The sequence below is a fragment of the Tetrao urogallus genome (genome assembly GCF_951394365.1).
Source record: "Tetrao urogallus genome assembly, chromosome: 1".
NCBI classification, from domain to species: domain Eukaryota; kingdom Metazoa; phylum Chordata; class Aves; order Galliformes; family Phasianidae; genus Tetrao; species Tetrao urogallus.
The window spans coordinates 10,210,664-10,354,842 of NC_136813.1; the positions used below are offsets into that span (position 1 = coordinate 10,210,664).

The 144,179-nt window shown below is 39.8% G+C and overlaps 1 protein-coding gene across 1 annotated transcript; it reads right to left on the reverse strand.

Moving 5' to 3' along the window:
* Positions 1-30,577: 30,577 nt before the first annotated feature.
* On the reverse strand, positions 30,578-116,398 carry SLC36A4 (solute carrier family 36 member 4; the record flags this gene model as incomplete). Its single annotated transcript, XM_079549582.1, has 10 exons — positions 30,578-30,885; positions 82,072-82,241; positions 86,785-86,954; positions 103,878-103,976; positions 105,025-105,252; positions 110,479-110,563; positions 112,105-112,200; positions 113,332-113,420; positions 114,587-114,677; positions 116,280-116,398. 10 exons carry the CDS (start codon positions 116,396-116,398, stop codon positions 30,578-30,580), a joined length of 1,455 nt encoding a protein of 484 aa, XP_079405708.1.
* Positions 116,399-144,179: the final 27,781 nt, after the last annotated feature.

A 144,179-nucleotide genomic window follows, 5' to 3' on the forward strand; every position in this document is an offset into this window, starting at 1 on the left:
TGTGGAAAATTGACTATTATCTTGCTTTCATCTCTGGTTATACTCTTTATGCTCCAGTTGAATGAGCCACTAATTTATAAAGCCCTCTGGCTGTTCAGCACTGCTTCAGTCCTGGGGGATGTGGAGTATTCAGAATAAGAAGAAACACCACTGAATTACTCATGCTTTCCCTCTTTATTCTTGGGCTTTGAACATCTCGCATTTTGCAGTTATCATATTGCCAGTCGTGCTGAACACCATGAGTCAGTCTCCCTTTCTCCCAGATCACAGATTGTAAAAAAGGAGATGGCGGAAGTTAGTATGACATTAAATAATTGCTAACATTTTTGCTTAAGTTTTCATTTTAATTTTTCCTCTCTTTCCTGGAAATTAGATTTTCATTTGGTCTTAAACTGTAAGCAATTGGCTTCAATATGATTTTACAATAAAAGTACAGGTTAGTGAAATGTGTCACAAGCTTTAAAATCTGACAACCTTACAAAGGTAAGTACTTTCCTAGTTCTCCATTACTACAGAAAACCACATTTTACTGTCTGTCTTTATGTACAACCATGGCACAGTTCTACAGTTTCTGAAGAAGTGGTCACCAGTTTGTCCAAGTGTTCCACAATATAAGCTCCCAAGGAAGCAAAATCCCTACGTTTTATTTCTACATCTGCTCTTCTCCAGTCTCCTCAACTGTATTTGATTCCAAGGGAGCTCATCTTAAAATCAGAGCAAGCCGCCTTTTTTGTTTATTAATAACTTAAATTGAGTGTCTCTACTTCATTTGGGCAGATCAGTTCTGACTCAGATTATCTTGGATCAGTCACTGCAACCACTCCATGGTTCTTAATTCACTGCAAACAAGTACATCTTAAATTAGCATAATGCTTATACACTCATTTAAACTAAGTTAATGAGACTTATTAAAGCTTAAATAGGGAAATCCCATTCATCTTTGCTACTATTTGTAGAACCTTTGGTAAGAAGTACCACCATCACCTGCAAAATATCCTCTAATTGTAGCTGAGTTTCGAAAATAAACTTTTTCCCCCAAGGAGCAATATCTGCAGCAATTTTATGCTTTAAAAACAAAGTGACAATTTACTAATTGTATTGCTGTGGGCTGATTGCTCCTTCCTTCATTCATACATCATTTAGCTTCCTTTGAGCTAATCTGTACGAAGAGACAGCTGGTTTGAACTGATGGTTCCCTCTGTGCTCTTTTTTTTATATATTCTCTTGTGTGCCATGGTACAACAATAATTTATACAGCATTTAATTAAGTGATAAGGCACAAGTGGGCATGTTTTCTATTGCTATTCTGTGCACATCAGGAAGGCCTTGTTCATCTTTAGGCCTTGAAGCATGTATGGTAATGGAAGTAATGGATCTATAAAAACATTCCCTAGAGCAACTTATTGCTCTCACTTTATGTTTTATGTGTTTTATGCTCTTTCAATTTATTTCAAGTTGTTTTTTTTTTTTTTTCTTTTTGAATAGGTATTATTCAGGCCAAACACAGAGAATTCTTTCTCCCTTTGGCTTTATCCTTTTCTAGTACATTAATAAATAAAATGGTGTTGTCCTATCCACTGAACTGAATTGTTTTCTCTAAAAATCTTGCTCAGGCTTCGTGGGAGAATACAGCAAGCAAAGTATGTAGTCTTGACACCAGAAAATCATAATCCATAAGGTTTGTTCCTTGCTGCTTTAGACCAAGCACCAGCAAACAGTCCCTCGACACTCTTTTGGTTTTCAATAGGACTTCTGGAACACAGAAGGCTGTCAAGGCCAGGCTGTAAGTCACTCCAAATGTCAGGCTTTCTGTCCTGTATAAGACCAGGTGTGTGGATTCACACTGTTCACCACTTGCAACCTGTTTGCTTGCCAAGCAAGTTTTTACTTCTTGCGAATATTCCTTCGAATCTGTGAAAACTCAACAGATTCACAAAAACACACTGAACCAAACTTCCTCTTACCACTTACAAGTCAGTTCTTTCAGTGCTATAAACATTTCTCTGTCGTTCAGAGGCTTCAGATCAGTGACAAGTCATTAAACACAAAACCAGTCAAAAATGTTCTGTCAAAATCTTCTCAACAGAAAATGTCTCCAGAAATGGAATCACTGTGCTGACAAAATATTTCTTATCTTTAACGAAAAGCTAAAACATTTCAAAGAAAACTGCCAAGAGATGTATCTTTTTTTAATGTCTGAATCTGCAGTTTTCTATATTCTTATGCTCTTATGTCTGTTTCTATAGTTTTCTGTTTTCTAATCTATAGCATTTCCAGCCAATTCCATCTAATGTCCACTCCATCTCCAGTCCAAGCATCAGCCTCTTTTTGCTCATATGGCATGTGTTATTTTTTTGAACATCATGGAAACCGTTCCTGGTTTACACCAAAATAAACATTCACAGCAGTAGGCCAATGCCTGTGCAATAGGCAGTGCAGTGCTGTGGCTGTTCATTGTTAAATGTTCATGTTTCAGAGCTATTTCTCTGTTAAAAGAATCACAGATCCCTTTTGCCCGAACAGTTTAGGGCAAAAAATTCAATCCCTCTCAAAAGCTTTTCCTTCCCTCGTGCCACTGAAGACAGAAGACCAAATTCTGCTCTTAGATCAGTCCATTCCATAGAAGTGATCATAGCAATCAGGTGCATTTTTAATTCAAACTCCACTGGAATTACTGTTAAAATTCAGACCTGATTCCAACCTGCAAAATCTTTACAAAGATGAATTAGACTTCATGAGCCATGTTCTCTTCAACAAAGTATTGTGCTTGGCCTAAAGTTTTGTAAGCCAATGAAGAGTCTGAATGTTTAAGAAGGTCATATCCACAAAAACATCACTCTTTGTAGCAAGCTAAAAGCCCAACCTTTTGTTTCAAAAGAAATAGTTGAAGAAGAGTTAGCTAAATTCCAAATGCACAGAAATGTGTCGTAGATCTTTTGTGCCAATCTTTCTAAAGATGAGATTTGCAGAAAAAGATTATTTCTGCAGTCCCTTCCAAACCAAACCATTCTATGATTCTATGATTATTTGGAATCAATGGCTTCCTGAGCCCCCGCAGAACACATTGTGATGGGCTGGTTGTTAATTGGATCTCTGTTCTGTTCACAATTCACATCAGGGCTTACAATTTTCTTGCTATTTCTGTTTACTCTCTACCATTATTTAATTTAAAAAAAAAATCCCAGAAGCACATTTTTGGTAGAGAAAAATAAACTATTCTGCAAAAGGACATTTGAGCTATGATTAAATTTTAGGATTTTAGAACTTTGTACAAGAAGTTTCTAGCACTAACACTGTACACAGGGCATGTCCAAGCAGATGGCGTTTACAGTGCTTGTCAACATTTTAAGACTATTATTTGAGGAAAGACAATTAGAAACTACAATTTATTTTGTATTGAAATACACAATGGGAATATTTCCAAATTACTTTTGGAAGATGCAGGTCTCTGTATAGACAGAACTCTCTTTGGGGCCGTTGTGTTCCAGGATGATTGGCTTGTCCATCCTGTTCCTGCACTTGGCCAAACAAATAACTTGGCAGAATGTCATTTTTAAGCCTTTCTCTGAGAAACTTATTGCTGTCTGAGTATGCAATGGGGATATGTCAATATTTGAGTTGCAGTAAGAAAGTAAGAGGGTTAATGATTTTGTATTTGCATTTTTAAAAAAGCAAATCCTTGCTCTTGATGTACAATGACATTTTCTAATTGACTACATCAGCGAACAAGGTTTAAAAACAAAAAAGCCACAGAAATGGTTGTGTTTTGTTTGTTTTGTTTTAAGAAACAAACAAACAAACACACAAAAAAAACCAACAAACTTATGTTGACTCCTATGTGGGAGACAATTTAGAAATGAAAAGGCCATATCAGCTTAGTTACCCTCATATCAGGATACGTGCATTAGTAACTAATGTTACTATAAAACTGAAGTACACATGATTATCTGTCTAGGGAGAATACAATTGAAAATGGAATTTATTTGTTTGCCCATTGTTTCACCTTTATCACAACAATTGCAGTTGCTCAATAAATGTAATGCAATGGACTCATGCCCAGTTTTCAATTATGTCTTCTTCATTGCAGATATGAAGTTGATGCTTCGCTCTTGCTAAAGCAAGAATTAAACAATTTAAACCTCCCCTTTCTCTGGGGATTCTCTGTACAGAACTATGAAGTTTCATTACAATCCATTTTTCTAATCACTGTCATGTTCCCAGTATCTTCTTTAATATACAACAGGTGTGTGGCATTTGTCAGCATGCTAACCAGACAGGAGCAATTCATAGCATATTTGCCACATTTGTAGATGTGTTATTTGAACCCATATTCCTGGAAAGAAATGATCAGTGGATGAACCATTCATATTACCTCTTCCCTAATGATACATATGTTTTGTCTATGCATCATGTATAGCCATACATATACTCAACATGGCTGAAGACAACATAAATAATCATCACTTTGGGCTTCCTGCAGGTGATGAGACAACGAGCTCAATTTAAATGTCAGGGAAGCTATTAGGAGCACTTCATTCACATCTCACTCGGCTTTGGTTCAGGCACTCACACACTCTCACTGGTCCTCTCAGAGGCACTGTTGTTCATGATCACAATACCTATAGCTGCTGCAGAAGTAGCATCTTGGGTTGACACAGAAAACACCACTGACCCCCAACACAGGCTGCAGCAATTTCCTCCCTCTATCTTGGGTTAAGTCTCCAGACAGAAGCAGAAGCTCAGAGTTCCTTGGCCCTGTTCTGTCCCTTTCTTTCTTTTTCCTTTTCTTTTTCCAAATGCATTACGCTTGTTCAGAAGAAAAGTGCTTTCCTGTTTTTCCTTTTCGTAAGTTCTTTTTCTTCCTAATCTTCAAAACAAAGATGTCCTATATTTGTTTTCTAAACAATTTTCCAGTTTCTTATGTCTTTCTTTTCTCATCACAATATGACGTTTTGAAGTTTTCTGGGCAGGGGAAGTGAAATTGCTTTTTGCCAGTGGATCAATTTTATTCTCCATCAAAGAAGTTTTTCAGCTTTTTGACAGACAACAAAGCTGCACTTTCCAGAACAAAACATATTCCACAATGGAGGTAAGCAAAAGCTATAAGATTAAATACAGCTTGATATATTGCTTTTGATGTTAATGCTACCTATCTGCTCATCTGTCTCCTGATGGACCCAAAGGACAGAGAAACAGAGAGTAACTTCAAAGCTAACATTCCATTAAGATGGATGCGAGTTGTTTACCACCTTGCAAGAATGATTCTCTTTCTTTTCATTTATATATTATAGATGCGATATCTGTGAAGTATTGTATGACAGACAAAAAAACCTGAGAGTTAAATCCTTTCTGCTGAAGGAAATTGGGATTTAATAAAGATTTAAACTCTGCCCAGAGAATTTCTAGGTAGGCAGTTACCTAGAAGTCAGAAAATCTGAATCTACTTCCTTACTTTAATCTCAGTTTCTGGCTTGATGCTCCTATGTCACTTAAGGCCTTATTTTAAAGGCCATCGGTTTTCTGTAGTTTTAAAGAGACGTGTCACTTTGTTCAGGTCCCCGAGAAAGCACAGCTTTTAATCTTCTGAAAGCACAGCTATTAATCTCTGCCCTCCAGTCCTGTCTTTCATAACTCTGTTGATCACATTATAAGTGACATGTCTGTTCAAACTACGGGACTTTTTTGTTCCCTGTCTCTGTTAGGATGCAAGAACCATACTGAACATTTGTCCACTGTCTTACTGTATCAGGCTCAAGCTTTGAGTTATCAGACTTAAGATCAATACAGACAGTAAATAATGATATAGGCTGTGCTGAATTTTTACAGAAGCCAGTGAATAAAGCAGCTTTCATTTAGTGAAAGTGTAGAAGTGAGTGAGCAAACAGAAAATGAAGAAGCAGCACCCAAAACTAGAGCCCTACAAAAAGACCAGAGGTGAGAACAAAGAACTGGCTCAAGGATCTTCCCCAGATATTCAACTATTCAAATGGAAGTGCGCAACTGCACTTGTGTGAGGAAAAAAATAAAAAACACTATAGGTATCAGAAAGAAGAATAAAAAAATACTAGGAGAACAATCAAAACAACACAGAGTGTAAATCTATGAGTTAGAAAGATCTTTGGAAAAATCTACTTGAAAAGACTGTTGGCACTTTAAGGAAATGAAATGCTTTCCTTTGTTTGAAACTTGAACATTCTGGGAATCAGAAGCATGAAGTCTCTTGGCTAATAAATGAGGTTGAAGTGATTAAATATTTGTTTTCAGTATCAGTTCTACCTCCTCATGGGTAGGACTCTAAATAAAAGGGCAAATGATGCCATGACTAACACACGTGACTGGGATTAAGCATTTATGCTGCACTTAACTCCAGTCCACAGATTTTCCCATTTCTTTAAAGTTTCGAGGGCTGTTGCTAAATTTTCTGTTGGAGCTCCAGAAAAAAAATTACTTTTTTTATTTTCATTCCTGCAAGGAAAAAAACTTATTAAAGGTTCAACTTCAAGGAGAAAAATTCATAGATTTTGGCAATGGTTTCCAATGACCTCATGTGTTAGAACACTGAGAAGGAAAGAAGACAGTGTCTGGCTATGGGATTCAAAACCAATCTCTGTAATGAGTAATTGTCACACTAGATCTGGAGTTTTAATTCCAGGTTTAGTCTTGTTTGTGCTAAAAGTTCTTTGATATTGAGGGCTGTGTCCAACTGACTACAGTGGTCAGTGAGCTGGAGGATGTGGCATGAAAGGAAACACCAAGAGAACCAAGTTTACTCATCCTTAAAAAAAAAATCTAACATGGTGGGAATGGTATTGCTGTCCTGACTGAACAATAGGAGATAGGAAGTGCACAAATCCAGGCTCTCTAGAAGGTTCATAGTGATCAAACAAGAGGCGAGCAACAAGTTGGAGCATGGGAAATTCCAAAAAGGTAGACAAAGAAAAAAAATAATGCCTCCCCCATGGTGATGGCCAAACATTGGAATAGGCTGACAAGGTCTTTTTTGCTGGAGGTATCCAAAACTCAACCTAGCATAGCAAACTGCTTGAACCAGCACTGTTTTGAGGACTACAGAAACTGGAATTCTGTTCCAATGTACACAGTTCTGTGATGGACAGGATTGCAGAGGATGGGATCCAAGCAAAGGACAGTGGTTGTGGAAAACCTTCAAATATCCAGTCTTCTACTAAAATACTGCTACAGGAGCACTGATATTTTGTTCAACACTTTACACCTCCATAGCATTCATGGAAAGGTCAAGGTTGGGTTGGTTGTGACCATGCAACTCCACTAATCAAATCATCTTTCCCCTCCTCCATGTGCCTCACGTCGTTTTTTTCTGTCTGGCCTCTTGCCACCCATCCACTAGCATGTTCACAGGGACTGCCCAAAGGGACTTCTCCTCTGACTGCAGCCTTTAAATGGTGCTGCAATGTAAATGTCACCATTTTAAATGCTACCCACAATACTACCTGCCCCTGAGCCTCCTGCTACTGGCTGCTTTTTACTCTGTGGCTCTCTTCTTTTTCTTCTGCTTTGCTTCTGGCTGTGAACCAACTCCTTTGAACTCATTTTGAGAAGTTAATCTGGAAAATGTTATTCATTTAGCTACTGGCAGCAGGTTCATATCTTCAAAAGCATTGCTATACATTACAAAAACTCACTAACGTTTACCTGATGAAATACCTCACAGTTTTTAAAACAACTCAAGGAAAGGGCAACCTTGGCTCCTCTCCTCTTCCTAAAATGATTCAGCCAAACAAATAGATCAATAGAGACCCATATTCTATACCTAGTATAATTTCCTCACAAACTCTGCAAAAAAAGCACAGATAACATCTCACCATTTCTGTGAAGGTGCTCAAGGTTGCACAGCCTAAGGTTTTATGAATGAAGAGCACCCTTGTTTGCTGTCTGAGATGCTGGCATAGCTCTGAACAAGCAATGTGTGCTCACACACAGCATCCATCACTGGCATAGAAACTTCCAGAGAAAGATGTACAGGAGTTGGAATGATGTGATCTGCACAACCCATCCAAGGACGAAACAGATCATCTCCAATTAATTGGGTCGGAGAAAGGTGACAACAGACTGGCAAGTGAACAGTGCTCAGAAGGATGCAAATTTCATAAAAATGATGGAGTACAGAGCCAAGGAATTTATAGTAGTGAGACAACTTATTCCACTGGATTCGAAAATTAGAAGAGCTGGAAGAGGGTCTGAAAGAGGATCTGAAATGTTAATGCGGTGCGTTCTTCATAGATCGGAAAGACTGACCATAACAGAGAATCAAGTACCTCTTTTTAGTAAAAAAACAGATTCTTGTACCCTTCTTCACACCAAACAAAACCACCTATTCAGAGCTGTTAGCACTGTGGCTCTGAATCAGAGCTGAGTGCAGAAGGCTGAAAGTCTTTTATGACATCTCTTTTCAGGGGATGATTGATCAGTATCTGGGGCTGTATCCAATATGACAATGAAAACCTCTGTGAGAGTTTGAATTAAGTCTTACCTTCTCTCTTTATGACAACATAAAGTAATATGACACAATAAGAGAGCAAAAGTACCACATCTCTATTGCAGAGTGAGTGATGGATGATTTTTCTTGGTCTACTACTACATGAGGATCTCTTCTGCAAATGATTTCCCATCACCATATATCATACATAGGGACTGAAATTTTGATCAGGCCCTTGTGCCCAGTTCACAGATTGCAATGCCATTCCCACCAAGAGGAGTGCCAGCCAGTGAAGAGGTTATGGAGCCTGTCTTGATAAAGCAGATTTGAGATACTTCAAGCTTCAGGAAAAAGGCAGTAGTTGTTCTCTGGTGGCTGCTCATTTCTCCCATGGGTAAGAAAAGTATCAGCATATTTGGTGTGAATCAATGGCCTCAGCCTGGGTGGTTGGAGATGCTGTCCTGCTGCCCATTCATGAGTGGTGCAGAACAGAAAGACCCTTCCATCAGTGACTGCAGGTATTTTGCTAGAGAGAGAAACAGTTTATGAGATTTTAAATTGCCAATTCTTGAAGCATTTCTCATTATGAAATGCTGCAGAGGAAATTACAACTCTGCTAATTTTTTTTTTTCCAACTTGAGAGCATAAAATGAAACGATTCCCTTAATACAGAAATATGATATCTGCAAATAAATGTGAGAAAAGATCTGGAACAAAACTTACGCTGCATAAAAGTTTGGAAAAGTCTGATGAGGAAACAGGGTAAAGTAATGCAAAAAAATAAAAAAATAAAAGTAATTTGTTTCAGAGACTAGATCTAAGCCAATGTGATTTTTGTTCATTTTCTTTTTTCCTTCTTTATCCCTCCAGCGAATCATTTATTCATCACACAGGGCTTTGCCAGGAGCAGGTGTTATTAAATAGAAATCCCATATGTCTGAATAAGTTCTTGACTGACCGAGCTGTTATATAAAAGCTGGGAGTGCACACACTGCCCTTAGATTCATCAAAGGAAGGAGAGGGCAAATTATCCATAATTAAAAGGATGACAGGTGCCTAGATCTGGAGACCTTCAGGACATGTTCAGTCTCCCTGGGATGCATTATACATTCAGAAAACCAGCAATGGGTTTGGGAGTACACTGTGCTCCCCACCAGCAGCAGTCCTGCACAGAGCACCCGGGGTTGCACTCTGCAGGTCAGGCTGGGACACGTTACTCAAGGAAAAGCTTGTGAAAAAGCTAGAGTCCACATCTGCAGGAAGCGCTCCAGGAATACCAAACTGGGTTTGTGGAGATGCTAAGCAGGATTTGCTTTCAGCTTCTTACAGGCTCACAACAACTCTAATGCAGTCCTTGTGCCACCTTGCCTTCTCTTTACCACAAATGCACTAAGGACCTTTGCAGTGCTATTCCCTCGAGAAGTAAGGTAGTTATTGCTTGGAGATTAGGTTCCAAACCTACTTCTTCACAAGAGTAGGAAGCAGTTCAGCGTAAGAGAGCGCAGGCTGAAACACTCTGATTTTAGGGTGGGTGAGGCTGGTTTTTCTTTGAATCTTGTCACTTTCCACCTAAAAAAATATACTTCCCATCTGTGCTTGGCCGCAGCCTGGCCCTCTAAAGGACTGGGATTCAGCTGCCCTTGCGGAAGTCAGCAATGACCACTCTTCTCTCTGTCATGTTGTAAATGAAATGTTTAGAGACAGCTGCAAACATTGGAAACATGTCTCCTGCTGGCTCTACTAAAATCAGTGACCATCAGTGCTATTGATTACATGAGAAGATGACCTAAAAAAGTTTGGTAATTGCCCGCATCTCCTATGCTTCCAGCCACTATTGGGTCTCTCACTCCTGCTGTGACAGCAGCCAGCAGACACGGAACTGAAAACAGCACTTACTGTGTGACAGCAATGCACTCCTCAACCAAATAAATAGCATTCATCTTTATCAGAGAATCACAGAACATCTTGTGTTGGAAGGGAGCTCACAGATCATCCATCTCCAAGCCTTGCCATGGGCTGGTTGCCCCCCACCAGCTCAGGCTGCCCAGGGCCCATCCAACCTGTCTTTGAGCACCTCCAGGGATGGGGTACCCTCATCCCTCTGGGGAGCTGTGCCAGGGCCTCACCGCCTTCTCCTCATGAAAATTTTACCCCTGACATCTAATCTAAATGAAACCCAGGCCCTTTTGCTGGAAGACATTCTTTCCCTGTTGTACTCATTACAGTAGTAGCAAAAAAAAAAAAAAAAAAGTTTTTGACATGTCATTTTTCTTGAACTTTCAATTTTCCTTCATTGTTTTTTCTCTCATTTCACTCATCTTTTATCTCTATGTTTTCTCTATTTTTTTTAGACTTCCATGTTCTTTGAAATCATGTCTTCCGTACCCCTTTACTTATTGCCCTTATTGTAATCTCATTATTTGTTTTTATCAGCAATCCATCTTTTTTATCCATTGCTTAAACCCATACTTTTCTAAACGTCTTGGAATAGAAAAATCATATTCATTCTTCTTCCTCTGCAAAACAGCTATTAAATGTGTTTGTGTGTGCAACTGCCTTTCTGAACAGAACAATAGATAACATATACTTGCAACAGTAAATGCAATTATATCAAGACTATCTTACACATGAAGGTAAAATCTTTCTGAAAACTATACACTCCAAGGGGAAAACAAATTATACCTTAACACTTCACTTAACTTTTATTTCCTTCCTCATGCTCATGTTTCCCTCTATTGATTTTGTAATACAGCTCAGCTCAGCAACTCAAAGCTCTTTGAATACAAAATCATAGAATCATTAAAGTTGGAAAAGACCTCTCAGATCAAGTCAAACCATCCACCTACCACCAGCATTGCTCACTAAGCCATGTCCCTGAGTACTGCATCTGCTCTTTCCTTGAACACCTCCAGGCATGGTGACTCCACCACCTCTCTGGGCAGCCCATGCCAATGCCTCACCACTCCCTGAGAAGAAACTCTTCCTAACATCCAAGCTGAAAATCAAACTTACGTCCTTTATAGAAGGATATTTACTCTATTCTGTCTGTTTCATGAACAGAAATCTAACTGTAGAACCAGGTTCATGTTTTTCATGCTGTGTTTTGCCATGAAAAAATGCTGTCCTGCCTGATGCCACCTCAGCTCTCACCAAGCAGAGCTGCACTGTGGTAGAAAACGTGACCCTAAGTTGCAGCCCATTCTTCACACTGATGTGATAAGAGCAAAGAACCTCCTGTTTTTCCTGCAGCTATATCTCTCTCAAACATGGGCTCAAGTATTTCCTAAAATGCTAGAACTATGGCATTTTAGGTCAGGCAATAGTTCAAGAGTACTCCTAGTTCACTGTTAGAGAATCAATGGCCTCATTATCATCTGTGCATTGATGCACTTGAAGCCTGTTATAGCAAAGCACTCAAGTGCCAGTGCTCAGCACTGAGCTTCCGACAAAACCCCCTGCAGCAACTGCCTGCCACTGCTGCTGGCTGCACTCTCTTCCTGCAGCCCATTCTCAGTATGTGGGCATGCAAAAAACAAGACCAATACTGAGAGTCCTCAGCTTGTACAGGCGTAAGCTGCCACCAAGCCCAGATAGGCCCACAAAAGGACAATACACCATTTTCATGCTGAACAGCATCTGCTTATTTCACGTATTTGTATGATGCTGTCCAAACGTAAACTGGAATCCTATTGTTTCTGGACAGTGGATGAATAGTAAAACTTGAATAGTAAAACTTTTCCAGAAAAAAATTCAAAGGACTGAGGGAGGCACTTCCTTTAAACGGATGGTAAAATGTAGGTTGGCAACTATATTGAAGGATGCAATCATAAAAATCTGTACCAAATTGTAACCAGTGCATCTCCTGAGGAGTTGAGTTCACACTTATGGACTCAAATCCAGCAAAGTGTGTGGCAGTAATGCAAAGTGCCTTGAAAATATTGCTGAGAGAGGCCTTCCATGGTACATCAGCACAAAGACTGGAGCACAGCTGGAAGCAGTGGGCACATGGATTTCAACTCCCTCTGGTCTGAATTATCCTGTGCTACCTTCCTGTCTCACACTGCCCCAGGTTCTTTTCTTAGAATCCTAGAATCACCAACTCATTAAGGTTGGAAAAGTCCCCTAAGATAGTCTAGTCCAACCATCATGCCACTAAACTATGCTGCTAAGTGCCATATCTACACATTTCTTAGTGCTTTGCTACTTTATCAGTTCCTTTCCATGCATTTTATTTTCTATTTGTCCATGTGCTTCCCTGAGAAGACTCTTTTTTCTTTTTTCCTTGTTTTATCATTGATTTCATGCCATTTTTCTAATGAAAAGACTTGGAAATTCTAACCCTGTTCCCAGTAGTGCCTACAGCCATTCCCACATCAGCAAATCCAAATTACCTTCTTAGAACACTGCAGAAGGGGGTTAAAATTATGAGGGAATCTAACTTCACTTCCTTTCAAGCTTGTGGAATCTTGTCAATGCCAACAGTTTATCCACTCTATAATAATATAAGGAAGAACATATCACCTTCCACACAAGGGAGTGTCAAAATCCCTTCTAAGTAATAATAATAATAATATTATTATTACTAGTATTATTATTATAGTTCCTTTCCTATGCACTAAATCAATTAAATGGAAGGACAGGAAACTAGTCTGGTTTCACACAAATTGTTATTGACAGAACTGTGCTTGCTCTCTCTCATCTCCCTTTTCTCCTCAGATAGACAAATTTATCACTTAATTACTTGTTCCACTGCCTTTCAGGATTTGAAATGAGGCTCAGCCTATTTTCCCCAGATCCTCTTTTCTTTCTCTTTTTAAAGACTAGCAGTATGTTTGCCTTTTCTGCAATCCCCATCCACCCTGCATAGCTTCTCAGAGCTAATAAGTAAAGATTTTGAAATTGCTTCAGTCATTAACAAGTGACAAATTATCAGAGATTAATTTGTCTAACATATTTTATGGACAACTTTACTGTGTTAATCTCATTACCCTTCATCTTTCTCTAGTTTTGGCTCTGGTCTTAACTTCATTTACTTGATGTTGTGATATGGACTTACGCGCAGCTCATTCTTCTCACAAAAGTTGAAGCAAACAAGGTCTTAAACACTTCAAATTCCATCATGATTTTTTACACTTGTTGCATCTTCTTGAAGCTAGTGACACTCTATTATCTCTCACCCCTGCTTTTGACCCATCCTTTCTAATTTTGAATATGCCTTTTTTTGATTAAGGCTCTTAGGGAAGTATGACTAAAGCAGAAAGACAGCAGCATCAGATATTTATTATCACAGTGCCATTTGACATTCAATCTCTCATCATGATGTCATTTGCCAACACCTCCACCCAGAGCAAGGTCTAAAGGTTAACTCTGCAGTTGCTTTACAAGTCTTTAAAGTATGAAGAGATTTATACATGCAGAGAGAGATTAAAAAACTACCTTCAGTACTCAGATGCTTTCAGTATCCCAATGAAAAAGAATGCCTGATATTAAAGTAATAATTTCACACATTTTAAGGTTTCACATTAAAATGTTGCATCACCAATGCTAATGCAGCAGTGAGATGTCCAGATTCTTTCATGAGGTTCATTTTTAAAGGTTAGAAATGCTACCAGGACTTCAATAGATTAAAATTAAGGGAACATCAGGGAGAAGATAAGATATGTAGCTGAAGTTGCATTCCTGCAAAGTGGTCATTCCATATATCTCATATTTAGTGTGAGAGCCACAGCCTGGGTTCTTCTGAAAGCTGCCCAGCACAATAAATAAAACATCTTTTTGCTTGTAGGTTTGGAAGGACAATCTGGATCTTCCAGCAGCAGACAGACCTACAGCATTAAAGTTTCTAGAACCTTCAACCTTTCTGAAGTTCTTTCAGTAATGCAGTTAATTCCAAAGCAGAAAAATCTAAGGCTTACAAAGTTGTAATTCCTCCAAATGACCCATTTCACCAGCCTGACATTTGCAACTATTTTTATGACTTACAGCATTTGCAGTCTTTTTGTTGTATTTATTTTCAACACCAAGGTAATCTCCTGCAATGCAATTTCTTCCAAAGACATTATAGAGGCAACAGAATCATTGCTCATTTACTGAAAAAGACCTAAATAACAAGGGTGTCCATGTAATGGATAGTATTGAGAGCTTAAAAATCTGGTATAGCAACTGTTGATTAATTTCAGAGACTGTTGTTTTCCTTCCTGGACTACTCCTCTCCTCTGCGGAGAAAACACTGAACTGTTTTTCAAGACAGCCATCCTAAAGTCAGTAAGAACAGTCTCAAGCAAGCACGTAGTATTTCTCTGCTCCACACGCCAAATAAAGAACATAAGTGGAGAAAGAGTTTTCAAGGGCATCTCTTCATATTCTAAGACGTGTGGGTACAGTAAGTGAGATCAATCTTTCATTTTCCATGCTTTTATTTTCCCCTCACCACTGGTTGTAGAAGAGGCCTGGGTATCTTGCTCAAACTTGATGGTTATTTTCAGATTGCCAAAAGTAGGTAGGGTAAATGCAAAACCTGCTGCAGTAATTAACAAAGTCAACTGCAGTCTTTCCATTGACTTCTGCTCAGGACAGATTGGCTGAACTTTGGCTGAAATTGACACTTTATGAAGAAAGTTTATGAGCAGTGTTAGGAACTGTGGAGGTAGTTAGGATAACTCGTAATCTGTAGGAATTGTTCACGGCCTTGCAAGAACGGCTCAGTATGAGGGTGCAGCAATACCAAGAAACGGCTCCTGTTGGCTTACTCTTCTGCCTTGACCTCCTGCTTTGTTCCCTCAGTACAAAATTCTTGGAATCACAAAGCTAAATGTATTTTTCTGTTCACTTTTACAGTGAACAACTACATGTTGTTTCACAACTCATCATTAAATGTCCTCAATCTGTTTAAGGCACATGCATTTGATCAAAATTATATCACTCTATCATTTGGCTATGTAAATGACTTTGTATTGTAAGCTGTGTACACCACCCAAATCTCATTTTCTCCCATCAGTACTGGTTAAAAGGGAAATGTCCTCCCCTCTAAGCTGTTGGAGTTCACAGGTTCATTCAGTTTGTCCAGAAAAGGTACTGCATTTATTTAAATCGGATACCAGATTGGCTTTTCCCTTTGTAAGAATGGAGGGTCCATAAATTTATATTCACATTTCTCGGTTTTGTACAGTGCAAAGTAGAAGCTCTCTTGCTTAATTCAGTGAATCTGCTCATGGTTATCTGCACTCTCCTTACACTGAATGGAGAGGAACAGGCACCTCCACAGAGTTGTCTCACCTATGGGCAGCAGGAATGGTTTCCTGAGGTGCCTGTGCTGCTTCACTGTCAACAAAGTGAGACTGGTGATTTATTTTCAGATGGCTGCCATTAAGTAAGCTGAACGAGCTCGTAAGTAGTTTGCTTCCTTTATCACTGCCAGCACATTGCCAGACTTTGTTCAACATACCTCTGTGAATTTATCCTTGTAAAGATCCCAGGCTGCTGCAACTTCTTTTACTGAGGCACATCCTTTCCATGCCCCACACTGGGAAAAAAGCTGACAAGATAACGCCTTGTTAACTGGTGAACCTTCTCATACTGTTTATAGCTGCATGGCTGACAATATTACTGCAGAGCAGAAAACCTCAAAAAAGAAATTCTTGTGGAACCTACTTACTAATGACATGGCAAAGCAAAGGGCATATCTAAGACCCTGTCCAAGTTATGAAAAATTCTAAATGCATGACCTGTATCTTTTACAGTTTTTGACCTGAACATTATATTTCACAAAGGAAAAATCAGGTTGCATTGATCAGAGAACAGTTAGCACAGTCTTATTAATAGTAACTACAGTACAAAAGCAGCAGTTTCCAGCTTTTATACAGCATTACATTTTGTTGATGCCTTTGAAGAGAAATTACTCATGAGACAATGGGAAAAAAAAAAGATGTAGGAGGTTGAATCATTTTGGAAGAATAGGAAAAAATGAAAGTGGGGGCTAAATTTTTTGAGTGTGCTGTGTCATCACCAGTGAGAATTACTTTAATATCCTTTCTCAGTGGAATACTATTAACTCCTGCTTAGTTGGACACAATGTATGGTGGAAGAGGGAATATTTCAAACTGAATGACAGCAATTTTTGGAGAAAGACAATGACTCCCACTATTTTTTTCCAAAAAGGAGATCACTGACATCTTTACACCTAATTCTGACTGGCAGTTGCACTGCTAGAACCAAATTCCACTCACTGGTAACCCTGCAGAGCCCTACTGTCTGAGTCTGAAAGAAAGTAAACACAACAGGGAGAGAGACCACATTTCTGGAGAACTGGTTGAAAAACGTCTAGAGAAGATTTAGTTTATCTGTTGATATCATAGTTAATGATAGATATTTCTTTTTTCACTCAAAGTGTTATATTATTCAGAACCCCCTCACTTCAAAACAAGAAATAATGCTTTAGAAAAATCTCTACTTAAGGGATTTAGACTTTCCTAAATAAGCAAATTTGCTATATCAGCATTAACGTTCAGAGACTTCTAGACTCAAAAGAGGGAAGGTTGCTATGCTTATTATAGCACTGTTACACACTCAGTAGTGATGTAGACTAATAGCAGAATACCCGAAAAAACTGCAAGGGTCACACAGTTCCACCTTTTCAGGATTATGTCCTCCCTCTCTCTCTCTTTCCCTAGGGAAATCATCTGTTTTACATGAAGATCTTACAAATATGTTTATTCAAGACAAAGCCAGAAAAGGAATTGTATAGCATAACGTCACAGATGTTGTTGTTTGTAGGTTGCTTTTAGTCCTCGTTGTTCTAGTCTATTATTAATAGGCAACAAATTATATTAATCTCCATATGTTGAGTCTCTTTTGCCTGTGACAGTATGACAGTAACTGGTGAGTGATATTCCTGTCCTTATCTCGACCTTTGAGCTCTCTTCCATCATATTTTCTCCCTCTCTTCCTTTCAGGATGGGAAGGGAGAGAGTGATTGAAGAGTTCATCTACCACTCAGGGTGAAATCACCACGAAAACCACAGAAGTACTATTGACTGCAGAGTCTTCCAGGTAGTCAAGAGAAGGAGACATACGCAGAGCTATAAGCGAAACCAAGTATATGACTTCTAAGCTGATAAAAAGTTAGTTTTGGGCTTTTTTTCTCTCTCTGTATTAATAATTAAGCCACAAGGTTTACACCTATGAGTTGATAATTCTTGCCATCAATTCACAGCATAGAATGTACTTTATTTCTATGTTTGAAAAATAACCCTAATTCTCAGAAAACCAATCAATTAACATCAAGTCAAGGTAAGCCTTCAAGACCTGTGAGCCTTCCCATCAAGACAGATGTTCCAAAGGCTCTCCCTAGCACTTTGTGATGCAATCATCCATCCTGTAGAAGACTTTCCAGACTAGATATCACTAGAAGAAAGACCACCAACACTCTGTTCTGCCTGTGTGAAACTAATGCATAAAGAAATAATTTTCAGCTGCAGCCCAGAAAATATTCAGATTTCTCCATTTTTCTCCTCACATTATCAACATCAGTAGTCCTTTTAATTTCAAAACCAAGTTAAAAATAACGAGCTTCATGTTCTTTCAGTCATTTTTTGTTTTCTGAGAAAACACTTCTGTATTTTATAATGTATCTGTTTCCTCTCTTTCCAAATGAAAGACTATACATGCAGACAGATGAGACTCGAGATCAACAAAAAATACCAAGTGAACTAAATTAATCTACCTCATTGCCCTAGCATACCTCAGCATTACCAAGTGAATGGGTTCCTTCTTGGAGAATATACCTATGGAAATCTGATATCACTGATATCTGATTCCATCTGATCTGTGTCTAATGACCCTTACGGCCTCTTGTTTCCTTCCCTCCATTTGCAAAACTCCCCATCCATCTACCAGACACTGAAGGAGTGAAAGACGCCTCAAGCTGTTGCTGACTGCAAGGTGTGGGAGCAGAGCCGTTGGAGCAGCACACTGATGATCATACCCACACAGGACTCATTTGAGTCTCTTTTGCAGAGTTCCAGTTTTGACACCAATTTAGAGTGTCAAAATGGTGATGGCTATGTCCTCTGCCAGACTCATGAATTGGCCAGAATTTGTCAGGGCTAGTCAAAGGTGGTATGGTAGGTAATATGTGCAACTCTTCATCTTTGCAATGGAGAAGAAGAATAAAACCCTTAGCATTTCCAGAGGAAAATGTCACCTGATTGAAAAAATGGAGCCTATAGTCAATGTACTCTGCAGAGACACTTGACACATTAATCCATCAAAGAAAATTAAGTGCTAATAATTCATGTCTGACATCATCTACCTGAATCTGTGCAAAGCATTTAACACTGTCCTGCATGACAACCTAATCACCAAATTGGAGAAAAATGGATTTTATGGATGGACCACTCACTGGAATTAGCTGGAAGGCTGCACTCAGAGAGTTGTGGTCATTGGCTCAATGCCCAAGTGGAGGCCAGTAATGAGAGGCATTTCTTAAGGATCCGTGCTGGGACCAGTGTTATTTAACATCTTTGCAGGTGACATGGACAGTGAGATTGAGTGCAACCTCAGCAAGTTTGCAGATGACACCAATATGAGTGGCGCAGCTGACATGCTAGAGGGGAGGGATGTCATCCAGTGGGACCTGGTCAGGCTTGATAGTTGGGCCCATGACAATCTCATGGAATTCAACAAGGCCAAGTGCAAGGCCTTACACCTGGGTCAGAGCTGTCCCAAGCACAGGTTGGCTGGAGAATGGCTTGAGAGAAGCCCTGAGAAGGAATTGGTAGTGCTGGTTGATGAAAGACTGATGATGATGATGAGCTGGTAATATGAACTTGCAACCCAGAAGGCCAACTGTATCCTGGGTTGAATCAAGAGAAGATTGACCAGCAGGCTGAGGGAGGTGATTCTGCCATCTACTCTGCTCTTGTGAGACCACAACCATACTGTGTTCAATTCAACAAGGAAATGGAGCTTTTGGAGCAGATCCAGAGGAGGGCCACAAAGATGAGTAGAGAGCTGGAGCATCTCCCCTACAGGGAGAGGATGAGAGAACTGGGGCTCTTCAGCATGGAGAAGAGAAAGCTCCAAAGGGACCTAATAGTAGACTTCCAGTACCTGAAGGGGGCCTACAGGAAAGCTGAGGAGGGACTTTTTATAAGGGCATGTAGTGACAGGATGAGGGAAAACGGCTTAACTTGTAAGAGGATAGATGTAGACTAGACATCAGGAAGAAATTATTTACTGTGAGAGTGGTGAGACACTGGAACAGGTTGCCCAGAGGGGTTGTGAATGCTCCTTCCATAAATGTGTTTAAAGCCAGGCTGGATGGGGCTGTGAGCAACCTGGTCTAGAGGGAGGTGTCCTGCCTATAGCAGGGGGATGGAACTAGATCTTAAAGGTCCTTTCCAACCCAATCCACTTTATGATTCTATGATTTCACATTTCCTTGAGGAATGGATGCAAAACATCTTCTCTGTACTGGATGAACACCATACTAAGACACAGAGGTTATGGACTGAAGTAAAGACTATTATGTTAGAAAAAAAATTACAGTTTGTAAGTGAGCAGATGGATCCAGAGGTTCCCACCTCAGCCATTCTGTAATTCCATGAGATAAGTGCAAATTCATATATCTGGGAAAAGGCAATTTACTAGTGATGCACCAAGGGGAAATGGTAAAATCTATAACGATTAGAGAGGACAGGCAGTTCAATGTGAGTACTCACTGCAATGCTGGGTGAAAAACTGCAAAACTGAAGGCTCACAAAAGCTTATTCTTCAGCAAGAGACAAAGGAGTTCATCATGTTTTCACAGTAATCAACAAACAATTTTATTCAAATGTAGTTTGAATACACCTCTTGAGAAAATACACCTCTTGAGAAGCAAATTTGTCTTAAGTCCTGAATGGCTCTTAATCTAGTGGAGAATAAGAAAACAGCAACAGCAACAACAAAAAGATGCCTGAAAGCACAAAGAAGACAAATATAAGTATAAAACTAGAGACAAAATTCTAGATGTGAGGGAGATTAAGTCCTTGAACAAAATATCGCAGGAGACGTCAGGTTTTCATCCTCCTGAAGTTCTCACATAGTGACTGATGCCTTTTTAATTAAGGGCTGAGGTCACTGGATGTCAGGTAACTGTAATGCACCAGCCTCACGATGGTGATCTTCTGATCCCTTTTTCATCTCTAAGCTCTATGAACACATGAACATTGTTGCTTTTACACTTCTGCAGTTGCTCCTTTTCTTGCTTCGGCCTCTAGTCAAACTGAAAAATCCAATACTTTTTGCCTAGCAGTACTATAAGCAGTGCATGTTTTATTAATACTCGTGCACATCAACCTTTGACTTCTCCAGCAATGAACGAAAGGAGGGGACTTAGCTCTCCACTCCCATTTCTGCTCAATACCTTTCCATATTTTTTCAAACACCAGTTAAACCCTGCGAAGTGATACCAATTAAACAGAGTTTATTTTGTGTATCTACACAGCATTTTTAAAAGTATGTTCTGCAATTTCTTTTTCATATTGTTTGCGAGGCTCTAGAACAGCATGTCATTACCCTGAACTGCATTATTTCCTGCAGATATTTGTATGTAAGTGCATTATAAATCCAATCAAAATTAACTTGACGGAAGCATTTTTTTAAAATATACTCCAATTCGCAATAATAGTAAAGTAATAAATGCAGTAATAAAGATTTCACAGAGGGATCTGAATGTATTTGTCTTTCTCAGGCTTCAATTAAAGGCAAATTTAAAAGGCAAGTGATAAACGCAATGCTCAGAGGGGCTGTGGGAGGTTCACAATCAGAGAGGCAGAAGAAAAAGGTTTAACTCAAAAGCAAAACATATTGCCACTGAAGAATTCAACCAAATTCAGAAGTAATTGACAGAAAGAGGAAATGGGAATGGTTAAGTGCTTCCAAATGTCTGACTTCCAGATATCTACCACATAACTAGGCAAAGTGAGGATAGATATACTTGCAAGCGACAGCTAAACCTTGCAGAGATGAGCCTGATACCTTCAGTCCCCTCTGTTTCTTCTTTCAAACAATGTTTGGATATGAAACAAACTCATCCAATGAAACAGCCGAGTCCAGAAAAATTACCAAGCTAAGCAGAAAAGATCTCTGCAGTAAAGAAAGGTGAGGTTTTGTCAAAACACAATGCAGTGTCCCAAAACAACCTTTGTTCTTGCTAAGAATTAAGCCCAAAAATAGGATTTAATGAGTGTGCAGGCTTTGCATTGGGTCAGAATCTGGAGGAAGTCCTACCTAGATGGAGAAAACAGAACACAAAGCCTCTGCAGGGCAATTGGTGCAGGTAGAGGACATCATACTAATGACACTATTGGGCACCTTACCTTAGTCTAATATTTGTCTACACAATTCAGGCCCAGCACTGGTTTTTCTTGGGTACCATGCTTCTTCCTCCACAATTTGCTTGTCTCGTATTTACATCATATTTTTTTTTTCAGGCAGGAACTAAGCTATTTCTTGCCAGTAACTTAATGCAAAATGGGCCTCAATGCACAATGGGAGCCACCTATCTGCTAAGGTATCTGCACTGGCCTATGTTGAAGCAATGCCAACAATATCACAGTTCTGAAGCAATTGTATTCTTAACAGTTGAATAAACACCAAGGTGTATGCTTCTTGCCAGGAATAGTCTCATGGAAAGCAAGCCTTTGAGAACACTGTGAATGCACCTACACAGCCATTACTCATAGATAACTGCAAAATAAAATAAAATTAAACTCACCTCCAGGTAATAAATTTACTTTGCTCAAAAACAATAGCTTAGGAGACCATAAATATTAATGAGAAAGAAGGAGAAACAGAAGAGAAAATAGGCAAAAAAAAATAGGCAATTTTTCCCGTGGCAGTAATAGATAATGGACAATACCACAATTTTTGAGTGTTACTCTTTTCTACCCTTCAGATATTACTTTTCAGTTCTAGAGTCTCCTCTCCATCTCTTCCCAGAACAGAAACCGATGTGAACAAGAAACAACACTTAATGGCGTGGAGTATCCTCCAAAATGCTACAGAGAGCTCAACTGATGTAAAGCACAACTGGTCTAAATAAAGCTTACTTAACAAAGAGCCCATGGCTAGTAAGAGGCAGTGCGCTTCTTCGTTATGTCAGTTCACAGCAATTAAACAAAGATAAATGTTCTGAGTCCTAGCTGGGTTTACAGAGAGTAACCAAGCCAGCAGAAGAGAAGACTAGGAAACGTCAGTCAACAATTCCTCAAGATGACCTCAAGTCTTGTTGGGGTTTTGTTTCATGTACTACTGCTCATGTACTACTGTATATGGGGAATACCTGGAAGGCAAAAGCCAATAAATATCTGTAGTTTGCAGCAAACATTACTGAAGAGAGCCAATCATATGAACATTTGTGTGTGTAGAGCACTGAACATCTGCCATAATAGTATGCTCGGTGATCCTTTCCTAGTTTACAACTGTGTTAGCGTGAGCCAAGAGTTTCAAAAGCAACTGGTAGACCTGGGCATCTCAGGTGGTTGCCTGACTTGAGTTACTGAAAAAAGGAGTCCTTCTTTCTGTATTTGTCTATCAAGCTCAGCACTTTGTCTTTAGTGCTGGTAAAGGCCTTACTTTACTTTCAGGATATCATGACAGCTTTAGATTATTATTATTATTATTTATAATATTTTGAGTCACATGTTTTTATCACAAAGTCCTGTCAGAGGCCATACCACCCCAGCTAATTATAACACAACAGAGAGAGAGAAATAACCTTTGCAGTCCCAAACAGAAAAAGAAAAAAAATTATCTTATAAATTAAGATATATAAAAATAAAGACTGAAATATGAAAGACAACAACCGCAACAGAACCGGAAAAGACATAGTTTGAAGGGAAAGTCTCCAGGCATGTAGGAACACCATTGATGTCCTGTAGTTTACCTCATTGCAAGACAAGCTGCAAATTTCCTTGCATAACCAAGCCAAAGGGAATAAACTGCAATGGGGAAATACTGCTATATCAACAAATTTTGCTAGCATGCAAGTCTGTAAGCGATCATTTCTGTTTGAGTTGCACAACGTGACTGTCTCCAGCAGTTCCAAGATTCATGTCTTTGTTTGGTCCGAAAAATGAAAAGCATTATAATTCAGGACATTGAGAAGGGTCATCCTGCCATATTCTAATTAAGAAACAGAAAACAGTTCCACATTATGAATAAAACATCTCCGACGGGGAGGTCCAGGACCCTAATAAAAATGTTTGACAATCTTCTGACTAACTACAGCATTTCCTCCAAAACAAATAAATGCCAATGGGACAAAATCATAGAGGCTGTAAATAGCATCTGGCATCGCATATGATAATACAAGGCAAGGCATGTTACACAAATAAAAAAGGAACATGGCAGAAATAAAGAGAAAAGATAATCAGCTGAACAGGCTAAAACTGATGGAAACAGTAGCTGTTGTGTTAAATAGGAGGAAAGGAAATCACAGGAATAATCAAAGTTTGACTGACTGATGCAGAATTTTGTGGATGAAGCAAGATGCAAAATGCTTAACAAAAACAGCAAATGAGTTTGCTGCAGCAAAACTGTGTATTCCTCTGTTAGAAGGCTGATCACGTTTTGTGCTTCTGCATACAGACCATTCCGATCCTTCAGATGGGGTGAACTAGAGAGTAGAGGGAGATGGATGGAGAAAAACTGTAAGGAATACTTGGAAACCATTAATACTTGGAACTGTGAGCAGCAACCAATGTGATGCTGTGCAAATATCTTCGTGGCCCCTCTGTTAGTGTCATCTTTGTCACCGCTCTAATAGAAGGGTACGGGTAGTTCAGGACCACAACAACAGTGGAAGGCACTTTGGTTCTGAGATAACTCCACCACTGAGAGCACACTCTTCTGTTAGCGTCATTGTCAACCAAGTCCTTGAACTCCCACCGATTCTCATCTTTTAAAATCAGCTGTGCTAACTGTGTTCAACAGAATACACCGCAATTGGGGATTCTGGAAGGAATTTAATTCAGATATGCATTTACAATACGTAGGTGTTTTGAATGAAGAAAGCAGAGCATAATAACAGCCCACAGCAGGATGACAAGGAGCATGACAGTTTAAAATTGAGAGCAATGGACAGAACGAGCCTTGCATTTTGCGCCAGGAAACAGTGGTGGATGCAGGCTTAGCAGTGACTCACAAGCAAATTGGTTGGGCAGGAAGAGAATGTGGAATTTTAACAAATGCGTATGAAAGATATCTATTTACAGATATAAATAAAAATCTCTCATCCAAGCTGACAGGAATTCAGCAATTATAACAGCAGCATAGAACTTTGGATGCATACTACATGTTCTGATAGATGCTTGAGACAACAAAGAGCTGTCACCTGTGGGGGGAAAGGCAGAGCTGAATCTGATCCAAAGAGCCATGCAAGCACTTTGAAAAGTCTGTAAAAGCCATGAAGATGAAAGTAAAGTAGTGCCCGTGTTGCAGAACATGATGCATATGCAGGAAAGCCCACATACTGCATGCCCTTTCAAGGGTGGCCTATAAAGCTGATGAGGTGGATGCCAACTCTTTCTTGGCAGGCCAGTTCCCTGCATACAGCTGAGTCACATTTAGCCATTTCTTTGATAATAGATCTGCATAGGCCAGGCTGACCCCTCCAGAGCCTGCCCAATCACAGGAATGAGATGTTCCTCTCCCTGGTGAGTCAAGAGTTGCTCTGCTAATCCGCATCGACATGCACCTATTAACAGCAATAGTGTCATGGGTTTGGATGAAGATAGCACAAATGATGCTCAGAGACCACCTAACGCTCACTGCCATTTGGAATGCCCTAATGTATCTTGCTTTCCGTCTTCCTGCTGATCAGGAAGGGCTCGGATCTCTTATCCAATCTACAAACTGCACATGGATGTCTAGATGCCCTGATGCACCTCAAACGGCACCAAGAATGACATTTAAGCAACTTACTTAAGCCCTAGATCCTTTATAAAAGTTCATACTGATATTTTCTAAGACGACGACTCACTTACCTAACCACAGATAGCTGCTGCTGTTTGAAATGACCTTTGCTGTCTAATAATCCATAATCACAGAGATGAATACAGAACAGGATCTAGAGGAGACTCAAGCCTTTCTTATGCCACAACAGTTGAATGTGATGCAAGATCCCCAACAGTGACTAAAATGACAAGATATGTAGACATGTCTGAATGTCTGAATATGTAGATACATCTGAATACTCATGCTGATACTTTTAAAGTCCTGTTCAAGTGCTGTTCACCACCTTATCTTGCACACAAAGTTCATTGCATGATCAGAGCTGGAAAGTGGAGAGGGATGAAAAGTTTTTAATGATTTTATTCCTTTTGGATTGTGGCTGCAAATAAACAAATATCTTAATAAACATAAGCATTGGAAAATGAAACCTATGCTCTTGGATTCACTTTTTTTTTTTTTTTTTTTTTTTTAACTTTATAAAGTTGTAGTTTTGTCTCATGGGTGAAAAATAATCTAAAATGTGAACTGAGGGCTAAAGCATGCCTCTTAAAAATTACTTTTCTCCACATGCCAATATAGAATAATGGAATTTAGTGTTTCCAATAATTCATCACCTAGGGACAAACTTCCAGTTTGCCTGTCTGCTGGTGTGAAGGGACTTTCAAACTACTCTATATGTCTTATTCTTCTAATCTGGATTTTCTGATGGATCACTCTCCAAGACATTTGTACACTGCTTCTCTCTTATTTGTATTTATACAAGCAACTCTGTAATGGGCTGAATGACTATGGATACCTAGACAAGCACACCTTCAAAGCATCGTGGATTAAAATTGGAAACATTTCAAATTAGATCTCCAAATTGATATCTGATAATTGCAGAGCACTTTAAACCTCATACTGCTGGTTTTGCTTCCAACTAGTAATTTCAATTTTAGTTAGAAAGTGAAGAACTTTCACATCAATTTCCCTCATCCCAATTATTCAAACCCCAATGCTTCCCAAGGCCAATACTTACACTAAGGCCAAGTACATACCCAAACATGGTAAGAGCTTGTCCTGTTTCAAAAAGTCCAGTTTTTTCTTTGCAGTTTTTCAGAAGTGAACTGGAATTTCAGCAGGAACTCCTGTAGCTGCCTTTCTACATTTTGATCTTATTTCACTTAATAAAGCACCTCTAAAATCTAACTGTAAGTGTGCCCTCATGAATAACTGTGGAGCAGAAGGGGGATTTTTCAGTAGCACCCACATTACTTTGAAGTGAGATTTTTTTTATCAATGAATCCTCAGCTCTAGAGCATGTTTGACAGTTGTAAGTCAACTAGCTAGCACTCCTTGGATAAATAAAATTAAAAGAAAAAATCAAAATAAAAACAAATGTAAATATTGAATCAAGGCATCTATTTCTTCTATGATGTAATGTGGCGATAGGCAGGATAACAGTGAGTTAGGAGGAAATTATTATTTTAGTCTTTATTGATGCAGAAGATCTAAGTTACAGAACATTAGGCAAAGCCACCCTCTTCCTTGCCCAGTACTTCAGGAGGAACAGTTACAGACAAGAAAATGACCCAGTCCTTACAATGCAGCTAATAATTAAATTACTTTGAAACAATTGACAATATCATACTGTTAAACGTAACTGCATGTACAGTATATAAATACAACAGCTTTCTGTTTCTTGTCAAGAACATAAGCCAATCACATTTTTGTTTAAGTTAGCTTGAGCTCAAGCACACTTCCTTCTTAAATATATGTTATGTACACCATAACCATTAAATCTGGAGTTTCACTCCCCGCATCTTAACTTGAAATTTATATTACAGTACTTTAAAAGCTAAATGAACAGCCTTGTAATTCACAAGAGCCTTCTGTCAGATTTCCCATCTTTTAAATCTTTGGCAATGTTTCATGGGAACACTCTTATTATTCAGACAGAGTAGTTCTATTTTAGTTCTACTAATGACAATTTTAGTGGCATCCAAAGCAAGATATTCCAATCCTTCAATCTTTCTATTTGAAAGAACAGGCCACACAAATGCTCTGTGTGAGTGTTAAACTAATGAAAATCCTACACTGTAGGAGAAACATTGTGTAAAATATATTAACTAACATTTTAAAGATGCATAAGATAAAACATCATTAGACACAGCAACATTGACCCACTGCATAAAAACACTACTTCATATCTGGCCAATCAATGGCAATAAATCTCCTTCACAGGTGATTGATGGTGGGACACAGCAGCGAAATCTGTATTTGGACCAGGTCATCCAAAGTTTGACAGCTCAAATTCAATTCCTCAAACTTACCAAGCTTTTAAACAGGTGATCTTAGTTTCAAAACGCTGCTGCATTCACCTGGCTATCATGGCCACCTACCGAGCTCAGCAAATCTTCATGTCAGTATTCACTTGCACAAGTCAAACAGTACCACCACACTCTGAGCTGGTCAAGATCTGCTGCAGCGTGGCTTTCTCAGAGGTGAGACACATCCCTAGGACACAGCCCTTGAGGAAGAGATGATATGAATGGACTCGACAATCTTTTGTTCTCCAAACACTGTGAGAAAGATACGAAACTAACAAGAAAAATAACTTTCGTTTAAATTCTAACAATCCTACTAAAACAGGTTGCAGTTGAATATTTACATCAAGTAAAGTTTGCCTTACAGAAATAGTCATATTGTTATAGTTATAGAAATAGTCAATATTGTTATGTAGTGTATGGTTTACAACAGATTTATTACCAAGCACACTGAGACATCTGATGTCTTTTCAAACAGCTTAAAGACCAAAAAGCCTTTAAGACAAGAAGTTGAAGCTACCTTATGCCCCTCTGATAATTACCTGTTTGCTCCTCAGCGACACTTTCATACAAGAAGTTAACACTATAGCATTAAACCCTTTGGGAATTGTGCCCTTAAAGTCCTGCCAAATATTTAACCTTGTCCATACTAAATGAAAAATAAAAGCATTGCTCAGAACTATTGCTTGAACAAATAAATGCAGGCAGTTCAAACTACATGCGGAAATTCCTAGCAGAAATGTCTTTACAAGCATGGAGAAAAAAGTGCTCAAATACAGTCACTACATGGTAGATGACTGGAGAAATATTCAGAAAGTATAAATATAGATGTATCTAGGGCTATATTATTTTAGCACTCTAATGCCAAATGGTAGACTACCAAATGGTAGATTTCTGAGACAGATACTAAGGACAACCAAGTATTACATATATTCTTATGTTAATCTGAATGGAGAGGTTTTATCATACCATATTTCTTAGAGGAATGTTATAATTAAATACATCCCTTAGAGAAGGAATTTCCTCACAGAAAGAAAGACTATGATAAATAGAGTTCTGTTGTACAAAACGTAGAGCGATTTTATGAAAAAAGACCGAAAATATAGCTTTGGTGTTTGGACTGAATTTCATCTGTGCAATGTGAGCCAGAAAGTCAAATATGAGCCCTGAAAAGCAGGATTCCAGCTAAGGACTCCGTATGAACAAAACTCATTTCTACCCAATTGCCAACTCAATAACGTGTTCTTTTTCTTCTAAAAAAATGGAGATAAGAATCAAAAATCAGTAAGGGCATGTTAGATTCTATTTAAGGCAGAATGCAAGCATGTGAAAATAATTATTATATGTTCCAATAGAAATACACTTTATAGACTTCTAGCAATAGGCAAAGGAAAAAAATATAGTTTTATACATTTGTACAGTTATAATTAAGAACAAAATAAAAAATGTTAGGGCAGCAGTTACCAAAGTATACAAAAATAAACTACTTCATTATTTGTGGTGTTGAATGCTTTTTGCATCATTAAATAAATATTGCTCTGCTAAACAACATTTTGTAACATTTCAGCCAAACTCCAAAAGAAATAAATATCTACTTTCTAAAATAATCCATATTTTCATCTGCATACCCTTCATCTCATATAAGTTGTACTTCTCCATGCTGTATTTGAAAGCAAGTTCTGAGATAACCAACATCTTCAGACAACCTGCGGGCAGGTAGAATGGGCTTCAAAGCAGATACTCTCTGTGTGATTATTTGTGTGAAAAGATGGCGTAAGCTCCATTCTAGAAAGCAGTGTCTCATCCTTTCTGAAACCTAACTCTGCTCTAGGCAGTCAAATATCTGTGGTTCTGGAGAGTTCCATGAATGCCATTTTCATGGAGCCTGGATGTGACTATGCTGAGCAGCTCATGGTACCAGATCACACAAGATGGAAAGAGCACACCTAACTGTCTCTTTTGATCTAACAAAGAATCCTACCTTTACCTCTAAGACTTGTTTTTCTGTCAGCCTTGTCCATTTTTCAGCTTAAATGTTCATATGGTCAGCATGAAAAAATGTCTTTACCCTACCTGTCACGTAGCCCACCAACAGCAGTGGTAATGCTGTTCCTCTAGCCTATTCTAGGAGGAATTAGTCCTTCCAGTTGGAGCCAGAGTGGAAAGAGTGAATGAGAGACACTGTCAGTCTGCACAACGCCCTGGGATTGTAGACAAACCAGCTCCCAGAGACCACAGTCACACAACTGTAACCACCCTACAGCTTCTGCAAAGCAAACATCAAAGTCCTCAGAATGGAAATAAAAACCACAGTTCTTCATTTCTAAAACCAGTGTCTCTGGTTCACGGGGGTGCACCTACTGGAGACAGCCAAGAGCAGGTCAATGCATCACTTAACTTCCACATAAGCCCTTAAAACAGGGCTGGAGAGAAAACAGTAGTGCCTAGGCTTTGCATCTAGATATGATGAATGGACAGACTTCCACCTTTCTGAGAAGGAAAGCATTTTGACTTCTTTAGGAAAACTGTTCCTGTGTCTTGCAAGTAATCTAATATCATATTTCTTTCTTATATCCATATGTATATTTTATATCCTGACATCAATTCAGTTTTTAATGAGATGAGAAGATTGAGAACTAAGGGGTTAATTCAGGTAGTAAACCTGAAGCAATGAGAGAAAGAATAAACAGAGGGAGAAAGGCCTACATGTGATTTTTTAAGAATTCATTTCAAATCCCTTTTAATTTATCCCACACGTAGGTCTTCCATCCATCCTGGATTCTCAATAAGGAACAAAACAGTTCACAGCATCACATTTTTACTTCAAACCAACCACCAAGTCTGTAGCATTTAAAACAGCAGAGATGCTCTCAGTTGTGTTAGCCAGAACTGTGGATGCAGGGTAAATGATTTCTTCAACTGTCACATACGTCCCTGTTAAAAATCCAACGACTCCAAAGACAGCTATAAAAATGTCTTTAAGTATTGTCCACAGACGTAGGTTTTCCTTGTAGAAAGTGAGGATTTCAACCAGAGGTGGCAGAATCAGTGCCAGAGTGCTACTGCTGACAGCTCCAACCAAAGAAATCACCAGGTCTAGGCGAGGGATCAGAACCGCTACAGCACCTAAAACATAAGGAGAACAACATTGGCTGCAGATTTAACATCCTCATGAAAAAAAAAAAAAAGAAAAAAACCCAATCACGATAAACACATAACGCAGTGATTCATGCTTTTAGAAATGTTCTACCACTCACTATGTTTTCCAGGTAAGATTGGCAGGCACGGCACACATCAGCACCTCTGTTTATGAGTAAGGTACATTTTCATGCTCATGTGTGATACTCAGTTTCAGTTTTGAATTTCTGCATGAGCTGGCGTAGCTTTAGGTTAAAATTTTGTTATACTTACAGGGTGAGTAAACTCGACCTGCAAATCACAGAGACGAGAGATAGATGAAACTGTACAGAGACATTTTTAGTTTTTTATTTTATGGGCTTATTTTTAAGCCATAAAAGTTCAGGCAGAATAATGGAAGGGGTCTTCAAAATGAGCTCAAAAGCTGCTGGCCACTTGGCAGTCTCACAAACATTTCTATCACTTATCTACAGGCTTGTCTGTTGAAAAATCTTGGTCTATACTATTGCACTCTGTGTAAAAAAAATGAAGCAGTTGCCCAGTGAGCTGAATGAGAACTTAGTTCCACCAAGAGCTGAGTACGAAGAGAAGGCCCAATTAGCACAGTAGGATGGCATGGCCAGTCTCACCAAGAAGCTGGAGTGTTCCTGGGAGCAGAGTCCAGCCTTACAGAAGGAGCAGAACCCCTGCTATTAACCCCTTTGGCCAGCAACCCTAAGATACCCAAGTATTAACTGAGCTATGCTGGTTTGTCACGTAACGTCTTCAGTTCTCTGTTAGAAGCTAACTTTCCAAGGTCAGCTGAGCACAGGCTCCAATATGATCCCACACTTTGGAAATGGCTGTCTTTTTTCCCCTCTGTGAATGCATCCCACCAACTAAATATTCTGGAAATAACATTTATGGCAAGAAGCAAATGGAACAAGCAGGAAGGAAGTCCTCACGTAACACATCAGGATAAAAAACATGTTCATCAGCTTTCTAATGTCCCAGGCTGAACTTTCCACTTGCAGAGTTTCTTCCCCGTGGGCTGATTGCCATCAACTGCCTCAAATTCAGACCACACCTGGTTATGAAAGGGCACGTAGTCAAATTATGTTAGTGCTAATATTCTCCATGGAGAACATGGAACTTGAAGAAATCTGCATTGGCAAATAAACTCATGCCAGCAGAGACACAGACTACTAAGTGCACATACTGCAGCACAGCAACAACTGTGTTGGCTCCCAGTGTGGTACATCATGTCATCCCATTTATCTTGCCAAGAGCTTTCCCTTTGCTGTATCAAACCTCTCTGTATTCCAATTTAAAATGAACATAAGCAGAAGGAGTTCAGTCCTGTCTGGTGAAGATCCAATCAAAATTCACTTCCAGAACAACAGTTACTTGCTGCTACCAGGCACCATTTGCTAAGCATTTTGATAAAAACCCTAAGCACAGAGATACTGTATAAAAAGGATGGTTGGCTGAAGGTACAAGACTAAACAGGGATAAAGATCCTATTTGAAAGATAAATCTATTAACTTATTCTAGCTTGCCATTATTATAGTTTATTCATACTTTGTGATTCTACAGAGGCATGAGAGACTTAATGTCACCAGAGGAAGATTGGGAAGAGACAGAACTGTACTTCAGGAAACCTTAGGAAAGACATGACACTCAAAAATGGATGAGCCGAAGTTTTTATCCCACCATTATGATGGACATACGCAGTGCCAAGCGCATTCTTCCACTGCATGCATATGACATTACAAACTGGAAATGTCACATGTTTACATATTATCTAGGGCAAAGCTGAATAGAATGAGAAAGGAATTACACCAAAATTAATAAAAGTCACCAAGGACCAAGCTCTATAATTTTTGTGGCCAGACATGTAGATGTGGCACTCATGGACATGGTTTAGTAGTCACGGTGGTGATGGGTTGACAGTTGGACTGGATGATCCTAGAGGTCTTCTCCAACCTTAATGATTGTATGATTCTCTAATTCTGTTCAGGCCACAAAAGCAGGTACTGTGAGTGCCCACACAACACAGACTGAGCTCTCAGACTAGAACCACAGGCAATCATTGATACTTGCACAACAATGCACAACAGGTAAGCAAGTGTAAACTGCTCCTGAAGTATGTCTGCAATGACTGGAAAAATCTTAGGTAATTAATAAGCTGAATGTGTTCTTCTGAAGCAGGAGAGAGGGCTGAACATTTATTATCTTCCCAATTTAATAGATGTAGAGGGTGTATTCATCAAACATGGAGTGTCAATTTCTGTAATAGACTTCTTTCAAATCTACAGGTGTTCAGGATTTGGAAGATACTCATTAATTTATAGGTCACAGTTTGGCTTAAAATCTTCTGTTTCATTAAAAATCATGATAATATTACTAGTAGTTATTTATTGGAAAAAAAAACAAAATTTCAATTTATGATTGTTTCAGATTACAGAAAAGCAAAATTCTGTGTTGGCTTGTATCTTGTCAAATGTTTATCTGGCTCATATGTATTTGTATTAATCTGGATAATATTTGGGAGGAAGTTTTGGAAACACGTTTCAAGTTTTTAATTACACTCTTATGTATTCTGTAACAATCCAAGGGAAATGCCATTTTTATTATCTGCCAAATAAAGAAAAACGGGTGCAGCTTCTCCTTCTTATTTCCAGGAGAAGTAAACAAGAGGCATTTCAGCAAACACAAAGCTTTACCACCACTTTTCCAAGATCCAATCAGAAGACTGGAGCATTGATGGATTAGAAATGGGTGCCTGACATACATTGTCAGGACAACTGATTTAACAGCTTTCTCAAAGCACAAAAGCAAAACTGTATTTTTAACCGAGACAGATGCCTATGACGTGTCAAGATAAAGTTCCTTCGAGGAGGAAAAGATGCCTACAATGGGATGTTTGCCAAAGAACTCTGTCTGCAGGCAAAATGGCACTTCAAAATGCCTGCCCACATTCTCCTTTCTACACTAATATCCAAGCTTCTGCTCACCAAAATAGAGAACGCCTTCCTTGGGAGTTCCACAGTGGAAGCTTGTAAAATTGTGTTTTGATACATATACAAAAGAATATAGGACAAAGTAGAAACCTGTTATTAATCTGAAGCAAAACTATCGAATGCAAATAATTAGTTAAGAGCATTTGTGAATACATTACAGAGCTTTGCACATATGCAGGAAGAAAATCTACGCGTTAGTGGATAAAGTTTAAGGAAAAAAGATTCCAGATAAAGAACCTGGTATTACATAATTGTGATTTAGTTTTTTTTTTTTCTGGCTGCAAATGCTAATTGACATGGGGCTTGAGGTGCTGTTTGTTTCAACTGTCCTTTGAAACATCAAAAGACCATTAGACACAGATAGAAGATGATTTCCTTTAAAATCTAGATCCAATTTTCACACACAAAAAAAATCATTTCTTAACCCAACTCCTTTAAATGCATACTTTTAAATACGAGTTCAATCTCAAATCCAAAATCCAACAAATCAAAGGAGAAAAAAGGTGAAAAATTGAACTTTCACAGCTAGCATGCAGAAGAACCACACACACCATATGGTTTGGCTCTGGTCCCTCTGGAGTGAAAAACCTTCACCAGATGTGCCTCCAACATCCAGCATGCTTAGGGCCACAGATGGTACTTCACATCCAGCCTTCCATCTGCCCTTGCACTACAATTCACTTTGGCCTACGTTAGTGGGAAGGACTAGAGTCAGTCATGCTCAGGTTAAGTAACTTCACTCATCACAAGTGGTAACGCTGCACCAGGCAGCAGCTGAGCCCTGCTCAGTGCACAGACAGCTCTGTTCCTCCTCTGGAGCCCTCCACATCCACATCTCAGAGATTCAGAAGCAGATTTATTCTTTATAGCACTTCACAGCACAGATTTTCAAGCCATTATAAGAGGTTACTAATTTATGTTCTCTTTCTTTATGCAGAAAGAAGCACAAAAATGATGTCAGAGATAATGATGACTTAACAGAGGTATCAAACCCACTGTTTTCTTACCAGCTTACCTAACACACTTATCTAGGACTGGCACATACACTTCTGTAAGAACTCCTTGAAGGAAACCATTCCATCCATGTCCCACTAGGAAAGCACCTCCTCCCATGCTGTCTGCACTTTATACAACCCCAGCATTTAAGCATATAATTCATTCAGGCTTCAGGATTTACACTTACTTTAAGCAGGAGTTGGTGTTACAACCACCACATGCAGGAAGAGGCTGTGTAACAGGGACAGGGAGGAGTGGCAGTCCTGAGTCTATAAGGGAACTCCCTCCTCAACTCACCTCCCAACGGCACCTTGCTCACTCTTAGTAAAATGCTATAGTAGTTACTGCTCCTCTCTGCCTTATTGCCTGCTCACACAGGGTTGTGTCTCCCCTCATCAGACCATCAGAATTCATGCATTCACAAAGCACCCCTCTTGGAGTCCAGCGTGGAAAGCAAAGTAGGCAGTAAGACCCTCCGGATGGAGCTCCAACACCAAGTGACCTTCCCAAAGCTAATGTGCACAGGTGCTTGGCACAGCACACTGATTTATCTGCAAATGTATTTCCACATTCCATTAAGTACAATCTGTGGGCTCACGAATGGCATCTGGTTAGACTGTCGCATTTGAAATGCTGTATTTATTCATTTGTCTCAGTAGTAAATTTATTTCAGCTTTGCTACTGAAACTTACAAATCTGTTCAGACGTACTATGCTACAATAGTTTATACAACTGCAATATGCAGCCAGATCCAACAAATGAGCATAAAGCATGCAGTAAAACATTAATATTGAACTCCAAATGGATGATCCTAGCCATTACAGTATTGACACTGTTCCCACTGCCAGTCACTCTTTCAGGCATCTGAAATGAGTTTGCAATTTAACTGTCCCGTCTGGTTCAGTCTCATAAAATAAATTCCTTTTCTGAGACAGCTAAAGGGCTCCCAGCAGTGCAAGCAGAAACGAATGTCGCTTATTCAAGGACAAGACTGTTTTTGCCATAGGAAAAAAAAGGTGAAGAAAAGAGTTGGCGCAGTGGCAAAGCCTGGAGAAGTTTCCAACGGTGCTGGAAAGTCATATTTACCTTCACATGCTGCCATCACTATCTGTTCCCCAGTCTGTCTCTTTGCTGTGCTACATATATCAGGCTACGTCACAAGGAAGAAGGCAGTCACAGAATCACAGAATCACCCGGGTTGGAAGGGACCTCAAGGATCATGTAGTTCCAACCCCCCTGCCTAGCAGGGCCACCAAACATACACATTTAGATCAGGTTGCCCAGGACCCCGTCCAACCTGGCCTTGAACACGTCCAAGGACGGGGCATCCACAACCTCCCTGGGCAGCCCGTTCCAGGGCCTAACCACTCTCCTCGTAAAGAACTTCCCCCTAACATCCAACCTAAATCTTCCCTCCTTCAACTTGGATCCATTTCCCCTAGTCCTGCTATTGTCAGCCCTTATGAAGAGTTTACTCCCCTCCTGGGTGTAGGTTCCCTTCAGGTATTGATAGGCTGCAATGAGGTCGCCCCGCAGCCTTCTCTTCTCCAGGCTGAACAAGCCCAACTCCCTCAGCCTGTCCTCATAGGGGAGGTGCTCTAGCCCCCTGATCATCTTAGTCGCCCTCCTCTGGACCCTTTCCAAAATCAGTCATCCATAGCTACTTTGCCAGCTCATGCCAAATGTAAGACCTGGGCAGTAATAAGTTAAAATCAATTTGTACAGACAACAGTTTGTCTTATCTTAACCCTCAAAAACAAACAATCAAAAACTATTGCATATCTCTTGATTACTACACAAAGTGAGAAAAAAATGCAATTAAATCTACTTATAATCTGAAACTACAATACTTTGCTTGCTAAATACTAAGCATATAGAAGAGGGAGAAGAAGGAGAAACATTGCCACAGGAGCCTTTGTGAATGGTTTAAACTATCTACATTTATCATTCAGTCTTCTTGGCCCTTCATCATCAAATCTTACATTTCTTTGTTAATGATGACTAAAGGAAAAGATGATTAAGATTTAAAAAAAATTATGCCATTGTCTTTTTGCCAGAAGCAGATTTATCAGAGCGCCAAGAATTGTAACAGTTTTGCTAAATATCTTGTCCAATAACTATTAAAGAAGTAAAAGATTATGACATAAAAGATTACTGTAGCATCCTCCCAGTGCAGTTTTCAATAAATTGCAGAACAAGGCGATTTGGTTCTGAATAAACTGACAAAACTTCTGAGCCAGGAGTTTCTTTCCCGTGTTAGGGGTGTTGTATGTGCTTCATTAGCAAGGATTCATTAATTTGCAACATTTCCAAACAAGATGATGTATCAAGAGACCAGCTTGCCTAAGTTATTGATTTTTAATCATGATTCACTGGTGAGGCCGCACCTCGAGTACTGTGTCCAGTTTTGGGCCCCTCACTACAAGAAAGACATTGAGGCCCTGGAACGTGTCCAGAGAAGAGCAACGAAACTGGTGAGGGGTCTGGAGCACAAGTCTTATGAGGAGAGGCTGAGGGAGCTGGGAATGTTCAGTCTGGAGAAGAGGAGGCTCAGGGGAGACCTCACTGCACTGCACAACTTCCTGAAGGGAGGTTGTGGTGCAAAAGGGTCTGGCCTCTTCTCCCAGGCAAATAGTAGGACCCAAGGAAATGGCCAGAAGTTATACCAGAGGAGGTTTAGGTTGGACATTAGGAGAAACTTCTTCTCTCGAAGGGTGGTCAGGCACTGGAATGGCTGCCCAGGGCGGTGGTGGAGTCGCCGTCCCTGGCAGTCTTCAAGAGGCGCCTGGATGAGGAGCTACGAGAGATGGTTTAGTGCTTGTGGTACTGATAGGAATGGGAGGGTGGTTGGACTGGATGATCTTGCAGGTCGTTTCCAACCTTGTGATTCTGTGATTCTGTGATTCAAAGCTGGATTAAAGGCAGTACTTTAACAGTGATGCTTCCTAGAAATTATTCATATCTTAAGGATGACGAGATGCTTCTGGGCACTTGAAAGCACTACCTGACTTTTAGATGACCAACATGTTCACCTTTATGAACTAGTTTGGAGAGAAGTTCTCATTAGTTTTTCAGTAACAACAGCAATTCATAGAAAAAATCAAAATTATCACTCTCTCTTCCACTCTGATCACATACCTACATTGTAAAAACTGGACAAAAGTAGAGGCACTCCTTTAGCTGCAGACACCTCTGCACCAAGCAATGCCTGCAAAGGCACAGCCAGCACCTTATCTGTCTGATAAAGGTCTCTCTTCTCTGTATATCTGATAAAGGTCTCTCTTCTCATTGCTAATTCATACAGCCAAATCTCCAACAGAAAGGAGTGCTCAAAGAACTGCCAGAGTTTCCTGATAGCAGTAAGGTAAATGAAGTTTCCTCTTCCTAGGCTCAGCCCTTCCAACACAGAGGCTGTGTATATCTAAACAGGTCCCTCATGCAAAGAGAGGTAAGCTTCATTTCTGTTTTACAATGAATTTCCAGTTGCCTTAGGCAACTTCTATTTAATAACTATTAGAAATTTCTTTTTATATGTATGTATATATATATATATATACACATATATATAATGATTTGTTAAGACTTGAATAGAAAGTTCCAATAACAAAATACTAACCTACAATTATTTCACATGTATTTAGGAACACAATTTTTTTTTTCTCCATGGAAATACAAACACTGCTTTCCAGAAAAAAAGCAAGTGGCAAACCTTAAGCATATGCATCTAAGAATGGGCTGGGATCAGAGTGACCTATCAACCATTCATACCTTCCTGAGACTTGCTGTTTCCTTTGGATTTTTTTATGCTTCCTTCTTTTTCTCTTCTCTCCCATCCTCAGCATCTTCCAGTTATTACTATCCAGTTATTCCAGAACAGAAAAGAATAAACCAGAGTTCATTTGTGTGGTTTGTTGTTTTAATAATCAGTAACGAGTTCTGGATCTTTTCATTTCCTCATTTCAGAATATTACATATTATATGTATGTATGTATGTATGAATATAAGTAGAAAATGTAGCATTAAAATAGAAGAATAAAAAAAGACAGAATGTATTCTACCAAATAAAAGAGAAATATGTATTTAAATCTTCAAATATGTTATCAACACTCTGATGTGACAGCTATTATCTTTGTCACCAAATCATGTCTTTCTTTACTTCAAAAGCTAGAGATTCCTCTATTTTTTCACAGTATCATTATTGTTTGAGAAGAAAATGCCTAAAAAAGCTTATTTAATCCCCTTCCCAGTGGAAGGAATCCTCATCCCAGTTTGAGGCTTATGATGGTAATGGATGCCCTGGGCCTATAGCTGGATTACAGGCCAGTAAGTCAACATCTAAGGTGCAGGATAAGAGAACTCCAACTGGTAAATCAGCCTCAATGTGAGCCCAATTCAAATGCCTGTACACTGATACACAGAGCATGGAGAACAAGCAAGAAGAGTAACAGGTGTGCATTTGTCTACGGGGTTATGATGTCACTGGCATCACTGAGACATGGTGGGATGGCTCTCACGACTGGAATGTAGGAATGGAGAAGTATAAACTCTTTAGGGAAAACAGGCAGGGGAGAAGGTGTTGTCCTTTATATCAACAACCAGCTGGAGTCCACAGAGCTCCACCTGAGCACAGAAGAGGAGCTGACAGAGAGCTTATGGGTTACGGTTAAAAGGAAGGCAGGAGAAGGAGTAATTGTAATGGAGGTCTGCTACAAGCCACCTGACCAGGAAGACAGAGTGGATCAGGCCCTCTATAAACAGATAGAAGCAGCTTCACATTCACAAAACATGGTTCTTAAGGGCGACTTCAACCACACTGGTATATGTTGGAAGAACAACACAGCAAGGCACCAGAAATCAGAGAGGTTGCTGGAATGTGTTGATGATGGCTTCCTTTTCCAAGCGGTACCAGAACCCATGAGAAAAGGTGCTATGATGGACCTCGCCCTCACCAATGTCGAGGGGCTGGTGAGCAATGTGAAGCTCAAGGGCTGCACTGACCACGAAATGGTAGAGTTCAAGATCCTTGGGGCATTGAAGAGGGTGCACACCAAGCTTGCTACTCCGGACTTCAGGAGATCAGATTTTGACCTCTTAAGAAACTGCTTGGCAGAGTGACATGGGATAAAGCCTGGAGGGAAGGGCCCAAAAAAGCTGATCAATATTCAAGTACCATCTCCTCCAAGCCCAGAAGCCCAGAAGCAGTGCATCCTAAGAAAAAGGAAGGCAGGCAAGAATGCCATGAGGTGGGTGGATCAACATTATTTACATGGAAACAAATAAATAGCAAGGCCACAGAAACATAATCTCAAATGTTCTATTTATCTATATTTTTTCAGCTGCATATTTCATAAAAGTGAATTGACATCACATTTTAATCCTGAATTCTTCCTGTTTATGCTAACTTCCTCTACTTTTAATGAACACAGGACCTGTTAATTGCCACAACTTTTCAAATAAAAAATATGCATTAACGCAATTTTGGAGCTTGAACATCAGAACGATAGGGTGAAATATAAATCCATTAAGACGTATGAAAACTTCCCATTTTACTTTAATGCCTAACCTCTAAAACTTCGTATTTTTAATTGAATGAATAATTTTCACCTACAAAATTATCTTTCAATTCCTTTTTTTCTAGACATTACAAATACCATTAATTAAATCACCTAAAGAAGTCTGCAAAAATACCATCATTTTATATGATTATATTCAAGCTTTTATTCAAAATTGCTGATTTTCTAATCTTTACCAGACAAATTCTTGAGTTTTCTGCAGTGTTTTTAAAATCAAGCTTCATTTCAACATTTCTAAAGGAAACCTGTGACTGTTGTCACAATATGAATGATCTACCTATAAAAATGTTATTATGACTTCTGAGGAATCAGCTTTCTGAAATGAAGATGTTTTCTGCTTTTCTCAAGTTTAGCAAACAAGCACACATTTTAAATAGGTGTCTTATTTAAGAATGAGGCTGTTTACTTTCCTGCCTACAGTGGTCATCATATAAAAGTGGGCAGTCTTTATGTCAGCAGTATTCACCTGCTCATTTACTTTATCTTGTTTTTCACTCACCACTTTTTTTGTTTTTGTTTGTTTCCCCTACTCTAGTCTATTTAAAAGTTAAAGCCAGAGAACAGAGAAATCAAGTCCTTCTCATTTTACTTCTCTCATATTCCAATCAACAACCACAACATTATGATATATAATGGTACCTGGAAAACAGCCTGCACCATTGCTTTAAACATTACACAACGGGAGCTAAGAGAAAAAAATGTCCCAGAAATGAAGATGTGAACAGCATAAGCAAATGAGTAACCTTGTTCTTTAGACATGAAGAATATGGCATTGGTCCCTCACATAGAATCACAGAAACACACACAGAATCACAGGATGGCCCAGGTTGGAAGGGACCTCAAGGATCCTGAAGCTCCAACCCTCCCCACCCTGCCACATGAAGGGCCACCAACCTCCCAATTTAATACTAGACCAGGCTGCCCAGGGCCCCATCCAACCTGGCTTTTAACACCTCCAGGGATGGGGCATCCACAACCTCTCTGGGCAGCTGTTCCAGCACCTCACCAATCTCTCTGTAAAGAATTTCCCCTTGACATCCAACCTAAATCTTTCCTCCACAGAACCCTGAGCAAAAAAAAATACCCACAATGTTTTTTACAGATACACCTTGCCTCCTCCAACTTGAACTACTAATACTCATGAGAAGAACAAGTCCCAAGGGCATTATTCTGAACTGATGACACCAGCTTTGCTCCATCACCTGCTCTCCCTTTAAAGGATAAGCTGCCAGCAACCATTCATTTGGAGTAACTGGCCTCAGAAGCTTCAGTGTGGTCAGAAAGATCCAAATTTTAGAAATTTTATATAGAATTCTTCTTGGTCCTAAGCTAAGCAATGGTATTTGACGAAACTGTTCCTGTATCACTTATTCATTTAATAAAGAGCGTAAGTGAAACATACACACAGTGAAAATAGTACTGTGTTTGATAGAAAAGATTGTTTGAAGGGATTTTTTTTCAGTCTTAAAATTTAAACCATCATTAGTTTCCTTCTGCCACAAGTTGTCCAATGATCAGTTAAGTATCCTACCTGGAGAAGGTACTCTTAAGAGCCAGTGATTTAACAGATCTGCGAAGGATATGGTCAGGCTGCTCAGAAACAGGAGCTGACTCTTTCCTCTGAGGAGGAAAGAAAAAGCAGCAAAGAACCAGAAAGCACCTTGACAGGAGAATGAATATTCATTCTCTCAGTCTCTCAGGAGAGAAGTGATGAGACTGGTCTAAAGAACTGGCCAATGAAAGTGATTTTCAACACTGTAAAAGTACTAGAGCCCTATGATCCCTTGAATAGCTTCTAAACCCCCTATGGCTGTAATACTTGGGACTGTACCTCCTGGAATTTTCTATCTCCGTATACAGCAGGAAGGCACCATATCCTTACAAATAAAGCTTTGAATCTATGCATAGGAAATCTGTTTTCAGCTCATTTGACTTGCACAGATCTATTTAGTAGCTTTGGGCTTATCCCCTCCCCTCCCATCACTGCCTTCTTTATCTGCAAGAGCTCCTTTGTAAAGCACTTTGACACTGACAGATAAAAAGCAATATAAAAGTAATAAACTTTAATATCAATTGCAGTAACTGTTACAGCTCTTACAGCTTCTGCTGGAACTCTGACATCTAAGAGCATTACTCATAACTGTTCACATGTTTAGATGGTATACAAGGAACCAAGCTCCTGTTATGTGATCAGACGCCCTCTTTGGCTGTCCTCAAATGTTTTCCATGTTAGAAATGGTTTTCTTCTTATTCCAAACTCTACCGTAACACTTTCATAATGCTTCTACATGGAGGTAAAACAATTCTGTATACATATGTAATATAAATACATTTTGTAGAGCAGTATGGACTCGCAAAGGAGAAAATGCAATATTTGATATCAAGCACAAGATATTACTTTATTATAATCCCATTTTTAATTTCCAGGTAGTACTACAGTCACTGCTGTCATCTTTGAAAGTATCAATTATTCAAAGTAGAAGTAGTACTTAGTGGTACTGTTTAAAATGAAGGCATAAAAGCCTGGCAAGTCAAGTGAGCATGCTTCCAGTTGGAGCTCATCTGAGATGAGAGTTAAGTAGGGTACTGATGTCTATCCTGTAGCTCTTTAGATATCATTATTTAACTTCCCACAAGGAAAAACAATGAGAACAATACACCTATTTTTTCTCTACCAGTTATTGCTGAGTCAATCTCCATTTTGTTCTCAAGAAGCAAACATCTAAAAGATGCAAAATTTCAGACAAAATCATGAAATAAACTCTAAATCAGGTAGTATATAGTTACTTAGCTGCATAATACAGAACAGTAAAGACAACAAGACTTTTTCATCATATGAAGCACTGTTACCCAGAAGTTTGATATCAACATAAAATGCCATGTCAAAGTAGACACAGAATGCAGACACTGGCTACAGTTTAACTGTTACAGCGTGGAGCACAGAACAGGCTCCTCGAAGTTCTCTACAGCCTCAGCAAAAGCTTTATAATAAAATCACATCCCAAGCCAATTCAGGCAATTTCTGATGGTGATACCAAGGAGTACATTGCTTATTGTGACATCCTGGACAGGAGGGATAAAAGCCCAAAAGAGGAATTGTTTTTTCCACTAGACATAGGTGCTGTAACAAACCCAAGAACCTGAAATCTCATTTCAGTGGAGTGGATTTCATGAGTGGATTCAGGATTCTGAAATGTCATCTCTATTTTTTTTTTTTTTTGCCCTTTGCCCTTTGCAGACTCTGAAGCTATTCTGATGCTGCTTAATGTTTTCTCATATTGCCAAGCCCATATCCACATCTCAGACAAGCCAATCTTGCCAGTTCCCATTTCTCAGCTGAGTGCCAAATATCAGGTAAGGCTGCAGAGAAGTAACATCTCTTTTTAAACAAATGTCTAAGAAAATATGTAGATGGGGCATATGAACAAAGTGATTCCCCAGGTGAGTTCCCTGATGACCTAGGCTGTGTCAGAAGCTGACATGGCACTGGCAGGTGCAACAGAAATGAAGTTATGTCACATACCTACTATACAACACTGCATGTAAGTACCTACAGTTGCTTACATGTAAGCTAGTAAGCTAGAACTTACAAGTCCCATGCAGAACTGAATGCTGGTCCTGCTGAGAAGACACACTGCTTCCAGAGGTGTGCTGCTTCTGGGGCTGACTGCCTCTGCCACTGCAGTTTCCAATATGAACTCGAGTCATTTCAAATTAAAGACAAGTAACATTTGTTGGTTTTGATTATCAAAACTCTAACCGTTATCACACTTAATTATTCACTGCATGTAATGAACTGAATTTTGAATCCCACCTAGTGTATTTTTCATCATCTTTTTTGTATATTGTTGTTAATGAGACTTTTTTCTGCTTGACTGTGTCCTTTCCTTGATCACAGCATGACACCTGGTGCACAGCTTCAACCAGTTATTTCCATGAAGTCTCATCCATCCCTTCCATTCATGCAAGAATTTATCAAGTACATCCACATGAGCCAATCATACAGCCATTCATGAGTATCTTCCTTTTCAGGGTGAGCTGCAATGTTTTGGTAAGGCAGGGAAAAGAAAATGACATGAAAAGAAAATAAAACATACATGTGAAAACTTTAACGTTGCAAGGATGTAATCCATTAAAACATGCTACACATTTTTTCATAATTTTATTACCAGTAGTTTCATGCTGGTTGCTCTGACGTCTTAAAGCAATATACCTCTATGACGACAACAGATCTTCAAAGCCCTCACTCTCCTGCAGGCTAGTGAAGACATTATAATTAAGTCACAGAGGACTTAATTCTCAGGCCCATATGTGTACCTCAAGACTCAGTTAATTTTGTTTGCCATTATACATGGTGAGGGTAGAGAAAATGAAACAAAACTTACAAGACTGCTAATTTTTGACATACGACAATAAACAACAAACTACCACTTCCAAGCCATATCATCTCCACTTCTGTATAAAAGAGACGCTCCAAAGCATGTTGCAAGGATCAGCTTGTTGAGTCACTGATCATGAGTAACACTGAGCTATCATTAATATTTTACCTTCTATGCTTATTTGAAGCACTAGGATAGAAAATGCCTGGAGTGACTAATTCCAGCTATGAAATATGTTTTAAGAAAGAATTCAAAGCAATGATTCACTTTTACTGAAAAGAAAAAGAAGCACTAGGATGCCAGTATACCAACTAGCAGAAAAGTCATACTTTGAAGCTCCTGAGTATTTCCTTTATTGCTAATTTTTTTCAATATGCAATGACAAAGCTCTTGAATATTTTCAAGAAATGCTTTCACTATCTTTATATTTTACAGTAAGTCTTCAAAGGTTTACTTTCTATGTGCCTATAATATTAATTTTGAGAGAAAAAAATTTCAGAGAAAAACTATATATTTGGCGCTCTGAACAGCACCATATATATGCATTTTTCCTCATTTAGAAAGTAATTCTGAAAATGAAGGGTTTTCTAATCAGAAGATTAGAAAGATTCAGGACTAGTAGCAATTGTCTTGCTAAAACCAACCCAACCTTTGCAACAGACATCATGCTGGAGCTCACATCAAGAGACTGACAGTTGATTTCTGTTTTTTTTTTCATTCAGTATACATTAAGTGTGATATATTGATACTCAAATGTTAAGTGCTTTCTCACGTTAACCTAGCAATACAGATGGGTAACCTTTTCCACTCACTTTTACACGAGCTTGCACAAGACTGCAGTCAGTCTGAGATGCTGACTGGGAATGCAGTGTGCCCCATACCCAGTACTGCTGTTAGAGGAAGGCAATCACTCTGAGTCTCTGTCACTCCTCCATTTGGCTAAGATCTTACCTAAATATCTGTTGTCATTTCAGCTGTATCCAGACTTCCACATGCATGCAGTGCATAGACGTGTGCGTCAATGATCCAGTGAGCTCTATATACAGACAGAGCCCGCAGCAAAAGAATCACTAGACAACACTGTCTCTACTAGAGCTGCAGTTGAGTACCTTGCTGCCCTAATTCTTCAGTTTTTTCCATGTGCCAACATTACTGCTTCAAATTTTTCACTCATCTGTTCGCTCTACTATCATTTTCTTCTAGAAGCTTAATTTGAGGACAGCAAATCCAAGGAGAAACAAAATCATGTAGACGACAGCTGGGCTGTTGTTCCCTTTTCCTCTTTTGACCTTGTTTGAATTTGAAAGCAAAACAGCAAGGCAGAAGTGGCATCAGTACATAAGTTGCAGATACTGGTAGCATTAGTGCCTCTTAATGTTTTGCCCCATGTTTTATATTATAGAGTCATGAGGAGAAACACAAACACTTCCAGTATTTTTGACAGTAGTCTTCAGTTTCCTTTCCTCATGGAATTACTTTGTTCCCCAGTCATCTTAATTTCCTTGCTTAGCAGCATGTTTGCAACTCTAAACTTAGAGCATGTATCTGAAAACAACTTGGTATTGTATCTAAGTGACTTACTTTTAAATGTATATTAAATAACATCATAAGGACTCCCTATGAATTAAGTACTTGCTAGACTTCACATGACTTCGTAAGAAAGGGAAGATCATTTGTGATGAACCTCAGTGAATGAGGGAGTAATAACGAAGTTGGGTGTTTTTTTTCCTTTCCTTAAAGCCAAATGCAAGAACTACAGCTTGACTCAGCAGCACAACAGTAAGAACAGTACAAACGTAGAAGATCAGTCAGCCTTAAGCAGGACTCATGGCTGGGATTTCATGAAGCAATTTCTTCAGATTTAATTTTCTGCTATACCAAGAAATAATAATAATTTTTTAAAAAGTAAACAATACAACAATAAAAAAGGAAGCTCATTTCACTGAGTGCTCTAAAACAGAGGTTATCTCTGTTGATTGTTGTAAACTGGCTTCCAAAAACACACTGGTACATTCTGTGAAAATTTGTTTTCTGTTAAAACTAAATGAGTTTTTTGAAATATAAGCTATAATCAGCCACCAAAAGGATAATGAAACTGCAAAATACTGGGAAAAAGAAACAGAGAGAAACCAAACCAAACCAAACCAAAATTAAAGGAGGGTATCCTTTAATGCATTAATATGTATTCTTATGCTGAATTAATATGTAAGACTTACTACCACAATGAATTCTTTATCCTCAGATTACATTTCTTTCACTGTTTTTTTCTTTCCATTATTATGATCTGACCCTTATTAATGATTTAATTTTCTCCAAATACCAGCTCTTCTTCAAAAGCTCTGCACTATAAAACAGAAGCCTTTCATCTCTAAGTCCCATACCAAACCCAGCCCAGCACAACTCCCTCCTGAGCCATGTGCTTTAGCTCCTGGCACAACATGGTTTTGCCCCAGAATTGCTTTAACCCTTGCTACCATATTTGTTTCCTTTAATTAATGACCAATTACTGCTGTACAATTCCCAACTTTTAACTCTAGTAGAGAAAAAAGCAAAACAAAACAAACAGAAAAAAAAAAACATAAATCCTACATGCTTTTACCAACTTTAATTTTAGAAAACCTTTAACTTTCTCTTCTCTTTCCCTACGAAGACAGACTGAGGGAGCTGGGCCTCAATGAGCCTAGAAAAAAGATGGGAGAAAACTCTCTGAAAGGGTAGATAACAGCAGGACAAGGGGAAATGGTTTTAGGTTGAAGGAGGGAAGATTTATGTTGGATGTCAGGGGGGAGTTCTTTACTAGAAGTAGTGAGGTGCTGGAACAGCTGCCCAGAGAGGTTGTGGATGCCCCGTTCCTGGAGGTGTTCAAGGCCAGGTGGGATGGGGCCCCGGGCAGCCTGGCCTAGTATTAAATGGGGAGGTTGGTGGACCTGTCTGCCGCAGGGGGTATGGAATCCCTTCCAACCCAAACCTTTCTATGATTCTATGATTCTTAGAAAAGTCTACACATTCAATTTTAAAATCCAGAATGTCTTTATCTAGAATAGATGCATTGCAGGAGAGCAAGGACCTGGGTAATACCTGCTGGTTACACAAATATTTGACCTACTGCCTCAGGCTTTAATTAAAGAACAAATGGAGCACACAATCAGTCAAAATCTATGTCATGGAAAGAGTTTAAAAGTTCTTAATAAACAGCTGAGGTCCCAAGCAGAATCTCAACAGAAGTCTATGTCACGTACCTATCCAAAGTGACTGAGGATCTTATTCTAAGTTGTCAGACTGCAAACAAACTTACAGCTTTTCATCAGGAAACACAGATAAAACAGTTATTCTTACAGACTCAGTCACGGATGCCTTAAATCTTTAAGTAGGAATAAAAGTTGCACTAGGCTTCTAACACAGCAGCCTGATTTCTGAAGGCCAACACACCCACTTCAGCTGCAAGTGAGCAACAACATCTTTGTTGCCTGCTATAAGAAACTAAAAATATATGCTCACTGCAAGGTACAAACTGGCACTGCAGATGAAATTTTTCTGTATAGTTCTCCAATGTAAAAAAATACAAAGCAATATAAAAGTAAGGAGTGAAGCAAAACTTCACATTTTAGCAAACAGAACTGAAGTAGCTTATTAGCTTGCACTATTTCATCTACCACCTCAGACAAGGCTCTTTGTTTCTCTTTATCATGTCAAACTGAGTAAATAAATGTAAGCTTTTCGTGCAATCTGATTACTAAATTAAACACATAAAATGACTTTTAAGTAAAATTAAGCATCATTTTGTTTCTAGCTCCTTCTCTACTTGAAAACTTACATTTTCAGGAGAAAATGTGATAAAAAGGCATAGTTGAATTTCCTCCCCATCTGGGGATGGTAATATACTCCAATACTCCATTACTATGGTAATATACCTCTCCCTGGTAATATACAATCAAAAAAAATGCAAAGACAAAACATCTGAGCAGGAGTTGCAGAAGCAGCAAGATGATGCACACAGAGACAGTTAAACATTGAATCATACAGTCCTATAGCTGCTTAAGTGACTTTCTGCTGAAATTCTCCTTTAGGGTTGGTAAAGAAACATATTTCATTTTTCCATCTGAACAGACAACTTTTAATTCTCACTCTCACTTAAGTGCGTTAAAACAAACACAAAGATGCATCACTATGAGTAGCTGAAACAGAAGAGCACTGACTGATTGTTGGCCTTAACTCTGCTTTTCCAGAAGCCCTGAATTAGCTGCAGTTACAGAAATGGTGATGGAAAGAGGTGAAACACGAAAGAGAAAGCAATGATTCTCAGGGAAGGACAATATTAGAGCGATAATGAGCGCGATAATGAGACAGTGATGATTAATATTTGGACATCAAAAATATAAACTTATGGCAGGAGTTTGCTATGCTAAGTGCCACATAAAAACACAATCAATTTTATTTCACACAGATTACTTCCTTCCAGCAAATCTCTTTTGCCTTCAGGTGAAAGAGAATCTCTTTTGACTTCAGCACCATTTTCTTGTAAAGAGACATCAGCAGAGAAACACAGGCAGACTGCAAGAAGAAGATAATTGTATTTTTAATGCTATCATTGAATAAACTTTACGCAGATTTTTTATAATCACACATATGCAGCCAAAATGAGATGCAGTAGATGCACAAACATAGTTGCTTACACTTCAATGCTAAGCAGTCTCACATTTCTCACATTTTGTTAGACTTGCATGATAGCATCAGAAATAAAAAGGCAATCTAGTTCTACATTATCACTCAGCTGCCCATAAAATCATACATTAAAAATGAAACCATTCAGATATGATGCTGAAAAGGATCCAAAACAATTTTGTTTCTCCATCCAAGCACGCAAAAATCAATCTCAACAAAATCTTTTCCTGAATAATACTACAGCTTAAATGGTATAAATGGTATAAAACAAAAACTAGCACAGTCTGAAATTTAGTGGTGCTGCTAGAGCCATACTTTTAGAAAATATTTCTGTTAGTTAAGCATACAGCAGCAGCCTGAAATGCCTGACAAGCTGTAATCAGCACGTTAGCACTGCTTAGTTATGTCTTAACTACAAGGAACGCAACATGCAGTGTAGCAGTTGCAGTTTGGTGACACTCAACAACAATACAAATAACCTCAATTTTTACATTGGAGATGTTGGTAAAGTAAAAATAGTACCGCAGAACTTGGAAGTTCCAGCTGCTACTCAAGCTTCTACCAAAGTATATCATAAACACAGGATAGAAAAAATGAACAACCACTATTAATGTAAAGCACAGGAAGACTGGAGCACTACAGAAGACTGTAGTTTTCATTTTCCTTTAAAATTTAACTAAATACTGAGTGATCAGTTTGAGAACCACCTTAGAAGTGAGATCTACGTGTTGTCTTCTCTGCAGAATGGCTGGAATTTCAACTGAAGTAACTGCCCACCCTGCACCCTCGACAAAGTGTTACCAAAGAGCATTTGCTAATACAACAGCTCCATGCTGTCGCACACACTCAATGGATATATGCCTCTCCACATTTAGGAATCAGGTGCAATCTGCTTGTTTTCCTGACAGACACAAATTCAGAAGTACCAAAAGCTTTATAATTACTGCTATTAAATATTTATACTTTGATCAAATGAATAAATAGAAATAATACAAACTAATGGAAAGCTTTTGTGATCGTACATATATATTGTGCAGACATTCTGAATCAAACACTTTATAGTACTTGATATTAACTACTTTTTATTTAAGAAATCTCACATTACCTCACCACATTCTTACAGAGAACGGACTGTTCATGGTTCAGTTCTAACAAAAGAAGTAAGGGGTGGGATGTACAGCTATACAGATTGGAATACAGTAGCAATATAGTACAACTACAGTACACTAAGCAGTTTGCACTGACAGTTGTGTATTCAAACACAGAATCCAAAAACAGTGCTCAAAACCAGTCAATATTAAATCTCCACGTACTGCTCTATGTCTGCTAAGTAAGCAGGGTGTTTTCCTCACCACAGGATCACCTGCAGTTGCATCAGACAAACCAAAGAATAAACCTCACTTGCACCCTGCACAAAGACACCACTTTCTTAAATCTGAACATCAGAGTGTTGCCACACAGTCAAAACTAGGTACTACTTAGGCAGCTCCATCAAACCATAAACTGCTTCCTAGAGATGATCTGAAATTGACAGTGCCTTCTATGTATTAACACAAAGATAACCGAAGACTAATCTCTGAAGGACAACATTTAGCCTCAGTAATAGACATAGAGCTATGTGCCTTGAAGAACAAAAGCATCCTCAGGGATTTGGAATACATGAGGGTAGAAGTGGAATTGAAATAGGGAAGAAAGGTCTCATCAGGATCTAAACTTTCTCAAATGTAAGCACTTTAAATATTTGAAATTTTTAGATTTGGATTATTTAAAGAAAACCAAATTTTAAGGTATATTTTCTGGATAGCTGAATTTTTTACCGCAGCCAAGAGTAAGTAGGACATTAAGGTATTTAAGATCCCATTCAGCATTAATAAAATTGATATTCAAACACTGAAATACATTTCTTGTATCCATGTTACAAAAAGATACTGTAAAAATAGAGAAAGAAAATTGGAAGAAGTTTGCTGTCAAGCAGATCAGAAGGCAGAACAGATTGCAGGAACAATTTGAGAAGTGACCTGATTAATCTATACTAGGAGAAAATAAATAGAGTAATATAATTTGATTTTTGTGGAGGATGATGATTCAAAACTCGGCGCCTAGAAGTCAAACATAGGCGGAAAGTGAAATATAAGGCTTGATAAACTTATTTATTTTGGTTCATAAGCCTCTGCTGAAAATAAAAGCATGCTGCATTTTACCCAGACAAACTTTTGAGACTTGGATTTGGATTAAAATATCAATCCCATCCAATGTGAGACATTTCAATAAATGAGCAAAACTCTATTTGAAGATAAAAAATCCTATTTTAGCTGTACCAATGACAGACGAAACCATAAGAGCTCACAGAATCACAGAATGGTTTGGGTTGGAAGGGACCTTTAAGATCATGTAGTTCCAATCCCCTGCTATAGGAAGGGACACCTCCCTCTAGACCAGGTTGCTCACAGCCCCATCCAGCCTGGCCTTGAATGCTTCCAGGGAGCTTCACTGGGAATCTGTTCCAGTGTGTCACCAACCTCATAGCAAAGGATTTCTACTCTACATATATTGTCTTCCAGTTCAAAGCCATTTCCCCTCATGCTGTCTCTACCTGCCCTTATAAAATGTCCCTCCCCAGCTTTCCTGTAGGCCCCCTTCAGGTACTTTACAGCCACAGAAAGATCCCCTCGGAGCATTCTCTTCTCCAGGCTGAAGAGCCCCAATTCCATCAGCCTGTTCTCATACGGGAGGTACTCCAGCCCTCTGATCATCTTCACTGCCCTCCTCTGGAGATGCTCCAACAAATCCATGTCCTTGTGTTGAGGGCTCCAGAACTGGACACAAAGCAAAGCATCACACTGGAGCAGAGACTGTATTTGGCACCCTTTTACAAATGCATCCTCAATCCATGACTGAGACCCTAGTTTTGAAGTTCACACCACTTATGTGGTCTGCTCCAGTCATCTGTAAATATAAATATTACAAGCATAATATGGAGGAATTAATGCTATTGATTTCACTGTCGCAGAGGTCTGTTTATGAGGGTTGGAGCTCTTACAGGGAATTTTTAATATAAACACTTTTCATAATCTTTGGCAACCAGAAGAGTATGTAGGGATAGGTAATGGGTACAATATCATACAAGTGTATATTTGTGTAAGAACACGCAATATGATCTTTAGATCACAGGAAGAATCAAGGCTTTACAGGTAACCTTGATTTCATGATTTCTTGACTTTACAGCTCCATAGCAAAAGCAGAGAATTGTTCCAGATAGCATGAGCTAAAACTAGATTTGAGCAGAATCACAGAATCATACAAGACTTCATTTTATGTTCTTAGTATATTTAGCTTCTTTTGTTTAATAACTGCAACTTCTCCAGACAGAAATTTATCAGTTCTTCAGCATTTACAATTTTGTAGTCATACAAAAACTATACATGTTTTTTATCTTTCATGCAGATGCTTTTAGTCATCAGAAAAAAAGGCCAAGAAACAGCACTAACATGAAAAATATTATTTTCTCATTTCATTGGACAGTGTTTTGGTAAATGTTCATTATCTAGATGACAGAATTAATAAAAATGCAAAATATTTAATATAGTTTTCATTTTCCCTCCTAAACAAAAACCTGAAGTCACAAACCCACAGTTTCAACTCGAAGAAGCATACGCATTGACAATTTCTGCTTACACTGGCTTTAAAAAACTTCCTAGCCACCATCAAAAAGCATAACAGTACTTATTTCATGGAAGCACTTTAAAAGCAAAATTTCCAAGTAGCTTTCTTGATCTGTTAAAGGCAGTCAATTTAGAAGAAGCACAGGGAGTAGCAAGCAATGAGAAATTCAAATTTGTTCACTGCCCTTAAAAAAAAAAAAAAAGCCACAAAGGTGTGCTTTACTTGCTATAAGTCATTGCTCCTTCAAACGTTTCAATCAGCACTTGAGATTCTTTTCTCCGAACTGGATTAGTGGAGCAATCTGTTTGCCAACTTTTACAGCAATTACCTTGCAAACTGTCAGAGCAATGTAAATGCTGTTACAGCTATGTATTGCACCAACAATCAAGGCTGGGCATACCACTGAAATGCCTGATTTCTGCAGCTGAAGTCAGCGTAAAATTGAAAGTTTCTGTTTACAGCATAGCTTTAAGCATTCCTTCAGTGATATCAATTCTGCAGCTGACCCACAAAATCCTGATGGTTCATTGTGCAAAATTAAGAGCTGAAGTCTAGAAGGCACAGCCAACTGTGCTTAGAGACAAAATTATGGATAAAAAATTGTGGATAAAATTATGGACTGAAAAAATGCTGTAATGCCACTGTTCTGTTCTCGAGGTCTTAATTCTCTGCTTTCGTTTAGGAAGACAGTCAGGACGATTGCTAACTACAGACAGGAATTTCAAGAGGCTGCCACTTTAGTGAGCCTCTTTCCTTCATCTCTTTTTTCCCCTCGATCCAGCCATCACACACTGGGCAGTCGATGCACTGCATGGGGCTGTAATGACCATCAAGACAACACCACAGCTGTACTCCACTTCTAGGGACTGTAAATAAATTCTTTCTATGATTGAATACATTTAAGAATTGCTAGTGCAATTAAGGTTTCCATGTGGAAAAAGGATCAGTAATGGCCATAGACAAAAAAGCATTCAAAGTGCCACCAGATATTTGCAACGGGTTTTGCCTTCCATAAGTTACTTGAGAAGTGGGCAGCAAGGGAAACCAGTGGATTGCTGCTGATCTGAGTGCAAGAGAAATGAAATTTCCGCTGCATTTTCCAATGTATGTGGAAGCCTCCTGAAGGACTCAATTTAAATTGATGTTGTGATAATTAATATGCAAATAACGCACATCTGTTTCCTGAGAATGACAATATTTTTTTCTCAGTAGGAATACACTGGATACGAAGCACACTGCATATATTTCTATTCATCATTTCCTTCTTTCACAAAAGCAATCCAAGAATCATCTCTGCTTTCAGAAGCATTTCTATTGCCAAGGACAAGCCTTGGTATGCGCCACCTGCCTCCCTTTCCTTTTTTTTGTTTGCTCCATTTGTGCAACAACTCACAGAACTTTCAAGAATCGTTTTTCATGGCACTAGAGGAGTAGAAGAAGGTAGAAAAACTATTTAGCTTTGATTATTTTATTTGTGAGGGTTTTTTGTTGTTTTTTTTGTTGTTTTTTCTTCACTGAAGAGCTGGCCAGGATTTCTTTGATGTCATAAGCCTCTTTTTCCTTCACAGTAAAGCAGATAAGCTTTTAATTAAAAAAAAAATAAAAACCAGAAGATTTTCAGGTTCCCATACTGACTTAAGAAACCTGAATTTCTGAGATGCAGTGATTATGCCATGATTTTAATACTCATAACGTGGTTAGTGCTACAAATTCATTTTAAGCCTAAATGCAATGAAGCATCTCAAAATACTCGTAAGTCAGAAATGCCTCTTCCAAATTGTGTGTGGTATAGGTGATGCTGATGAAGACTTTCATGGCACTAATAAGGAAAAATCACATTACAATGAAATATCACAACACCATTTAGAAAGAAAGTTTCTGAAAGAGTGAGATGAGTTTAATCCCCTCAACAGAATTGCTGGCAAACTGCCTGAACTCTGTTCCCCTTCATAATCCATCCTGCTTCTGAGCTCCCAACACAGCTCTGTCTGGGCACACTGCCACACATCTCACCTCTCTGCTTCTCCTTCTTTTGTTCTCATCAAGAGCAATCAGGATATAAATCATCACCATACTTATGTTTTAGAACCAAGTTTTGTTTTTCTAGGTGTTCAAACAACACCTTGTGCATTACTTTAATTCCTTGGCTGAATCAAATTATTTCCTCTAAAGCACTCTTTAGACAGTATATAATCACAGGTATTTTCATTATTCCATTATTATATTTAATACCAGTTCATTTCAGATCAATCTGCATGAATATGGATGCAAAACAGATGGTTTTGTACAGCAAGACATTTCAGGGCAATTTTGTGGCAACGGAGTAATCAACATCATTACATATTTCAGCAGATGCTATTTTCTGACTATTTTTTTAACTTGCAACATCAATAATATTTTATGAATGCTTTAACTGCCACGTGAGTTGTGTTTACCTAACTGACGCCTGTAAGGTGCTCTGAGGACATGACGCACAGATGTGATGCATGAAGATCCATTTTCTATGTAGGAAATGTCTTTGGAAAGTAATTTCATGGCATTACTTCAGAAATAATTATGGAGAACTTGGTGATCTGTGACTGTGGCACTCCAACACATACAGCTTTAACCAGAGAAGCCATCCTCTTGGTTAAAAAATAGAGAGAGAGAAAAGAGCAGAACTGAATCTGCAGGAAATGAACAGTGATAAGATCTGTACAAACTAAAAAACACAGTGTGAAGGGAATGAAGTTTTGCATGCCTGAGAGGACATTCTTGCATGAAGTTTAACTGGGCTGAGTTTGAAAGGTTGAATCATACTCGATAAGCACCTATAAATACTACTTATCTCACCATCAGATATTTCAAAAGCATGAAACGTGCTTTTGAAAAATTACCTGGAAACATGTTAGATGTATTTTAAGAATTATGTCTCTTCTCGTATATTGTCATGTATTTCACTTTAGTCATTATTACTTCTTTCTCCATCTTTTTTTCTGCAATCACAACTTCCCTAAGTAAACACGAGATCACAGCCTTTGAGGCAGAAGTGAGCCCCTCTGGATTTGAAGTTACATTTCCCACCTCCAAGGGAAGCCAATGGCACTGACACTCTCAATTTCAGCACAAGAGGTACATGTCTACTGTTGAGCTGAATGAGTCTTGTCTTGGGATTCTGAACTACAGAAAGATAGAAAGAAAAAAAAAAAAACTAAGATGTCATGCAGTCCTTACAGAAAAACAGAAAAATTTAACAAGTTTTTAAGTACGCAGTTTTGTCTCTTCCCTGAATAAGTATCTCATCAGGAAGCTGTAATTCTTTTCCAGTAATAAAAGGATTTCCAATTCACTTCTGCACTGCCATTCTCCATAGCAACATAAAGAGGAACTGATTTAGCTCTGCCTATCTAGGACTCGAAGCAACAGAAAATGGAGGTCAGAGAAAAAAATGCACTGCTAAAAGAAAAGACTCATCCCCCTGAACAGGATGGGAGAAACAGAAAGAGCAGCCCAAGGCTGACATGGATGATGGAGTTGCAGGTACTTAATGGCACAGGAAGGCAGGCACACTGTATATCCACAGCTGGGAACTACTTAGAAACTACAATCATCTGTAAAAGCCTCAGAGACAATTCCAATAGCTGCAGCCACTCCATGAGTGCTAAGTCCCTTTACTGCTTCTGCTGTTCAACAAACATCATTTTTACAAGCATTTCCAAATGACTGCAAATAACTGCAAAGCTGAAGGATTACATTCATCTCCACGGTTAAGGGTGGATACTACAATTTTGCTAAATAACATAATAATGAAGGATTAAAAAAAAAAAAAAATCACCAAATGACAACCAGTTGGCTTCAGTTACACTTGCTGGGTGCACATTAGATATCCATAGTAAATGCTTACACCTCGTCTGCATTAATTAAAAGGCTTCATTCTTTAAAATGTTGTCCATTATAAGAATTTAGAAAATAAGCACTTAGAATAAAGATATACAAAGACAAACCACACTTCAGATACATTTACCATATCAGATACTTACAGGACCTAAATTGCATGTAGTTAATCAACCTATTTTTTTATCTATTTCTTACAGATGACAAATATCAAAACTATCATTTATATTACGAGTTCAAAACGAACAGAAAAGAAGTTTTAGGAACTGCTACATCACGTCCCACAGTTTTCTCAAAAATCAACTCGTCGTTTTCTAAGGGCTTATAGGCTTGTCTATTTCACATCTAAGGATTTCCAGATGCTACACGTGGAAAAGGGGTAAAATAGTTCTTAATACCTACATTCATCATAGGATGTTCATTGCCAGTTTATCTGGACTGATGCAAAAGATACAACTTTACAATGGAGAATGGAGTTGTATCTTTACAAAGATACAACTTTATAATGGAGAAACTGCTTAATGCTAAAATGTTTCAAATTCGATTAAACATGAGGTATACTTAAAAATCAATTTCAAACATTGTTTACTATTGATATACTTGGAATCTAAGGAAAACTTGCTCTTAAAACACCTAAGCACATTTTGAAATTCTGTTTGCAGATCCAGAGGATGTATGCCTGCACACTGGTATGCATTGGAAAAAGGCCACAAAGACTGGAGCACTTTTCCTGGGAGGAGAGTTTAAAAGAGCTGGTGCTGATCAACCTGGAGAAGAGAAGCTCAGGGGAATCTCAACAGTGTCCATTAATATCTTACAGGAGGGTGCAATGAGTATGGAGCCAGGCTCTTGCCCAATGCTAGGACAAGAAGCACAAATTGAAATAAAAGTTCCATTTAAACATAACAAAAGTCATTTTCACCACACAGGTGGTCTGGCACTGGCACAGATTGTCCAAAGAAGCTTAGAAGTCTCCATTACTGGAGATCTTAAAAACCCACCTGGGCACAGGTGCTATGCCCCAAGCAGGAGATTGGAGTAGATAATCTGCACTAATCCCATTCCAGTTGTTCTGTGATCCCAGATTTGCTTTCATATTTTGGGATATCATTTGGTCATTTACCTGTATAATGAAATTGCTTAGAAACAGCTATTTGCATCAGTGCTTCCAGTTCACAGAGATGGATGGATTAGTATAGCACAAGCAATTTAAATGGTAATACTGAACATAACGACAGAATAATGGTTAATTTCATAAAGCCCAAACTGAAGTGCACTAGAAGTACCAGATTAACTCAGCAATACAAGCATTTACCTTTTTCAGTGTGACAGCACAGCCAATGGAAGTTTATCAAACTGTGTTCTCTCAAACCATATTTTTTTGTGCTTATAAAATAAACTGAGAGAAAGGATTTTACCATATTGGAACTTCTGGAATCAGGACGTATACACGATACGAGTAGACTCTAAAAAATTGTATAGTTGTAAAATACATACGGTTCTAAAAGACAGGCATTGTGAATACCACCCTGATTAACAACAAATATCCAAATTTTATTATTACCAGATAAATACTACATGGGACACCATGTGCATAATTATCTCAATCTGTAGATTCTTTACAAATGCCCTAAAAGTGTGCCTCAAAAAACACTCAACTAGCAACAGGTGAAAAGGGATATTCTCTGCACTGTAATAATAGACCAGCAAGATCAGTGTATTTGTAATGAGCCATTTTTGTGCTAAACAGTACTAATTCCCCAGCTCTCCAAAGTACCTACTAATTAGGATATCTCTTGAGAACACTTGGACAGATAAGTAGGTGGCAAGAACATAAGACAGTAACAAAGGAACACCTAATTTTCCCAACATGTATATACACCACCAGCTCAGTGGCCATCCCTTACAAAGCAGATAAAGCATAATGAAGATAGCGTAACTACTGTGTTACATCTCTGCTCGACAAGAACATACACACTGCTATTTTGTGGAGGAAAGATGCTATTGGTGTAAAACAGAGAAAACAGAAATAACTTTGGGTACCATGCGGTTTTTAACAGCACTCACTGTTAAAAAACAACCTTGCAAGAAATTAAGTCAATACAATTTCTTTTCATACTATCAACAAATCCCATTTTCTGAATTGTTCTCATAATTGCCAGGCAACATTGCTTAAGAAATGCCTGGATTTATGAACCAAGTAATAATTAATAATGTCATATTTAGGATCTGTGCACATACACTGATCTTAAGAGAAATATTAAACTAAGTGGACCAAATTTTGCAGCACATTCGCGAATTGTAACTGGCTCCTTGAAGAATCTTAATTCTCTGCTGATTTCTAAGGACTACTGAATGGAATCAGTTCCGCATAACCAGCATTATTTTGGTCATCAGACCTGTGCTTTATGTATATTTTCATTTTCTTGCCCTTTGAACTAACAGGAATCTTTAGGCTTTTTAGTTACTTCAAGGATAATGTCATGTCTATAGTAGATTAGCAGAGACAGTTAAGACACTACACACTTTACTAAGCCAAAATTTTACTACTAAAAGTGCCTTGAATTTCCTAACACTAAAATCATCCTAAAATAGAAATGTGCAAGTATTCACAATCAATATCACCAACATTATATAATTCAATTATTAATCAGCAAGTTAAAATATGGAAGGGAGCTCTGGCATCGACAGAGCCTACTTAACATAATGTCCTCAAAGTAACATCTGGCTTCAACAGACAAATGCAATGTTTAGTTCCTCCATGAACATATCATATTCCAAAATTAAACTCTAATATTTGAACATGTGAAAACATTTTAAAGTAAGGAAAAGACTAAGTGAACACTTTTCATCCAAACAAAGAGAAGATTGGCTACGAGGAGTGGCCAGCAGGGACAGGGAGGTGATCGTCCCCCTCTGCTCTGCTCCTGTGAGGCCCCATCTGCAGCACTGCATCCAGGCCTGGGGCCCCCAGTACAGGAAGGACGTGGAGCTCTTGCAGCGGGTCCAGAGGAGGGCACTGAGATGAACACAGGGCTGGAGCTCCTCTGCTATGAGGAAAGGGTGAGGGAACTGGGCTTGATTGGCTTGGAGAAGAGAAAGCTGCGGAGAGACTTCATTGTAGCCTTCCAGTACTTGAAGGGAGCGTATAAACAGGAGGGGCAACAGCTGTTTACAAGGGTGGATAGGGATAGGACAAGGGGGAATGGTTATAAACTGAGACATGGGAGGTTTAGGTTAGATAGTAGGAGGAAGTTTTTCACACAGAGGGTGGTGACACACTGGAACAGGCTGCCCAAGGAGGCTGTGGATGCCCCATGCCTGCGGGCATTCAAGGCCAGGCTGGATGTGGCTCTGGGCAGCCTGGTCTGCTGGTTGGCGACCCTGCACATAGCAGGGGGTTGGAACGTGATGATCACTGTGGTCCTCTTCAACCCAGGCCATTCTACGAATATTCTGCCGCTACAAAAAGACAACATAGGACTGTACTGTGAAGAAGCATAAGTATGATCTTTAAAATTACTGATATATTTATATTAATTTTTTCAACAGCTTTGCATGTGGTTACTTAGCCATCAATAATGAACTTTAAAAATGTTATTTCATTAAAACTAGGTAGCTCACTAAATATGATTTTGCTAATACTAATAAAACCACAGACCTTGTACAGCCCAAACAGTGCCCTAAGCCTGCACTTTCTGCACTTCCCTGTATTAGCTTGAGCTCATTCCAGTTTGTTTTAAAAGTGGGAGCAATTATTTGCCCATCAGACAGACAAAGAGATTTTGCCTAACTTGCTCTAGCTTAGCTCTGTGAACATAATTTATGTTAACAATTTAGCAAAGTCATGTACCTGCTGATTGACCTTACACTTTGTAAAGCAATTTCAGTAATTAATGAGGAAGTTTGTCATAGGACTATGGAATCATAAAGGTTGGAAAAAGACCTCTAAAATCATCTAGAGGGCAGTTTGATTAACCCATCCTACCACGTCCAGTAACCATGTCACCCAGTGCTACATCTGCCCATTTCTTGACCACCTCCAGGGACGGTGATTCCACCACCATGTGCCAATGCCTCACCACTCTTTCTGAGAAGAAGTTTTTCTCAGTACCCAGTCTGAACCTTCCCTGGCACAACTTCAGGCCTTTCCCTCTCATCCTATCATTATTACCTGGAAGAAGAGGCTGATCCCCTTTCCTGTAATAGATCTTTTGGAGTACAAGTGGACTAATAACAACTGCATTGTATTTCAATTAATTTGTAAAATATTTGCTATGCTAACAATAAATCCTTACATCTGCATACGATGTATTCTGTCTTAGGCCATAGCAAAATTTTTAGTGTAAAGAAAGAGTAAAATTTAAGAATAGATTCCAATCGATACCTGAGCCAACCTTAGATACGTTTACTTGCTCTCGTATTTTATCACACTAAGGAAGACACTACTGATCACAGAACTGTGATATATACTCGGACTGTGATAGCATTAGAAGACAAATACTGACTGCTTCAGAAGAACGACCTCAGATAATTTCGTTCAGACCAACATCATTTTGCCATTAGCACTACACTACTTCCTCACCTGTATGGTCTTTACATTCTTTTCTTTGACACATATGCACCTTGACTCCTCACTTCATTATAACTAGTATCTTCTTTGAAATAAGGATTCATCTTTTCCCATTCTTCTCCCAGAAACTGCTACAACTCTCAGACTTATTCAGGCATCTGATACCTCAGAATCATGAAGGATCAATCCCAAACCCTTCATTCAGTTCAATGGCTTGGGATCAGGTCAATAGCAAGAAAGTTATTTTTGCTTAACAACTACATAAGATGTACAGTTTATTTATTTTAAATTTCCTATTATCTATTAGCGTCCATTAGCATAACACAACAGGGAAACACTACAATTACATTTTAATTTTCAGCTCTTTCAGTGATTGAATTTGTAAGACATAATTACTTATCTGACTTCAGAGCATTTCAGGATGAGAGCATTGTAATTACACAGGACTTAATGCCACTGTCAGAACAGTGCAGATCAGCCCCATATTGACTGCTTTTTGTGTCTTCGCTTCTGCAGATATGTTTAAATATTGTTGCTTGTATCGATTCTGCTTGTTTTTCAATAAATTTAATTTTTACATTTACTGGGAAATCCACATAAGATAAGCACTCACACAAATCTCCAATCTTTCTTTTTTCCAAACACAAAGGAAATGGAAGAATGTTTAAAATTATTGTGTAGGGTAGGACTTTGAAGACAATGAACTGAGTGACCAGAAAAAGAAAGGCAGAGAAAATAAACAGTGGTAATGAAAGAGAGAACTATGAAATGACTTACAAGAATAACCTCTTCCAAACCATCTCAGTACAAGTTCACAATTCCACTTGAATACATCACCTTTGCAAAAGCTCCACCATTAGCTACTGGTGTGCAGCTGAATCACACTCCGAACTGTGAACACTAAGTAAGCAGAACATAAACTTCTCAGCCCATTTTCCAGGAAGTGTTTTTTACATTTACAATAGCGAGGAATTTCTCATTAAGCTGCCTCTGTTTGCTAATGCTAAACAGTCAAATGCCAGTCCCAGATGAACTGTTAGATAGTTGTTGAACCATATGTTTTCTTGCTTTTTTGTTTGCTTCCTACCGAGTCCAAAGGCCTTTATTGAGAAGCATACATGCGTTCCTCTCTATGAATAAAACATACAGTCACACAGAATATGCCATTTATAATGGTACACACTGCTGCACTTCATTCACACTTTCCATCCAAACATACTCATAAAAAATAATTAAATAGCCAATGACTAACATGCAGTATTAACTTGTATGTGCCAGAATTTTACTCTGAAAAGTTTTGACATTTTTCGTTAGCTTGAAATACCTATAATCTCCATAACATATTGCCCAATGTTAACACCTTGTTCTACTGTTTGTTGTTTTGTTTTTTTTTTTAAAGTATAGTGTATTTTTTGAAAGATAGAAACAGATTATATAACCTGTGCTTGGCTGAAGAAATGAAAAGCTATGGGTATTCCTCCAGATGATGATGATGAATCTGAAAATACATGTTTTCTTTCGTGTCTCCAAATATTTGTCGGATGTCATCTCTCCTTATAATCTTTTTTTTTTTTCCTCTTTTTTTACACTCTGGTAACACACCATCTAAATTGTTTAGTAAGAGAGAAAAATAATGTTACCACTATCCCTACCAGTAAGTAACAACTATTCTTTACTGCTGGGAGAAAGTCAGACAAGATGAACCTGGGTTCATAAAACGTGCCCTCAATGATGCAAAGTCAACTGTGAGAGCTTTCCCTCCCAAAGCTCTTCTAGTGGAGGGAGTCTTGTCTGTTACTTCTAAGAAAGCTAAAAAAAAAAAAAAAAGCACATCAAGTATCTTCAGTAATTTCTTTTTAAACATATTCTTCAGCTACGTACATGTTCCTCATGTCTTAATCACAATCATAAAACAAGTGAAGAAAATCTCAAGACATTTATTTTGGAACAGTATCAGCATTTCAGATCTAACTGCCTTCATTCTGGTACATCAGGAAGCAAACATAAAACATTAGACAGCAATCGTAAGTGAATGGTAACAACATTATTCATTTGGGATCTAACAGACAAGTATGGAAAGATTCTCCCCAGATTCTCAATATCCTTACCTAATAAACTGTAAATGGCTTTTTTCTAGAGTGACTCCTCTTGTAACAATGAAACATTCAAGTATAATGTAAGACAAAAAAAGGAAATCCTTCCAAAAAGTTTTTTTAAACTGTCTATAGCACACAATTACATAAATTTATTTTTGTCATTCTCCAGTCCATTTTCTTAACAAAAACCTGGTTTGAATCACTAAACCAACAGCAGATTTCACCCCATGCAATCAAATTTCCAGAGTAAATTAACTCATACATATGAATGTCCTGAGATGCTCAGAAAAATCAGTAATAAAGTGTTCTTGCTTTCTTTTGCTATCATGTACTTTGTTCATATTTAATCACAGCAATTATTTCTATTGTACCTAACCCTGTAATTTTATATTATATAGGATGACAGTTATTTGAGCTAAAACAATTGCTCACAATGATTTCTGTGTTTATTCTTATTGTGATTACTGTCATTTCAGCTCTCTCACTGCAAGATCAAAGCACTCAAAGTTACTCAGGCACAGACCGTTTAATAGCTAAGCCATATTTTTCCTTGGGATTCAACCATCAAAAATGAAAATAATGTCATCTTATCCCTCTCATACTTGTCAATAAAAATTATAATAGAGCCATGAAAAAGCTACTACATTCCTTATATCTCTTTGAAATATCAGAAATATTTATTTATTGACAAGGAATGGCTTTTAAAATTACCATTAATAAGAAACTTAATATCACAGAGCTCAAACTGGGCTGAAATCAGAGAACAGTTCCTCTTTATCTACTGCCTCTCACTCTATTACATCCTTCTCAAAAAAGACATATTTATGCTCTACGACTGAGTTAAAGATATCTACACTTAACACAACACAGGATCTCTTTGTCACTAAAAACATCAGGCTACATGTAATCCTAATAGGGCTCATAAGAATGAGAAGACTTGATGATCTTTAAGGTCTTTTCAACCAGAGAAATTCTGTGATTCTATGTGATCCTCCCCATGTGAGTTTAGGCTAGGTCTTAATTCACTAGAGATTAAGCGTTGCACGTGTTTTAGATGATACAGATGCTGGTCCTGAGAACTTACACACCAAAAAAAACCAATGAAAATACTTCACGGGAAAATGGGGAGATCCCACAAGTTCACAGCAGTTTCAGATGCAGCTGATGCCAATGAAGTCTGCTTTGAACCTACATGAACAGCAGCATTATATTATATAAGACTAACTATACTGAAAAATCATATTTTACATGTTTAAACTGAGCACTTACAACCACAGAATCTAGCTGACCTTACTACATTCACCCTTAACTCTCAGCACTCATTTTATCTGTATGAAATTGTGAATATACACCAGAGCTCACAATATATTTGAAAACTAACGTAAAGAGAAAGACCTTAGAATTTATTAAGTTTCCAGACTACATTTACATCTTAAATAATTAAGAATTTGCAAACTCTATAACCTCTCTGGGCAACCTGTTTCAGTGCTCCATGACCCTTAATTAAAGAGTAAAGAAGTTCTTCCGCATGTTTGTACAGAACTTTGTATGTTCAAGTTTTAGGCCGTTACTCCTTGTTCTATCACTACACAGCACTGAGAAGAGCCTGGCCTCATCCATTTGCCTCCCACCTCCCTTCAGATATTTATAGACATTAATTAGATCTCCCCTCAGTCTTCTTTTCCCCAGGCTGAACGGACCCAGGTTACTCAGCCTTTCCTCATACAGGACATGCTCCAGGCTCTTCATCATCTTTGTGGCTCTCCACCCAACTCCTTCTAGGAGATCCCTGTCTTTTTTGAACTGGGGAGCCAGGAACTGGACACAGTAGCCTAAAAGTGGCCTCACCAGGGTGGAATAGAGGACAAGGATCACCTCCCTCAATCTGCTGGCCACACTCTTTCCAATGCACCCCAGGATGTCATTGGTATTCTTGACCACAAGGGCACACTGTTGGCTCATGGCCAGCCTGTTGTCCACCAAATACTATGTAGAGAACTCTGATGTCAAAATTCCAGGAGCAATGAGCTGGGAAGAATGGCTGATGATGTATCAGAAGGCTGTGCAGCCATTCAGTGAGACTTGGACAGACTAGTGTGTTGGGTGGAGAGGAGCTTGATGAGCTTCAATAAGAGCAAGTGTAGAGTCCTGCACCTGCAGAGGAACAACTGTATGCATCAGTACAGGTTAGGGGCTGACTTGCTGGAAATGAGCTCATGAGAATGACCTCAGCAACAAGCATGTGTTGTTGTACTCCTAAAGAGTCCAGCAGAGAGCCACAAAGGTGACTAGGGGCCTGGTGCACCTTGTGTACAAGAAAAGGAAAGGGTTGTGGAGTCTCCTTCTCTGGAGATATTTAAGACCCAGCTGGACGCTCTGCTGTGTGACCTATTGCAGGTAACATGCTTGAGCAGGGAGTTGGACTTCACAATCCCCAGAGGTCCCCTCCAACCGCAACAATTCTGTGATAATTCTGTGACTGCATGAGTATGAAGGTATCTGAGATAAATAGAGGTATGTATGTAGAGTTTGTACAGGCAACAGAAATAAAATGTTTATCAAAATCTGCTTATCAGAAAAACCATGGAACTCTGGCACAGTGGCTTTTTATTAACTCATTTAATAGAAGCTAAGGGGAACAGCTATAGCTGTAAGACATGCAAACAAGCAATACATTATTTTATCCATACTCTAAGGCATGGATTATTAAATGAGTCATAAACAAAAGGAACAAAATAACAAATATTTTTAAAACCCCATAGTTCTGCTCCTCCCTGATATCTCATACATTTGAGCTGTAAAGGCAGGCCTTAATGCAAGAATTTCATTCTAAAATGTATTAGCAGATATTGGGGAAGATATCTCTAATTTACAACATTTTCCTGGGGGCAGCATAAATGGAACATCTGACAGGAGAAAACAGACTTGACATGAATCTTGAACACAACAATACAGCAGAGAGACAATCAGACTAAATTAGAGTTATCATTAAGTCCAACTGATAGGATGAAATTCCTAGAAAACTGTAAAACGTCTGAACTAAGTAGTAAATCTTTTTGATCCTTTAAATAGCCATACCTGATACTGTTAAGTAAATTTAAACAATAGATGATCAGCAAGAATTATTTATGCCACTGATTAATTAAAAAACATTTGTAACTGGCATCATTTGAGCATATTTGTGCAATACAACATGTAGAGAAGAAAATGGTTTATTCTCAGCAAAGAACGTGGTGAGTTACATGGACAATTCTCACCAATGTTTAAGGGAGATGTGTGAACTCAGTATTCCTGACACACATGCTGCTGTGAGTTAGCAATACAATCTCATTGCTGTGAGTTAGCAATACAATCTCATTGCTGGGCTTACTACTAATAAACTACCTAAGTGGGTCCGGAACCAATGATTTTGCTTTACTTTCCTGGGAGCCATGGCAGCTACTCAGATGAGCATGAGGCTAATACTACAACCAAAAGTGATAACGTGGTCATAAACATAAAAGAAAATGGGGAAATTATTGCAGTGTATTGAAAATTGTTTCTGGTTTGCAGATGCGAAAGAGACCCAGTGTGAGTACTGGGAAAGATTCCCTTACAGTCTGCATAAAAAAAGATCCTCTTAAACAAGGGTAGAAAATTGCCTCCTACACTCAGTCTGTTTACATTACAAAGAGGAGGCCAACAACTAACTGAAAGAAGGTTGTGGCAAGGTGAGGGTCAGTCTCTTCTCCCAGGTAACACCGATAGGATGAGAGAAAATGGCCTCAAGTTGTGCCAAGGGAGATTCAGGTGCAGTATTATAAAGAATTTTTTTATCAGAAAGAGTGGTCAGACCCTGTAAGAGGCTGCCCTGTCACCACCCCAGGATGTGCCCCTAAGGCTAGCAGACAAAAGGTAAATAGGCACAGGAACTAAAAGTTGAAGCTAGAGGAGTGTAACACAAAAGCAAGTTTTTTAAAAAATAGAACATTAATGGTAAAATAAGGCACTAGAGTTATTTTGATGGAGGTTGATATGACCAACAATTCCATTCTTTTCCTAGCTTCAAAAGAGACACAACCAGTTGTAAAGGATGTCGGCTTCTTCTATCGATAATACCAAAAAGAGCTATAAAGACATAAAGCCTTTCCTGAAAGACTTATTGACTAATGGAAACATGCACAAGCCCCAGAACATAAAGGGCCATGGTCCCTTTTTCTCTACTGAGCAACTGCTAGCACTGCCAAACAATCCCCGGTTACTGATGCTACCACGTCAGGCTGCTCTGACCCAGGAGGCAGGCTGTTTATCAGTGCTCACAGTTAACTCAGCACAAAGCTGAGTACAAATTAGATCAAAGATATCCAGCTCAACAGAGCCACAAAATTGAATTATTTTCGTTTTCATTCCTGATACTTTAACCTCTCCTTAACCTCAGTTAACTCCACTGCAATTTCCATCTAGCCCAGCAAACATTATTTCAGATTTATTAAAAAAAAAAACACCACACAGACAGCATTTTAAGCAATAATATCCAAAATGATCACACAGTTTTCCTGATAGTGACAAATTAGAATACATAGTCGTGCAATCAAAACTCATTCAGCTCTCTGAGCAGCACATCAAGTCTACCAGACATTTCTACACAATATCCAACTTCAAGGTGACAATTAAGAAGTAAGATCAAAATTTTAAAACAAATCCCAAATAGAGTTGGCATGTATCACTTTAGACTTAATTGAACAGTCCATTCTCTATGCCAGGCCTGTATTTCTAAGCACCAAATGTTAAAATTAAACTGTTACCATATTCTCAGTGGTGTATTTGCAGCATTTTGCCTCCATATTCTAATAAGAAATACGTTCTGTAACTATCAAATAGGGATAATTGAAGGAAACAAACCACATAATTGCAGCTCTCTTAGCCAAACCACTTAAGACTTCATATCTGTAATATATTCTGTCAAGTTGATTACATGACACATAATAATGGCTCATTCTGTGCTTTTAAGCTAATAATCCTCTAGCTCCTTGTCTGATACTACAGATGAATTATGACATACAATTAAAATACAGACAAGCATGAGATACAGGCAAAGGCATATGAATAAAGATGAAGGAAAAAAAATCAGCAAAACAGGAAGCTTACAAACAACAGGGTTCCAGGCACTAGATGAAGAGTGGATTAACACCAGAAGAGTGAAAAAAGCACTAGCTAATGGAAGACAGAAGTGAGCTATGCAGAACAACATAAATGAAGCATCTGGACTAAGTCCTGCAAAGATAAAAGGATCTAGAGGAGGCTATAAAGAAAGAAACATGACAAGAAGACACGGTTTCTGCTAGCCTACAGCATGAGAAGCAGCACTGGGATCTAGGGATGAGAGAAGGAGAGCTGTCAGTGTGAGATTACAGTACAAAAAAATGGATTTATTCCTACCAACAATCTGTTGGAACAATCAGGCATTTTGTGATACATCTATAACAAACAAGGGGCTGACAGTTTCCAATGGGAAGACAGGGCTTATATGGTTAGTTATGGTACTGCAGAGCATGGCTTTCATTCCACATATGGTTATATTATGTATTTTAATATTTATGCATGTATACATACAGTATTTTATGTGTGTATATATATATATACATATATATCCTAGGTTGTGGAAGTTAAAAAGCAACCAAAAAGCTAATGAATAGCTCTGTATATTTTGCCAATGTTCCTGACCTGTCACACTCACAGAAGTTTTAAAATGGCAAAAAAGATGCATGGAGATCCTATTCCTTGGTGATGAACTGTCAGTCTAGTAAGTGACACAATATTTCTATGACAATGCGGTACCAACTCTATCTCTAGAGATACCATGAATCAGAACACAGTATGATCAATCAGATAAATACAACTTATCCTACTCTCCTTCCCTCAGAAAGCACGAGCAACACTTTGAAGCAAAATGTGCCATGCTAAATTTATGGTGAAATACCTGTTGAATGTTTGCTGTATGTATGTTAAACACATGCAGTTAGACTCCGAATCTATCACGTGTAAGTAGATCCAACCAAATTTTTAGGATGTCACATAGTCTATAGAGCACAAGTGCACACTGCTCAAAAATCAGCGAATTATTTTCCATATTGTTCATTAACATTTTGAATTAAAATTCTGTATTGGAGTTGTTGAAGTAATCTAAAAAAACATGTTATTTACTGAACATAAACCATTTCACACATTGTTGAAGATATTACGGCCTAAATGATAATAAATAAGTCACATTATAGAACTTTTTCCTGAGATGTTTCTGTTCAAAAAGAATTTTCTCATTGATTTACTTGATACTGGAATTTGTCTATTTTAGAGAAATACTTGCGTAGGAGAAATTGTTAGAAGTTTTGGCTGCTGGGAGTCTAATAATACGAATTAAAATGCTAACAGCATCTCTGAACATACTTCCAAAGAACAAAGCATTGTCATTCATAGAATCACAGAATATCCCAAGCTGGAAGAGACCCATTAGGGTCACTGAATCCAACTCCCGGCTCCACAGAGGACCATCCAAAACCCAAATCCAATGTGTTGGAAGAATTCCAGCAGCTCAGGGCTGTGCCCACTGCACTGGGAGCTTGTTTCACGCTTCACTGTCCTCTGGTGAAGAACCTCCTGTATTTCTATCCTTTCCCTCCAAATTACCTTCCTAAATTTCTCTTCCTACTGCCCCTTCCAACAGCTATTACAGCAGTCCAGACTAAAGCATTCAGGCTAAACAGTTAATGCTGAAAAAATGCACAATATCTTATCCCACTGTTTTTAATGCAGTGGAAACATCCGGCTCTTCAGTCTGCCGGATAGATATAACAATTTTAAGAAAAAATTGTTATAATGCAATCATTATTCAAACCAGCCTTCTTTCAGAAGTGGCTGGCAAGTCTGAAGTTAGCGTAACTCTGAGCACAGCATTGGACTAGAGTGATTCTCAAGGGCTCCTTCCAACCTTAATTTCATCTGCTACTCTGTGATTTCAAAAGCAACTTATCAGGGGCGCACAATGAAGGAACAATTGTATGCACTTAATTCCTCAGGAAACCTGACTTCATACTAACTAGTCTTCAGCAGTGGAAATTTCATTTCAACTAATCAGTCCATGTCTGCAGCTAAATCTTCTAAATTTGACACGTTTTCCTTGAAAACACCTAATTCTTTTTTATTGAATGGTTTTACTGAGTAAAGGCACAAGATAAAATAAAAATAGGTCATTAGAGGTGAGATAAGGGCTTCTGTAGGAAGTAAGAGTTTTGCAGTTTACCCGTCCCGGATTCTTCTTTGCAACACCAAACAAAAGTTAGATTTAGCGCACCCTCATTTTTAGAAGCTGCTAATACAGAGGAATATAGTATCTGATACTTTAAGTTGAATGCAACTGGCAGAAAGTCTTCTTAATCATTGCTGCAAACCATTCACATTCACAAGATAGCAATGTTCAGAATTCAAGAAAAAAAAAGAAAGATACTAAATGGAAACAGCTGTTTTATGAAGATAATTTAAATATTGATTCTTACACCAAAAAGCTGGTTATCCTTTCAAAACATAAGCACAAGGATTTGCAGATCTATATATGCAGCTTTCTGTAATCTTTTACTTAGCACACGCCATGTTACTGTGACTGTCTTACCTGGTTTTCAAGTTCCACAAAATCATGAAATAAAAAAAAAAAAAAAAAAAAATCCACCAAGCATCCAACATTCTATTCAGGAGGGTCTCCTCTCCTATCCTTGGAAAAGTTGAATTTCCCTCTTTACAGCCTGTCAAACTGATACACAGGAAGTATATCACTTCTAGGAAGCCATTACCCAATGTGTAGAAGAAACTCAATGGCACAAACAAAACTCTCAGAACATGTTTTTAAATTAAATGTATCCCATTTTCTTTCTTAGTGGATAATATCAACAAATATTCCACATCATCATGGCAATCATAGTATAATTTCTGTTACGTTCAGAGCATAGCACTGTAATCAGAGATTTATCTTCTTTATCCAGAAAGAGCACAGCAGTTCATCTATTAGCTGCACTTGCAGTGGTACAATGATGCACATGTGCATCATGCAGCTGAAAAAGACCATAAACCACTGAAATAATTCAAGAAAAATAACAGGTACAGCTGTTTAACTCAGCTCGCATTCTAAACAGGTATTGGATAACATGCAATAAATTATATTTATTTTATACAGAATTTTCATTTATTCACTTGAAATGAATTGTTTTTCTTTAAAAGCATTATATATATACTGATTCAGAAGAGGTTCTTCAAAGTCAGGTTCTTCATATAAGTATGCTTTTCTTGTCCTTGAAAGCCTTTAATTTATGAATTACCTGCCTGGACAGAGTCTGCTGGATTTAGAACATACTGGCAGAATGCAAGAGTGTATAATAAATTTTTGTATCCCACTTAACTTTGCTCAGGCTAATTACATAATTGTTTCCATTAGTAATACACTTCAAATGAAATAAAAAATAAATAGAAAAATACCAACAAGCAATTAAACATTAAATTAATTAATTAATACTAATTATTATTGTGTAACACATATGGTGTTCCAGATAATGAGAGGCTCTACTTGACAATCTGGTAGTTGTGGTAGTCCTGGATAACTGATTGTGAATGTCAAGAGTCTCATAATGTCCAAGAACTATAACCAAAATGGCAATTTGTGCAACTTGTTTACTTGCTTCATATCACACATTTACAAAACATGCATTATAAGGTACTTGAGAGAAAACAAAGCAAAGAAAATCAATCTCTGTCCTGAAAGCTAACCAAGTTAATTTGATTCAAACTACACAAATGACAGTTTGCCATCTTGCATTTCAGTCTTTGTGGGAAATGCTCTGTATAAACAATTACACATCCACACTACTTGTCCTATATTAAGTAATTTTGTTTCTGTAACTTAAGATTCATTATATCTATCAAACTGGTGTACAGAAATTTGGTACATCATCACAATGAAAAAAAGCAAATGTTTGCTAAGAGAATTCTAAAATTCACTGACTCCCGAGAAACACAATGAAACCATACATACTGTTCTACTTTCCTATCACAAACTGCCTCTTCCCCTTCCCTTTCTTTCCATGAGACACAGTAAAACAACACACTCCCTACGGTTAGTGACGCCATTTCCAATTAGTGAACATACAGACAGCAACTTCAGCAGGTCATACGGCTCATGTGATTCAGTTGGAGGACAAGATCACGAAAGTTAAAACAAGAAAAAAACTAAAGATGATTGTTAGTCTTACTGTGAGTCCTCACTGCTGCCCTAATATGCAAAATTTCTCCACACCTGTCTTTAATATTAAACAGAGCTTTCCAGCACAAACATACTTCTGACATGCTTTTCATTCAAGTACTCTTCTGAAGTCCCTCTGAAACACTGCTCCAAAAACCTGCCAAGATGGTACACAGCTTAAGGCATCTCAAACTGAATGCAGAATCAAAGCACTCAGCATTACCAAACAGCACAAAGGTCAGATAAGGCAAACTAATTAATACTAATTAACAGCTCCATTCCAAAATTTACAGAAGAACATGGTTCAGCACCCTCTAGTGTTGCAGGCACCCCATCAGCAGGTGGTCTATGCTCAGCCATTTTGTCAAAACTGCCCACTGATGCAGTGGGATCAGTAGGTACGTTCAGCTGAAGCACTGTGGAATGCATAAAACTTCAAAAGTAGCCTGTTGCAATTTTCAAATGGATAATTAAGAAGGGATGGCCTGATACTGTAGGGTTATTTGGTTAAGTACACTTTGTTCTACCAGACAAACACACTGCTAATGAGCTACCAGTTTGCAGGGCAGCAATGTGATTCCGTGTAATTTTTACTGAAGAATTATACTGAAGAATTACCAGAAAAGCCCATGAGAAATGAAAAAGTGATTTAATTCCAAAGAAAAATAATTTAATAATAAGGGAGACCTCATTGTGGCCTTCCAGTACATGAAGGGAGTGTATGAACAGGCTGGTTATGAGGGTGGATAATGATAGGACAAGGGGAAATGGTCTTAAGCTGAGGTTTAGGTTAGATATTAGGAGGAAGTTTTTCACACAGAGGGTGGTGACACACTGGAACAGGCTGCCCAAGGAGGCTGTGGATGCCCCATGCCTGCAGGCATTCAAGGCCAGGCTGGATGTGGCTCTGGGCAGCCTGGTCTGCTGGTTGGCGACCCTGCACATAGCAGGAGGGCTGAAACTAGGTGATCATTGTGGTCCTTTTCAACTCAGGCCATTCTAGGATCCTATGATAATTTATATTTTGCAGTGTTGCAGAACAGCGCCAGTCAGTAATTACCGCAAATCAAAACACAATACACCCCAACATCTGCTGAGTCAAACAATATGCAACATATTTAAATACAGTGTGGGGTCTTGTGCTGATCAATGACTCCAACCTGCTCTTTTCTGAAGAAATGCCGGAGCCAGAATGAGGAAGAGATGGAACTGCATGCCAGATTTGGATGGAGAGAAAAGTATGATATTTATGTTTCTAAGTAGCAAGTTGGTAAATTGAATCATGTATGATAAAACTACACTCCAAAGATAATCCTGTTCTTCCCCCTCTGTCTCCTGAACTGCAGAATACAGTTCATATGGCTCCATAAAGGTATAAAGGTCTGGGGGCCACAGCGCACATCAGGTTTAGGTACATTTCAGGTGGAGTGGAGAGGAGACGAGTGGAGACAAGAGGAGACAAGAGGGAAAATACAGAAGAAAGAAAAAACACTGAGGATGCTTTCAGGCCAGATAGTTCACTGAGACATTATGCAATCCGATCCTATGAGCAGTTGTGCCAGCATGGCAACAGCACTGCAGATGGATATAGTGATAGGTATTAGCAGGGAGAAATCCACACACTGCACTTGCAGTTAAGGAAATTACTTGTCAATCAGCAGTCTTGTGCACTGTCCTATCAATTTAGAAGTTCACTTCTGTGAGCAAAGAAGTCCACAGCCCTACAAATTTGCAATGCACCATTTATATACTGCTTTAAAGCCAATAAGTGATTTAAAAAAATGAACGCTAAAGCACTGATTCAAAAATATTTGTTACTACTGCTCCATGTTCAAGTGTCTGCCAAAGTCTGCTGCTTAATACTCCAACATTAGGGATTGTTCAGATTTTTCTGTTGCACACTAAGAGAAAAGGACAGCAGGCAGACAAATCCTTCATCATTACATAGAAAACAGAAGGATTAAAAAGTGAATGTGATATCACTTTGTAAGTATTACTTGCTATAATACCTCAGTCAGACCAGCAGATTAAGCATAACATGGCATCCTTAATACTTTTGCTATTGAATATTTGCTATACAGTTAACACATCTTTATAACTCTGTGCTGTTACACATCAAAAGTGAAAGCTTTTATGAAAACAGTGGGGAGATTTTAATGCTATCAACTTCCTCTGAATTGGGTGCCTGGAAAGAAGAGTGCTTTCCAGCTTGTCTTCTTTGACTCCATCCCAAGGAATTTTTGGATCTTAAGGAAATCTCAAGTCTATGAACTGCAGGATGTAAAATGCACAGGGTGCACATGTAGAAGTTGCCGCTCCACTCAGTGAGCATGTCAGATCATCACTGGCTCGTGTAAGACATTGAAGAATGCATTCCATAAATTAAATTCCCTTATGAGTCATACCATGCATAAATATAATGGGCCAAAATAATGGAGAGATAAGAAGTAATGAATTTATTGCACTTTTGATCAGCAGTTCCTGATAAAGAACTAAAGCAAATACATATTGTTTATTGGGATAAAGATATTTCATGTTACTGCTTCATAATAATTATAAACATTCAAATGAAAAATACACAAAATGCAATAAAAAATGAAAGTAGGCATGATTACTTTTAAAATTATTGCTAGGTATGGAAGACAGAATTGAGCTGCCTACAACTGAGCTTAATAGTCAGCTTTGTTTCTGTCTTCCCAAGAAAAATTCACCATAACAAATGTTGACACATTTCTCACCCACATTCCTTCTACAGATCAAAGTAAGAAAGAAGCATTTCTTTGGCCCAATCCAGGAGTGAGTATGTAAAGTAGATTAACAGTGCCCTCCCCTGCTTATAAGGAGTCTTGCTAGGATGGCTATTCCAGGTGCAAACGCTCCGTGAACACAGAAGTTGGCACAGGCTGCCCATAGAAGCTATGGTTCCTTCCATCCCTGGAGATGCCCAAGGCCAGGTTGGATGGGGCCCTTGGCAGCCTGGTCTGGTGGGGTAAACCAGCTCACAGCAGGGGGTTGGAACTGAACAGTCTTTGACATCCCTGCCAGCCTAAACCACCCTATTATTCTGTGTTAAAACAGATCTATTTGCATCTCAGCCATTAGTCACCTAAAACTTTCAGACCACAGACTGCCACTTAGTTTTACCTTGCGAACAGCATTATGGATCTTCAACCTGTCCTTAACACTGCTTCTGTAGCACTGGTAACGAAAAATGTTTGAACTTATTAAGCATATAGAGATCTTAAATCTCTCCATTTCACCTATGGTGCACCTACTCTAAGTATTTTTTTGGCACAATGTGTTAAACAGTGTAACAGATCTAGTAAATACCATGTTCTCCTCTGTCTAATTGTTCAGCAGCAAGTAGAGTTAAAACTGGGAAATATTTAGACAAGCACAACTGACAAACTGAACTGAATAATGAATTTATTCTCTCGGTAAAATTACACAGCAAGCTCAGGCTAATTTTTTTTTTTTAATGGAAAGCAGCTCACTAATAGCTCAGTTCATGCTCAGCTGGATCAGCCATTCAAATTTGTTTCATTTCAATCCAGCAATCAAAACAGCTGATGATTCTACTAATAACTCAGCATCCATATTCAAATGTGTTATTTCTTCATTTTAACAGGAGCACCATGGCTTAGAGAATACAGCCCTGAAAAATATGTCTTTATTTCTTGTGCAGATGACAGATACTATTACTTCTCAGCTCCAGGTTTCTCCATGCTTCAGCAGCTCTTCAGCAGCTCTTCTCAATTCACAAAACAATTATTCATTACTATCTTGTAAGTAATAAATCAAAAGTAACTTAGTCTTTAAAAGCTAAGTACTGCTTAGATTGTTCTTCTCTATTTTATTCCTTTCTCAATAATTCATTTCTTTGTAATTCTTCCAACACCTCCAGCAAGCAGTTTCATCTTTAGTACCCTTCTGGCAGGAAACAAAAGATTAAGATTTGGCTAGACAGTAGGTAATAAATTTACATTCATTAAAAATCTCACATTCTTGCTCTATCCTAAAATTTATTTATCACAATTTCCACTGAGATATATCAACAGAAGTGAGTATGCTTGTTGTTATTTAGCACCAATATTGAGTCATGCTGGCAGTCGAAGCAGATGATCTCTAGATCTTCTCTCAATCACAGAATGCTCAGCATATTCTGAAGTTACTCACAGAAGGAAAACACAGAAGGCTCAACAAAACCTCTCCGTACTTTCCCCTTACAGAATTACTATGATCTTACTGTCAGGTAAGCACAGAAGAGTGAAATACTTTGTGACATAACTGCATTTCATTTCAAGCTATTCACTAAACAGGATTCATTTGGGTTGAACATTTTTGTCCTGTTCTCTCCGTCAAAAGGTTAAAACTTCTTCAGTTCTGAAGACATCAGCAGAATTACAGAGCTATTAAAAATTCAGCCAGGATACTCCAGATTCTTCAGAAATAAACCAGAAGGCTTCACACTCATATGGTCAGTCACAGTGTGCAGTAACAGCAGCCCTATCACATAAGAAACTCAGCTGAACCACAGCAAGGTTTGCCCATGAAGCCCCACTATAATCCAAGCAGATACAGCATGCACAGATCCAAACTATTTCTGTGACGCATTTGAAGAGGTGAAATCACCAAGAGAACTTTCATATTATAAAAATTCCACCCCAACAAATATTTCAAAGTGCTGAAGAGATAACTTGAAATACCAGGAGCACAAACTAAAATCTGTGAGAAAAATAAATGAAAAGCATTTACAGTTCAAATAAAATTACAAATGCAGCAGTAACAGCATCTACTGAAACTACAAGGATGTAGTTACATAACCTGAGTATGATCAGACAGATTTCTTGTCTTTCTTATGTCATACAAGAGGTCTTTCTGAACCATCCAGGATGAGCTGAGCTGACTCACCAAAGGACAGCAGCTGGCAAAGCTCCACTCAGGGCTGCAGTGCAGGCAGCTGCTGGAGATCGCCAGGCACTGCCCGGAGGTTTCCTATACTCATAACCTTCCAGCCACAGCCTGAGGGCAATCCACACATCACCGTGCCTCCATACGTCTCTGTGCTTTCCAGATCCTGAGCTGGCTCTCATCCCATTACCTCTTTTTGTATCTGTTCACAGTTTCTTACTTCACCCACCACAGTGATGTTCAGCCCAGCTTTCATTTGTACTTCTGCCTTCCTATCCACAGCACCAAATCCCACCTGCCTCCAGCAGCTAATACAAAAGACCAAACTAAGTTTGCAGCTCTGCTCTGGACTTTGACCTGAAGTCTACTTCATCCCTCCAGTCCCAGCCAGTGCACAAGTACTCATTCATGTTTGTAAAACAAGGGCTTAGTACTACAGTAAGATCCTTCAACTTGCAACAATTTTCACGGTGCAGGAAGAGATGCACATTTCTTGCAAACGAAATTGAGAGAAGCATTCAATGCCAAATGAAGTGGAAATCTACCTCTTCCCTCGTTTTTCTTTTATCTCAAAAGTATATAACTTGCATTTCTACCCAAACAATTATTTGCACTGTTTCCTCATTCAAAAAACACAAATAAGGGATTATAACTAAAGGAAAATCATATTCTTGGCAGCCCAGCACTCTCCGAGCAAAAATACCCCTTAGTTTTTTCTCTTACCTTGAATGATACTGTTGAAGTATTGAAAACACTGCTAGGAACAGATCTGATATTTCAGATAGCTACAGCAATCACTTTTATAAATCTATATATATGTTTATAAATCTATTTGTAACTTGCTTCCCTTCTAATATGGTAAAAATTACAACCTTTTAAACAGCTTTAATTACCAATTTTGTCTAGAAAGGGAATCGAGGTGATCTCATTGCTCCTCAGGACCTATTCAGTTCGCAGACTGAGCTACACCAGAGTGACCTACAGCCAACCTGCAGTCAGATGCATTCCTCTCCTTGAGCCAGGCTCAAAGGTTTGGCTCAGATGAGTGACATTAAGGATGAAGAGTATTTTCCATAGCATGCTTTGGATAAGGTGTCTTTTGTGAAACACTAGCAGAGGAAGCAGAACATACAATTCTGAAACACAAAGCAAGTTTGTGACCATCTTCTCGTAGCACAAGGTGTCAAAAAGCGAACAACGAAACAATGAAAAACAATAACCAGGGTGCATGGCTTTTCACATTCACATTGCTCCTCCAGTCAATTGTTGTCCTTCCTTCTAACAAACCTTTCCAGACCAAAGAGAACAAGTCCAGAGTATGCATTTTCCTAGCAAATTTTATGATATACTGCAGTAATAAAACCATGACCTCATAGATTTTTGAGAAATGAAAAAAAAAATCAGGAATAATGAAAGTGATTTTTCAAATAACCTGTTAACATGCTATTAGCAACATGGCTAATATCTTTCTAAATAGAAAACTTCTTTGAGCAGGCAGAGTCCTTTTCATCAGTGTGTGACCTCTGAACGGTCCAGACATTACAACATATTTTGTCACTGATAAAAAAATATTTCTCTTTTAAAACTCAATTTTGAAGTTTTCAGACTTTTTGTTTTTAATACAGAAGCACTTTCTGATCCATTTTAGAAACCATGTTCCGCAGTTAGTGATTTGTAGCACTGTTTAAGTCAGCTCTGGTTTATAACCAAAATTCAATGAAAATGCAGTTCAGTGAACAATGGAAAACACAGATGAGTGTAAAAATGGGAGATTACACAGAATATTATTGGAGGAAGAAGTATTACAGGTACCAGCCTGCACAGAATCTGTATAAGCCACTTGGCCAAAAATGAAATGACAATTAGGATAAACACAACTGACCATACCATAGCTTTGCAAAAATTAAACATTTAAGATGTTTCTGTGCCTTGCAGCAAATGATTTAATACCTGTTTGCAGCAGGTCCACTTACAGACTGGCATCACAGATAAGCTGCACTGACACGAATTAGGTCAAATTTTGCATACTTTAAAAAAAAATAGAGATGTAGCATTCATTTTGTATTAAATCATTTTAAATATCTATTATGTCTTTTAAAAAAAAAGCCACTATTACATGTTGTCTTGTAATGAAACAAATATCCGAAAAAACACAATGGACAACTGTCTGAAAATAAAAAGAAGAAGGATAGATACCAACATACTTCTAGGAGAAAGGGACACACTATAGTTCATGTTCTATTTTTTCTGTCCCAATTTACCCACTTGTAGTTCATTATACCTAATAGGCAACTGATCCATTTTCAAAACAAGCACAAATTACCCATCCCACTCTGATTTGCTTCCATTTCTTTTCACCTTTCACAGATTCCTCTTCCAGCATTTCAAGCTATTTTATTTCCTTTTCCACTTCAGTTCCTTGGAGAGTACATAGGCTACACTGCGCCTCGGGAAGATCTGCACTCCCTTACGCAAGAAATCATTTCATGTCTTTTTTCTTTTAATTTTTTTTTTTTTAATATAGTAGATATGTTTTCAGAGCAGCACATTATGAGATCAGTGGTATTTCCCTCTGCTTACTTCAGTAATTAAATTGCACCAACATCACACAGTTCCTTTAACAGGCCTGTTTCTAAGACAATCTCACTGCATGTTCAAGCTCCTTAACAGGTAATTATTTGCTGCAGCCCAGCCCATTAACCACTGCTTAGCATTCACCACAGAATCAAAGACTAAATTGGTCTTTTCCATCAATACTTTCCTCCACTAATAAGCACTGTTTAGCATGTTTTGCTTAACTGGAGCTTTTCATTCTTTTTAAACAGCTGTTTTTAGTAAAAAGTCAAGAATTTTCACTGGAAACCACTTTTGATACTGCTTCTGGGAAAAGGTGTGAATGTTACCAAGCACTTTTGATGAGAGCTGTAAAGAAAGACCTCACTTCCTCCTCAGTTTATCTCCTTCAGGAATATGACACGGCTGAGACCATGCTCACCTCTCAGTGAGCATTACTGACTGCTACTGCTGTCCCCAGCACTCCATCTAGCTGTGAGAAACACAGAGAGGCAACAGGAGGGATGGAAAGAGCAGGGGGTGCAAATAACAGTCCACAGAAGAGCGAGTAACAGTGAGAGCAGAGATGGCAGGGCTCTGAAGTAGTTTTGCATCTCAAATAAGTGTCCCTCTGTGTAAACAATCTGAGCAGACATCTATAATCTAGGGAAGTCATCCTGCCCCTATACTCAGCATTGGCGAGGCCACACCCGTATTACTGTGTTCAGTTTTGGGCACCTCAGTACAGAACGGACATTGAGGTGCTGGAGCAGGTCCAAAGAAGGGCAAGAAGGCTGGTGAAGGGCTTGGAGAATATGAGAGTGGCTGGAGAGAGTGGAGGAACTGGGGCTGTTCAGTCTGGGGAAGAGGAGACTGAGAGGAGACTTTATTGCTCTCTTCCAATATCTGAAAGGTGCTTACAGCGAGAGCAGGGCTGGTCTCTTCTCACTGGTGACAGGTGACAGGATGAGAAGAAATGGCCTCAAGTTGCACCAGGGTAAGTTTAGGTTGGATCTCAGGAAACACTTCTTTATAGAAAGGGTTGTTAAGCATTGGAATAGGCTCCCCAGGGAAGTGGTTGAGTCACCATGCCTGGATGTGTTTAAGAACCATTTGGATGTGGTGCTCAGGGACACGACTTAGCGGAGGGTTGTTAGTTAGGGTAGTATGGTTGGGTTGTAGTTGGACTGGATCTTTACGGTCTTTTCCAACCTGAGAGATTCTATGATTCTATGATCTATGCCTGCCTTAAATTTTCAGGCCAACAAAACAAAGAGAAGGATTTCTCTGTCAGCAGCATATACTGAGATAGCATAGGAACACTGACATGAAATGGAAATACATATTTATTTCTTAATAAAGAAACTTTAAGAAAATTATTTTCATGTTACCTGCTTTAGACTATTACAGATCAAAGATACTTGGCTGACAAACTGTCTACAAAAAAAAAGCATGCTTAAAATATAAATGCAACATTAGATTCACATGTTCATGAAAATCAAAACATACTGAATCACTGAAACTCATTCAGATTTGCTGTACTTCAGAAAAATATGTAACACAACATACACATATAAGCAGGCCTCAGCAACATGCAATAGCAAACTTGTTTTGGATGTTCTGTGCATACTTACAGGTTGAGCAGACCAGCAGTGCTCTCACTACGAGCTCACAGGGTAACTTCCACTTCTGCTCCACTTTGGAGGTGGCAGCTGGAATGAGGATCTCCGCAGGGACGTAGAACTGGATCGAATAGGTCACAAAAATCCCAAAGGAGTACAGAATTTTTACCGATTGATACAACCTGTTCAAAACATTTACATACAATCATGTAAGCTACAAATTCTTCATAAAAAATTAGCTTGCCTTTTTTTTCCTCTCAAAGTATTTTCTATCATTTGACATTTGAGAACTAATTAATAGCTAAGCAAGTAGACTCCTCACATTTTTAATTAGATCCAGATTCTTTATCTCACATGTATTTCATCCATGAACATTCCACGTATTAACAAGCTGTCAGCTCTACCAAAATATAAGCTGGGTAGTACAGTATTTTTCTCTTCTTTGTAAACTTTATCAAAAATCCCCATAGTCATTAACTAAAAACACAGGTAAAGTGACCAGCATTGTCATCCCTAAGAGTAACACTGATTAATGATGGTGACTTTCTCTAAAATGGTATGTAAAAAAAAAATACATAACTACAACAATCTTTTCCAAACAGAAGGAAGATGTAGGCAGTGTGTTCCTTAAAAATCTTTTCATGCTGGGCAGAGGGCATCCCATGAAATTTTACTTAGCAAAATTGGAAGGAGTGCTTTGTTAGGCTGGAAAATATTCATAAAGACAATCTGCTTGCAGTCTATAACCTCCTCTTCAAACACAAAGAATACAGAACACCATTAAATTACAATGCCACATCAGGAAAGAGAAAAATTCTAAGGAATTTTGGTGTACGGTTGGGTCAGATATTTTGAGGCTGTCAACCTGTAAGTAGTGGCCACAATACTGAAAGTCGGTAATATAGCAAAAAACACTGTTTTGTGCCAAAATATCATCTGAATAGGACTTCAAAGATTTTATAACAAAAAAAAAAAAAAAAAACAAGTATCAACTTCTACAACTCCAAATTGTCCAATCTTATGCCAGTACCGGACTGCCAGAATATGTTACAATATGTTACTATGAAAATTATTCTAATAAAAGAAAATGTTTTGTTTCTTTTTCTCCAAATCAAAAAGAGAACATTTCTCTCCAGAAATACCTCAAAATACAAGCTTGTATTCAATCCTGTCTGTAAACCTAACAACTAGTCACGAACCTTATATGCTTTTTTGTTTTATTCTAATAAAAGAACCATGACATGGACTGGCAAACAGTCACAGACGTAGTGAGGTAACTGCATTTCCCTAAGATGCTCTAAACTCCAGTACAGGGTTCAGTTTCAGAAGAAGAAAACTGCAATGTGATTCCACCCAAATCTGTACTGGAGTTGCTCCTTTTTTAAAGAAACTCATGGTAAAGAATGGTAAAGAATATAATCCATCTGTGGATATTATCAAACACAGCACTCATGCAAGCATGAGTGAAGCTAAGCTTCCAATTCAGAGTAACTTTCAAAAATTGGAGAAAGTGTTGAAAAAAAATATAAGATGTTATACATAAATTGAAATAAAACCTTCAGAAAAGGTGGACAGATAACAAAAACACTGCTGTGATATCTACCTTTTTCACAAAATTACAGAATGGCCAGGGTTGATCCTCAAGGATCATGAATCTCCAACCCCCTGCCACATGCAGGGCCACCAACCTCCCCATGTAATACTAGACCAGGCTTATAATATCCTATAATACTTGTAAGGAAGTATACTCAAAACATACATCAAATGTTCAGCACTAGGAAAGCACTGATTTGGTAAAACTGCACTTAAAAAATATATAGCTAATTGAGATAAAACTATAATGAGACAAAGTAGAAGTTTAGAAAGCACAACCTATTGGGAAAGCTTGTAGATGAGGACTGTTTAATCCTGAATAAGTAAAACTGAGGGAAGGCAGAACAAACTCCTTAGATAGCTGAGACTGCTGTAGAGGCTGAAACACTTTGCCATGTTCAAACAAAAATACCAGTAAGCTTAAATGGCAGCAAGTGAGTTTTATTTCAATGTTAGGAAAGGCCTTCAAACAGAAGATAAAATGAAATGCTGCCCCAGATAACTGCCTGGGGGATTACAGACTCCATCATTCCGCATTTTGAAGGATGTGCTATACACAAGTCATGGTTTTGTTACGCTGGAGTGATTCTGAGCAAAGGAATGAGCTTTAATAGCCCTATCAATCCAGCCTGCAATGCTTCTCCTCTCACATCTACAAGACAGTTCATCAAGTTTTCTTTCGAGTTTTGATGATAACAAAGGAATACTAGAAAAAAACAATAAGAAGTCAGTGATTTTTATTATCTGAACAAATTTACAGAAGTAATTATAAGTGTCTATCAGTGGAAAGAAGAAAAATTCACTTCCTTGTGGCTAACAGGAACTAAATTATTGGTATCAAATATTTGACCATCATCACACACAGCTACACCAAGTCTCAAAGGCATATTTTAAAGGGATAGAAAAAACTATTACAATCATTCAACCCCACGTAATTTAGAAGCCACTGCTTTGGTAATACCCTTTTTTGGTTGCTCAGAAGCTTTAAGAAATTCAGACAAAAGAGATGGGCACATTTCTGTCAGCTGCACCACTGCTCACATTCCATACACTGGGATGTACACAGGGTAGCTAAAAAAAAAAGCAAAAAACTTTCCAGCTATCCTCAGTTAACCTTTAATCCTCAGTCTTCAGGTCACCCCAAAACTTTACAAAAAATAATATAATAAAATAAAAATAAATTTTAAAAAATAACAAAGCTTCAAGAAGAGGATTCAAAGCTTTAAATACACAGTAGTTCCAAGAATGTGCCTCCACCACACTCATTTTCTCGCTCTTCATATTGTTCAATTTAGGAAATAATTTTTTGCATTACTAAATTGAATTCACTGGCAATTTGCTACTACAGTACAACCAGATAAAGATGGCCCATAGGTTATCTTTTAAAAAAATTCTACAACATTGATAGATTCTGGAAGAAGTTAAGAGAAGTGCACCTCTCATCAAGCTGCATTTTGGATTTTGTTGCACCTTTTACTGGAAAAAAAAATGGGAACCAGTTCCTCTACATAATTCCAAGGACACGAAAATTTATTATTCCAAACCAGATAAATACCTGTATGTAAATGAAGAAAAAAAATGTGATGTACTAAAATAGAATGCTTTGAATTCATAAAGAAGTGGATGTTAAAGATGACCAAAAAAAAAAAAAAATTAAAACCCCCATATTTTACTTAGTATGCTGAGCAACAGTTTGCCTTCCAAAACACACTCCAAATTGGAAGTGTAAAAAGTCTCTTATCTCGAGGCTCTGACCTGGCCAGGGTAGAAGCAGTCCTTTATTTAAACTGAGCTCAAGGACTTCACTGATCTAGGGCCCATATGTACCTTCTGGACAGCTTTTTTGCACACACATCAAATAAAACTCAGAAAGCAGCAGAATGTCAGTTATTGTTGTCAGTAAAGACAGGGATTGCCCACCTGAAATTAAACACATTAACCAAATCTCATTGCTCAGCTACAATCCAAGCTCATTTGCACAACCACCTTCTTATAAAAACTTCTCTGCTTCTTGCATTCAACCCACCCACTTATTGGCTTTTATGCGAGGACCAAATAACAAAATACCAACATATGGCTCAGTGGAAATTTGTTTTGATAGCACAATTAATTGCACACATTTGCTCAGCAATAACATTCAAGTAGACCCCAAGCACTGCAAAGCTATAGATAACATCACGCATCATAACCCATGGGTGTACCCTGAGCTGCTTCTAGGTCTGCCTGCTGCTGGGATACCATCGAGGGTAAGAGGAAAACAGACTATTTGTTATCTCTACATCTGAGCCCTGAGCAGCTGCTCTGAGGCTATTAGCTTATAACGTCAATTCCCCACCTTATAGAGCACCAGTTTCCATCTCTTTTATTATCTCTTTCTTTGTATTAGGTCTGTAAAGGCATGAGGATAAATATCATCACATCTGCACTGTAGCCAAGAGCTATTTGAAAATTCGTATTTGAATAGCCCTGTTAGGCAGCAGCTAATAAAGTTGATCCTGTTTGCTTGAGTTTCACAAAAAGCAACAGAAAAAGCAAGCAACTTTGCCTTATTCTGCATCCCTCTTCCTTCTTTTAACAGAACTCATCTTAGAGAACAAATGAAATTCAACTTCAACAAAGGACCTCAGAGCTACCATTTAAAACAAACGTTTCACTAATCTTATCAATGATTAATACCATGTGCTATTGCAAGCAGAAGTAATTTCCCCCTCAGATGCATCATATAGACACAAGGGATACAGTGGTTATTAATGTATGCAAATTCCTAACAAAAGGCCACAATGAAATATTTATTATGAGCAATATGCCTCAAGAAACAGAACCCTGTCAAACAAAGTTTATGCAGTAACACCACACAAACAAAGCAAAAATAACAGATAAATGAGAATTCTAGCAACCCCTTCATCCTTCATGACACATTTTAATATGCCTCCATGTCTTTATCATTGGAATCAGGCAATTAAGCAGAACTTCTGGAAAACATTAAAACTGCACAATGACTTTAAGAGTTATCACACGCATGCAGTCATAGGTGGGTACAGAACTATGAATTCTAAGCGGGTGAAAGTCTTTAGCACTCCTTCAGCATGGGACATGTGGAGGGAAGGGCTTTGAGGTCACATTCACACTTACCATTGGTCCTGTGGTAGGTTCAACGTTATGCTGCCTTTGATTTCATCCCCAAAGCGCAGATACCCAAGAGTGGCTAATGAGATGTACAAGGTCATAACGGTGCCCATGCCAATGTTCAGTGCCAGTGGGAAGCGTGTGGTGTCCTTCATTCTGTTTTCCAATGGGAGTACCTAGAAACACAGGGAGAAAATTCACATTTTATATCCTCACAATAAAACCGTTTTCTCCCTCCTTTCAAAGTTGATTTATGAATTTAAAGAGCTGTTATTAATAAACAAGATTGCTCTACAATAACGTTTTATAGTCTTGAAGCTTTATTGTATACACAGTGGAAATATTCAGTCGATTACTGAAGAGCACCAATCTTGGCTGGAAAACTGCATAATTTTGAATATATAAAACAGTATTTATAGGTTAGTAAAAATGACAAGAGAAACTGATGATACCCAGATGAAAATGTGTATACAGTACAAGTATCATGATTTTCATATATATTTTTAACAGATTATGCTCAGAATCCAAGAGTTATCTTCCTTTTCCTATTATGATTGCACTGGATGTCTCCATCACAGACAAACCAATCGTGAAAGTGATTTACACACAAGCTGATGTTCAGCAGTCAGCCCTGGCTCTCCCTCGAATCCACGAACATGGGCTGATGCCATTTCTCATTTTGCTAACATTGATATAGCCTGGCATATTGAAAGCTGCTTTTCCTAAATGTAGCATAGGTGCTCTGAGTCTGAACTGTAGCCAAATAAGCTTGCTAAGCTCGTCAGTTCAAAGCTAAGAAACAGGCACTGCAAACATTACTGCATCCCTTTTACACGTATTATGTGGGATACAGAAAAATGTATGCAGTAATTTTTCAGCCATCAACACAGAATTTCAAAGCAGGGCTCGGGAAATCCAAATAACACACATGCTGTAAGTGCCAAATAGTTCTGCTGCTCTCACCTTGAGTTTCATCAGTGTAACAGAGCCTTGGTTGCTATAATGAAGATGCAAACTGAAGGTATGCAGATATTCCTAGACAAGCATGCTTTTCTCATATCTTTCTCAAGTCTATACTCATCTCAGGCCACTAATATGGGATATGGTTCAACATTAAGACAGCTGATTTGCTGTGTCTACATGAGTAAAATGTCTAAGCTTCTGTAATAAAGACAGGTAATGAAGTCAGAATAGTCAGTGGAATTAAAAACGCAGCTCAGCTTATCTTCAAGAAGGCGGGTAGCTTACATTCTGCAAATGGTAGGACACTGAATTAAACTACCTTTTCACTTCTGGTTCCCACTAATATGAGATTTAATACAGGCATTCAGTGCAACAGGGCCACCCTATAAGAGCTACTCTCCTTTTCATAATTTTAAATGCATGAAAATTTACTCTTCAATTTAACAAGTACACGTTACAAAAAAAACAGGTTTCCTCCAATAAGTAAACAGAAATTATATATGAATTGCTGCCATATTATTTTCTCCACAGTAATCATTCCCCGTGTTCACCCACTGATACCCACTTCCTGACCTACCACTGAATATCACAACCATTTACTCATTCCATGTTGTATTTCCTCACACAATGGAAATCCTGATGAGATCATTTTAGTTGGGAATGATCTTTAGTTGGGAACAGATCTCTAAAAAGATGCAAACTTGGAGGCAAATTTTTCCGAACTTTCTGTTCATCCCCAATTAATTAAACGCATTAACTGAGCATCTTCATACATCTCAGAGCTTCCACTGCTAAATTTTTCCCCCACTAAGCGCTATGAGCTTGCACTGTAACTGAATCTTGTTGAGGAGATGGCAGAATTTAAACCAAGAAGTACTTTAAAACTTAATTATTAAATGACAGTGGTGTGCAGCAGAAAAAAAAAACAAAAGGAGACATGAAGCCACAAATATTAAATTTACTGTCACAGAGGCAAAGACATTCATTCCTCTAAAAGGATTAAGCTTCTGGGACAGCGCAGTGCCCATCAAGTTGTATTTTTGTATTTCACGTGAAGAACTGCCAGGTAGGACAGAAAACACTTCAGATTTTTTTGTCCTGAGTTGGGATTGGATTGTTTTACCCTAACTGCTAATTAAGAACTTCGAAGAATGCAAGTAATTACAGGTTATTTTTCCTGTCCCCTGAGTTTTCCCATTCTTTATTCCTACAAAATATTCTGATACAAAGAATCAACAAGTAGCATTTGGGCCTGCAGATTCATTGCATACCTGTTCATTCTCTGGTAGTTACAAATGCAACACATTTTCTGCCTACTTTCTAAGATGTTCTACAGCTTCCAGGAGTCCTAGTAAGATTAATAGTTGCATTAAGTTCTTACTCCAACCTATATTAACCCTACAGAACTGCATAGCAATGCTTGCCCAGATTACAGATACAAGGAGTCTTCCAATAAGTTCTCAGGCTGAGAGATTTGATTCCCAGAGTCTTCAACATTCATTTCCCACATTCCTGGCAGAATGAGGGCAGTGAACACAGACACACAGGCTGGGCGTGAAAAATCCAGTGGCTTTCCATTAGGGCTCCTCATAGGAAAGAGATCCTGGATATTGTTTGTGCCACCAAAGGGCAGCAAAAACCATCTGTAGAAGACTATTAATGGGAAAAAAAAAAATCTTCTGGTGTCACTGTCAGAGGGAGCTCAAATCAAAGACCTATTACTGGTACCACTGGGCTATTCATTATGATGACATTCCTTCAAACAAACAAAAAAAAAGCCATGCCAATTTCTTGGCAGACTACTCATACAAATTGCAGAAGATAAAGACACTTTTTGGCTGTAGCTTCAATTAAATAGCAAAATTATGTATATTTATAACACACACTGGCTATAATCATACTGAAGAACAATTAAAAAAAAAAAAAAAAGATGTCCATATGACTGCAGAGTGCAAGGTAACAGATCTAATAAGCAATTATTATCAGCAATGATATTTTACACATACACTGTGCTTTACATTAAATTCATCATCATAGGGGTCATAGAACGACTCAGATTGGAAGGGACCTTAAAATCCACCCAGTTCCAACCACCTGCCATGGGCTGGCTGACCCCCATCGGCTCAGGGTGCCAAGGGCCCATCCAACCTGGCCTTGAGCACCTCCAGGGATGGGGCAAACTGCAGAATAGTTTCCACTCCCTTTCCAGAGAGCAGAGTAGGAGGAAGATGCCCAAAATGGGTCGGATGCAGACAAGGGCTGAAGGAAGGTGTGACACGAGCTAGGCCTTGTTCTTCCTGTACCACTTTTGGGCAGCTGCTGCAGAGATTTTCATTCTGAATTTCCTTTCAGTTCCTGTACGGTCCCTGTGGCCTAACATTTTAATTAGCCACAAATTGAGATTGAAATCTTTTTGAAAATGCTTTTGAGTTTCTTTCTTTACTTACTTCTAAAATACTGAAGCTGAACATTTTTTCTTTTTTCCTGGAACCAGGAATTAATTTCACTCTTCAATTCTTTAAATGATTTTCTTAAAAAACCAACACCTGAACTAGATGATTGAAGGACACTGAAGGAGAAAAACATATCTCCAATTCCCTCTGTCTGTCCCATTCTTGCATCAGAACAGATTCTCTCAAGACAAATGCTGCTTTAATTCAGTATCTCATGCCAGGGTTTCAGTGCTTTTGTCCACTCACTCAAACAATATTTCTGCTCTATCAGATAGCATCATTAACCTAGTCCTTCAGATCTATCAACTATCACCACTTATATAACCGTCTCACAATGTAGTGATATGAAATAGTTTGCTGAGGGAGAACTTTGGGGAATAATTTTGTCTCCCAAGCAAGGTTACTGGAGGCAGAAAAGTGGAGACAAGAGAACCTCAAGATATCAAAAGTTTCAGTGGTTTGGGAGTTGGTCTTCTCCCTGCTTATGATTTACATATTCTCTCTGCTTTCTTCACACTCTTTAGGTCCCAATTCACAGCAGCCCTGTCACAGCCCTAAAAACCTATGAAATTATTTATTTAACCAAAATCTGATAATTTTTCCTAATTTCTTATTTTCCATCTTTTTTTTCAGTTAATAAATTCTCTTTCTTTTTCTCTGTTTTAGAGAATTTTATCATTTCTGATACACATGTTTTGTTACAGATATCTTGTTTTGAACTTAACGCTTGATTCCTTTAGAGACTATTAACTTCTGGCTTCTTAATTTCCAAGAAAATAACTTTACAACAAATCCACCCCTCCTTAATCCACCAAAAGACTAATATAAAAGTATCCATATTTTACTGGCAAAGCAGCATAATCTAGTATTGGAAATATCCTGCCTAATCTACAATCATAAATCATGTGAAGTATCTACCGTTTCATTTCAAGCTGCTCACAGTAGCTAGAATCATTCCCCAGAAAGAACACCGCCTCCTCACTACTTGACTTAAATATTCTGGTTGCAATTAGACTTCACCTTTTAGAAGTAAGCTCCAGGGAACTGTCTAATTCTAATTAGAAATCTCAACTGTACATTTTTTATTACCTGACCAAAAATAACAGGAACACGAGAATTCAGCCTGCAGATAATCAGATTGATTTGTCATTGCCATTGAAAACGAATCTTGTCATGGATAACTCTGTAACAGAGTATGCTTAAATGTAAATGCTCATCTTCCCATCTTTCGTGAACTGCCACAAAAATGACAAGAAGCAATCCTCCCTCCGTTACTCATTTTAAATGAGTATTCCAGGTTAAAAGATAATAGCTCAGTGTCCCAATGGAGACCAGTGATGAGTGGCATTCTTCAGGGATAGATGTTGGGGCTGGCATATTTAACACCACTGTAGGTGACACGTAGAGTAGGACCAAGTGCACCATCAGCAAGTTTTGCAGATGACACCAAGCTGAGTGGTGTTGTCAATGCACTAGAAGAAAAATATGCCAACAAGAGGGACCTGGACAGGCTTGAAAGCTGGGCCCATGCCAACTTATGAAGCTCAACAAGACCAAACCCAAAGCCCCACATTTGGGTCAGGGCAATCTCAAGCACAAAAAAAGGACGGGTGGAGAATGGCTTAAATGTAGCCCTGAGAAGTATTTGGGGGTGTCAGTTGACGAAAGATTTAACATCAGCTGGCAACATGCACTTGCAGCCCAGAAGGCCAACCATATCCTGGGTTGCATCAAGAGATGCGTGACCAGCAGGTTGAGGGAGGTGATTCTGCCCCTCTTCTGCCCCTCTGCTCTCATGAGACCCCACCTGGAGTACTGCATCCAGCTCTGGTACCCTCAAGACAAGGACACGGTGTTGTTGTAGAGGGCCACAAAGATGATCAGAGGGCTGGAACTCCCTCCCTGTGAGGACAGTCTGAAAGAGCTGGAGCCCTTCAGCATAGAGAAGGGAAGGCTCCAAGGAGACCTTACAGTGGCCTTCCAGTAACTGAAAGGGACTCACAAGAAAGCTAGGAAGGGAGGTTTTTTTACTAGGGCAGGTAGCAACAGGACAAGGGAAAATGGCTTTAAACTGGAAGAGGGTAGATTTAGACTAGATATTAGAAAGAAATTCTTTACTGTGAGAGTGGTGAGACACTGGAACAGGTTGCCCAGTGAGGTTGAGGATGCCCCCTCCCTGGAAGCATTCAAGGCCAGGCTGGATGGGGCTGTGAGCAGCCTGGTCCAGAGGGAGGTGTCCCTACATATAGCATGGGGGTTGGAACTACATGATCTTAAAGGTCCCTTCCAACTCAAACCATACTATGATTCTATGATACAGTCAAATGGTGATTTTAATTAGTTTAAAGTACAGAATCAGGTCAAGCATTTTGTAAAATTTTCAATAATGTATTCATTGATATTTTCATTTACAAAAAAAAAAAAAAAAAAAGCACCTACAATCACATTCTCCTGCAAAAAAATAAGTTCAATTTTCTTTACAACTTGTTTATAAAACAAAATACTGATAAAGTTGATATTAAAATATTTGAGGTATACAAACACAAATTTTACTACCTAACTTCTGCTCAGTCTGTTATGTTTCACTTGCCTGTTCTTGCTCATATCCTATACCAATGCAGAGACTCAGAGTAGGAAGGGACCTCTGGGTACGCTCCAACCCCAGCAACAGCATCCAGGGCCATGCATGTCCAGACAGCTTTGGAAGATCTCCAAGGAGAAGATCCCACAGCCTCTCTGGGCAACCCGCGCCAGTGCTGCATCACCTGCACAGCACAGAAGTGCTCCTGGTGCTCAGAGGGAACCTGCTGTGCTCCAGTTTGTACCCACTGCTCATTGCCCCTTGTCCTGGCACTAAGCACCACTAAAAAGATGGCTCTGTCCTCTTTCACATTCTCTTTCATTAATTATAGACATTGCTAAGATCACAGAATATCCAAGTTGGAAGGGACCCAAGGATCAACTCCAACTCCCAGCTCCACACAGGACCTCCCAAAACCCAAACCCAGTGTCTGAGAGCACTGTCCAAACGCTCCTTGAACTCCAGCAGCTCGGGGCTGTGCCCACAGCCCTGGGCAGGCTGTTCCATGCCCACCGCCCTGTGCTGCAGACCCTTTCCCTCACCCTCAGCTGTCCTCCCCTGTCACAGCTCCATGCCATTCCCTCGGGCCCTGTCGCTGTCACACAGAGCAGAGCTCAGCGCTGCCCTCCACTCCCTGTGAGGAGCTGCAGCCGCCATCAGGCCTCCCCTCAGCCTGCTCTGCTCTGGGCTGATCACACCACGGACCTCAGCTGCCCCTCATACATCTTGTGCTACAGACTCTTCACCATTTGTGTAGTCTTCATTTGGATATTCTCCAGGTTTTATGTTTTATGTCCTTCTTACATTGTGGCATCCAAAACTGCACACAGTACTTGAGATTACACTGCAACAGTTTCATATTCAACTTTCCAACAACAGAAACCTCAGATCCCTTCTGGGGGGCTGTTCTGCATCATTTCATCCTCTAATCTGAACATATATCCACATTTGCCCCATTCCAGGTGCAGAATCCAGTGCTTACGCCTGTTAAACTTCCTAAAGTCACCTCCAAGCCTCCTCGTCTTCTCCAAGCTGAATAGACTCAGATCTCTCAGCTTCTCCTTACAGGAAAGTTGCTCCAGTCCCTTCACCATCTTGGTGTCCTTTCCAGTATGTCCAAATATGTGCCAGTCTTTCTTGTACTGGGAACCCAGACCTGTACATTGCACTCCACCTATGGCCTCTCCAGTGCTGAGGAGAAGGGAAGAATTGTCTCTGTTGACCTGCTGACACTTTCCTAATACAGCTTGGGCATTAGGCAAATTTAGCCTTCTTAGCAGCAAGGCACATTGCTGACTCATGTTCAATTTGGTGTCTAGCAGGAATCCTAAATCCCAACTCCTTTTCTGCCAAGCTCCTTTCCAGATGGGTTGCCCCCAGCATGTACTGGTGCCTGAAGTGCTCCCCAGTACTTGGCATTTTACATACTGAACTTCACACAATTCTTTCCAGTTCTTCCCGTTCACCTCTCCAGACTGTCAAGGTCCCTCTAGATGACAAAATGTTTTATGGAAAATTTTCAACAATGATATTTTATTCTAACACTTTTTGATGCATTTTTAAGTGTCCAGGACAACTTACTTTCTTGAGGAAAACACAGAACTTTACTGTCTAACTGTAAGTGCAGTAAACAATCTCATTTTCCCTAACGTATCCTTCATGGCTGCAAATGGAAGTATGGCTAATATTGCTCAAAAGGTGCAAGACAAAAGGTAATTCTGCATCACTTTTATCGTAAATTGTTTATACAAAATAAACGCTTAAGACTTCATTCGTCTCCCCTTTGTGACATTTACTCAACCTTTAGCTTGCTCTGAGATTTAACAGAAATTACACCATTCTGCGTACTACCATGTCTTAAGAGAATAATTTTATTCAGGAATAAAATCCAGAATATTTCCCTACAATGTATACAAAAAACTACAAACCAGTTTTATATTTTATTTTATTTTAAGGTATTTGTTTGTCAAAATCATTCAAGTATTACAGGCTTTGTTGTCCTTTACACCACACTGCTGTAAGATATATGCCAATACAAAAATTATGTTCCTAATTAATCAGACGCTTCCAGCCACACACTTCAGCTTTATTTTTCCCCACTGTGTTGCATTTAGAACTGTACTCAATAGACCATAAAATAGTATATTTTAACATCCTCTATAACTTATGCTAAGTTAAAACTTCTCAAAACTTCTACAGGATAAGTGATAAAAGAAAATACGATTCAGAAACACAAAAGATGTTGCAGAAGAATACATTCCATTGCAGTAGTACTGCAATGAAGTATTTGAATTCTCAGTCATCCATATCTGTTTTTTTTAGTAGACAGTAGCCAATGTATGAACTTCACTTCAGTGCAAACGCTTCAAAAAAAGAAAACAGCTTCACAAAATGTCTCTTAGAATCACCAAGGCTTGAAAAGACCTCCAAGATCATCCAGTTCAATCATCCACCTACCCCCAGTATTTCCCCACTAAACCATGTCCTCCAGTACAACATGTAAATATTTCTTGAACACCCCCAGGGACAGTGACTCCACACCTCCCTGTGCAGCCCGTTTCTGTGCCAGACCACTTTTTTGGAGAAAAAAATTTTTGTAATACCCAACCTCAACCTTCCCTGGTGCAATCTGAGGCCATTCCCTCCAGTTTTATCACTTGTTACACAAGAGAAGGGGTCGACCTCCACCTCACCACAAACTCCTTTCAGGCAGTTGTAGAGAGTGACAAGGTCTCCCCTGAGCCTCCACTTCTCCAGACTGAGCAATCCCAGCTCCTTCAGCTGCTCCCCATAAGACTTGTGCTCCAGCTTTGTTGCCCTTCTCTGGACACGCTCCAGAGCCTCAATGTCTTTCTTGCAGTGAGGAGCTCAAAACTGAATACAGTACTCAATGTGCAGCCTCACCAGAAGTGAGTACAGGGGGACAATCACCTCCCTGCTCCTGCTGGCAATACTATTTCTTTTGGCATGTACCTCAGATTTTGTTCTACCCAGACATCGCTTTAGCTTCTAGAGTAATGCAGGACAATTTAGATGTACATTTCTCTAGATGAAAAAAGTAAATGTCACTCTTATCTTCAAGGAGCACAAGAAGGAAGACCTGGAGAACTAATAAGCCTCACCTCAATCCCTGGGAAGGTGATGGAAGTGCTAATCCTGGAACCTGGAAACCACTTCTAGGAAGAGCAGAAAATCGGGAATAGCCAGCATGGATTCACCAAAGGGAAGACATGTCTGATCAACATGATGAGCTTCTGTGATGAAATCATCAGCCTGATGGATGAAGGAAGATCAGCGAATATTTCTTTCTGGTGTTCAGTAAGGCTTTTGACACTGCTACCCGTTAGACCTTCTTGGAAAAACTGTTGAAGGATGGGCAGATAGTAAGGTGGATCAAAACCTAGCTGAAAGGTCACATCCAGAGGACAGCAGTCAGTAGTGAAAAGTCTAGTAGGAAACAAGTATCAAGCGAGTACCCAGTGGTCCATAGTAGCACCAGTCCTCCTCAACAACATCCATGATCTACATCATAAGACTCAAGTGCACCCTCAGAAAATTTCTGGTCAACATAAAACTTAGGGTAGTGGCTTCCTAATTAGAGAGTCACACTTCCATCCAGAAAGACCTTTACAGGCTGGGGAGGTGGGCTGACAGGAAACTCATTAAGTGTAACAACAATTAGTATGAAATCCTGCACCTAGGAAGGAACAACCCCACCCAGGACGTGGTAAGGAGCACCTATCCAGAAAGCAGCTCTTCAGAAAAGAGCCTGGGAGACACCAAGTTGAACATGAATCAGCAAGGTGCCCTTGTTGCTCAGAAGCCTAAGGGTATTCTGGGCTGCATTAGCCAAAGTATGACTAGCAGGTCAAGGGATGTGATTCTTCCTCTCTACTCAGCACTGGTGAGGTCGCACCTTGAGTCCTACTTTCATTTCTGGGCTCCCTGTATACCAAACCTAGGCATACTGCAAAGTGTCCAATGGAGAGCCAGAAATGTAATGAATGGACAGAAGCTCCTCATAGGACTTCTCCTAAGAGAATTTGCTGAAAGAGCTGGGTCTGTTCAGCCTGGAGAAGAGGATGCTCACAGAGATCTCGCCAATGCCTATATATACCTGAAGGGAGAGTACAGTGAGAATGAAGTAAGACTCTTTAGTAGTGCCCCAGGACAAGGGGCAGTGGGCACAAACTGCAGAACAGGACGTTCCTTCAGAACACCAGGAAGCATTCTGTGCTGTGGAGGTGATGGAGCACTGGCACAGGTTGCCCACAGACATTGTGGAGTCTCTTCCCAGGAAACCTTTCAAAGCAACCAAGGCACTGTCCTGGGCATGCTGCTCTGGCTGTCCCTCTGCTCTAGCAGGAACAGCCAGAGCAGCATGCCCAGGACATGCTCACCTCAGACATTCTGTGATTCCGTGCTATTCCAAGGTCTTTCACACTCCATGACTGTACAAGTGAAAGCAGGTTGCAATGTTTTCCTTCAAGGATTAACTAATATTCTCAGAAATAAACAAATTAAGGAGATTTATAACTCTAAATACAGAAATATATCTATCCAGAAATATTAACCCTTTTTCTTAATTACTTTATTTGAAACACAGCATAGAAGATACATTCACACAAGGTAAGAGCTTGATCTTAATGTTCTGCATAAATACGAGCTTTGCCAATTGAATTGTATTAAGTCAATACAACCAGCAAGTTCAGAAACAAATTTTCTTAACATAGAGATAAAATTAAGCTCATTATTTCAGAGGATAAATATTTATCTGGGACGATATTTCTAGCAACAAAAGAATAAAAGGAACATAAGCCTAATTCACTTGTGAAATACACTTAATAATACACTTAATACACTTAATACACTTAATACACTTAATAATTCACTTGTGAATTCACTTGTGAAATACACAGTAATTCAACAGATGCTTACTGATGCAGAAAGAATGCATGGCGAATAGCACTACGCACTCCAGGACCAAGACAGTTAAAAAGGTAACAGGACTCCACTGGAGAAAAAGAAGCAATTCAACAGTTTTTGTGACTTATATCTGACATTTTAACATCAACATCATCAAAAGAAAAAAACTATCTTATTCTGGAAAATCAATCCATCAGACATAGGAGAAGGGAAGACACTGACCATTCTGCTTTTCTCAGAGCAGAAAGCTTCATACACTTTCATTTGAAATGATTGCATAGCACCTTGACTTCTAAACTACTCATTTACTCTTTCTGAGAAGTGCTCAAACAGTTCAAGTACAACTGCAAGAATACACAACACACCACTTTCTAGTGTAATCTTCTACAAATGCTTTCATCATTATGTCACTTCTCTACTTTCTTCTCCTGCTCTTGACAAATCTTTCCTCCAGGTGTACAATTTTTAAGTCACAACATATATTAGAGAACCACTACAGAAATTTGTCAGTGTTCAACAGTGGATGATAAGGGTTCTTTCAGCAGAATATTTATTCATAAATATTAATAAGTGGTATTTTGAGCCATACAGTAACATCATATATTTAAAAAAACAACTCTCTGGGCAGCCTGTTCTCTGTCATCCTCAAAGAAGCTTTTCCTCACGTTGTCAATTACACAAGTGCTCTAAAGCTTAAGATGCAAGCATTTCTTCTAACTAGCTATTGAGTTCAGGAAAAGTTACTAACACTTCCGCAGCTTCACAGCTCTATTCAACGTATTAGGCATATAATGAGGACTTGCAGTTAAATATCACGTAGGCAATCCAACCCATTGCAGATCAGTACTCACACAGAACATACTAGGAAGGAGGAAAATATCTAAGACAATTGCAAATGAGTGCAAAAGAGCAGCAACTCATTACTGGATAATGGACAGAGAGGATGAAAAACCTAACACAAAAAAAAAAACCACAGAAATTGTTTCTACCTGAAATTAATTACTGTACTGCCTAATTATGTGTGTAATTAATATAAGAAGTCTTTTACATCTTTACTACACGCATACTTAAAACACAGAAGTCTTCCATCTGAGACAGTCATGTTCAAACAGAGGAATAAGCTTTTGTGTCCCACTGAAGTCATCTGTACCACACCCCAAAAACTGTTCACCACAAGATAGCAGAGCAGAACACAATGGATTGGCACTCGACTCCTGTTTCACAGAATCACAGAATTGTAGGTGTTGGAAGGGACCTCTGGAGAGCCCAATCCTCTGCTAAAGCACGTTCTCTACAGCAGGTTGCCCAAGGAAGCATCCAGAAGGGTTTTGTATACACCTCCATACAAGGAGATTCCACCACCAATCTGGGCAGCCTGTTCCAGTGCTTTTTCATTCTCAAAGTAAATAAGTTTTTTTCTCGTGTTTGTATAGAACTTCCCAAGTATCAGCTCATGTTCATTGTCCCTTGTTCTGTCATTTGGCACTGCTGAAAAGAGCTTGGCCCCATCCACTTGACTCCTGCCATTTAGATATGCGTAAGTACTGATAAGATCCCCAATGCATTTATAAGGTACCCAAAAAAGTCAGTCAATTTCTCAAAAGTCAAAGTATTGCATAAGTAGTATCACAGAATCATAAAGGCTGGAAAAGATCTCTATCATCTAGTTCAGCAGTGCCGAGAAGGCATTGAGAAGCTCAGCTTTTTCTTTATCCTTAACGTTCACATTTCCTGCCACATCCAGTAAAGAATGAAGATTCTCCTTGGCCCTCCTCCTGTTAACATATTTGTAAAAACATTTTTTGTTCCTTAACACAGTGGCCAGGTCGAGCTCGTACTGTGCTTTAGCCTTTCTGATTCTCTCCCTGCATAGATGCATTTCTGCTTAGACACTGGCCTCGTCCCCAGTGCTGTAATTGTTCCCCCAGACTCATCTCTAGTGAGCCTGGTTTCATCTCCTTCCACCTTCATGCCTAGGTTAAAGCCCTCTCGGTGAGCCCTGCCAGCTACTAGGCTAGGATCCATTCCCCCGTTGAGGCAGATGGGATCCATCTGCAGCCATCAAGCCAGGTGCTCAATAAACTGCCCTAGGGTCAAAAGAAAAAAGAAAAAAAAACCAACAGGATTCCTGCTGTGGCACCAGTCTCTCAGCCATGTATTATCAGATGTATTTTCCTGGGCCTCAGTATCCCTCCCTGCCACTGAAGGGACAGAGGAGAACACCACCTGCACTTGGAGGGTCCTTATCTCCCTGTCCTTATCTCCAGCCATGAGTTTTCTGTCCATCACATTTTCTCCCTCTGCTCTTTTGAGAAGTGAGGCAGTATGGCAGTGCTGAGCTGCTCACTGTTGTGAAATCTTCACAAAAGCCAATACCCGGAAGCCCAGCTTTTTACCAGGACTCAGATGAATCCGAGTAAGATTTTGTTTATTTGTTTCTAACAACAACAAAAAAAATTGTACCTGCTACATCTAGTAACATTGTTTTCTAGGCATTTGTCTACAATCTTTTGCCTTCTTCCTCAATTTTTTTTAAACGTGCTCAGAAGAGAGTCAAACCAAGAGGCTTTGCTCAGCAGTTATGGCATGCCTCTCACTGACAAGACATTTAAAGTTCACAATTACCATGAAATTTACAAGAAGGTCATACACACAGTCAACAAATACTGTTGATGCCTACATTTTGGTGATCAAATTTAAAAGCAACATCTGATGATATTGCCTTTGCATCTCAGCTGTCTCTGAAGAACAACAATGAAACTGATGCACCCCAATCCAGAGATGACCCAAGTATACCTAGACTATGTCATGTTACCTGTTAAATGCCTGTTTCTGCCAAACCCAGTCTGACAACAGAACAGGGAGCCACTGGGATTCATTAATTATTTAAAACAATATTACTACCCTGGCAAAAGAATTTAAGAGAGGCTTTTATCTCAATGCCATAGGCCTAACAAGCTCATCTGCATCACTTTCAAAATCCAAATACCGACACTTTAAAAATTCTAATCCACTTAGTTTTCTGCTTTTAAATCTCCTGCTGCCAAAGGGGATTCCAGAGCCTGTCACTGGGTGTACAAATACCACCCCACCTCCTTACTGCAAAGCTGTGATATCCAAGCGTAAAAGCAGTCTTAATAGATGTCTTCAAGAAATAGGCTGAAATATCAGACTCATTTCCTAAACTTGGAAATAATGTTTATTAACACTTTCTCTCTGCTATGATAACTAGCGTGCAGAACTCCAAAAAAACAGTACTAAGTTAACTGAGAATATTTGTGCACAATACATAATATGCATTTACTGTTTAAACTTTATGAATGTATTTTATCCTCCTTCTCTCCCCTGAAGTTTATATTAAAATATCACTTCCATATCTGAATTTGGTTTTTATACCTCACACAAGAACGCAAATTGGAATTTCACTGCCAAGTATCCAATAACTATAACTGCAGTTGCATAGGTATAACATCATGCAGTTCTCACCTGCACACAGTACTTTTACAGATGTATCCAAGCCTGAAGGCTTCAGTTTTATATTCTTCTAAAAAACAGTTTTAACTGCATTTTAGGTCTACTCAGAAGCACGGACTGAAACTACTTTTTAATTCAGTCACGGAAATCTCACATTCTTCATACAAACAGATCCGCTCATCCATGGAATACAAAAGAAGCTCTCAAACACCATTCTTATAAAATAACATAACACATTCTGCAAACATTCGTTCCATCTATCACCTGCAGCTACAGTACTCAAAAAGTAGTGCTGATACTTTCTTCTCCTCTGTGGCCTTAGTATCAACCTCATGACTTCACAGGTAGTTTCATCCAGAGCAGGGAACTCACAACTAGAGACGAGCTAAAGCACAGAGGGAAAGCAGCAGCAGTACATTCTGCCACCCTGAGCAGCACTCTGTCCATAAAGAGACCCATAAAGGGTTGAATTTTGGTGTCTGCTACTCTGCTGACAGCTCTTCCTGTCAGCAGACAGATCATCAACACCCAGCTGCCAAGACAGGTGCAACCTGCAGCAGGTACGTTATACCAACCAGCAGTGAGCCCACTTCTATAGTCAACTCACACTGAACAAAAAATGAATAGCAAGCACATCAAAGTGCAGCACTGTTTCGGCATCACAGCTGAGCACGCACTACTGTTATTCAGCTCTGTAACAGGAATAACTGTCCTGTAGGAGTTGTATTACAAATGAACATCCCTGAAATTTAGTAAAATGACAAAATTGTTCAAACCAGCCATCGAACAAGAGTTTAGGCTGATCCTACAAACAGATGTAAACAGCCCAAATCATCATATTAATACATTTAAAAAAAAATTAAAGCTTCCTAAGATGACTTTGAGAAACTACTCATACTGGCATTCTGTAAACACTTATTTTGATTTTTTTTTTTTAAAACAGAACACGACATGTAAGATTATACAATCATTTCAGCTGGAAAAGGTCATCAAGATTGAAGTCCAGCCACACACCTAACACCACAGGTCTGCTGCTAAACCCTGTCCCTAAGCTTCACATTCTCTTCAATATCTCAAAGGATGGCAATTCCACCACCTCCCCAGGCAGCCTGTTCCAATGCCTAATCACCCCTTCCATGAATAAATCCTTCCTAATTTCCAATTTAAATCTCCCCTGGTGCAACTTATGGCCACTGACTGGCATTCCATCTCTTATCACCTGAGGAAAGAGATCAATGTCCTCCTCAATGCAACGTCCTTCCAGACAGTTGTAGACAGCAAGGAGGTCACCCCTCAAACAACTTAGGAGCACTAAGTTTATCACAGCCCAATATGTTAGATTAACTGATGACGGGGTTGGTGGTTTTTTGGTCACGAGCTGCCGTGGACATCAAACAGTGTAGATCCATTTGCTATGGCAGAACTTCCAGATGACGTGAAAAAAGAGGTTCACCCAAACCTCTACATCAGTCAGTTCAGTCTAAGAAACAGTGAAAAACAGTCTGAATTCATCATCACTAGAGCCACACATCCACTCTGTGAAAACATTTTCATAACTAATTTGGAGTTAGAACTTTTGCTATTCAGCTCTGCTGGTTTAATTCAGAGCTGAATATTCCAGAAATTACAAGATACTTGAAATCTCCAACACATTGTGTCATGAGAAACAATCATTTCAGATAACATACATGTTGTCTTGAGGGTACTGCATTTTGGTTTGGCCTTTTTTTTCAGTTGGCTGGTTTATGTCTTTGTTTTTGTTGTTTCTTTAGCTTTAGTTTCAAGCACATACTAGCACCTTGTCAAGTACATAGCTATAGTAGTAATAAATACAGCGTACACAGTAATTTCTGAACAGTTTACAAACATTATGACCTACAATTCCTAGGTGCCTCTTTGGCTCTTTTTAAAAAAACAGCACATGGAACAAAAATGGTAACTAACTTGCAAACCTTACTGGTGTGAGATGCAATCAGAAAGTCCTAAGATGCAGCAGGTTATGAACACAAGAACTTAAAAATGCCTCACTCATCAAAAACATTATAGGAGTGATAAACAGTTAACATATTTCAAGAAACAGTGAGATTCACTGTCACGAGTCCATGAATCAAAACAATATTTGGAAATTTCTAGACTTTTTCTTATCATCGCCACTTCTATGAAGCCATCCCTACAGACAACTTTGAGACCAGGCAAATAATACTTTCACAGTAAATCACTTCTGTCCTCCGTGACCTCAAAAAAAAAAAGGGGCAGATGCTGAAATAGGTTGGGGTTTTTTTTGTACACTCATCACTTCAAACTGAGCTGTTGAATTATAATTACAATCTCATCATATTATTAGCTGAATATAATATGATACTAATTATTATTACATCACTGTCTTAATCTATTTATGTACTACATACATTCTTGTAAATGGGAAGCTACTAAGTGTTCAATTAGCAATCAGCAACCACTAAAATACCTCTGTACAGGGATGTTCTGTCCTCAACAAATTAGACAAATTATAACACATTTCTATGAAATATCTATATCTATATATAATATCTATATATATATATTATATCTATATATAATTCTATATCTGGAAGATTAGCGCTTCAATATGAAAAATTAAATATCAGAAGTCATTAAACTGTTTATGTTCCATCACCTGGCACAGATCTAGATATCTTGAAGAGTCAGAGATAACAACTTACCACACCAATTCCTTCAAAAGCAAACACTGCTGTTCCAAAAAATAGAGGATATTTCTTCCAGCCAACCATGGGAGGCAGTTTTCGAGGATCTGCTATATCCTAAAGAAAACAAAGCAAAACAGCTCTACATAAACAACATCAGATGTTCTTACAACTCTGATCGCTGCATTTGTCTCTAGGAAAGAAAAATCAGCAGATGTTGACAAAAGAACATACTCCTCCAATCTTTCTTGTGGAACTTCTGCCTCCTATACCAGGTTGTGGATACACTGAGACTGGAGGCACTCAAGGCCAGGCTGGATGTGGCTCTGGGCAGCCTGGTCTGGTGGTTGGTGACCCTGCACATAGCAGGGGGGTTGAAACTACAGGATCATTGTGGTCCTTTTCTATGATTCTATGATTCTATTCTAGCCAACTCTCTCACTATCTTCTCTGCCTCTCACTATCTTCTCTGCCTTCCACCTCATTCTCTGCTTCCTGCCCCTTTTATGACTCACGTGAAAGCTTTCTCTACCAGTAGCACATGTATATAGCACACCATATATCTAGGTACTGTGCACGCAATGGTGTTTACCATTTATACTTTTCAAAAATAAGAATGAAAAAATGTAGAGGTTTCTGTATGTGTTCTCAGCCATCAGTTCCATTTGTTCTATTTTCAAGTGCCCCCAAATGTTAAAAACAGCAGCAACCCAGAAAACTCAAAGAACATTCAACTTATTCGGAAACAGAAGAATGCAGTATCCGTTCTTAAATAAGTAATTGTACTGGAGAAACACTAGAACCAACCTCTGAAACTGTTCTTTTGGTGCAATGAATTGAAATGGACTGGCCACAGATTGAAACCTCTGAAGTTCTGGGTGCACTCCACTCTCTTCCACTCAAGGACCCAAGAACCCTTATAATCTGTATTTTCAATATCTTAAGTGCAGCAATATTATCCATTATTTCAAAAATTCCATAAAAATATGTCAAAAGCATATCTCAAGTGTTAAGGTGCCCCCTTACCTCAAATTACAAGATAATTCGGACTTGCAGAAATTGTCAGAAATTATTGGTCAGAGACCAACTATCCCAAGCAACATATAAGAATCACATTAATAAAAATAATAATAATAATAATAATAATAAACTTTTCTATACTCACTCTAGCAATATACTGGTAAATGATCACCAAGCTGACAGCCATGGACAGATTGGCTAGCAGTGAAAGCAAGGACAGGCTCTTCAGGTCACGAATAAAGACCAGGAGGATCATAAATGGCAGGAAACAAAGCATGTATATTCGTAAATCAGTACTCCTTTTCTCAGAAGAACTGCTGGTAACACTGACATTTATAGAAGCGGTTTTGTTTTCCAAAAATCCTTCATGGACCTGTAAGGAAAGGAAAAGTTTTCAACAGCAGTAGCATTGAGTGGTCACATTGGTGATCATGCTCCTGTTTTTTTATGGTGCTGAATGTCAAGCATTTGGGTTTCTCTATACTCACAACACAAAGAGAAAGACAGGGCAAGAGTTTCATCCTCAACATATTTCATCCTTAAGATAAATGATGACATTGGGCCATAAAGGACCTCACTATAATCCCATTTGTGACTAAAGAAGAAATCCACAAGAACAGAATCATAGAATCACCAAGGTTGGAAAAGACCTCCAAGATCATCCAGTCCAACTGTACATCTACCTCCAATATTTCCCACTAAACCATGTCCCTCGGTACACTTAAATGTTTCTTGAACACCTCCACAGATGGTGACTCCAGCACCTCCCTGGGCAGCCCATTCCAGCACCTAACCACTCTTGGAGAAGTTTTCCCTAACATTCAACCTGAATCTCCCCTGGAGCAACTTGAGACCATTCATGTAGTCCTATTGCTAGCACTACAATTACATACAAGTTTCTATCTAGTGGTAACAGTTCTAAGCAGACAGCAGAGTTTCTGACACCTGATACATTTATTTTATGTGTCACATCAGAAATTCATGATGGTGTGATCTGAAACAGATTCATTTACAGGAGTGCCTCACTGAATTTTATTTACATACCCCACTTTTCATTACATTTTTCATTTATATACCCCAAGCACAGCATCCACTGCCTTCAGCTGTATCTGTGAAGATTACACACTTGAGCAAAACTGGCCAACAGACTCCTGATAGTAGGTATGCACAGTTAGCAAGTGCAGAAAATTTAGTTTAATTGACCAATATGCTTCATGTAAGAATGATGTCAGAAGAATTCAGTTTCCTTAGTCGCTTTAACCAAGACCATTCTTCTTGCTTACACCCCAAATCCTACTCTTTCTGTCACACAGTCTACAGATTATGCAACATTCACTGGGAACAAAACAGCACTCCTCAAGCTGATCAGTTTCCTGTAATTCCTTCCTTATTCAACACAGAGCAACATGTAGTACGATACACAAGGCCAGATCTAGCCCTGAAACAGTGTGATACATATATAATGCAAACAGGACTATACTGTAACCCTGTAATTCAGAATTAAAAGGTCAATGAAATGCTTCACAGGTCATCCTATTTGGCAGTCAAACTGCCAAAGATGTAATAAAATGCTCCCATGCAGAAAGAATACATTTGCATATTTCAGCTTTATCACCAAACAATGAGAAAACGACACTTTTCCAGCAAACTCAGCAACTTCTTCTCAGACTCTAGATATCTTCACATTTAAGACCTTACTTGCATTCTGACGGGCGTATCTGCAAATCACAAACCTGAGTTTCTTTGATGCCCCAGTAAGAAACTCCTTTAGAAAAACTTTACTTGAAATTTGATACAATTAGAAACAGACCTGAAGCACAAATAATCTGGAAAAATCTAAGGTAATGCAGTCAACATTGTTCTAATCCCATACCATAACCAGAAAAGATTTAGAACCAAAAGCTACACTATGTCTCCAGTAGTGAGAAGAGTGTATAAACATTTCAGAATTCAAAAGATTAAATAAATATTTAGACTCACATACAATACTGTCAACTAAATCTGATGAACACCCCATTCACTCACCAGAACCATTCCAAAATGCTTTGTCACCTCTTAGCTCTCTGAAATGGTAGATAAAGCAGGGGAAAAAGACTGCAAAGTTTGGTTAGGAACTAGTTTTTAACTAGGAATATCAAATAAGAGATATCAGTGGAAGTTCTTCCTTGTTCCATGTGGCTGTCAAGTTTACATACACCAACTTGCCAATAGCTGGACACAGATAGGAACACAAGACGTTCCCTCCAAACACGAGGGAGGACTTCTGTGCTGTGCAGGTGATGCAGCACTGACACGGGTTGCTCAGAGAGGTTTTGGGTTCTCTTCCTTGGAGATCTCCCAAAGCTGCCTGGACATGGCCTTGGATATCCCTGCTCTGGGTTTGGAGCAGGTGCTGACAGATCCCTACTAACCTCAGACATTTTGTGCATGGATGGCAATCAGAATACATGGTATTCATAATAGCAAAGGTACTGGTCAATGATTAGTATTATTAACACTACTACTATGAATTTCCTTTATCTTAGTTTTCCACTCCCTCATTCCTCCTGTTCACCTGTCTCATCCTTCCACTAACCAAAATAAAGAGATTAAAGTTGCACTAATTTGTGTTCTTTGGTGCCCTCTAAGGGACAGATTTCTGCAAACAGAAAAGTTGCCCAGAAGAAAACACCACCTCCCTCCCAGAGGAAAGGGCACAGGGCAATGTAAATCATATAAACAGGTTACACATCATGGGTCTCTGCAGCTACTGCTTTTATAGTTTGTTTCTTCTGTAAGATCTGTTCCCAGCTTTCAGCTCTTCAAGAAAGCAGCAATGGGTTTTCTATAAAGGCTTTATTTCCAAAACTTATAAAACAGGTAATCAGTCTTTCCTCTTGCTTAAGGTCCAAATAAATCGGCTGGAAGTTCATCACTACTCCAGTTGAAGTTCTCTGACTCAGGGCTCCGAGGGTCCCAGCACTCATCACTGTTGTTGAAGACAGAGGCAAAGAAGTCGCAAGCATCTCTGCTTTGTCTGTGTCCCTATTTTGTAAGATGACCACCCTCATCAAGTAATGGAACAATTTACTGTTAATATACTTTATTAAAAAAAAAAAAAAAAAAAAAAAAAACTTTTGTTGTCCCTTGAAGTATTGGCTAGCTTCAAATCTAATAGAGCTTTGGCTGCACAGACTCTCCCTACAATGGCAAACAGCATCTCTGTAGCCCTGCCATGTTGCCCAGCCTCATTTCTAATATTTGTAGACTTTTCCAACTAAGCTCTAGAAGATCCTTGCTCAGCCATGTCAGTCTTCTGCTCTGTTTGACTTCTGACATTTTGGAATTGCCTGCTCTTGTACTCTTTGGAGATGGCTCCTAAAAAGTGACCGGCACCACTGCACCCCATTCTCTTCAAAAGCAGGTTCCCAGGGACCCTGCTAATTAGTTTCTCAAGCAGCCCAAAGTCTGCACTCCCTATATCTAGGGTCAAAATTGAGGTGGCAGTTTTCCTCCTATTACCAAAAACTTAAAACTGAACTACTCCATGGTCACCATGGCCAAGACACTCACCAATCATCACTTCTCCCAGAAAACACTCTCTTTTTAGAAACAATAAATGTAAGTACCTGTGCTTTATTAGAACCCTTAGTACCTGTACCATGAAGTTATCTTCAGTGTACCTCAGGAATTTCCTAGGCCTGTTTGTTTGTACCAGATGTATGACCAATGTATGTGCTCTCAGTTAAAATACAGGAAGCTAACAGTTACCCACAAGAGCAAGGGCAGCCAATCTCAAGATACCTTTGAATAAGAAACAGCTCAGCTCCTCCCTCACACACAGTGCCAGCCCTCATCGCCCTTCCTGACTGCTCCTGCTGAAGGTCCTACAACTGTCCATCATGACACAACAGTCACAGGACTTCTCCCAAGTCTCACTTGTGTCAGTGATGTTGTAGCTCAGGAACTGAGCAAAAGCTACTGGATGGTCTTGCTTATTCCTCACACTGCGTGTTGTTAGAGCAGTAACACTTCAAGTGAGAACCAGTGTGCGTGTTCCATGCATGCTTTTGTTTGGTTTTATCAATGACAAATGACTGTGTGGCAGAAAAATGATAGTTTGATTTTATTGAAAGGTTTGAGGAGGTATACAGACATTTCTGGCTGTGAGGATTCACTTGCAAGTTTTAATTGACTTTTTCATAAATCTAGCATTAAAAATACTTGACTTTTAGATATCCTGAGACATCTAGAGTTTGCATAAACTAATCACAGTAGTTTTCTAATGATTAATATTCATTTTTAAAATATACAACACCTCGATATGTGTTTGTTTGCATCTGTTTAATACTACTTGAAAATATGAAATGCTTCTTAAGCAGTAATATTTAATATTTTCATTAATAACAGGGATGTAATAAGCAGAGTTTAAACATATTTTCAGATGGAAAGTGAAAGAATACAGAAGGAAAACTTGGCCTTGAGCTCTGGCAAACATCAATTCAATAAGGAAAAATAAAGAATTTCATAGGTAAAGAGAAACTATCAGTATAAATGAACTAGAAGAAATGCCAGGATGAACTCTGCAGCGAAGGATCAAGAAGTCACAGTGAATCACAAATCAATCATGAGCTAATAACGACATGCTCCTCCAAGATGATCATTATACTGAAATATCAAGTCTGGAATCTGAGCTGCAAGACCTGCAAAAAAACCTCTCAAGTCTACTGGTCACAAGCAAGACTTCAGCAAGACTAGCATAAACAACTGCTGGGATAAAACATGGCAAGAAATACATAACCAACTGCAGAACCTTTACAGAAAGTAAAAAAAAAAAAAAAATCACTTCATTGCAAATAAAGATGGAAAAAACTAAAAATTTGCTTAAAAAGGAAGTGGGAGATGTGATACCAATATTCAAAAATGTAAAAGGCATCCATACTTAAAATACAATAAAACACTTGGAAGCAGAGCAGGAAATAACAGACTTGAATTACAAATAATTATTTCTAGCTTAGACTCAAGTAAGAAGTTGTCTAATAGATAACAAAGCATTGGAACCAATTAACTGGGACGTTATGGAAATTCCAAGGTCAGGTATTTTTTAAGAGCAAGATCAGGATAGGTTTAGATTCAACAGATTCTGTGGGAAAAAAAGCAGCTAAATAACTGCAAGACAGTTCTGGAAAACCGAAGAGGTTAAACAAAAACAGATTCAAAGAAAGATTCCCATGACACAAAAAGGGTAAAATACACTTAGGAGATCAGGGGGAAAAAAAAGGCAGCAGTGAAGCCTGGTAAAACAGAGAAGTCCAGAGAAAACTGGATGCCAGTCCTAACGTGGTCTTGTATTTTTACCAGTTTTTAGGATTCATTTTGAAATCTGACAAACAAATCAGAGGGCAACGAAGCTACAACCACCTGCACAATATGCCAGTTTAGATCACTTTGCACACTGCCACTTTTTTCCAAAAGCAACTTGGGGGAAACCACGACAGAGCGTATTCTGTGCATCTCTCAGCTCCACATTCTACAAGTTCTTTTGGACTGTACAAGGAAATAAAAGTAGTGAAAAACAAATTAAATGCCAAAGCTGTTTCCATACAGTATATTTACTCACTTGTTTAACGTTTTCTGCCAAGAATACAACATATACACTACAAAATCCCAGCTGTGTTATCACTAGGAAAAAGTCCACAATATACCTGAGAAAGGAAAAATAAACAAACATACATTAAAGTTCACATATGTTAACCTATTTCTAGCTAACACACAATTATAACTCCTGTGAATTAATCTCACCAATGCTGGAATGTAGGTTCCTCTTCTGGCAAAAATAAAGTGGTTTTGTGGCTTTTTTGGTGGTGGCAATAATTTTCTAATCATTTTTTTTTTACAGGCATATCACATGCTTTAAAGGGGCATACAGGGAAATTCAAACATGCAGCGGTGTTGTACAAATATAAACAATGGACACAGACACTCGGTTTGCTAATAACTTCTGCTGCAGTAATTTAGCACTATAACACAGCTGTTTTCCACTGATACCAGAGATGAAATGTCTCATACAGTCTTAGTTATATAAGCTCCAGCAATTCCAGATGACAAATATTTCACAGCTAATTGGATCTATACAAGTGTATCCGAACACACACTCAGACACTGTGTCTCCTGGGGAAAAAAAAATTTCATAGTTTTTCATGGTTCATATTGTTTTTGAAAAATGATTCACAGGATGGTGGCCTGAAGACACATCATAATGAAACTCTCTTAATAGTTTTACTACATATAGTTCTCTATCTAATAGAGAAATGCCCCACTGAACAGATTTGCTGAAGCACGGTGTCTTTGGAAACAGAACTGTCATTTGTGGCATGTAACTCTTTGGTGCATTACAGCATTTTCACTCTATTTCACTTCAGACCAATCTCTCTCTAATCTCAGCTCCAGTCCATTCCTATGAAGTCATCACAAAAGATCCTGAAACACAACTTCCCTTGGTCTTATTCGGAACCAAGCGACAGCCAAAACACGTGATACAAGGTGCTAAATCCTTGAAAACGACAAGGAAAAATATTCTTCTCTTCAAGAGAGGGAAAAATCCCTTACAATTAACATGGAACAACAACTCAGATTTTCAGTTCCACTGTGTAGTCATATCATAAGCTATACAGCAACAGATGGCAAAGACAATATGATGCTCTTTTTTTTTTTCCAAGAGGGACAAAGCATTTAAGAGAGACAACAAGCTATCAATAGCTGCATGCTGCTCCTATAAAAAGGTAGTAGCTATTTCTCCACCATCTTTTCTTGACAGAAATAAAAGAATGTTTTGATCCCTTCTAGACTAAATACAAAAAATACAAAAATGTTTGCAGTACCAACTTGCTCAGAAAGCAAAGTCTGATGCAGTGAAACACGTTTGTGGTAAAGGCTGGCAGAAATTTTCATTACTGCATTAGGCAATACAGAATGCACTTCTGGCTATACCATATGCCATCCTATTCTACACATCAAAATTCTTTCATTCGCAGCTCCTTACAGACAGACTCACCCCCCAGTCATCCCCAGCACACAAGTTGACTTCAGGAAATAATCTTATGCAACAGTATTTCTTATTACAAATACAGAGAATGCATTCTTAAAACTAGCTACAGCTCAGTAAAAAGCAGTCTCCTAACCGTTCCAACAGTAGCCATTAATTTTAATAATTGATTTATTAAATTAAATTCCACTGTCAACTTACCTTCCCCAGGAGGATCTTTTCTGAAGGGCAGACAGAGGCCCCACTTCCATGGCATAACTAACTGTATCACTATACCCCAGTGAGGATTTTTTCAACCTGAGATCAAGGAATGAAGAAAGAATGGAGTTACTAGAAACAATCAGAGCCTAGATCTCCACTCTGAAAATGCTGCGGGCCTCACAGGGTTATAAGGAATCATCTGTGACTCCACTCTGCAGCTACTGAATTTTACAAGTACAGCTTGGGCTCCTTTCTCACAGGAAGGAATATCTAGCACTCTCTAAGCATGTAACCAAAACTGTTCCCCATTAATTCAATAGTACTAAAACAGTTCAGGGTTTTTTTGAATGATAGCTTTTCCAGCTATAGGGACACTAACAGCTTTGTGTGTTTTCAGTTCAGAAACAACAGCAGGAGAACTTTCACTGCTGCCCTTTAACACCTGACCAAGATAAAAGTGATTAATGACAACAACTACTAATGGAAATACTGTCAGCCCAATTTGAAACCACTTCCCCCAAAGAGTCCTACATCTCACTTGAAAGACTGTCTGCATTTATCTGTTCACCATTAGCACTTCAACACATTTCTTAGCACCACAATTTTGAAGAATCCAATTGTCACAATCCAAAGAAACAGAGCTCACATATTAGCATAAAATAAATAAACAATTCTCCATTTATTCTGTATTTACAAACTGACAATTTATAAATTGAACATTTTTCAAAGCTGTGAAGATTGAGAAGCTAAGAAAACTATGAAGATACAAGGGGGTTAAAGGACTGAAGGTAAGCTAGTAAAACTGTAATGACAAACACCTGATTACCTCCCTATTAAGAGAGGGAACAGGATACTGGAAAATATCATAGAATCACAGAATCATAGAATCACCAAGGTTGGAAAAGACCTAAAAGATCATCCAGTCCAACTGTTCACCTATTCCCAATAGCTCCCACTAAACCATGTCCCTCAACATATATACTAAACCAACCTAATTTTGTGTAAGAGCAGAGAAAAAATTTTTATCAATGTATTAACGCAGTGTTGGTCACACAGCTGTCACTTGTAGCTGCACCATAAATGTGTGTGTTCTTTTTTTTAAGTACAAGATTTTGAGCTGAACAAATTGCTACAACATCATGTCATTCCACAGACCAAAAATCAGAATTGGAGAAGAAAAAAAATAATATTCCAACTCAGCAACAGAGTAAGTAGTTCCACATTTACCTCTGACATAGACAGTGGCTGCAACGTACCAAGATGTGCATACAATGAATGGATATAATTCCTATGAGCACAAGGCTGACTGGTCCGACCTGGTGTGGAGACAAAAAAGAGGAAAAAGAATATCAACAACAGAAGTAATACAAACAGAACTTCTCATGAAAATACACTGGGGAAAAATCTTCACATGCAAAAATTTCACATTTCAGCACATAAATAGATTTTAAGGTTCAAATGTTATGCAACCTCTCCCCCCCAACCCACTGGAGGATTTGCAGCTGACTTCCTGTGGCAGTCCTCCCTTTAACTGATTGTTTGAATGATGATTTCTTAGAGATGATCATGCATTGAATAGCAAGGGGGCACGAAGAACTTCCCCCCATTAACAGTTTCATTAAGATATTCATCAAAAGAATTATCACAAGAAAAGGCTGAACACTTTGCACATTTCCATACCATGCCTTGGACCATTTCATCAGCAGCAGCATTGCCATTTTAAAGGCTTCTTCCCATTACATTTGAACAGCTGATGATGTGCAGTGTAATAAAATATAAAAACAAAGGGGGAAAAGAACATGTCACAATCTCTCCCCTGATAACTTTTACAACTGTCAGTCACAGATAATTTCTGAATTAAATAATTTCTTTTCCTAAGTCTGACCACAAGTTTTCACAAAAGGCACCTGCTATTCACATGTAACTTTCATCCTTGCATTAAGCCTTCTGTAATAAAGAATTGCCTTATCTATTTGAAAATTTCACTTGATGAAATTTACACTGCCTTAGAAAATGATACTGTTTGTTGTCTGGTACAAACTAATTGTGCTCAGAAACAGAAGTCTGACTTAAGAAAATAAGAGTACATCCTCTGCCATACAATCTGGATACAAAGAAGTCTGGACAAAGATGAGATAAACCCAACAACAAATCCCATTCACAGGAAACTGAATGAATCAACATTTTTCTGGTTTCAGACTTTTTGTTTTTTTGTTTTTTTTTTTTAATTGTTGTTGTTTTCTATAGAAAAAAAAATGTTTTGGTTAAGCAAAAATACAACATATTCTAACAGAATTGCCTAGATTTTTTTAAAAAAAGTTTGTGTCAACCTTCACATATTCACCACACTGAAAAGGAAAAACAGAAAACAACTCCAAGTAGGTAGGTACAAACAACAACTATATAGTTTTTCAGGCTCTGCCATATATTTATAGATCTTCCTAGGTAATTTTTCTATCTGTGAAAAATAATTAAGTCTTACCACAATGCCAGCGTTCTTTATTGCAAGAGGAAGACCAAGAAGCCCAGTTCCAATGTTTCCTTTGAGAAGGTGGGTAAGCGTTTGTATAAACCTAAGGACACAAACACAGCAAGTCACAGATCACATAATCACATTAGAAGTACATTCATCCTGGATGGGGGAAGAGCACCCTCCATCTTTATTAGCATATAAGAAAGGCTTCAGCTGAAAGGGACCTTAAAGAACACCTGGTTCCAATACCACGCCATGGGCTGCTTGCCACCCACTAGATCAGGCTGCCCAGGGCTCTGTCCAACCTGGCCTTGAACACATCCATGGATGGGGCATTTATAACTTCTCCTGGAAGCCTGTGCCAGGGCCTCACCGTCCTCTCAGTGAAAATTTCTACCTAACATCAAATCTAAATACATCCTCTTTTAGGGTAAAACCGTTCTTTCTCGTCCTATCAAAATCAGACCATCTAAAAAAATCACTCCTATTATAAGCTCCCTTCCAGTACAGGAAGGCCGAGATGAGATCATCCCAGAACCTTGTCTTCTCCAGAATGAACAAGCCCAGCTCTCTCAGCCTTTCTTCACAGGAGAGGCGCTCCAGCCCTCTGAACATCTCTGTGACCCTCCTCTGGGCCAGCTCCAGCAGCTCTATGTCTTTCTTGTGCTGGATGCAGTATTCCATGTGAGGCTTCCTGAGTGCAGAGTAGAGGGGGGACAATCACCACCCCCACCCTGCTGGCCATCACACTGTTGATGCTGCTCTGGATACAGCTGGCCCTCCAGTTTTTCAACCACGAGGTTCTCCTCCACCTCTGCACGGCTGCTCTCCATGAGCTCTCTCAGTCTGCAGACATTGCCCCAACTCAAATGTAACACTTTGCCCTTGGTGCTGTTGAACCTCACTGGGTTCACATGGGCACACAGTTAGAGCCTGTCCAGATCCCTCTGGATGGCATCCCTTCCTTCTGTTTGTCAGCTTTGTATCATCAACGTACTTGCTGAGGGTTAACTCGATCCCACTGTCTAGGTCATTGATAAAGATGATCTGTGAACCAGCTCTTTCCTCTAAGCACTTTAAAGTGGTCTAGCACATTCAAAGGATGTTCTTACTAATATCTAGAAACAAGTTCCTTCAAATGGGACATAGAAGTCTGACCTCCAGGTCCCTCTTCCACCTTGATAAGGATATTTTCTGTGTAATTTTATTGTCATTTTGCCTCAGAAAGATTCAAAGTTTCATCAAAACTATTTTATAATGATAACATTCAAAACAATTACCTGTCAGAATTTGTGATTTGTGACCATGAAAGCTTTACTCAATAAAAAAGAAATAACAAAAACAGAACTTACAGGTTCTTCAAACATCAACAAATAATCTATTTCCAATGTATCTTAAGCTTTTTATTATAAAATTAATTCAATCCAAATCCACTGTAAACAGTGTTTGGATTTCAAGAGGCCCAATCACTTAACAATGGTCACCTTGGAATACTTTAGTCAGCATACTGTTAGCTTCCAAAGAACAAAGAACCTCTGCACAATCCACTGATTATTGTAAAACTATGAAAAGCCTTACGTATACCTGCAAAACCATAGTGTGGCTGCAAGTAAACCACTTAAAGAGTTTAGTAAGCTACTTATGAAAAGAAAGTTGGAGGTAACAAATTTTTAACAAGCTGATAGTTAAGAATGATACATACGTAATGCCTTCTTCACCATCAAGTTGGTAATGCTTCTCAACTGGCAGGAAATTACTTTCATGCTCCTCATCAGAAACCTCTGAATGTTGTTCATCAATTAAAGGCTTCATTACTTCCATGTCTAAACAACAGAGTTAAAACAAACTTAGAAAGAAATGTACAGTTTAGAATTAAAAGACAATTTTCAACTAATTTGCCATTCTGTGAGATTTCTTTATGTTATCAAGTATAAAGCTGGTTTGGGCAGATAGTTATTTACATCAGATATCTACAGAAGAAATGCTGTCTCACTTTAAAGGGGTGCACATTCACATTATTCAAAAGTAGGCTGGTTTATGGCCAAACATTACAGCTTTAAGAAAAACAACTTTGTACCATCAAAACAATGATGGTGTATACAGTTTTAAAAAGCTAATACAACATACAGGTTAAAAAGAAAGGTCATCCAGTGCTAGGAAAGGATGACACTGATTGATGAGAGTGTTGTTAGCTATTTTCAATTAAGCACTTAGCCTACTCTCCAGCTCTTACAAGTGGAAAGTAAGGGTAACCTCCATCCAGTCATTCCATCCTACCACTGATCACAGAATCACAGAATATCCCAAGTTGGAAGGGACCCAAGGATCAACTCCAACTCCCAGCTCCACACAGGACCTCCCAAAACCCAAACCCAATGTCTGAGAGCACTGTCCAAATGCCCCCTGAGCTCCAGCAGCTCAGGGCCGTGCCCACAGCCCTGGGCAGGCTGTTCCATGCCCACCGCCCTGTGCTGCAGACCCTTTCCCTCACCCCCAGCCGCCCTCCCCTGTCACAGCTCCATGCCGTTCCCTGTCACACAGAGCAGAGCTCAGTGCTGCCCTTTGCTCCCTGTGAGGAGCTGCAGCTGCCATCAGGCCTCCCCTCAGCTCTGCTCTGGGCTGAGCTCAGCCACTCCTCACACACCTCGTCCTCCAGATCCTCCCTATCTCTGTAACCCTCATTTGAACCCTCTCATACCTTTCTTGTATTGTGGTGCTCAAACCAGTGCCAGTGCTGGAGGTGAGGATGCACCAGCGCAGAGCGGTGCTGGACCTGATGCACGCTGGGTGCAGTTGGTCCTTTTGGCTGAACACTGTTAACTCACGTCCAACTTGCCATCAAACCCCCAGATCCCTTTCCCTGGGGCTGCTCTACAGCATCTCATCCCCACGTCTGTACGTGACGTGATCCAGGGCTGTCCCACCCTTGATGCAGAATTCCGCACTTGCTCCTGTTAAACTCATCATGGTTGGTCGCCCAGCCCCCTAATTCATCAGGATCTCTCTGCAATGCCTCTCTACCCTCGAGGGAGTGAACAACTCCTCCCAGTGTAGTATCATCACAGACCTACTCATGACACCTTCGAGTCCTGTAGCCAAGACAAGCGATTGGTACAACAGCTACGCTAGAAGATATCCTCCATCACTGTCAGGAGAACCTAGATAACTGAATTAAACCACATGCTCAAACTGCCATTTCCAGATCTTCTTAAAGCAGCATAAAATGACACTGCAGTCAACATATGCAATCTTGCTATCCAGCTAAATAACAGCACTAAGAAACAGCAAGCAGCCAGCAGTGAACAAAATTGCCTCTCAGGCAATGCTAGCAGCTTTTGCCAGTTCCGCATTGATTAAACCATTTCTAAATGATTACAGTTAAGCAAAACAAATCCTGCCAAGAGCAAAAAGAGTATTTGCCTTCTGCTGCACCCACTCATAAGATCTGCTGAACAGATCTCAAACAGATGTGTGACACCAGTGCCACTGCAGAAACATTTAAAAGAAGAGGTGGACGACTGGCATTTCCAAAGCACACAGCAGAACACACTTGCCAGGTACAAGCTTTATTTAGGGACTTATCGTGGTCAACCTAATAAGATCACTATTTGATGTAAAAACAAGATACATGCACAAAGCCTGGTAGGAAATACAGAATACACTGAAATCTGCTGTTCAAAAATATCATTATTAAATCTTAAGTCTAACCCCAAAGCACGGCACTGAAGCCAAACACAAGCTATAGGAATTCAAACAACTATTAAACAAGTGTTACATATCCAGTAAGATAGAAGGCAGCTTATCATAGAACCCTAGGAGCTGGAAAGGAACTCTGAAGGCCATCTAGACCAATTCCCCTCCAATGAACAGGGACACCACAGCTAGATCAGGTTGCTCATGGCCTGATCCAGTCTCGCCTTGAAATCCAGCTAATTAAAATTAAAGCTTGTAGATCAACCTCATCTAAAGACAGCACCAAGTCATCTGAACTAAGTGTCAATGAAGATGAATGCTGATATTGAAGACACTTGGAAAAAAGAAAAAAAAAAGAAAAAAGCAAGAGGAGTGCAGGGGAATGCAGCATCAGAGGTCAGATCTAAATGGACAGTACAGCATAAATCAAATTTATACTCGGCCATATTCTAATTATACAAGTTGAGATAGATTTAATCACCTTACACTATGTGGTGAGTACTATCTGTATTGATCAAAAAAAGGGTCAGCAAATAGGTCCCTTCCCACTACTGCCAGTGCATTGTGCTGAGCAGTACTGTAGGACACCATGACCTGTCACCCTGAGCTGAGTTACTGCTGTGCTCATAGTGCTCACCAAAATCCACGTACTCTGCTTTTAGAACAGAAGTCTTTCCCCTCTAGTATCAGTCCAAACAAAGTGCCAATTCTGGAGGTTTTACCAGCAGGCGTGCAATTAGGAATACATTCATATTTTGAAATACTGAGTCTAACAACCATAGAATCATCACAGAATGGCTTGGGTAGAAAGGGACAAAAAATCCTTTAGCTCAAACCCCCCATCACAGGCAGGGCTGCCAACCACTAAATCAGGCAACAGATCACACAGCCCAGGACGTCGACCAACCTGGCCTTGTGGTTTTTTTTCCTTAATCATTAACTTTTTCTGTGAAGAGGTTCTGTAGCTCACTGAAGGACTACCTCAGAGCAGATCCCTCTTAAGAAAAAAAGAAATGCGTTTTTATGGTTTATTTGGTCATGTATTTTTTAAAAAGTCATTATTATTTCACTAGATTCCACAAAAACAAGTGGGCTACTGTACAAAGCAAAACGCTAATATTTGCAATAACTGATAATTTAATTCAAACTTTTTTTTTTTTTTTTAAAGTACTGCAGAATAAGATTTCAGCATCAAAACTTTTATTGAGAAACACAACACTTCAGAAAAATCCTCATTTCTTTGGACCCTGTGACATTGCCTCCCCAGAAGGCATTAGGAGGGCAAACTCCCCCAGGATAAGCGGGACTTGCAAGCAGAAGGCTCCTTCCAGTTGTTTAAAGAGCTTCGTCTACCTCTTCATCACTTGTCTGCAGCAGACACTCTGCTTCATTTCCCTGTCAGCCTTACTGCTGGTCTTGAGTCCTGAACTCATTTGTCCCATTCAGCAATTGATCGTGACAAAAAGTAAAGCGCTTTTGAATGTAAGAATTTACAAAATAGAAGACATGCAGGTCAGACAAAATATACAATCTTGATTCATTTAAATTCCATGTGTTTAGTCGGTGCTGGGGCCTGTCCTCTTCAATATCTTTACTGATGACCTGGATGAGGGCATCGAGTGCACCCTCAGTAAATTCGCAGATGACACCAAGTTGGCTGGAAGCATGGATCTGCCTGGGGGTAGCGAGGCCCTACAGAGGGATCTGGACAGGCTGGAGAGCTGGGCTGAAGCCAATGGGATGAGTTTCAACAAGGCCAAATGCCAGGTCCTGCACTTCAGCTACAACAACCCCAGGCAACGCTACAGGCTTGGGGCGGTGTGGCTGGAGGACTGCATAGAGGAAATGGACCTGGGGGTATTGATTGATGCTCGGCTGAACATGAGCCCACAGTGTGCCCAGGTGGCCAAGAAGGCCAATGGCATCCTGGCTTGCATCAGAAACAGCGTTGCAAGCAGGAGCAGAGAGGTGATTGTTCCCCTATTTTCAGCACTCGTGAGGCCGCACCTCGAGTACTGTGTCCAGTTTTGGGCCCCTCACTGCAAGAAAGATATTGAGGCCTGGAAGGGGTTCAAAGGAGGGCAACAAAGCTGGTGAGGGGTCTGGAACACAGGGCTTATGAGGAGAGGCTGAAGGAGCTGGGAATGTTCAGCCTGGAGAAGAGGCTCAGGGGAGACCTCATTGCTCTCTATAACTTCCTGAAGGGAGGTTGTAGTGAGCTGGAGGTCGGCCTCTTCTCTCGTGTCATTAGTGATAGGACCAGAGGGAATGGCTTCAAGCTACGGCAGGGGAGATTCAGGCTGGACATGAGGAAGTATTACTTTTCAGAAAGGGTGGTCAGGCACTGGAATGGACTGCCCAGGGAGGTGGTGGAGTCACCGAGCCTGGGGGTGTTCAAGGAAAGGCTGGATGTTGTGTTGAGGGACATGGTTTAGTGGGAGCTATTGGGAATAGGTGAACGGTTGGACTGGATGATCTTTTAGGTCTTTTCCAACCTTGGTGATTCTATGATTCTATGATTTGGCACACATGGAAGCACAAGGATGTTCTCTTATCTACGGAATGAAGATGTCAGCTTTCCAGAAAGATTCATCATCCAAAAAGGACTGCAGCCTCTCCACCCAGAACCAGGCATTCCAAAGTTCCTGAATTGCCTCTTTCTCCCCAACGTTCTTCCTTGATCCCATGACTTGTGTACTGCTTGGGGCTACAATATATGAATGAATCAGCCACCAGTGACAGCGGTAAGACATAATGTAATTTTTTGATCATGCAGCTTTCTCAGCATGGCTCTGACAATAGATCTCCACTGTTGGGGGTACTGCAGCTGTGTCCCAGCTGCACAGTCCATACTTCCACAGATATTTAATTTTGGATATTACACAAATCTAATGGATCCAAGCATGTGGTCTAGAGCACATCAGTGAAAAAAAATTAACCTTTATCTGTCCCACAAAGCTGATACATACCCACAAATTAGAAGAGCAAGTACTCAGCCTGCATGGACCTAGCCTGAGACCGTCTGTGAGAAGTACATAGTCACTGCCAGAGCTTTAGCGTGGAATATCAAAGTTAACTTAGAGTGCTTCCTAGCATAGAATCCTAGAATGGCCTGGGTTGAAAAGGACCACAATCATCATCACGTTTCAATCCCCCTATTATGTGCAGGGTCACCAACCACCAGACCAGGCTGCCCAGAGCCACATCCAGCCTGGCCTTGAATGCCTCCAGGCATGGGGCATCCACAGCCTCCTTGGGCAACCTGTTCCAGTGTGTCACCACCCTCTGTATGAAAAACTTCCTCCTCATATCTAACCTAAACCTCCCCCACCTCAATTTAAAACCATTCCCCCTTGTCCTATCACTATCCACCCTCATAAACAGCCTTTCCCCCTGCTGTTTATATGCTCCCTTCAAGTACTGGAAGGCCACAGTGAGGTCTCCAAGCTAAACAATCCCAGTTCCCTCAAGCTTTCCCCCTAGGAGAGGAGCTCTGGCCCTCTGATCATCTCAGTGGCCCCTGCATGGTCCAATAAGCATAAATAGGACATTAAACTCAAAGAACAGCACAAGCATGCCAAACCTCAGCTGGAGGTGAACCCCGCAGCCTGTTGCCTTGTGAAGCATACGGTACAACATACATCTCAGTCTTCCTTAGGCTCCTGTTCCGCCAAGCTGCCTCAAATGCATCCAAACTTTATTCACTACTGAAGATCCACTTCAGTAATGGTATTTGCAGCGCTGTTGTGGATGCTTTGTCCCTGGAGGTGCTGAAGGGCAGGAACAGGCCCTGGGCAGCAGTCAGCCCACAGCAAGGGGCTGGAACTGGATTGTGTGCATTCCGTGATTTTGCATCACATTTCATGATTCAACACAGCACAGAAGGACAGTTCACCTCTACGAATGCTTTGCTTCTACCTACCCAAAGTACCACACAATTTTCAAATGTCTTTCTATCAGCTAATACAAACCCCTTTTCCAACACTATTACAAAAATCTTGTTAGACCACGCATTTCATCCAGCCTGTCCTCACCTGGTATATATTATGCAAATATAGAATATTCGTTGTTGTCTCTGTACTCTTCTGCAAACATCCACAAAAGAAGGATGCCAAAAAGCTCTGCAATCAGCACTGCTACTGACAACAAGCCGTCACAAACCATGACAGATTCATGCTGTGCTACATCACACAAACATCAATCCTGCATCCTCAGACCTCCGAGGAACTTCAGCCACTAGGCAACCATTCACTATACAGTAGGAGATTAAAATGTCATTTTTAAATTGTGCTGACCAATATTTCCTGTTCGATGCATCTTCCTACCACTAGAATTCAGCTGCATCTCTGTAGACTTACTGCCAAAGAAACTGTTGAGCTGTTACTAAATGTACTTAATTCTAAGCCTATCTATAGCACACTCAAGTAATCCCTTAGCTAGAAAGTTCTGCAAGCAAATGCATTTTCACTAAGAACTTCAGTTAGTTTTTCTATATTGCTCAAGCCATTAATACTCCAAAAACTAACTGGACCTCTCAGCACCACAAGTGACAAAACTAAGCTCCATCATTAAGGGCAACAAAAGGATGAAGCTGTTTCCACAGCTGCCAACCAAGTTAAAAACAAAGAAATATGAAAAACACAGTCAAATAACCTCCTGTTGTTCCTTCAGAGAAGTTCACCCCCCGGGCAAATTCTTATCTAAAACCTGCTTTGCAAATCAATTTAGCAGCTTGTTTTTGTTTCCCTTGAGGGTTTGGGAAGCATGATTTAACAGCGAGAACTGGATTTGACACGTAAAAAAAGATTTAGGGGCAGGATATAGCTTATCATCGTTTGTATCAGCTGGATTTACTCTGTTTATGAAAGAAGACAGATCTTGTTGGAGCAACACTTCCAGTGTATGAGGGATGCTCTGAAAGTAATGCTTCCTATTACATTCTGTCAGCCCATGACACCAGAAGTGGATGTTGCTGTTACAGCATTGCACCATACGGCAGCAGAGGGGCAGTGTATCAGAATGGTATCTGACATGGAAGTGCAGAGGAAGGTGTGCAACTGGATGCTTTTGTGTGAAAAAGATGGTACCCACTGACATTCATCAATGCTTGCTGAATATTTATGGAGAGCACTGTTATCACAGCCACTGTCTGAGGCAGTGAGTGGTGCATTTCAGCAATGGTAACAGGGGATCACCTTTGCTGGTGCAGATTTTTATGAGCGCAGCATGTAGGCTCTCATTCATCAATGGCAAAAATACACATTTAATGTGGTGACCAGTGTTTCATAGCTGAGAATTTGCTCTGTCAAACAGTATCACTGAGGTCTTTGTATCTGTTGTAGTTTCCAAGGAAATAAATAGGAGGCATTACTTTCAGAGCAACCTATGTACATTATATGCCTGGCAAAAGCATTAACCAAAGTGAATCTCACAGATACTTCATCACTTACTCACAGCTCCTACACAAGAACTTGCTAACACAGCCAGAAACACAGCAGGAGATTCAGACTCCCACAAAATGTTTATTATAAACAGAAGGTGACTCACTGTCTCTGCTACAGGGCACAGGCTCTATTTAATTTAATTCGCTCTTGTTTTGATTGCTGCATAAAAGCAAAAATCAGAAGCACTAAGTCTATATACTAGCCTAAGTATGATTTGAAGCTTGTATTTTCACACCGGGTACACTGACAACCTACACACAAGCCCACAGGCTCTGTCACATAACCAAGCTGTGGCTTCTATATGGGACTAGACTGACAACCGGGTCTGCGCACAGCAGATACACTCCTGGTCCGTAACACAGGACCACTCCACCATCCAGGGAACAGCCATCAGTGAGACAAGATGAGGCACTAGCTCAGCAATTCCATTCAATTTACAGATGTAAATTTATCATCCTGAAGTCATGGAGAAGCTCTTTCAGCAGTCAGAACCAGGGCTCTCAAAAAATATTTAGTCACAGAGAAAACAGTAACTTCTTCTCAGAATCCACAACTGGTTCAGTAAGCAATGCACAATATAACTCTCAGTTAAACTTTTAACCACAAGTATTTTCCTCCACACCCTAATCTTCAGCCTATGAAGAACCTTCATAGTACTTTCTGCAGAAGGTGAACTGTGCAGCACTGTCTATAAACACAAATGACTCATGGGCCCGACTCCTGAGCTCTACCACATTACTCTGTTATACACTCCCACAGCCACCACAGAAGCTCTCAAAGAGCATGAGGTTACTGAGCAGCAGTTCCCAGGGCACAACTACCTGGATTAAATGGCTTGTGAATCCTTTCTAGCTCCAGGGGGAGGTAATCCCATTCAACTCCTTACCAGCCAACCCTTGCCCATTTCTCACTACCATAACTCCAACTGGATGCAAGAGGAATGAAAAGAAAAAAAAAAAAGAAAAAATGAAAAAAAATCTTCCAAAATTAAAACGTAAAAGGAAAACTCATGTTAAAGAAGCACCCTTTTTTTTTTTAATTGCTATATAGTAACATTATTTACAGAATAAAAATTAATATTATATTTTGCTAGCTTTCTTTGCTGCGTGCTATGCATAGTGTGTCTACTTTAATTATTATTTGGGGCAGAGGAAGATAACTTTGCATCACGTTTCTGTCCATTACAGGCTGTATTACAGAAGTCAATTTATTCTGCTTCACAGTACGATTTTTTTCTATTAATAAATGTTGAGAAGTCAATAACGTCACTGAGTAAGCAGGAAGAACTGTTTGCTTCTGTATGAAAATCATCAAAATCCAGGAGACCAACAGAACAAAACACAAGTTACAAACCCCTTCACAGCTTATTATGCTCTTGCAGAGAAGCTCTTTTACCCCTGTTGACAATCGCACATTTATTTGCGAAGTCTTAATTAATCCAGTGCACTATGTAGACCAAGGCGCACATTTCTACATGATTAACATGCGGTCATGTGATGACACGTGGGTAAGAACTTGAATGCTATTAAGTACTCATAGAGTCATTATGGTCGGAGAAGACCTCTAAGCTCACCTAGCCCAACCAACAGCCCACTCCCATCATGCCCACACACCACATCTCCACAGTTACTGAACATCTCCAGGGACGGTGACTCCACCACTTCCCTGGGCAGCCTGTTCCAAAACCTCACCGCTCTTGCTGAGAATAAATTTGCCCTAATATCCAACCTGAACCTCCTCTGGTGCAACTTGAGGCCACTGCCTCTCATCCTATTGCTGTTACTGGGGAAAAGAGAGTGACACCCAACTCACTACAACCTCCTTTCAGGCAGTTGTACAGAGCAATAAGGTCTCCCCCTGAACCTCCTCTTCTCCGGACTACACAATCCCAGTTCCTCATAACACTTGTGTTCCAGACCCTTCACAGCTTCACTGCCCTTCTATGGGCACGCTCCAGTGCCTCAGTGTCATCCTCGTAGTGAGGGGCCCGAAACTCGTGGAGCAGCCTCACCAGTGTTGAGTACAGGGGGACCATCACCTCCTTGCTCCAGCTAGCTGCACTATTTCTGATACAAGCCAGGATGCTACCTGCCTTCTTGGCCACCTGGGCCACTGCTAACTTGCATTCAACCAGCTCCCCCAGATCCTTTCCCTCTGTGCAGCTTCCCAGCCACCCTGCCCCAAGCCTGTAGCATTGCAAGCGGTTGTTGTGACCGAAGTGCAGGACCCAGTACTGGATCTCATTGAAGCTCACACAGCTGGCCTCAGCCCATTGATACAGCCTGTGCAGATCCCTCTGCAGGGCCTTCCTACCCTCAATCAGATCAGCACTTACTCCCCAGCTGCACGATCAATACACACAAAGATGTATTCAACAGGACCAATCAGCAATTTTTAAAAATCTCAAGTTTAATCAAGATAATCCAGTTTACCTACATTCTTAAGCACATAATCCCGTAAATAATAATAAGAATCTCGTTCTGAAGGTCTGACAATCCCTGGCATGCCCGCAAATATGAGCAGCTGACTGAAGCAATGAAGCTTCCCCCATCACTTCGCAGCCTCTCACTGCAGGATGGATCAGCCTCGGGAAATCCAAACTCGAAGCACGCCTCCCGCTTTTTGTCACCAGCAGGGGACGGGAGGAACCCTTCAGAGGCAGGGGCACACAGCTGCGCCTGAGGCTGCAGCCCTCCATCCAGCCCTGAACCGGTCCCCTCTGCCCTCCCTTCCCCAAGCTCCGGAGGCAGCTTCCCGCGAGGTCCCTGCGAAGCGAAGCCGCCACCCGCCACCCGCCCCCCGCGGGCCCACCGACCTCGCCCCGCTCCCCTCAGCCCCGCCCTGTGTCCCCACAGAGCCGAACCGGCTCCGGACCGCTCAGAAGGAGAGGAGAGGAGTGGAGTGGAGTGGAGTGGCGCGACGCACCGCTCCCCCCGGTGGGATGGTTCCTCCCGCCCGCCACGATGCGCCGAACGCTGCAGCGCATCCCCCCGTGGGCCGAACCATTCCGCCTCCAAGGGAGGGGGAAAGAAGTCGGCCGGTCGCACCTCATGTCGCTCCCCTCCCCGCCCCGCGGCGATCTGCCGTCTCTCTGCCCACCGGCCTCCCCCGCCGGCGGCGCGCACGGCGCGGCTCACCCAGCTCCTCCCCGCCGGTAGCGTCCATCTCCCACCGGCTCCTCCGCGCCCTTCCGCCAATGTGGAGCCGGCCGGCCCGCTACTGCGCATGCGCTGCGGCGCGCCTGGCGGGGGCGAACCATAGATAGCGGCCGGAAGGAGAGGACGCGCGGGAGCGAGGGGGTTTGGTCCTCCGGGCGGGGTTGGCGGTGGCCGCCATGTTGGGTGCGTTGACGCCTTGTCAGCCACGGCCCGTGCTGACCTTTGGTCCCTAACAGCAGCTATCCTCCTGGTAGCTGCCCCTGTAAATGCCTCAGCTTCACCCTGTGCCTCCTTACAATCAGTCTAAATCTCCCCTCAGGGTGAAGTAATACACAGAATCCTTGCTCTCTGTGAAATTAAGCATTGTGCAGTAAAAGCTATAGTTCCATGAATATTTGTTGTCATGATATGAAGCCCTTAATATAGAGCTCTTTAAGGGGGCAGAGGCAGAAAGAGAAACGAAGGGAAAGTAGTTGGACTGGATGATCTCCAGAGGTCCCTCCCAACCCCTATGATTCTGTGACTCTGAAAGTATGGTGTTTTAAACTCCTAGGGTTTTCAGCTGAAGTTTTGCTGTTTATCTTAAAAGGAACAGTGTTTGAGAAAGCCTTCTTCAATTAAGCGTTTTCTGTTGTTGCTTTTAAGTACGTGGAGACTGATCTCCCACTAACCTGGCTCTCACAGCTTAACCCATCTTTGTGCCAGTTGCTCCCAGAGTAACCCATCAGTGTTCTTCATCACAGCTGTAAAAGTTATGCCTATACTGATGCTTGATACGATTTAACTAATAAAGTTTTCACCTGTTGGTTTTCTAAAACAGAAAACTATCTTTGCAATGAGAAGACATTAAAAAACAAATTAATCAGTTTCCTATCAGGAGAAATGCAGGAGACTTCTGAAGGTTCCCAGAAGCTTCAGTCATCTTCATACATTCTTCTATGAAGAAAGGTTGAGGGAACCGGGCTTGTTTAGCTTGGAGAAGAGAAGGCTGTGGGGAGACCTCATTGTGGCCTTCCAGTACTTGAACGGAGGACAAATGGCTGTTTATGAGGGTGGATAGTGATAGGACAAGGGGGAATGGTTGTAAACTGAGACAGGGGAGATTTAGGTTAAATATTAGGAGGGAGTTTTTCACACAGAGGGTGGTGACACACTGGAACAGGCTGCCCAAGGAGGCTGTGGATGCCCCATGCCTGCAGGCATTCAAGGCCAGGCTGGATGTGGCTCTGGGCAGCCTGGTCTGGTGGTTGGTGACCCTGCCCATAGCAGGGGCTTGGAACTAATTGATCGTTGTAAGCCTTTTCAGCCCAGGCCTTTCTATGATACAAGTATAAATAATTCAATTATCTACAAAGTTCCACTAGGGAAAACAACGATTTTCTATCACCAGCTTTATGTTCTATGAAGCTATATTTTTTTAAAGAAAGAGCCATGCATGTGAGCTATTGGCTTATTGAATTTATTCTGGAAAAGGGCTCACATTATGCAACCTGTGACTGCGGGTTATTGATTTCAGAAACTGCTTTGCTACTTACAGTATTTATGTGACGTGTTCACTTAGAATATATAAATTTTGTTTATATTCATGCATATTCTATGTTCTCTGCTGTTTCTAATAACAGCAAAGTTTGTTCCCTGGAAAAAAAAAAAAAAAGTATCAGATTATATGAGTTTATATTAAAAATCTGTATTCAATAAGGATGTTCATTCCTTCTACTTTGACACTGCATTTCAGGACTTGGTGCACAGTAAATCCTTCATACATGCTGTAGAGATTTGAGGACATGATACATCATTAATTCACATCTCAGTGCCATTTATTTCCACTGCTTTCCACTACTGCATCAGAGGTCACTCCTCAGGGAAGAGGCTTGTGATGTGTTGAGGGAGATTTCTCTAATGTGCTCCAAAAAACATACCAAATATCTGGGTAGCCAGCAGTGATCAATTAATGTTCAAAAAAATGCAGGAGAGTTTATGCTGTGATGGATATTCATGGTTTTACTATATTTGTATTGTTCCTCTTTAGTAAGAATGGGAGGATTTACTTTAATACAGGCATCTGGTTTATTTCTAATCATCCATCCATCCATCAATGCGAAATTACCTCATGCTGTGAATACTGCAGTCACCAAATGCATATTTATATTAAGCTTCATATTCTGAATAGCATTTGCAGCTTCTCTCTTAGAAATCATGGGTTCAACTCGTTGATTTTATTGTTTTTTTCCACAAAGATATCAATTAGCTTTGGTTTTGAGGTTTCTCAAGTTTTGAGGGACTTTTCTTCGAATTCTTCGCAGAATCTATTTTTCAGGTTCTTTGTATTTCTCTTCCTGACCACCTGAGGCAGTAAGTCTCACAGTTGAATTATGTGTCATCCAAAAAGGCATGTCCTTTTGTGCCTGTACCTGATGCATCAGAAGTGCAGACATACAAACACACTAAAGACCTTTCTGCCTGCATCTGACTAGTTGTACTTCTGCTTTGTGTAGCAGTTCATATTTTAATATTTTATGCAGGTTCTCAGTTACAAGATGATTACTTTGCGTGATGCTTTAATGAGCCATTGGTAGCCTTCAATTATGTTGCCATCTGTTTGCCTGTAGTCTATAATTCTGTCTGATTGGCAAATGGTTGGCATTGCTCCAAGGTTTATATCACTGTTATGTACTTCAGACCACACGAACACATTTTGATATCCCCTTGAATATGAATGCTGCATCCACATTTCACTGCATCCCAAATAGCTTATTGCTTACCTAGGAATCAAAGAGCAATAGCTCCTTTGATCACTGACATGAAAACATTTATACATACTTCCAATTCAGCAGTCAAAATTGTGAGCTTCCTTTCTTATAAATTCCTCATGTTCTATTTTCTGGTATGTCTTGGCCAGTTTCCAAGCATCCCTACTTTTGCTTTCTGGCAAAATATCAATGTCCTAAACTGTCATAAAAAGTCAGCATCTTAGTGGTCAATATCACTTAAAAATGTAATAAACTTGCAGACTTAAGTTTTTAGGAGGGTGTTATTTTGATGTGTATTGGCTCGGAAACTATTTTGTTACATCTTCCTACTATGAATTTTCAGGCTACGCATGGAACAGCTTGTATTTGTTCACCATGATGAGTCTTTTGGAAGAAGTTCCAAAGGTTGGTTTCCATTGTGTTTGATAGATTCACAGAATCAGAGAATGGTTGAGGTGGGAAGGGACCTCTGGTTCTGCCTGCTCCAACCCCTGCTCAAGCAAGGACAGCAAAAGCAGGGTGCCCAAAATAATGCCCCAGCCGTTTTGGAAGATCTCCAAGGAGGAGACCTCACAGCCTCTCTGGGCTGCCTGTGCCAGTGCTCCATCATGCACAGCATAGAAGGGCTTCTGGTGTTCTAAGAGATTATTCTTTTATGCCTCAAAGCTTGCTGAGGAACGCGTCCAAACAAGTCCTTGACCAGGGTTGAGAAATCTTTTGTCTGGAGGACACAGATGGACAAGTCCTGGGTAAGGGTTGCAAAATCCTTTGTCTGAGGGACACAGATGGACAAGGCCAGGGGCAACGAGAGAGATAAGCCGCAAATTAATGGCCAGGAAGCCGTCTTTTGTGTGGGCTTATCTCCAGGGAGATAGTCCTCTCAGGGGGTACTGCACATGACTCTTACCCAAGTGTCCAGGAATGCCATGCTGGCAGAAGAAGAAGGATAAAAAGGGGACCTACAATCATGAGGTTTAGGTTTCTGGGAACAGATTCCTCATGAAGAAGAAGCTTTACGGCCATGAGAAGATTCACGTCCTGCCCCTCTTCCTCCTGGACCTACTCTGTCGCTGCAGCCTCTTGCTGCCTAAGGCCAGCCATGCTGCTGCTCCCTCCCAAAAGGTTTCTGACAACAGATTCCTCACGACGTGATGCCTGCATGCTGAAGAAGAACAAAGGTGTCTGCCATCAGCTCCCTCACTACGGAATGCCTGCATGCTGACAGACTCTCCTGGACCTGAGTCCTCCTTCTTCCTCCCAGACTCATCCTGCAGACTATCCCCACTTTACACAATTCTTGCTTCTTTCCTATCTTGTCTATCACCCACCTTCCCTTCCTCATCACCTGATTCATAATAGTGTTCGTCTTCCCTTTCCCCATCGCCTTGATTGAGATTTGTAATAAACAAGGCGGACCAACATTTGAACCATTGCTTCTTAATCTCACACTGGGTATATATATATATCAAAGAACCTCCTGTGCCTCCTATAAATTGGAGCGAGACAGGTGTTCAGATAGAATCTCCTGTGCAGCAGTTTGTTCGCATTGCCTCTTGTCCTGGCACTGGGCACCACTGACAAGAGCTTGGCTCTGTCTGCTTTGTGCTGATGAAATCCCACTAAGCCTCCTCCAGGTTGAACAGCCCCAACCCTTTCAGCATCTCCTCACAGAGTTGATTCTCCAGCTTTTTATCATCTTTGCAGCCTTTCGTTGGACTCTTTGGTCTGTCTAGGTCTCTCTAATACTGGGTGGCCCAGAACTGAACATGAGACTGGCTTCACCAGTGCTGAATAGAGGGGAAAGATCACTTTTCCTGACCTGCTGGTGATGATGCTTTGTAAAATGCTGCCCATTATACTACTTGCCTTCTTAGCAGCGAGGACACATTGCTAGTTCACATTCTACTTGATGTCCACCAGGAGCCCTAGGTGTTTTTTTGATGGGCTGCTTTCAGCTGGGTGGCACGTAGCATGTCCTGAGGTTGTTCATGAGGTATGTAGCTGAAGAACGCATGTTTTCAATGTCACTGCTTAAGAAAACAAATCTTAAAGGGACCACTGTGCTCAACAGCTATGCTTAAAACTCCAAAATTACTGTTCACAGATTTGATTGCTACAGATGTGATGAAAAAGAAATTTTAGATGATTCCCTCTAGAATCTGTAAAATTTGTCTGTTTTGTAACCAAGTGTAAAAAGCCTGGACTGTGTTGATTCTCTTTAAGCTTTGATGAAGAATAAATATGATTACAGAAGATGCTGCAGCTGTCACAAGAGCTGTTGGTGGTTCATACTTCAAACAGAAATCCTCAGCACCATTCAAACATCAGAAACATGTGAGAAAGCTAGCAGGATGTTTCCCAACATGACTCACTGTCACAAGGCACAAGTAAAATATTTTTCTGTCACTTAATGAAAATAAAAGATCTATATTTGCATATGGATCTTCATAAGGGACTTGTCAGTCAAGTTTTGCCAATATAATGCTTTCTTTAATTGTTTAATTTAATGGGCTGCCAGTGTCAACTTCCTTTCACTACTGTTCAGAGTCAAAGTGCAGCATCTCTTCAATAAGCAGATCACCTGCCATAATACCACAGATGTTTAGATACAAACAAATCTTTGTCAGATCATGTATCACTAATCTCAAATATTTTAAATAAAGAAATCCAAATGTAATGCATGACAAACTTACTAAGCCACACTAAAGAAGCTCATATGATCATTTTGGATAGTGTCTCAGATTTATAACTCTTTTCCATATTATGCAGCTCAATTCACCTATGTTAGAAGCTGAAGAATAGTGAAGCCTGTGGATGTTCTATGGATATAACACAGATTAGTCTAAGCATCAGTGTGGACCTACTGTAACGTTTATTAAATTACCTAGGTGGGTAAAATACTGCACATGGCCATTAGGTCTTGCCATCTGTCACCAGCATATGGTCAGTTGTGTCTTGTGCTACACTGTTCAGGGGAACACCCATGTTCTGGATATCTAACCAGATTTCTCCAAGAATATGTCCAGGCACTGTTCAAGGGACAGTTCTCTTTAAGCTTGCTCCCAAAAAACATTGATGACAAGAATGAGTCAACTGAGGTCTGGCTCCCTCCGTTTCCATAGCCCCCCACCACTATCCCGAGCAGCCTTTGCACTTTCAGGCCACCCACACCTCCAGATACAATGTTTTCTGAGCATTTAATACATGCACAAGAATGGAAAGTAAATGGCTGAGTAAGGGATAAGAATTGTGGTGTTGTAAGGTAAATCTCTCTCTCTGTTATAAGAGAATTCTACTATTCCTGGTTTTCACATCTAGGCAGTACGTAAGCCCAGATCTCTTTTGAAGGCACTGGCTGTGATACCACAAAAAAGATGTGACCCACCAGCACAGCCCTAGAGTGGCTGTCAGATTCACATCTGATTTGGGAACTAGCATAGCCTAAGGCATGAGGCATTACTCCCAGAGCCTGCTCTAATTTAAGAAAACCTCCAGAGAACTGCAGCTCAGAGCAACTGAAAATCCAAACCACCTCACGCACAGTGGGGATTCGTTTCATGCATCTTGTGGGAATTCTTCCTTCAGCAGCTTTTGTGGCCTTTGTGTTCCTCTGAAGCAGTTGTTCAAAGTGGAGTGTGATGAGGGGGATGGTTATCTGCCTCCCTGAGCTTCCAGAAGCAAAACTAGTTACAGGATACTGTAAAATCATAGCTAGCCAATAGTAAAAAGTTGTTACTGAAAATATTTGTTAAAGCTGTAGGAAATGTTGGTTACAGAAATCAGAACAATAGCTACACGGAACATTTTCATTTAATTCAGTTCAATCAAACGAGAAAAAAAAATACTAGAAGGGGCCAGAAAGCTCCTAGGAAATTCATAATCATCAGACAGCTGAGCTCTATGGTAAATATGCCTATCGAATTTTCCCAGGATCAGTAGTACATCATTCTGGAACTTGCAATTGGTCTGTATGTGCAAGACTCGCAATAGTACTGATTTGTTCAGTGAACGTGATGATCCAGCTCCTCTTCATCTGCTCCTAGCTTTATTCAATGCTCAGTGAAAACTAAAATGTCTACCATTTGGCACTTATTTTAGAAATTCAGGTCAACATCTCATCTTCAGGAAGCATTTAGAAGCTGTCTTTCTATCCACAGGAGCCCTTCTATTAAACAAGATAATCATCAATCACACGCACTGTCTTTATAGCCAGACCCAATATAGGTAATTCAGAAAATGACCGATGACTTGTTTCTGCCTGCATAATATATTAAATCTGTGAGCAAGCAGTAAGACATCTGGACTACTGCAGTCTAGCCATGGAAATCGAGAATAGCACCATTTATTTTCCTTGTGTGTGACTTCTGTCCATCAGTGTTTAAGCATTGATTCAGATTCTAGGAAGGGAAAAAAGGCCATGGAAATTGGTTAACGGCTTTTACAACTTGGTTCTTGTGACTGCCAAGCCAAACTAACCACTTCCTTGTGCTAACCTCAATCCAGGATTGTACTCTTGTATTGGTATTATTTTTAAAAACTGAAGATGCCTGTAGAAGCCTTTCTTAATGTCATGCTGATCAATTTTTTGTGTCCTCCTACACTAATGATAGCTTGAGATGAAGTTAAACCTCACAGAATCAATAAAGTTATGCTGAAGTAAATATTATCTCCAAATGTCAAAAAGACATCAAAGGTATTTATGAAATAGCCCATATGTATTTGGCCTTCTCTGCTTTGGCCTCTCCCTTCCTATGTAAACAGAACAGAATGAATGGAAGTGGAGAAGGGAGAGTAGGAAAAGGAGAGCAATGGAAAATTCATACAGTTTTGATTTTCTAGGCAGCTCATTCAGTTTGTGAAATGTCAGTGTCACAAGTGAACAGCCATCATTTCAGCTTTCAACGTAAACACAGTGAAATTGTGTCTTCCATTCACAAAGAACTGGTGCTACACTCTAATTAGAAATAAATCGTCCTACATCTTTACAAATATTGTTCATCCTAAAAATCTGTTTCTTGCTAGAATACTTATTATTGGATGTCAGTTGCATAAAAATGTGTATTCCAAACTTTATAAATTTAGCAGAACAGAATAATGCACTAACAGTTGTTGTCTTCTGGAATATTTAATTTACTTGGCATTTCCTTTATCAGTACACTGAACACCTCTTTTCCTATGCAACTGCATGTGATGCACTGTGATGTCCCAAAGGAGCTGGTGTCCCCTCACTACTGTGATATCTGGGGAGGAGGTCATCACCCCTGTTACATGACTGTCTGTGAAGGTAACACAGGAGTATTCTTGGAGGACCCTCGTATACATAGATGTGGAAAAAAGATACCCTTTCCTCTCTCCCTTGTAAATCCACTTTATATTTATTGTACTCTGTAGGAATGATTTGGGATCATCACATAGCCCATATGTATTTGGCCTTCTCTGTTTTGGCCTCTCCCTTCCTATGTAAACAGCCTTAATCACATTCATGTTTTCCCCAAAACCTCCCATTGCTGTGCTACCAGATCCAGCAATTGAAAAATGTCAGTTGCTAATATCTTTATTTTCATACTATTTTAATTTGCCTGAAGAGGCCAAGGTAAAAATAACTCTTATTTTCCCTAGTGACTGTCATTGGTCTGACTACCACCGAGACTGGTGTTACAGAGCAAGGCATTACAAAAAAGGCAGTTGGATGCAGGAGTCTCTGACCTCTGTTTCTGTGTCCATCTGCTACACTGGAGCTGGCTATCCTGTACCTCCTGGTATGATTCACAAGACAAGCACTGACAACATAGACAGTGTTATTGGTCTGTCTTCTCTTCTGGAAGAAATTTCCTATATTTGAGGTCGCTAACCCTCTGGTCCAAATTTGGTTGAACTTTCTAATGGCAGCACAGATAACAAATCATATCATTTCTAAGAATACTGTGCTAAAAACAAGCCTGTATCCAATCTTTGCAACAAACCTACAAGCCCTTGGAATATCTTCTTGGCCCTCCTCTGGACCCTCTCCAAAAGCTCCATATTTTTCCTGTTTTGAGGACCCCAGACTTGGATGCAGGACATGGGGAGGACTTCACAAGGGTTGACTAGAAGGGGGCAATCATCTCCCTTTCCCTGCCTTGCCCTCTCCTTATGGAACCCAGGATACCGTTGGCCTTCCAGGATGCAAGCGCACACTGCCGGCTCACGTTAAGTTTTTTATCAACCCAAGTCCTTCTCAGCAGGCCCACTCTCAAGGAGTTCTTTTCCCTGTCTATATATGTGGCGGTACTCGGTGTGGGTGCTACTTGGGCTAAGGTGGGCTGTAGTTACAGGGGGTGGTTCTGGGTGATACTTGACAGGTTAACGGGTTCACGGGGTGGTCGCGTGTCACGGTATGTAGGTAGGTGTTGCACAGCATTAAATTGGCACTTGAGCTACACCCTATGGTTTGCGTCTCTCATGTCCCTGTGCCAGGTGGGGGTGCAGACAGGAGGGCTGCTGATAAGGTGTTGTGGACAGGCTGGGATTGCGTGGAGGTTAGCAACAGTATACATATCTGGGATTACCTCAACCCAAATGCAAAACCTTGCACTTTGCTTTGTTAAACCTCAGTAGGTTCGCAAGGGCCCACCTTTCAATCATTTCATACGGCAAAGCCATCGAAAGGCAAGGAATTATCACAGTTATTTTAAAATACTCCTCTCTCTCACCATTTCATCAACACCATTCCCAAACCATAACAAAACAAAAAAGAGAGAGGAAAAAAAACTTTCCAGTTCATTGAACAGCCTACTTGTCTATGCCTATAGAAGTGTCGAGATGCATTAGTGAGATACATTATCAAAGTATTAGTGATCAGCTGAAGGCTGGCAGGTCACAGCTGATGAGAGTTCCTCAAGTTCATCCAGGCTGATGCTCTCATTCTCTGACCAGATCTTGTTCCCCATCTAGTGGCTACATTCGTTTTTACAATCATTGTTTTTTTAACACTGATGATTTTTTTTATTTTTTTTTTTATATTAATGTACTGAACAGCTAAGTACTTTGTAAGCCAAGTGATTTTAAGCAGAAGTGCCAATTAGATTGTTATCCTATAGCTAAGTGAGCATGCTCCGTCTGGACAAAAAAGGTTCTGGGGACACCTCAATGCAGCCTTCCAGTTCTTAAAGGGAACTTATAAACAGGATGGAAAACAACTTTTTACCTGGGGTGGACGATAAGGGGGAATGGTTTTAAACAAAAAGAGGTGAGATTTACAATAGCTGTCAGGAGGAAAGATTTACAGCCCTGGCCCAGCTGCCCAGAGAGCTGTACTGTCCCATCCCTGGAGGTGCTCAAGGCCAGGTTGAATAGGTCCTGGACAGCCTGAGCTGGTGTGGGGCAACCAGCCCGTGGTAGGGGTTGGGGCTGGGTGGGCTTTGAGCTCCCTTTCAACCCAAACCATTTAATGGTTCTATGATTCTTTGTGGTGAACAATTAGAAGTAAAAGGATAACTTCAGTGGGCAGTTAAACACAGTAGCCTAGTTTCTTAGAAGTTTATACATCATACATTATACAGTATATATATATGTATCAATAAACCCAATTGAAATACTGTTGTTTCTTCCATTTATCTTCACAGGAGCTGGAAAACAAGATTTAAATAGAAATAAGTAAATCTAACTGTAGATCTTTTTTGTTGCTTCCAGGATTTTGAGCCTTGCAAGGAAGCCGTGTTCTTGAACTTCTCACTGCCACTGTTAAAACAGAAAGCTTGCACCCATCTGGTGGACAAGGGAAAGGCTCGTGAGGTCTACTTCAGCAAAGCCTTTGACGCTGTCTCCCACAGTATTCTCCTGAAGAAGCTGGCAGCCCGTGCCTTGGACTGGTATGTTCTTGGCTGGATAAGGAACTGGCTGGAGGGCCAGGCCCAGACAGTGGTAGCGAATGCAGCTAAATCCAGCTGGCGACCGGTCAAGAGTGGTGTTCCCCAGGGGTCGGTGCTGGGGTCTGTCCTCTTCAATATCTTTATTGATGACCTGGATGAGGGCATTGAGCACACCCTCAGTAAGTCTGCAGATGACACCAAGTTGGCTGGAAGTGTGGATCTGCCTGGGGTAGCGAGGACCTTCAGAAGGATCTGGACAGACTGGAGAGCTGGGCTGAAGCCAATGGGATGAGGTTCAACAACTGATGAGGTTCAAGGCCAAATGCCGGGTCCTGCACTTCGGCTACAACAACCCCAGGCAACGTTACAGGCTTGGCGTGGAGTGGCTGGAAGACTGTGTAGAGGAAACGGACCTGGGGGTATTGATTGATGCTCGGCTGAACATGAGCCAGCAGTGTGCCCAGGTGGCCAAGAAGGCCAATGGCATCCTGGTTTGCATCAGGAACAGTGCTGCCAGCAGGAACACAGAAGTGATTGTCCCCCTGCACTCAGCCCTGGTGAGGCTGCACCTTGAGTTCTGTTTCCAGTTTTGGGCCCCTCACTGCAAGAAAGACCCCTGGAGCGGGTTCAAAAAGGGCAACAAAGCTGGTGAGAGGTCTGGAGCACAGGGCTGATGAGGAGTGGCTGAAGGAGCTGGGAATGTTCAGCCTGGAGAAGAGGTTGTAGTGAGCTGGGGGTTGGCCTCTTCTCTCATGTAGCTGCTGATAGGACCAGAGAGAATGGCTTCAGGCTACACCAGGGGAGATTTAGGCTGGATGTTAGGAAATGCTACTTTTCTGAAAGAGTGGTCAGGCACTGGAATGGGCTGCCCAGGGAGGTGGTGGAGTCACCGACCCTGGAGGTGCTCAAGGAACGTTTGGATTCTGTGTTGAGGGACATGGTGTAGTGAGAGCTATTGGTGATGGGTGGATGGTCGGACTGGGTGATCTTGTAGGTCTTTTCCAACCTTGGTGATTCTGTGATTCTGTAACTTTTATTGGCCATCTGTGAATGGTCATCATTCACCCTCGAGAAGTGTAGCAGGCAGAACTAATACTAACATGGATAACTAATATATATCTATTTCAATATGTCTAGTTCTTAAATAGGAAATAGCTCCCTTTGTGTTTATCCCAATGAATCTCTGAATTATATTTCTCATCTAAGCATGGCTTGCATTGCTATCATCTGAAGTACTTTGTATTATCAGCATGTACTACAATAAGCAGTAACAGTAAATTAAACGGTGCTAGCACACAGTCTTAGACACTAGCAAATTATCATTTATACTATTTATTTCTTAGGATAGTGCCTGGGGTATTTTCACGCTTAAAGTTTCCTAAACAACTCCCAGGCATAATTAAGGACTTGGCACAGGCCATTCTCAATTAAATAGTCACTCTATTTGGGAGGAAAAAGAGTTTGAAAGTTGGCCCAAGTGCTAGAGAATGTGCTTAACGTGGTGACAAAGACATAGCCCTTGGATACATCCATACAATGGGAAAATAAAAGAGACAGATTGAAAGTTTAAATAATGACCTCCCACACACATAAATACAGAGTTTAGTGAGCTTCTCTAAACAACTTCCTTTTGTTGCGGGTTTCAGAAATCTGATTTTTTTTCGAAACAAGCAGCCTGCAGAGCCCAGAAGTCCTACCCAGATTTGGAGCCATTGCATGTAAGTATCTTCCTCTCTCCTGAGTTGGTAGATGTGTAGTAAAATTTGAATTTAGATTTAATGTCTTATTTTTATTGCTATTCTTTATGCAAAGGTCAAGAAATCTCTTGCCAGTGTGTACTATCCAGTAAAGAAGACTATTCTGGATCTTTACTGAGTAGTGATTTGGGGAAGTTTTCTATTTCCCTTATAACTAACAATTTAGTTCAATTCAGTTAATTTACTTCCAAAGGAGGGTCACAAAGATGATCAAAGGGCTGGAGCACCTCTCCTAGAAAGACAGGTTGAGGGACACGTGCTTGTTTAGTTTGGAGAAGAGAAGGCTCTGTGGAGCCCTCCTCACAGCCTTCCAGTACTTGAAGGGAGCTTACAGGCAGGAAGGGGACTGACTTTTTACGCATTCTCATTGCAATGAGACAAGGGGGAATTACTTAAAGGTAAAAGAGAGGGCATTTAAGTTGGATGTTAGGAATAAATTTTTTACGTAGAGTGTGGTGAGGCCCTGGCACAGCTGCCCAGAGAGCTGTGGCGCCCCATCCCTGGAGGTCCTCAAGGCCAGGCTGGATGGACCCTGGGAAGCCTGGACTGGGGGGGAGCCAACAGCCCATGGCAGGGATTGGGGCTGGGTGGGCTTTAACCCTAATGGCTCCAACCTGAGCCATTCTATGATTCAGTGATAAATAATATCTCTGAGAATATGTCTGACATTTGACCTCATCATTCTACAGGAAACGATTGAAATAAGAAAAGCTACATACTTTATGATGACTATACATAGGAAAAAAAAGGCTTATTGCCTAGACAGTTGCAGGAGTGATTAGTGTATCATGGGTGTGTAAAGAACTAATCATGGGTGATTGTGAATGAACACAAAAGCATTGGAAATTTGTAGAGTCCTCCAACTACATGCCCTTCAATGCACTAGGTATTATTGAGGTAAACATGGCCTGAGAAGGACTGGAAGGAGAGAGCTGAAAATGCTATATTAAAATTTCTAAACCTTCACAAGAAGTTACCAAGTTAAATTTTATTCCAAAATCCTCCATTGCCCTTTTTCATTCTGCAAATCTTGCTTGATCTCTTTCTGCTTTGAAGACTAAGCGACAGCTTTGCAAACAGGTAAAATTAACCTCTAGTTTCTTTGGAACATTTATTCTCCTTTGCACATAACGTTATCTCAAATAAATTCACCATCAGCAGCCTGATCTAAAAAGTCCATCCAAGATAATGGAACTGCAACTTCAGCAAGCATACTGTCAGGTCCTAAATAATGGCAGACCCAAAAGACTGAGGAACTAAAATGGGATCATCATTTAATTCATGAAAAAGTTTATACTTACTTGAACCCAAGAATTTTTAAAAATAGCTCCATGGATAAGTATATACAGAACTAATATTTTGAGCCAGTTAATTTAGCAATAATTTCCTGCTTTGCAACTAATGAGACCCATTTGGAATAAATATTATCATAGCTGATCCAAGGCAGAAGTATAATCAAGCAAGTTTGGGAAAACATGCTGCTGTAATAAATGCCAACCAGATTTGTTTAATAAATGGTTCTCCAGGCAGGGTCCCCAGACAAAATGTCCTTAGAGCACTGAGATTCATGAGTCTGATTTCCTAGGCTGAACACACAAATATGTGTGCCAATCTCCAACCTCTGGAGCGGCAAAACGCCAGAGCTAGGTCTCACTACAAGATGGTGCTCGGAAAAACCTTCAATATCATGTTAAAAATGGCTGTGATTTACTTTCCTTCCTGCACTGGAACTATCAATGCTTCTAGGAACTGCATTTCTCCGGACGTCGTGCTACAGTGGTGGCCATGGTGTGATTGGTTCTGTGAAGCATTACTGGCAGCTAAGCCTCAGCTGTCTCTTTATCTCTAGCAGCAGTTTTGTGTTGAGATTCATTTGAAAATACCAGAGATCCTTGCAGTTTTCAGCAAATCAGGGTCATTAGTGTGATGTCTGCAGAAGGATAGCACACAGCTACTGAGCTCATTTTCACATCAAACCCATTGAGTTTCTGTCCAAACCAGACAACCCATTATGTGTTGAAGCCTGTCTAAATGGTAGAAGATTTTCTAGGGATGGTAACGGTTTAGTGCTATTGTGTACGTAGTGTAAATATGGATAAGCAATGCTCTTTGCACTGAGAAGGAGGAAATACTTCACTGTCTCAGCTGGAGAAGAGAAGGGTCTGGGGAGACCTGAGAGCGATCTCTCAGTATCTAAAGGGAGGCTGTGAGAAAGAAGAGGACAGACCCTTTAACAGGATCTGTTGTGAGAGCACAAGGGGAAATGGTTTCAAACTGAGGGGAGATTTAGACTGGATATAAGGAAAACATTTATTACAATGAGGGTGATGAGGCAGTGGGACAGAGAGGTGGTGGTGCCCTGTCCCTGGAGACACTCCAGGTCAGGTTGGACGGGGATCTGAGCAGGAGGTGTCCCTCCAGCTGGAGGTGTCCTGTTCATTGCAAGGGGGCGTGGAATAGAAACTTTTAAAAGTTCCTTCCTCAAATATTCTATGATTCTACCTCTAAGCAATTAGCTCCAATGACTTTTTGATCCCTCTTAACTATATAAAGGCAGTCTGTCCTTTGACTCTGTCTTGATTGCATCCTGATTAATTCATGTTGCGTTCTTTGGAACCATTGGTGTTGCAGATCCAGGAAACTACTTTTTCTCTGAAGTAAATAGCAAGATAGGTTCATCTACTTAGGAGAGTTTGGGAAACAGATTACTTGCATCTTTTTTAGGCTTCAACTTGAATAAACATGCAAAAAAATTACCACTGTTAAATGTTCAAATGAGAGATGATCAAACAGGAAAGAGAGCAGAAATCTGAAAAACCTCTAGAACCAGAGATTGTGTGCCATTTACAGGTGATCAGGATTTTGGACAATGTATAAAGATATTTGCTTACAAAAGTGTGGCTCCCAGAACTGATTTTTGTGTGAACTCAGCATCATAAGCTGCTGTTTCATCAGCTATTTTTCATGTTTAGCAATATGCAAGCAACTCCGTTCCTGAGTACCAGCTGAATCTCTTCACAACCAGAAATCAAGGTCAGAGAGGAAGTTTAGGTAAGCTCAAGACAAAGACATCACAGGTTAAAGCACAAGGCTGTGTAAGCAAGCCAGTGAGATGGAAAAGCCATGAAATGACCTTCTGATTTCTGCTGCAGACTAATTATTGAAGTCTGTGTAGAGCTGAACCAACTACTTCTGCTATGTTATGGAGATTTAGGCTTTATCCATAATAGACAGGACTTTGTATCAAAACAGAGCTCCTATCTGTGCTGTTTGCTAACACAGTGCTTGCCTGCGGTGATGCTGTGCCAGACATAGGATTGACAAGCAGTGCGTGAAGAACTATACACGTCCTTCTTGGTGCTTTTCTTTCTGAGAAAGCCTGTTTCAGATAAGCATATGTTCTGCAAAGAACATCTTCATCTAGGAACTGTACACTTCCATATCCTCAGCTTCTCCATCTCAAACTAAGAACAGTCAGAGCAAGAAGAGAGGGTAGACCAGTAGACAAGAGACAGCATTAATTATCTGCATCCCTTGTAAAATAATTTATTTCACAGAGTCACACAGAATCGTAGGGGTTGGAAGGGACCTCCAGAGATCATCGAGTCCAACCCCCTGCCAAAGCAGGTTCCCTACAGCAGGTCACACAGGTAGGCATCCAGGCAGGTCTTGAACATCTCCAGAGAAGGAGACTCCACCACCTCCCTGGGCAGCCTGTTCCAGTGCTCCGTCACCTCACTGTAAAGAAGTTCTTGCGCACATTGGTGCGGAACTTCCTATGCTGCAGTTTCCGGCCGTTTCCCCTTGTCCTGTCTCCACTCACCACTGAAAAGAGTCCAGCCTCGCCATTCTGCCCCCCACACCTCAGATATTTATAGACCTGGATCAGGTCCCCTCTCAGTCTTCTTTTCTCAAGGCTGAACAGACCCAGTTCACTCAGCCTTTCATTTCATCGCTCAGGAAGATACCTTTGATTCATGCATGCAAAGTATATCACAGAATCATTGAATAATTCAAAGCCCACCCAGCCCCAACCCCTGCCATGGGCTGGATGCCCCCCAACAAGTTCAGGCTGCCCAGGGCCCATCCAGCCTGGCCTTGAGGACCTCCAGGGATGGGGCACCACAGCTCTCTGGGCAGCTGTGCCAGGGCCTCACTGCCCTCTGAGTAAAGAGTTTCCTCCTAACTTCTGACCTAAATGTACCCTCTTTTATTAATTAAAAGTATTAAAACTATTATTAAAAATATTAATAATATTAATTAATTAATTGAAAATATAAAAATTATTTAAAATTATTAAAACTATTCCCCATTGTCCTATCCATCCAGTTCATTTTAAGGATGTGAAAAAAAAAAGCAACATTTTTAGGCCTTGATCTTGGAATTAGTTTTCATTCAGTAACTAAATGTAATTATGCCATCTCACATCTCGCAGAGAAGTTATAGACACTGTCAGGCTTCTAAGGCATGGTTGGCTTACTATTTAATAAACAGTACAAATCCCATTATATAGTTTTTATCCTGGTGCATCACTGGCTACAGAATATGGAAGACATTTCTAAGGAGAGAAAAAATAGCTTAAATATTCCTATGTAGAACTCAAACAATGTTGAGATCCAACAGTGCAAGACACTAAAAGCATGTATTTTAATATAAGCCTTGGTGCTTCCACAGCATGTCTTTGGATACTTTTCTGGTATAAAATTAGTTAGAAGTTCCAATTGCATTTGCTGAAGTGAGTGACATTTGCTTAAAAAACATAAGTTTGCATTTATTTAAAGACTTACTCTCTTGTTCCTAATGTTTTGTATTAATGTTCAGTCATGGCTAGGCCAGTTTCTTCAATCTCTATGGGAGGAAGATATAACTAAACAATAAATAGTGCTTTTAGTGTTAGCTGCTACGCCTGCTTGTAAATGTTCTGCTCCTTGAGGAGTTCATTGTTAAGGA